Genomic DNA, 106912 nt, shown 5'->3' on the forward strand with positions numbered 1-106912 from the left:
TGGCCTCCTGGAGTCCTCTATGCACTACCTGCAGTGCCCAGATCTCCTTCCAGAAGCGCTCATGCAACTCCTGGAAGCTGGAGGGGGAACTGAGGGTAGCTAGAAAGCCACAGTCCTCTAGGGGTGAGCTGGGCTCTTGGCCAGCAGCCTGGCACAGCTCCTGGTACTGGGCCTCCCGTGTGGGTAGCAGCACAGACAGCCACCTCCAGCTCACTCCAGCCAGCGCCCACAGCCAGGCTCCCAGTTCCTTCTCGTTTTCTGCTGCCAGCTTGTAGGCCCGCCCACCTTCTGTGTCCTCTACCCTGGGAGTCAGCATGGTGAAGTCATAGGATTCTGTGGCTCCACTTGGCAGTTCTCCAACAGGATGAGGCCCAGAGGTGTGCGGTCTGCCTGGTGCTCCAGGTAAAAGAGGTTTCCCCGGAGGATGAACCAGCGGCCCTGGTAGCTGGTATTTTGGGCCCCCCTCTTTAGCAAGATGCTCTTGATCTGGAGCCTGTGCTCTGTACCCACGGAAGAAACTGAGCACAGACTTTTGGTGCAGTTTCATGGTAGTCCAATCTGGGAGGAAACCCTGGGAGCAGGAGAGAGGAGTGGAGGGTCTGTCGCGTTACCCTGGGGACCCCATGCTGCCTTCCTTTGGCTCCAGTGGGCTCTTCCTGGGCACAGCTTTAGCCTAGTGGGATTCAGACTCTGAGTATCCTCAAGAGCTGGAGGTATTGTCCCCAGAGCACTGGGATCCGCTTCTCCCACCTCCCAACCCCAGCTCTGCCCCTTGTGCCAGATAACCTGGGCAGGGGATGCAGGGCTGGGGCCCTGTTTGCTAAGCAGGGGGATTTACTCTGCGGCTTTGGTGCAAGAGAAAGAGGCACTGCTGCCCTTTTCCAGGCCTACCTGAGGTCAGGGCACAAGGGGCTTCTGGCCTGGGTACTGGGCACAGGTGTCACTGCCACCTATCCTGTGATGGCTCTTCCCATCAGAACCAGGAATTCGCCCAGGGGGTAGGTGCGGGGTAAATGACTTCCCCTGGGTCCTAAAGGGAGCTGGTTTCAGCAAGTGCCCCAAGGGCCGTCAGAGGCTTCCAGCCGGGCATCAGGAAAGCCGGGCTTCCCCTTAGGGAGAACAGCAAGGCTGCACTTGGGACTAGGACAGGGTAGACAACGACGCTGAGAGCGGGAAGACAGGATTTCTGATGAGATGGTGAGGGGCGTAGAGACCTTGGCCAGCGCTGGGGGAAACTAGAGCAGTAACCCACTGGCCCTGCTGGGACTTTGCCCTTCCATCGTGACCCGGGGCGCCACTTTAAGTAGAGTGCGTCCCACTTTCACTCCAGAGCCTCTACTGCTGTACTAGGGAATGGAAGCTACTTCCGGCCATTCCTCTCGTCCGATGAGGGTTTAGGCGTTCATACGTCTCCTCTTCTCGCCTCCGTCGCCCCACACGGTTCACGTCACTTCCGGGAGGGAGGTGTCTCCGCCCCCCGCTCATTCCGTACTTCCGCCCGCTCTTCCAGTTAGTCCTCTAACCCGAGTGAAGCCACTTCCGGCTTTCCCTGGCGACTTCCGCAGTTCTCTTCCGGGCGATGTCGGCGGGTGCCCCGGATGTAGCCCTGGTGAAGGCATCTATCCTTTTCTTCCCCCGCCTACCCTGGATCCTTAGGTGAGCGCGCACTGGTGAAACTGTTCGAAACCCCGTGGCTCTGCCGGCTCCCTTATTTGTACACACAGGCCGGGACAGCTGGGAGTCACCCCGCGGAGTTGGGAGTTCGGCATGGGGAGGGGCGGGGCGACCAGGGTGCCAGGTCTTGCGTCCGCCGGGGCCTCGTGGGCTCTGGGGGAGCTGGAGGTGGAGAAGCGGGTGTCAGCCCGCGGAGCCCCGTCGCGCCCAGGGCTGCGGGGGCCGGGAATGAGGGCGTTCACTTAGGGGAGCCTGTCTCTTTTCGTCAAGGGTGGGGGCGTCCATAGGGAGCTTCTGCGCGCGTCCACTTCTCCGTCCCCGCCCCAGCAACTCTTTCTGATGCCAAACCAACTCCTGGGGGCCGCCTCGCTGCCAACTCCCCTTTCGGCCCCCGATTCTGTGCTCCCTCCCCTCTCAAACTGGATCTAGTACGTATATTCGTTGTGCTGGGGGCCCTCTCGCTGTGAGTATCCTTGCCCAGTTCCCTTAATCTGCACCGTTTCCCTCGGCTCAGCTTGGGGACCGCCCCTCTGTCCAGTCATGCCAAAGAGGAAAGTGACCTTCCAAGGCGTCGGAGATGAGGATGATGAAGATGAAATCGGTGTCCCTAAGAAGAAGGTGAGGGGCACAGACTCCTGCGTTCTGGGGAGGAGGTAGGGGAGAAAAAAGAAACGAAGTCAGAAGAGGAAAAACCTGGAGGAACAAAGAAAGGGTAGAAAAAGCTAGCTTTTCGATGTTCTCTGGGAAATGGGCTTGGAGGATTATCATTTTGAGTTCAGATGCTAGAGTATCTTGAGGAATAGCCAGTAACCTGCATCTCTCGACTCGCTGGCTCTTGCTCACAGCTGGTGGACCCTGTGGCTGGGGCAGGGGGTCCTGGGAGCCGCTTCAAAGGCAAACACTCTTTGGACAGTGATGAGGAGGATGATGATGATGAGGGATCCAGCAAATATGACATCCTGGCCTCAGAGGATGTGGAAGGTGAGCTATACCCAAGAGTTGACTTTCTGCTGTAGGAACAAATAGGGGTTTGGGGCGATGTGTGGCAGGGGGCTCCTCTTTTTCGCATGCCTAGCATGAGACACTTGTGTCTTTGGTGCAGGTCAAGAAGCAGCCACACTACCCAGTGAGGGAGGTGTGCGGATTACACCCTTCAACCTGCAGGAGGAGATGGAGGAAGGCCACTTTGATGCTGATGGCAACTACTTCCTGAACCGGGATGCTCAGATCCGAGATAGCTGGCTGGACAACATTGACTGGGTGTGGCCCAGGGACTGGCATGGCTGGGGCCTGGAGGCAGCAAGTGCTGGGCTTCGGCCCTGCTGGCAGCTTTCAGCAAATAACCCTTACTATTTTCATATTACAGGTGAAGATCAGGGAGCGGCCACCTGATCAGCGCCCACTGTCAGACTCGGAGGAAGAGGACAGCCTGGGCCAGACACCAATGAGTGCCCAAGCCCTCCTAGAGGGCCTTTTGGAGCTGCTGTTGCCAAGGGAGACAGTGGCTGGGGCACTGAGGCGTCTAGGGGCCCGAGGAGGAAGCAAAGGGGGCAGCAAGGGGCCTGGGCGGCCCAGTTCCCCCCAGCGCCTGGACCGGCTCTCTGGGTTGGCTGACCAGATGGTGGCCCGGGGCAACCTTGGCGTATATCAGGAAACAAGGGAACGGTTGGCCATGCGGCTGAAGGGATTGGGGTGCCAGACCCAGGGACCTCCTGACCCCACACCCCCACCCTCTCTGGACATGTTTGCTGAGGAAGTGGCAGAGGAAGAGCTGGAGACCCCAACTGCTGCCCAGAGAGGAGGTGAGATTGAAGGGCAGAGGAAGGGTGTTGTGGGCAGGGGCAGAGCACTTGAGGCCCAACTGGCTTTGCCTGTTATTTTAGAAGCAGAGTCGCCTGGCGACGGTCTGGTGGATGTGATGTGGGAGTATAAGTGGGAGAACACAGGGGATGCTGAGCTGTACGGGCCCTTCACCAGCACCCAGATGCAGGTAAACCCCTTTCTACTTCGTTCTGCTGCTTCTCTCCCTCCTCCTACCCCATCAGTTCGTTCCCAGCTCTACTCTCTCTTCTTGCAGACCTGGGTGAATGAAGGCTACTTCCCGGATGGTGTTTATTGCCGGAAGCTGGACCCCCCAGGTGGACAGTTCTACAACTCCAAACGTATTGACTTTGATCTCTACACTTGAGCCTGCTGAGGGCCCAGTTTGGTGGCCCCTTCTTTCCTGGACTCTGAGGAGGATGCCCCAGCTGCCCCAGGCAGTGAGGATATTGGGGGCCACTTTTCAGTTAATTTTCCTTTCCTAATAAAAGTCTTTAGTTGTGTATTAGGGCCTTCGCTGTGCTGATGGCCAAAAGCCAGGACCTTCTCCACAGCCCCTCGCCTCTGTCCTTGAGTGTGTCCTCATGAAGTTCTTTCTTGGGAGTTTCTCTTCCTTTGAACCACTTCGCCGTTGTTTACCACTCCTATGGGCAGAGCCAGGGCTATCAGGTGGCCTGTGGCCTCTCCACCTGGACTCTGCTCACCATCGAAAAATCCTTCAACTTGCACAATGTTGTCCGATATCCTCTGGGGGTTTCTGTTTTGCTGTTCTTAGGGCTTTGGTTTTTAGTACTTCACAGTCTCTTTCCTTGCAGCCAGTACAGGATAGAGCCCCAGAAGTGGAGATTTTAGGCCAGGAAGGGCTGCGACATATGTTGGGGGTAAGCAGGAAGCCTGGTACTCACTGCCACCCCACTGTCTCTAGCTCTTTAGGTGAAGTGCATACTCAGTGTTGGCACCTGAAGGACCCTTCAAGGACACCTGGGCCAACCATGCATTGAACAGCACAGAGAGGGGCAGTACCTCACTGGAGGTCACACAGTGAATCAGAGGGCTGGCCCAGACCTAATGGGCTCCCTTCCCACACCTCCCTTGGCACCAGGCCTTTTCTGCCTGACTTTTGAGGCCCTGAAGCTTACATTTTCTGGCTCCCACAGTGTGCCTGGCACAGAGGTAGTGCCTTGAGGGAACTGAGATAACTGTGCTGGTCTCCTTCCAGGAATTCAGAGTCTCGTGGGGGTTGGGAGGAAGACAGACAGGTATAATTGTATAGTCTGGACCTAACACTCCACACCTCCCACCAGTGCTGCCTTATGCCTCTCCTCCCTGGCACCAAGTTAAGCTGGTTCCTCCACTTTCCTCTCTTGGCTGTCCCCTGGAATCTCAAGGGGAGCTGTAAATTACTCCTCAGAAATTCTGAATGAACTGGTCTAGGTAGTGGCCTGGCAGTTGGGGCGTTTAAAAGCCCCCAGGTGTTTCCACTGTGCGGCCAGGTGAGAACCACTGGGCCTGACTCCCATGACAGGTTACACCTGGAGAGAGGGGCTGGTTCCTGGACTTTGCTGTGGTAGCAGAGCTGAGCATGTATGTGGCCAGGATTCTGGGGGAGTCTGTTCATTATAGCAGCCAGAGCTGTGAGACACATGGGAGCCCCAGGGTGGAAGGAGCCATGCTGGGACCTAGGAAAGACTAGGGGCCAGGATGGGAATACTTGATGCTCTGTGAGACCTCCCGACTTCTGTATTAGGCCCACTCTGGTGCCAGCCCAGACTTGGTTTTCATTGACTCTTAAGATGCCTTCAGTTGTAAGATGTCTTAACCTTGTGTGTCATTAAGAAAGAAAACCCTGCCAATTACATTTGTAAGATGTCCTTGATTAAAAGGTACATTCTGATTTCAGAAATGTTCAGCAGTGAAAAGCAGGTATCTCAGGACCAGTGAAATACAATGTTCACCTTTGTGTCCCACTGATTCATGGGAGGTTGCCTTGTGTTCGGTGAATGGATGGAAGCCAAGAGGGTGCTTAGCCTGCATGTCCCACAGGCGCCTCCAGCTCCACCTATGCAAAGCTGACCTCACTTGCTCATAGTCTCCTGTGTTCACCTCCCTGATGATACCCTGTGTGGGCAGAATAATGGCCCCCAAAGATGTTCACGTCCTTGACCTCAACCTGTGAATATGTGACCGTACGTGGCAAAAGAGACTTCACAGGTGTGATTAATGATTTTGAGATGGTGGCATCCTGGATTATTAAGGTGATCACAAGGGTCCTATAAAGTAAAAGAAGGAGTCAAGAGAGCCAAAGTGAGAGGGAGGTGAAGATGTTGCTGCTGGCTTTGCAGATAGAAGAAAGGGCCATGTGCCAAGGAATACAGTAGCCTGTAGAAGCTGGAAAAAGCAAGAAACTGGTTCTTCCCATAGCCTCCAGAAAGAAATGTAGCCCCACTGAGGATTTTAGCCCAGTGAAAACCATTTTGGACTTCTGACCTCTAGAACGTTATGATGATAAAGTTGTGTTATTTTAAGCCACTAAGTTTATGGTCATTTCTTAACAGCCCCAATAAGAAACCAGCACACACCCCATCCAGCTGAATGCCTCTCCCTCTTGTGAACATCACTAAGTTCTCTCTCCCTGTGGCCACGTCCCTGTCTCAAGCCCCTATCAGCACTTAACTCCCTTGCCTTTTTGTTAAAGAAAAACTCTATGTATATGTATATATATACACATATATATGATTTTTATTTAAGTAATCTTTTTGTATTTTACAATGGTTTTGTAGATTTACAGAAAACTTACAAAACCAGTACAGAGAATTCACCCAGTTTCCCCTGTTGTTAACATCTGTCAGCGCTCGCTTTGGCAGCACATATGCTAAAATTGGAACGATACAGAGAGGATTAGCATGGCCCCTATACAAGGATGACACGAAAATTCGTGAAGCGTTCCATATTTTTGATGGATTGTAATTAGTATTTGGGTGGTGAACATGAGAACATGATGTAATCCATGCAGAAATAGAAGTATCATGATGTACATCTGAAATTTATACAATGCTATAAACCAATGTTAGTGCAATAAACAAACAAACAAAACAAACATTTTTCAGTGGTACATTTGTTACAGCTAACAAACCAACTGTTTTACTAAATACCCAACCAGTACTTCTCAAAACTGTCAAGGTTTAAAACCAGCTGTTTTTAAACAGCTTTATTGAGATATAATCCACCCACTTAAAGTGTACAATTCAGTGGTTTTTAGTATATTCACAGGGTTGTGCAACCATCACTACAATCTAATTTTAGAACATTTTTGTCTACCCTGAAAGAAACCCCACCCATCAGCGGTCCTTCCCTGTTACTCCCCATCCCCCATCACCCTCCAGTCCCTGGCAACCACTAATCTATTTCCTGTCTTTGTAGATTTGCCTATTCTGTACGTTTTGTACAAATGGAATCATACAATATGTGCTCTTTTGTGTCTTACGTATCTGCTTCTACTTAGCATGTTTTCAAGATTCATCCATGTAACATGTAGCAATACTTCTATACTTTTTTATTGTTGAGTAATATTCCATACATCCAATATGGATATATGATATATCACTATTAACTAAACCTCAAGCTTTATTTAGATTTTGCTAATTTTTCCCTAATATCCTTTTTCTGTTTCAGAATCCCTTCTAGGATACTACATTACATTTAGTTATGTCTCCTTAGCTTCCTCTGGTCTGACAGTTTCTCAGGCTTGTTTTTGCTGACCTTGACAGTTTTGAGAAGTACTGGTTGGGTATTTAGTAAAAGATTCCTAAAATATGGGCTTGTCTGGTATTTTTCTCATGGTAGATTTGGGTTATAGGTTTTTGGGAGGAAGACCACAGAGGTGAAGTCCTTTGCCTTTTGCTGAAAACATTTAATGACACCCCATTGCCCTTAAGATAAAATGCAGAAGCCTGAAGCTGACTGAGAAGGTATTCCATGGCCTGGCCTGAGCCAGCCCCTTCAGCTCCACATCTGCCTTGCTTTCCTTCTCGCTTCTCTCTCCCCTCTCCAGGCTCCAGCCTGCTCCCAGAATAGGGCGGATAATTTCACTTCTCCAGACCTGGCCGGTGATGCCCTTCTGTCTTTTCTGTCTATCTGGGAAAGCCAATTAATGTAACTGTTGTGGCTTGGCTCTAGGCCTCCCTTGTCCTAAATTCTTTGTAACTCCCACTCCCCACTTCCCAGGTTGGTCATCGTTTCTTCCACGGCCCAACAGCACAGATGTCTGACACAACACCTAGAGCAGTTTCTCCTGGTCTGTCTCCACCAGTTAGCCTGAGACAGGGCATCAGTGCTGATGAATGAATAGGGAATGAGCCAATTTTTTTTTTTTCAAAGATTTATAGCAGCTTTATTCATGGTCAAAAAAGACAAAACTTAAAATAACTCAATTGTCCTTCAACTGGTGGATAGACAAACTGTGGTACATTCATACAATGGATATTACATTCAGCAATAAAACAGAAGGAACTGCTGATACAGTCGACAACATGGATGAACACTCAAACAAATGTATTGTGCTGAATGAAAGAAACCAGACTCAAAAGGCCAAATACTGTAGGATTCCATTTATATGATATTCTAGAAAAGACAAACCATAGGGAAAGACAACAGATCATTAGTCACCAGGGGGTAAGGGTGGGGGAAGAGTTGACTACAAAAGAGCAGCGGGAAGGAGCCAATTGTTTTCCTGGTGTTGTGTGTTAGGGGGACAACCCCTTCCTGAGCCAGACTGGAAACTGGGGGCCTGTGGGACTGTTTCTCTTTGCTGCCCCAGAAGGGATGAGGTGTGACCTGGATGGGCAGCGTACAGTTGTCTGAACCCAAAAATCTCTCAGGGGGCAGGGCTGAGGGGTCATTAGGGTTTTTCTAACTCCTGGGGGTGTCACTGAGCCATGGGCAAATTTATAGGAGGGGCTCCAGGTCAAAGCTGCAGATGTCATCACTGCAGCTGTGACAGCAGACCCTCTGAAATGCAGCCTCTTGCCTTTGGCAGGCCATTTTCCAGAAGAGTAGCAGGAGTGGGGAAGGGGAGTCTGGAAACTCCTGGGTGAGGGCCGGGGTATCACACTCTGCCCTGGGCGTCTGGTGGGGCCCTGGGGGAGACAAGAAATGTGGGGGAGCCCAGAAAGGGGTCAAAATAAATGAAGGGTCAGATTCCACAAAGCCCATGGAGTTTGGGGGTGTCTTTTTTTAATTTCATTTATTTATTATTTTTCCCCCCAAAGCCCCAGTAGATAGTTGTATGTCATAGCTGCACATCCTTCTAGTTGCTGTACGTGGGACGCGGCCTCAGCATGGCCGGAGAAGTGGTGCATCGGTGCGCGCCCGGGATCTGAACCCTGGCCGCAAGCAGCAGAGCACGTGCACTTAACCGCTAAGCCACGGGGCCGGCCCTGGAGGTGTCTTATGCGTTTGACACATCTGCTGCCCCTTCCAGACCCACCCAACTGGCTGGGTGCCTCATTGCACGGTCACTGAACGCCAGACTCACTGGCAGTTGACCGACCTGAGGCTGGCAGCTTGCCTTCCACTCTCTCCCAGCCAGAACCAAGCTGGAGCCCTGGAGATGCCCAGCTCCTCCTCATGCTGAGACCCGAGAGGAATTTCTCTCAAGTGAATTTAGAAACAGATGTTTTGTGCAGGGCCCAAGAGTGGATAATGTTCTTTCAAGTCAGTAGTCACTTCTGAACTCCCCGTGGAGGCCGGGCTGCCCCTTGGTCCTTTTCAGCAATTCCTCAGGTTCAAAGGTATGCTCTTCAGTGGTAGGTTTGGTGGTGCCCAGACCACCACAGGCTCCTCCAGGGGGCCGTCCCAGCACCCATCTCCAGTCAGCTGGCTGGGGCTGCTGCTACCCTGTCCCTACCAGGCCCCTGTTCTCCAGGAGGCTTGTCTGGCCCAGCCTGCCCTCTATGTAAACCCCACTTATATGCGTAAACATTGCACGTGACAAGCCTGTAAAACCCAGCTGCAAACGCTGGTGTTGTTTCAGATTCGCTCGGGCAGCCTCTGGTTTTGCTGTTCTGATGCTATCATCCTTGCTCTCACTTTCCTGTTCTCCACCCACTACCCTACATATCTCTGCCCTGCAGCTCTCAGCAGCGTCAGGCCCTACAGCTCCCATGCCCGGTTTTGCACACATTTCTCTGTCTCCATCTCTTCACATTTGCTTGGACATATGTGGGCATTTGCCCTCTGGCCTAAGGCACTGCTGCCTCTTATTGGCCCAGCTTTCTCAGGCTTAGAACGTGGTACTAAACTCACCTCTATTTGACAAAGAGAAGAAGAGGGCGACCGGCATTTCTTAAGTACCCAAATAAGTTAGGAATATTATGTTTAATCTTCCCAACTACCTACTATTTAGTTACATATTTTCCCCATTTTGCTGATGAGAAAAACAAGGCTCAGAGAGGTGAGGTGAAGTGACCCGCCCAATGTCACACAGCTTGAAAGTGGTAAAGCCAGGATTTGAACCCAGGTCGGTGTGATTCTAAAGTCCAGCCAGGGGCCGGCCCAGTCGCGTAGTGGTTAAGTTAGCGCACTCTGCTTCAGTGGCCTGGGGTTCACAGGTTCGGATCCTGGGCACAGACCTATGTACTGCTTATCAAGCCATGCTGTGGCAGATGTCCCACATATAAAATAGAGGAAGATGGGCACGGATGTTAGCCCAGGGCCAATCTTCCTCAGCAAAAAGAGGAAGATTGGCAACAGATGTTAGCTCAGAGCTAATCTTCCTCACCAAAAAAAAAAAAAAAAAAAAGTCCAGCCAGAATTTTTGGTGAAATATGTTACTATTTTTTGCCTATTTTTAAAATTGGGTCTTATTATTGAGTTGTGAGAGAGCTTTATATATTTCAGATGCAAGTCTTTTGTCAGATATATATTTTGCAAATATGTTCTCTCAGGCCATAGCTTGTCTTTTCATTTTTTTATATCAGTGTCTCTTGAAGAGCAAAAGTTTTAAATTTTGATGAAGTTCAATTTGTTGACTTTTTTTCTTTTATGGTTTGTGCTTTTTGTGTTATATTTAAGGAATCTTCATCAAACCCAGTGTCACTAAGATTTTCTATGTTTTCTTCCAGATGTTTTATAGTTTTAGATCTAACATTTGGGTCTATGATACATTCAAGTAAGCTTTTGTATATGATTCACTTTTTTTGCATATGGCTGTCCAATTGTTTCAGCATCATTTGTTGAGAAGATTATCCTTTCCCCCATCAAATTGCCTTGCCACCTTTGCCAAACATCAATTGACCACATATATGTTCATCTATTTCTGAATTATTTATTTTATTCCATTGATGTATATGTTTGTCTCTTCACCAATACCATACTCTTTACCATGTCTTGATAACTGTGGCTTTATAGTGAGTCTTGACATCAAGTAGTATACATCCTCTAACTTTTTTCTTTTTAAAAATTGTTTTGAGAGGGGTGGGGGGAAGGGCAAAATAGGTAAAGGGAATTAAGAGGTACAAACTTTTAGTCATAAAATAAATGTCATGGGGATGTAACTTATAGCATAGGGAATATAGTCAACAATATTGTGATAACTTTGTATAATGACAGATGGTTACTAGTCTTATCAAGGTTATCACTTTGTAATGTAAATAAAGGTCAAATCACTATGTTATACCCCTGAAACTAATGCAATATTGTATGTCAACTAAATAAATTTAAAAATAAATAAATAAATAATAAGAAATAAATAAAAAATGTTAAAAAAATTAAAAAAAATTATTTTGGCTAGTCTATGTCCTTAGCATTTCTATATAAATTTTAGAATCAGCTTGTCAATTTCTCAAACAAGTTGGTATTTGATTGGCATAATGTTAAATTTATGTAGAATTTATATTTATTTCTTTATTTCTAATAATGTTCACTGATATTATTTATTTCTTCCTTAAATATTTGGTAGAATTTACCAATGGAGCCATCAGTACCTGGAGTTTTCTTTGTAGGAAAGTTTTTTTTTTTTCCCCTGAATATTTGCATTTATTACCTCCAGTTTGTGGGGAATGTAAAGGAATTCAATGGACTTTATCAAGGTCACCAGAAAAGACACGACGAGAAACCTGAGAGTGAATCCTCTCTGCTTCCAAATATTTTGAAAGTTGGCTTATGTAAAGACAAAAAAAACCCAAAAACCCATTGTATAGTGAAAGAGTATTTCTGGGAATGAAAAAGAAAAACTTTATTTCTCAATGCCTAGAGGTCTGCGCTAGTTTCAAAGATAAAGCTTTTATTTTAGGCACAGAGTTCAAATTAATTTCATAAGAAGGTTTAACTACAAATTCAGTTTCATTAATTATATGTAAGGCTCTTCAGGTTTTCTATTTCTTCTTGAGTAGGTTTGGTAGTTTGTTATTTTTAAGGAATTTGTCCATTTCATCTATGTGGTTGAATTTACTGGCACAAAGTTGTTTATGGAACTGCTTTCTTAATTTCATTTTTGAATTGTCGCACTTTGAATAGTCATTCTACTGCCTTCTGGCCTCTGTTGTTTCAGACGCAAAGTCAGCATATATCAGTATTGACACTTCACTGCACATGGTGAGTCTTTTTTCATTGCTGCTTTTATGATTTTCTCTTTATCTTTCAACAGTTTGACTATGATGTGTCTGACTGTGGATCTCTTGGTATTTATCCTACATGGTATTCATCAAGTTTCTTGGATGTGTAGATTAGTTTTTCATCCAATTTGGGAAGTTTTTGGCCATTGTTTCTATTTTTTGTTCTTTTCCCTAATAAGGTACTTTATGTTATTAGTTCCTGTGAAGACATATTCTGCAAGCAAAATAATTAAGATTTTGGTTTCTTAGTCAGACAGTCATGGGTTTGAATCCTAGCTCTGCCACTTAGTAGTAGTGTGAATTGAGACAAGTCACTTCATTGCTTTGTGTCTTGATTTGTATTTACTAGTTTATTATAAAAGATATTATGAAGGATACAGATGAACAGCCAGATGAAGAAGTACATAGGGCAGTGTCTGGAAGGGTCCTGAGCACAGGAGCTTCTGTCCCCATGAAACTGGGGCATGCCACCCTTCCAGTATGTGGATACATTCACCAACTTTGGAACTCTACCATTGTTTCTTCAAATATTTTTGCTGCCCTTTTTTTCTCTTTCCTTTCCTACTGGAACTCCTATTATGCTTATGTCAGGACATCTGATGTTCCACAGGTCTCTGAGCAAAGACTAATTTTTTTTTTATTTTTTGTGAGGAAGATCAGCTCTAAGCTAACATCCATGCTAATCCTCCTCTTTTCACTGAGGAAGACCGGCTCTGAGCTAACATCTATTGCCAATCCTCCTCCTTTCTTTTTCCCCCAAAGCCCCAGTAGATAGTTGTATGTCATAGTTGTACATCGTTCTAGTTGCTGTATGTGGGACGTGGTCTCAGCATGGCCGGAGAAGCGGTGCGTCAGCGCGTGCCTGGGATCCGAACCCGGGCCACCAGTAGCAGAGCACACGCACTTAACCGCTAAGCCACAGGGCCGGCCCAAGACTAATTTTTCTTTGCCTTTTCCCCTCTCTGTTCTTCAGATTTGATAGCTTCTGTTGACACATCTTCAAATTCACTGATTCTGTTATCTGTCAACTCAAATCCGTTGTTGAGCCCCTCCGGTGAATCTTGCATTTCAGTTATTATTGTACTTTTCAACTCCGGAATTCCTCTTTCATTTTTTTGCCATTTTAACCATACAATTCAACAGCATTAAGTACATGCACAATGTTGTGTAACCATCATCACTATCCATTTTCAGAATTTTTTCATCATCGCAACAGAAACTCTGTACCTATTAAACAGTAACTCTCCGTTCTCTCTCCCCTCAGCTCCTGGTAACCTCTATTTTTTCTGTCTTTATGAATTTGCCTATTCTAGGTACCTCATATAAGTGGAATCATAACAACATTTGTCATTTTGTGTCCAGCTTATTTCACTTAGCATAATGTTTTGAAAGTTCATCCATGGTGTAGCAGGTATCAGAACTTCACTCCTTTAATTTTATTTATTTATTTATTTTTCCCCCAAAGCCCCAGTAGATAGTTGTATGTCATAGCTGCACATCCTTCTAGTTGCTGTATGTGGGACATGGCCTGAGCATGGCCAGAGAAGTGGTATGTCGGTGCACGCCCGGGATCCGAACCTGGGCCGCCAGCAGCGGAGCGCAAGCACTTAACCGCTAAGCCACGGGGCCGGCCCATAAACTTCATTCCTTTAAAAAAAAAAAAAAGATTTCTGGGGCCGGCCCGGTGGCACAAGCAGTTAAGTGTGCAAGCTCTGCTGCAGCGGCCCGGGGTTCGCCGGTTTGGATCCTGGGCACACACCCCCGAACTGCTGGTTGAGCCATGCTGTGGCGGCGTCCCTATAAAAGTAGAGGAAGATGGGCACGGATGTTAGCTCAGGGCCAGTCTTCCTCAGAAAAAAAGAGGAGGATTGGCATCAGATGTTAGCTCAGGGCTGATCTTCCTCACCAAAAAAAAAAAAAAAAAAAAAAAGATTTCTGAGGCCGCCCAGTGGCACAAGCAGTTAAATGCACGTGCTCCACTTCAGCGTCCCAGGGTTCCCAGGTTCAGATCCTGGGCGCTCACCGACACACCGCTTGTCAGGCCATGCTGTGGTGGCGTCCCATATAAAGTGGAGGAAGATGGGCACAGGTGTTAGCCCAGGGCCAGTCTTCCTCAGCAAAAAAAAAAGGGAGGGGAGGATTGGCATCAGATGTTAGCTCAGGGCTGATCTTCCTCACCAAAAAAAAAAAAAAGATTTCTATCTCCTTATCAAGATGATCTATTTTATTTTTTGATCATTATTGTCACACTTTCCTTTGAGTCTTTAAACATGGTTTATTTTAGTTCTTTGAACATACATATAATAGTTGCTTCAAAGTCTTTGTCTGCTAAATGCAACATCTGGGGACATTCAGAGACAGTTTCTACTGATTACTTTTTTCCCTGAGTTTGGACAGAATTCCTATGCCCCCTACAGGTTGTTGTTGTCATTATTTTTTTTTTTTTATTGTGAGGAAGATCAGCCCTGAGCTAACATCTGTGCTAATCCTCCTCTTTTTGCTGAGGAAGACCGGCTCTGAGCTAACATCTATTGCCAATCCTCCTCCTTTTTTTCCCCAAAGCCCCAGTAGATAGTTGTATGTCACAGCTGCACATCCTTCTAGTTGCTGTATGTGGGACGCGGCCTCAGCATGGCTGGAAAAGCAGTGCGTTGGTGCGCGCCCGGGATCCGAACCTGGGCTGCCAGTAGCCGAGCGCGCGCACTTAACCGCTAAGCCATGGGGCCAGCCCTGTTGTCATTATTTTTTGTTTGTTTAACAAACAATTTGCGTGGGCAAAACCTGTGAAATCTGCCTGCCTCATGGTGTGTGGCCACTGACATCTCTACCCTGTTTTTAACAATTCTTGTTTTTATTTTTATGCTTGGGCTCCTGGGAATTACCCTGTGTCTGTGTAGCTTAATGATCGGCCAGTTATTGGGGAGAGGTTGTACTCAGTCACCTTGAGCCAGTGAGGATTCTATCCTCTGCCGAAGGATCTGTGTGTGGGTAGGAAATCACAAAGTTCAGGCTGTTTTCAAGTGGGCTCCAGTTTCACTTTCCACTGAGCCCTTTTGAGTCCTCTCTGTGCATGTAGCCCCAGGGGTAGCCAGGATTGTGAGGGTAGCATGGGCACTCTCTGCTCTCTGCTGCAAATGCACACAGCCTCAACTAGGAATTTGCTTGCCTCAACCACAACTACAGCATCAGGCTAGTAGAGCCATTGGCTCTCCCCACTTGCTTGCCACTAAGGTGGCTACTTCCACCGGCAACATCGCTGGGCATGGGCATGGTGTGCGTCTCCAAATCAAACGAGCCCTCTTCACTGGTGAAGCTGCTGGTCCTTAAGCCCTGCCCCACTTTGGCAGGACCTCTGCACCTAATGAGCTGGGAAGGGGGAGAGATGGAGCAGCCCCAGGCAAGAACACCATGGGCTCCTGCTGTCCTAACTCAAAGCTGAGCAGTTTTCAATCCAATACACTTCTTGGATTGTGGTATGCATTTGGTCAATTTCAGAGCACTGAAATGGCTGTTTTGTCTATTTTGTCCAGTTTTATAGTTGCTTTTGGGGGAAGGGATTTGCTGACCCCCTCACTCAACCACAGGTGGGAATCTCCTTTAAATATTTTGAACTTTGTTCTGGGAAATAGTTACGTTACTTTGCCCAGAAATTTGGGGTGTCTTTTTTTTGTGAGGAAGATCAGCCCTGAGCTAGCATCCATGCTAATCCTCCTCTTTTTTTGCTGAGGAAGACCGGCTCTGAGCTAACATCTCTTGCCAATCCTCCTCCTTTGTTTCCCCAAAGCCCCAGTAGATAGTTGTACGTCATAGTTGCACATCCTTCTAGTTGCTGTATGTGGGACGCGGCCTCAGCATGGCCGGAGAAGCAGTGCGTCAGTGCGAGTTCGCATCCGAACCTGGGCCGCCAGTAGCGGAGCGCGCGCGCTTAACCCCTAAGCCACGGGGCCGGCCCTGGGGTGTCTTAATGCCTTGGAAGCAGTTTGATTCTTTCAAGGCTTGCTTTTCCACTTTGCTAGGCAGGACCAGAATAGCATTCAGTCCAGGGTTAATTTGGCCCCACTGCTGAGGCAATGCCCTTCTAGTTCTACCAGATGCCTGTGCGTTTGGTGGTATTTTCCATCTGCCTAGTGGAACCAAGAGCTACTCCCACCCAGTGTTGTTACTGAACCAAGTGGGCTTGCCTCCTGGTGAGTTAAATGAGACTCTACACCAGCGGAAGTTGTCTCACAAAGTAAAGTGTATATGCAGCAAATATGAGGAATCATTTCGAAAGTCATGGTGTCCCCAAACAAAGGTAAGCAGGAACTTTTATTTAGGTTGGGGAAGGAATATTAAAAGGGAGAGGCAGGTATTCGCTTGCACAGGCTCAGTTAGAGAACATGCTTCCACATAATGAGGCCTAAGCGCCTCCTGGAGAGATCTTTGCATTAAAAATAAGACAACAGACATGGGCATAGCTCTTGTGGTGAGGCTTGGTCAGTTTCAAGATGGCTGGTGATTATATCTCCCTTGAGTTTCTCACTTGGTCAGTTTCAGGATAGCTTGTGGTTACATCTCCTTAACATACAACAGGAAAATAAACAACTTGGAAAAACAGTTAATTGCTTCCAAACCCACCTTTGAGTTTCTCCAGGCACCTAGTCTGCCACAGTGTGAGCCCTGGGGATTGTTTCCTCTGCTCAGCACTCAGCTGGAAACCCTCTGCCAGTGTCTAGAGTTCTCTCATGGTGCAGTTTTCTCCTCTCATTCCTCTGCCCTGTCAATGCTGACTGCCTTGGCCTCCCCAGATTCTGCATTCTGTCTCCTCAACTCAGGGAGACTGCTGGAGTCTATTTGGGTTCTCTATTCCCATACTTCCTGGAAATTGTCTCCAGGCAGTAAGCTAGGGCAGTCAGAAGGCTCGCTGTCATGCTCTGCCCGTTGTCCAGTGTCTGAAAATCCTAGATTTTGTGTGGCTTTTTACTTGTTTAGGATAGGTAGGTCTATCTGGCCCCGGTTACTCTAGTCTGGTCAGAAGCCCCAGTCAGGCTTTTTGGGTACACTATGCTGGGCTCCAACCCAGCCCCAACCCAGTTCCATGTTGTGCCCTAGTATCAGTTGGCAGTAGAGACGTTAGAGGGCAGCTTCTGGTTTTCCACAAATGTCCCCAAAGTTCTCCATGGAAGTTAGCAGGTTGCACTCTTCTCTGTGTTCATGAGCATTCATGCAGTGTTGGCTAGAGGCCGGCATGGCGGAGCAGGGTGGTGGAAGGAGCCTGGCCTTGAATGTCGTGGCCCAAGGCTCCATGTGATCCCACTGCCACCAACTTATCTGGGATCCATGAGGAGGCAGGACATGTGACATCTACCTGAAGCCCACTGGAGGTTTGTCTTCTGGGAAACGAACTTTGGTCTGACTGTTCCTGAAGTTGCCTTGGTGGTGATAATAATATCCAACATTTATTAAGTACTAATAATGTGCACTTAGGCACTAGGCTAAATTTTATCTACATTAGTCTTTATGATAACACGGGATGGGTACTATTGTTATTCAGGTGTAAACCCGTCAGTAGTGGAAATGTGGGGCCTTCTGGGGTTTCCTGAAGGAAGGGCCCAAGCGAGTGGCGTGGGGGGTACTCCAGGGACTGCTCGGGCCCTGGCTCTTTACAAGCGGTGCAGAACTAGTTCAATATCTTAACAACTGGGACAGCTGCACCAGTGTGTGCCAACCGAACTTGACTCCTACAAGGATGTCAGAAAGACACTGGTCTTTGCAAGTTCTAGCATGGGCAGTAGGTGGTGGGGCACCAGCATAACACTGCCTGGGGTGCCGTTATTGTCAAGACTGCATGTAGACGCTGGGCCTGCGACAGAACAGGAAGCTTGGCTAGTTTGCTATCACCTTTCCTAACAAGGGCCTACAGCCCTATGTTTATTTCTCTCACCATTTCCCAGGCCCCACAGTCCAGCCACATTGAGCTCCTTCTGGCAACTTCCACACCACAGGCTCTTTGTTGCCTCCAGGCCTTTGGTAAAGCTCTTCCCTCCTCCTGAAGTTCTCTCCCCTCTTCTCTCTGTGGGGCTAACTTCTACTATTCATCCTTCGGGTACCAGCATAGGCATCACTTCCTCCAGGAAGACTTTCTTGACCCCCAGATTTCAATAGGGGCTCCTGTTATGTGGTCCCATAGATCCTTGTGCTTCCCCTTCATTAACCCTTATTAATGGTTGTTATGAGAGGTTCGGGGATTCCATCGGAGACGTAAAAGAAACTTTCCACCCCAAACAAATGGACTGAAGGTATATTTTATTATATAGAGGATAGTAAAGGCGATAGTCCGCAAACAGATCCAAATAGGTCAAATAATAAGAGGGAAAAAACACCAGCTCGACTGGAAAGGGAAAACATCCACATTGGCTGAGATAGCAGCAGATCCGAGTAGGTCATATAATAAGAGGGGAAAACATCAGATGGACCGGAAAGGGAAACACCAGATCGACTGAAGGGAAATGACACAAATCAACCGGAAAGAGAAACACCAGGTTGACCGAAAAGAGAACACATCAGATCAATTACTTCACAGTAAATCAATTACTCACAACATCCACACCCCACTGCCGGGAGAGCCCTGTCAATCGACACGGCTGGGCAAGGATCACACGTCCTGGGCAAGGCGTCCCTTCCACAGGTGGAACTCTCACCAGGTCTCAGCTTCCAGCAGTTTATATAAGCAGTTACAGAGTTTGCAGAGCAAGCATCTAGTGTTCCCATGCACAAATGGTTATCAGTGGCTTACCTGCACTGAGCCCCTTGGCTAACGTCCCAGCCCAGTAATTGTGTACGTGCATTGTTCTCTTTGGTTATTGTCTTAGCCCGGCACAGATGGCCAGTCCATCCCGTGCTACAATGCTCCAAGAGCCTTGAACTGTTACAACTTGCAACTCTCTCCGTGGGAGAAGGGCCAGTTCCCGCCACGCAGAAAGCAGCTTTTATATTTCTTTTTGTGCTGGTGGCTGTAGGTCAATGGAGTGGCCAAACATGGCTGTACTCATGTCAAGACAATGGTGCAGTGGCTTCATGACAGCAGGAAGCATAAGGAGCCCGTGTATACCTAGCACTGAGGGCTGTGCCCAGCACACAGTAGGTGCTCAATAAATACTTGTTGCAAAGGGTTTATAAGAGTGATCTGAGATGAAGGCCAGGCCTGCTAGAGGCCCAAGGTCTCAGCAGATTCATAACAGCCCAAGGGAGGAAATTGAGAACTGGAGTCCAAGGGACCATAACAAATTGAGAATTGGGATACAAGGGGTCTCAACAAGATTCTTCCTCTTCCAAACGCCATGAGCTCTGAGCCCCGCCTGAGTTTCCAACCTTTCCTTCTTTATGCCCCCTCCTTATCCCATGCTCCAGCCTAGCCAGCCCTGGCTCCTCTCTTCCTCTCTTTAGTTCAAGGTTGTTCCCTCCTCCTGGAACACCTTCTCCAGACTCCTCCACGGAGCCCTCCCACATCCCCTCCTTCTGCCCCCCTCCCATGAGGATTTATTTGACCCTTTTTTGGGCTCCTGGAGCACTGTTTTTGTCCCTCAATGGAAGCAGGGCAGACAACTGCCTCATGCTAGGTTATTTACATGAAAATCACTGTCCTGAGTATACAGGCCTCCAAACTCAGGGGGTTGATACCAAATAACTTCTTAAAGTAGTTGTGTTCAGCAGCAAACACCTCTTTTTTAAAGTCTTTTTTAAATTTTTTGAATTATGTTTTATTTTTCTATCAGAATAATGATGCACATAGTTTTAAAAATTCCAATAGCATTCCAAAGCTTATCTTGAATAATGGCAACTCCCTGCACTCTCCTCCATAAATCTGACTCCTGTACAACTACTTTAAACTCTTTTTAGCTGTTTCTACTGGTATTTACCTCCGTGTTTCTAATAACATATTGCTTTTTAAAAATTGCATCACTTCTAGACGTCTTTTTTATAACAACTTTATTGAGATATAATTCACATACCATACAATTCACACATTTAAGGCGTACAACTCAATGATCTTTTTTTATACATTCACAGAGTTGTGGAGCCATCACCACAATCAATTTTAGAACATTTCCATCACCTCAAAAAGAAACCCTGTACCTCATTTCTCCCCTACCTCCAGCCCCTGGCAACCACCAATCTACTTCTGTTTTTATGGATTTGTCTTTTTCGGACTTCAAATGAATGGAATCATACAATCTGTGGGCCTTTGTGCCTGGCTTCTTTCACTTGCCATAATGTTTTCAAGGTTCATCCATCCTTCATTCCTTTTTTTTTTGTGAGGAAGATCAGCCCTGAGCTAACATCCATGCTAATCCTCCTCTTTTTGCTGAGGAAGACTGGCCCTGAGCTAACATCTATTGCCAATCCTCCTCCTTCTCCCCCGCCCCAAAGCCCCAGTAGATAGTTGTATGTCATAGTTGCACATCCTTCTAGTTGCCGTATGTGGGATGCGGCCTCAGCATGACCAGAGAAGTGGTGTGTCGGTGCGCGCCCGGGATCCGAACCTGGGTGACCAGTAGCGGAGTGTGTGCACTTAACCGCTAAGCCACTGGGCCAGCCCCCTTCATTCCTTTTTAGAGCTAAATAATATTCCATTGTATGGATATACTCATTTTGTTTATCCATTCATCAGTTGATGGACATGTAGGTTGTTTCCACTTTTTGGCAATTATAAATAAAGGCTGCTTCGTGAACAAGTTTTTATGTTTTCAGTTCTCTTGGGTATATATCTAAGAGTGGAAATTGTTGGATCGTATGGTTATGACCATATGGTTAAAAAAGTTTAGCATTTTGAGGAATTGCCAAACTTTTCCAAAGCAACAGGACGTGTTCCCATCCACAGCGTATGAGGGTTAAACATTATGTCTTGAATGCCTGTTAGAATAGTTGAGGATCAATGACAGTTTTAAACTGGATTCCCAAATATGTAAACTAGATAAAAGTGCCTTGGTTCTGATGGATGTGGGGACGTGTACCTGTTAGTCCCAGGGGGAAACAGAATCCAACTCACATAATTCTAGAGCAGTGCTGTCCAATAGAAACTTCTGTAATGATGGAAATTTCCAAATCTGCACTGTTCAAGTTGGTAGCCACTAGCCATATTGGCTACTGAACACTTGGAATGTGGCTAGTGCCACTGAGGAACTGCGTTTTAAATTGTATTTAATTTGGGGCCGGCCCGGTGGCGCAAGCGGTTAAGTGCGCGCGCTCCGCTGCGGCGGCCCGGGGTTCGCTGGTTCGGATCCCGGGCGCGCACAGACGCACTGCTTGGCAAGCCATGCTGTGGCGGCGTCCCATATAAAGTGGAGGAAGATGGGCACGGATGTTAGCCCAGGGCCGTCTTCCTCAGCAAAAAAAGAGGAGGATTGGCTGTTAGCTCAGGGCTGATCTCCTCACAAAAAAAAAAAAAAAATTGTATTTAATTTTAAATAATTTAAATTCAAATACCCACATGTGGCTAGTAGTTATATTGGATGGCACAATTCTAAAGGCTTTAATATAGGGATTCCTTGTGGAGATCTAGGTATGGTTAAAAGAACCTGCAAGGCATGTTGAAGCCCTCAGAGGCTAGCAACAACAGGGAGCCGTGACTACTTCTAGGACTGAGAGAGAAGGAGAAGAAATCTTGTCACTGAAACTTGGTGACAGCTGGAGACATAGAGGAGGGGCCAAAACTCTGATCACCAATTCCAATGTGTATGTGAGGGGTTTCGGGAACTCTCTGCCAGAAACGAGGACAAAGACCAAATTATATATCTCTTATTATAAATCACAACATCACAGTCCAACCCCTGGTCTTCGAACATGGATCCCTTATAGCAAAATAATTGTAAAAGTCAAAAGATCACTAGAATCCCATTCAGTCATTAATAACTATTCATTCCATCATCATATGATGTGAAAATGTCTCCCAGGGTGAGGCCACTCAGGTTTGCAGCTTCCATTTGATCTTGTCATGGTCCAAAAGCAGGAGCGGTCTCAGCAATACACGGCTTCATCCTCTCAGACATCTGGTATACTTGAGCTGAGAGACAGCATCATCTCTAGCTCTGAGCCTCTTTCTATGTATTAATGAACCCATTTATTCATTCCCTTACCCATACCTACTATTTTTCCTTCCCCATTTATATCTCAAACTTTCCCACCTTTAGAAGGGACGTGAGGTTCGGCCACTTTGCTCGTCTAGATTGTAGCAGCAATACTAGTCCAGCAAGCACCTTCCCTCAGTCCACTTCTATCCAGATAAGGTAAGATGACACGGGTGCAGAACCAGTGGGCTATCTTTAGCACCAGGCAATAGAGCTGCATTCACTGTTAGCCCCAATTTTGCCAAGTGGGGAAATTGCCCCATCAGGCCCTTGAGCATTCTCATGTAAAGGTTAGAAACATAGTTACAGTTTCTTGCTTAGGAGTCATCCCTGCTTCCAGCCCTTGTAGTTGCAGCCCTGGTCCTGTGACCACTGCATCAAATACGGGGAAAAGATTGAAGTGATGTGGGGAAGAAAATACCAGCACCTTCCCCACCTCCTCTTCCCCAGATCCACCAGAAAAACAGAGAAATTTATCCAGTGGGGACACTCCTTTAGCCCCACTCATATTCGTGTTGAGTGTGGGCACACACTCCTAAGGGTGTGTCAGCCAGCCCTTCATGCCTTTATTTCCCCTTTTTAGATAGCCAATTTTTTTGTGTGTGTGTGAGGAAGATCAGCCCTGAGCTGACATCCGTGCTAATCCTCCTCTTTTTGCTGAGGAAGACCGGCTCTGAGCTAACATCTATTGCCAATCTTCCTCCTTTTTTTTCCCCAAAGCCCCAGTAGATAGTTGTATGTCATAGTTGCACATCCTTCTAGTTGCTGTATGTGGGACACGGCCCCAGCATGGCCGGAGAAGCCGTGCGTCGGTGCGCGCCAGGGATCCGAACCCGGGCCGCCAGTAGTGGAGCGCACGCACTTAACTGCTAAGCCACGGGGCCGGCCCATAGACAGCCAATGTTTTAATCGCCCGTTCCAATTCTCTACCAGACTAGTATTCTGAGGAGGATCTCTCTCTGCACCATGTTGGACATTATAGGCTGTAAAGTGAGTTCCTTGGTCTGAAGAAATGACGGTTGGCCATCCAAATCGCTGCAATATCTTCTGTTCTGGATCTTTCCTAATACTCTGAGCATTTGCATCTACCACCTGGTAAGCAAAGCCTAGTCCCGGGTCAGGGTCTCTTCCTGTTGGGACCCATATGTAGCTCCCGAGGGCTACCAGCATCAGTTTCACTTGCCAGCTATGTCCAGGGCCGTCCCCCAGGGAATCTGCCACATGGCCATCTGCAGGATCTGTCTCTCTCGCTGGCAGACAGAAGAGTTCTTCTTGGCATTTGTGCCTCAGAGGGTGCAAGAGGAGCGTGTCTGATTCAGCCCGTCTCTGCATTGCGGCAGTGCCCCCATGTCCACTCATCTCATGGACCCACGTGGCCATCCCAAGGGAGCACACGAGGATGTCTGCTTGTCCATTCCAGTCACCTTCCAAACCTGGAATGGAGTTCTTCTGATGAGCATCGACATCTCCTACTTTAATGCACCCTCTAGTTTCCAAAGGGCTGTTCCCCATACGGGCATCCCTTTAATAGGCCAGGTTTCCACTGACCTCCTGCCAGGCTGTTGGCCATTACTCATGAGTCAGTAAAAACCCAAACATAGGAGCTTTTTACCACTGTTCAATTCTCCCATCACTACTGGGAAAACAGCACGCAATTCAGCCCACCAGGCTGATCTGTTTTTACCTTCTTGGATCAGAGTGGTGGCCTTCCAAACAGAATGTTGTCCATTCACTGTGGAATTGCCATCCACCAGCCAAGCAGCTCTTTGTCAGTCAAGAGCTGCTTACAGGGCACTGTCCACGTGACAACAGAATCTAGCAGCTCCTCACACGGTTCCAGAGTCAGTCCTAGGGGAAAAGAGGCTCCCTGCTCATGAGTATCTCCTTGCATTCCCCAGGCAGCATGATCCTGGATAAACCATTTCCATTTCCACGTATATATGGAACTCTTCTGGGCACTGCCATCTCCAGTAGAGCATTTCTCCAACATCATCCTAGCCATTATGGATATTTCAGGTTTTAAGATCATTTTATGTCCTTCAGTCATCGGGGTAGCTTCAATTAATGTTCCTGGCCAAGTAGTACATGGCCCTCAAATGGAAATTTTCTAGTTCAACGTTCCAGTAGCCATTGCTGGGAGGTGCTCACAGGCTTTTGCCATAAGTCCCAGCCTGTGCTCCACATAGGGCCATTGCACAGAGAATTTGTCCCTACCAGCACTCCAGCTTCTCTTCCACACTGTGTGGGCCCCGGGCAATCTTACTGGTTCCCGTTTAGCGTGGGCAACTAACTTTGCTTAAAGGGCATATTTACATGCCTTCTGTTTTACGGTATTAGGTAGGGGAAACATCTCCCAGTCAGATACAGTGTCCATCCCCATAATACAATCAGGTAAAACACATGCAACCACTTCACATAAAGCCTATTCAAACATACCAATTCTCCTACAAACTTTTACCTTACCTCCATCAACCCTTACTTTCCTAACCGTAGCCTCTATTAGGACTTCATCTGCAGGTTTTGGTCTTACAATACCGGGTAGGGGAATTGTTCCCCAGCCAGACATAATATGCATTCCCATAAAACATTCAGGTAAAGTTGACATAACGTCTTTACATAATATCTGCTTAAACATTCCAACTTTCAGAATCCTATCAACCATTACATTTTTGCATTCTCTCATTCTAACTGTAGCCCGAGTGAGGGCTTCACTGGTGGGTTTTGGAAACACAGTTCATGGGACTCCGGTATCAAGGAGTACTGGAAACTTCTCTTCGCCACCCCCTGATCATTTTACTCACTCTCATGCAAAAGGCTTTCGGCCTTCAGGCAGGAGTTAAGCCAAGGGACCCCAGCCCTTTTGCCAATCTTTAACCTGGTTGATCTGTCTAACCATTGCCCAAGCGATTGCCGGTCAGGTTTCTCATTGTAATTTTTGCCTTCTGGCTTTTTAAATTTCTCCAAACTGGGGTAAAGAGAGTGGACTTTTTTGGGGCTCATTAATGTTGAAGGATCAATAGGGGGGTCCCTTTGTTCCACCCAACCTTTGGTAGTGCTGTATTAAAACCTTTGTTTTAACTCCATCAATGTCTGTTTTATTCACCCCATTTCTTAATAACCATCTAAGGGTTCCCCCTGCTGGGACGAGTCCCGTGACTCTCCCCTTTCTGTCTCCTCCTTGTTTTGCTCCTATCAATATTCGCTTAATACGCTTTATTTCTTAATAACAGTTTAAAAATCTCTACTTTGTTGGGAAGTCCCTACACTTTCCCCTCAGCCTCTTCCCATTCTCTTAATTTACCTAATGTTGTTATTAGTGTCGGGGGAAGAGGGAGAATCTCTCTCTGCCCTTTTCCTTTAGGTTCTTATGGTTGGACAAATAATTAACAAGACAGGTTAGCAGGAGAAAATAATACCAAGTTTAATAACATGTATACATGGGAGAAACTCAGAAATGAGCAACTCGTCCCTCTGTCTAAGCTGCTTGCTTAAGTATTGCAGCTAAAGGCGAGGAACGTGTTGGGGGTGGGTAGTGGCCGGGACTTCAGAGGGCAGGAAGACAATTCTTTTCAGGGTCATCTATAGATAATGTGGTCAGGGAGAGACAGAGTTTTTCATAAAAGAGGCTTGGTGCTTTTCCTATTGTAACCTCTATCCTACATTATCTTTACAGCCATCATGATAACAACTCTTTCTTGAAACAAATCTTTTGTTTTAAATTCTTTAGGCAGTTTAGGAGGGGAAACTCAAATACTCTGCCTGAGTTTTCTGAGTGCTTATTGTCTTCGGCTCGAAATAATCCTCATATCAGAGTGGTGCCTCCTGGGGTAGCTTGCCCTGAGCACCATCATTGGCATCTGTAAGACCCATGAGGGGAAGCTGAGACAGCTTCCCGGACTGTCCCTCAGTTTTGCAACTATAAGGTAATGTGGGGTGCCCATGTGAAAGGGCCCCCTTAACCACAGCATTTACCATCACCTGGGTAACGGGCATATTCAGCGGGTGAATACCCCGGTCATCATAAAGCCAGTCCCACATGGCTTGTGTATGAAGCATATCAGCTACTTCATCTGGGGTATTCCACTTGGCATTCGTAGGAGGAGATGGACGGTCCCACTTGTCAGGGTAAATAGACCCTACAGTCGCTTTTATTCAGTCCACCAGGCTGGCTATTCCCCCGGGACTAACCTCCTGTGTGTCTGGGTGACCTATAGCCGTTGGTGATTGCTCCATAGGGAGCTGCGGGTCCTACACCAGCCCAAACATGCTCTTCCACTCTGCAGCACCCAAAACCAAAGACACAGCCCCAACTCATTACTCTCGCCGTCCATTTTAGTGAAGGTCCCTTAGGAAGCTGATGATACTGACCCACAAAATGCAACAACTCCTTCATGCTGTACCCCTGGTTTCAGTAGTTTCTTGGTTTTGTTCTTCCCCCGCATTGACTATCTTCTTGGTGACCAGAGGTCTTAGAGATACTTTCTGTTGTCCCTGCACAATTTTTAGGTTGGGGGCTGCTTTGAGGCTAGTGGCCCAAGCTCAGACCCACTGAAATCTGAGCTGAGTTTAGCATCAAGGCCCAAACCAACACTTTCTTTTACTTTCACTTTAGCTATTATGGATAACAATACCCAAGGGATTGACTATTTTGCATTTTTGTTGTTAGGCTGCATTTCCTTATGCATCTAGTGAACCAGCTCCCCAGAAGTTGGACCCGCATCTAAATTCCATTGGTACTTTTACTTTTACTAACTGATTGCAGCACAGCTGCAGCTGCTCCATACCATGGGTGACCACGTGGCCACCCAGAAATCAAAGGTTTTCACACCCTACCCTTTCATCCTTTCTCTTCCCAAACCACATGTTTCCATGAGCCAGGGCTGTTCTAGCAAATTCCACTTCACTGACATCAGCTAAGCATTCTGCACCCAATTCCGTGAGTGGAAGGGGTCCCCCACACCAACAAGCAATGCTTGGGCACCAGCTAGGTGTGCTACAATTCAACTCAATTCTGACACCATCTACCTGGAGATAGTGTCAGATCTCACAGGATAAGGGCTCAGTCCTATAAGACCGCCCTGCATACCTCATCCCCATCCCCTACCCCCTCACCCCTGCCTTTCAGAAGCCAGTCGCCAGTTACAAGTCCAGCTTGTCATCTAGGCTTCTGACCAACCAGCTACAGATCGGAGGTTCCCACAACCCCCTCCTCGGGTTCAATTAATTTGCTAGAGTGGCTCACAGAATTCAGAGAAACAGTTTACTTACTAGATTCCCGATTTATTATGAAAGGATATAACTCAAGAACAGCCGGATAGAAGAGAAGCACAGGGCAAGGTATGGGGAAATGGCACAGAGATTCCATGTTCTCTGAGCATGCCACTTTCCCCAAATCTCCACGTGTTCACCACCCGGAACTCCTTCCTTTTGGGTTTTTATGGAGGCTTCCTTACATAGGCACGATGGATTAAACCATTGGCCATTGATGGGCCAGCCTCATGGCTTAGCGGTTAAGTGCGCGTGCTCCGCTACTAGCGGCCCGGGTTCGGATCCCGGGCGCGCACCGACGCACCGCTTGTCCGGCCATGCTGAGGCCGCCTCCCACATGCAGCAACTAGAAGAATGTGCAGCTATGACATACAACTATCTACTGGGGCTTTGGGGAAAAAAAACGAGGAGGATTGGCAATAGATGTTAGCTCAGAGCAGGTCTTCCTCAGCAAAAAGAGGAGGATTAGCATGGATGTTAGCTCAGGGCTGATCTTCCTCACACACACAAAAAAACAAAACTATTGGCCATTGTTATTGAACTCAATCTCCATTCCCTCGCCCTTCCCCAGAGGTCAGGGGGTGGGAATGAATGTTCCAACCTTCTAATCACAAGATTGGCTCCCCTGGCAACGAGCCCCTACATCTTTAGAGGATTTCCAAAATTTACCTCATTAACCTAAACTTAGTTGTGCTTGAAAGGGGCTTGTTAGGAATAATAAGACATCCCTTTCACCTTTTTGGCTCTGAAGCAATTTTAGGAACTGAGGACAAGAGACCAAATATTATAACAAAAGATGCTCCCACTGCTCTTTTTTTTTTTTTAATACCTTTTTTTTTTTTAAGATTTTATTTATTTATTTTTTTCCCCCCAAAGCCCCAGTAGGTAGTTGTATGTCATAGCTGCACATCCTTCTAGTTGCTGTATGTGGGACTCGGCCTCAGCATGGCGGGAGAAGCAGTGCCTCAGTGCACGCCCAGGATCCGAACCTGGGCCGCAAGCAGCGGAGCGCGCACACTTAACCACCAAGCCACGGGCCGGCCCCTACTCCCACTGCTCTTAACGCTCAGGAAATTCCGAGGATTTTGGGAGCTCTGTGCCAGAAATGGGAAGAAGACCACACACATATTTCTTATTATAAATTGCAATATCACAAGGGATCACCTGACAGATGCTATAGACATGCTATATGCCGCTGCCAGAGACATGCCCCAGAGCGGGAAGAGAGCAGGGAAGAAATGTCCTGATTCTCTTCTCCCTCCCTCTCGTCTCCAGGTCCTACCTTAAGCTGAACCCGAGAGGAAGCCACAGGGCAGGGAGCCTCCAGGGCAGAGAGAAGAGCAGAGATTGACTTGAGGGGTCGGGGGCGACAACAACCAGCTGAGGGTGACAAGCCCCAAAGCACCACCTCTGAACCCCAGGGTTCTGAGGAACTCTGTCTGAAAACCACTTCCTGGGGGGAATGTGTCAAACTGAACAGACACCTGGAGGAGATAGGGACCACTGGAGGTCACATGGCTTCTGACGGATCTTTGCTGAGATTCGTAACGGCTGAGGCAGAAGAAAGAGATATTAATCTCTGTGCCAGGCCTTGTCATGAGCTGGGTGATTTCACTGATATTTTCTTGTTTAACCTTATGAAAGTCCTGGAGAGGGAAGTGGTATTACCCTCGATTTCGAGCCGGGACAAGGGCAAGCAGTTGGTAACACCTATCTTGATGTTTTTCCAGACGGGAGGAAGGCCTGCTGGGGTGTAATGCTGACTACACTATCAGTTGTTCAGGGGGTGGGGAGGATCCAAAATCGTATCTTTACTGGCTGACACCCATGTGGCCAGGTCCTCCAACTTTGAAAATCTATAATTTTGACTCGACTCCTACCACCCCTGGCTTTGCAGAGCACACAGATCTGCCCTGTCTCAGTGTGTGGGAATCCTGTCAGACCTCCAGGCCCAACCTTGGACTCCCAATTCTCCAGCTCTTCTCAAAACTCAGCTGAGAAACAACCTAGGGCTTCAGAGCCCGAATGAACACTAGTTAAATTCTCTAAATAGTTTAAATTATAGCCATGGCTCAAATTAGATCAACAGAAGCCTACATAGACTACTCTAATGGTGTACAGAAAGATCTGAACTATGACCTGGTTTTGCATCCTGATTCTACCCCTTACCAGCTGTGTGACCTTAGGCAAGTCGCTTAACTTCTCTGAGCCACCATGGCCCTTTCTGTAATTGGAGTAGCACCCATCTCACATGTCAGTGCTGGTCCTTTTCCCTTAAGAAACACTCACTCTTGAGGTGAATTCATTCAGACTCATGGCTTTAAACACCACCCAAATGCTGATGTCCTCCAAATTTACATCTTCAGTGTGGACCCCTTCTATGAGCTTCAGAACTGCTTACTTGAAACCTCCACGTGGACGTCTAATAGCTATCTCAAACTTAACATACTCCCAGATGAACTCTTTTTTTTTTTTTTAAAGATTTTATTTATTTATTTTTGCCCCCAAAGCCCCAGTGGATAGTTGTATATCATAGCTGTACATCCTTCTAGTTGCTGTACGTGGGACGCGGCCTCAGCATGGCGGGAGAAGCGATGCGTTGGTGCGCGCCCAGGATCCGAACCCCGGCCGCCAGCAGCGGAGGGCGCGCACTTAACCACTAAGCCACGGGGCCGGCCCCCCAGATGAACTCTTTATCTTCTCCCACAAAGCTACTCCACCCCCAAGCTTCCCATATCAGAACAGGACAATTCAATTCTTGTGCTTAGTCAGGCCAAAAACCTTGGTGTTGTCTTCCATCTTCTCGCTCACGCTCCATATCCAATATGTTAAGAAACCCTGTTGGCTCTATCTCAAAACATATTCAGCAACTGACCTCTTCTCTCCACATCACCCATCATCCTGGTTCAGATCCGGTCATCTCTCACCTGATCGGGTACAGGAGCCTCCTCACTCGCCGGCCTGCTCCCATCCTCCCCTGACAGTCTGTCTTCCCTGAAGCAGCCAGACAGAGCCTTTTCAAAGGCAAAGCTCTCAGCAGCTCTCCAGTGACTCCAAGCAAAAGTCCTTAAGATCACCTCACAGAACCCGGCCCTGTTTCCTCTCTGACCTCCCCATCCACCCTCTGCCTGTCGTGTGCTTTGCTCCAGCCACATTGGCCTCCGTGAGATTCCCAGAACACGCCAAGCATGATCCGGTTTCAGGGCTTTTGAAGTGGCTTTGTCCTCCTCTGGAATTCCCTTCCCCAGGGGTTTCATCGTTGGCTCCCTCACTTCCCCTAGGTCTCTGCTCAAAATGTCTTCCCCAAGACTGATGTCAAGGAGCTTACCCTCTATATTTTCTTCCAAGAGTTTTATGGTTTCAGGTCTTATATTCAAGTCTTTAATCCACTTTGAATTGATTTTTGTGTATGGTGTAAGATAGGGGTCCACTTTCATTGTTTTTCCATCTGGCTGTCCAGTCTTCCCAACATCATTTATGGAAGAGACTATCCTTTCCCCATTTGTATATTCGGGCTTTTTTGTCATAAGTTAATTGACTATATATGTGTGGGTTTACTTCCAGGCTGTCTATTCTGTTCCATTGTTCTGTGCATCTGTTTTCAGACCATACTGTTTTGATTACTATAGCTTTGTAATATAGTTTGAAATTAGGAAGCATGATGCCTCCAGCTTTGTTCTTCTTTCTTAAGATTACTTTGACTATTTGAGGTCTTTTGTGGTTCCATACAAATTTTAGGATTGTTTATTCTATCTCTGTGAAAAATGCCATTGGAATTTTTCAGTACAATCATTGAATCTGTAGATTGCTTTGGGTAGTATGGACATTTTAACAGTATTAATCCTTCCAATCCATGAGCATGGAATATCTTTCCATTTATTTGTGTCATCTTCAATTTCTTTCATCAATGTCTTATAGTTTTCAGTACACAGGCCTTTTACCTCCTTGGTTAAATCTATTCCTATGTATTTTATTCTTTTTGATGCAGTTGTAAATGGAATTGTGTTCTTAATTTCTCTTTCTGATAGTTCATTGTTAGTGTACAGAAATGCAACTGATTTTTGTATATTGATTTTGTATGCTGCAACTTTACTGAATCTGCTTATTCTAACAGTTTTTTGGTGGAATCTTTAGGGTTTTCTATATATAATGTCATATCATCTTCAAATAGAGACAGTTTTACTTCTTCCTTTCCAATTTAGATGACTTTTATTTCTTTTTCTTTCATAATTGCTCTGGCTAGGACTTCCAATATTATATCCAATAAAAGTGGTGAGAATGGGCATCCTTATCTTGTTCCTGATCTTAGAGGGAAAGCTGTCAGCTTTTCACCATTGAGTGTGATGTTAGCTGTGGGATTGTCATATATGGCCTTTATTATGTTGAAGTACATTCCCTCTATACCCAGTTTGTTGAGAGTTTTTATCATAAATGGATGTTGAATTTTGTCAAATGCTTTTTCTGCATCTATTGAGATGATCATATGATTTTTATCCTTCATTTTGTTAATGTGATGTGTTATATTGACTGATTTGCAGATGTTGAACCATCCTTGCATCTCTGGAATAAATCCCACTTGATGATGGTGTATGATCTTTTTAACATATTGTTAAATTCAGTTTGCTAATATTTTGTTGAGGATTGTTGCATCCATGTTCATCAGGGATATTGGCCTGTAATTTTCTTTTCTTGTAGTGTCCTTGTCTGATTTTGGTATCAGAGTAATGCTGGTCTCATAAAATGAGTTTGGAAGTATTCCCTCCTCTTCTATTTTTGGAAGAGTTTGAGAAGGTTTGGTATTAATTCTTCTTTAAATGTTTGGTAGAATTCACTAGTGAAGGCATCTGGTCCTGGACTTCTGTTTGTTGGGAGGTTTTTGATTACTGATTCAATCTCCTTACTAGTAATCAGTCCATTCAAATTTTCTGTTTCTTCATGATTCAGTCTTGGTAGTGGTAGATTGTGTGTTTCTAGGAATTTATCAATTCTTCTAGGTTGTCCAATTTCTTGGTGTATAATTGTTCATGGTAATCTCACATGATCCATTGTATTTCTGTGGTATCGGTTAACGTCTCCTCTTTCATTTCGATTTCATCTATGTTTTTTGGACTCAGCTGCCTCCTATACTTTAGAAAAGAGGTGAGTCATAAGTGACATCTTTGGTGTTGCAGTGTGCCTGGCCATGGGTCTTCTCTCATTTGGCAGGCGCTAGATGCATGTTTTTCAGCTGAGTGAGAGTGTCTTATGTTATTTCTCTGATAATTATCCTCTACCATTTTTTCAGTTCTCTCTTGCTAGCATGGTTGGCTTGGGCCTCTTGGATTGATTTGCTGTGTTGCTATGGTGAGGGCTACTCACTGCCCATCAAAATCCAATTACCCCTTCTCCCCACGGGAACATGGCTGAACTACATTTCCCAGCCTCCCTTGCAGTTAGACATGGTCATCCGACTAAATTATCACCAACAGAATGTGATGAATTGATGTTTAGGACTTCTAGTCTTAGGCCTAAGAAGGTGGGCAAGGCATGCTTCCTCCATGCTCTCTTTTCCTTCCTCCTAGTTAGAACTTAAGACAGCAGATTCATCTATGCCCTCATGGATGGCAGAACAACAACCAGGAAGGGGCCTGGGTCCCTGAATGATGTGAGATGCAGAGCTGCCTCACCAACCACTGCCACTGAACTTGGACATGTTACATTAAGGAGAAATAGTCTACTTGGTTCTTTAGGCCACATTATTAGATCTTTTTGTTACAGTAGCATAGCTTTACCCGAAATAATGCAGTCTCATATATTATCTCTCATATTTTCTCCCTCATCTTCCACTTTTTGGGAGTTCTATTTTCTGGGATAATGCCTTGATTTGATATTTCAACACTTTTATTAATTCAGTATCACAGTTTTAATTCCTAAGAATTTGGTCTTGTACTCTAATTTTTCTTTTTCTTAGCATCCTGTTCTTATTTTAAGAAAGCAATATCTTCTCAAATTTCTCTAAGAATATCAGATTTTTATTTCTTTCTTTTAATTTATATAAATTCTAATGTTTCCTCAAGGATTATTTTTCATTTTGTTTATGTACTTATGATGCTTTTGGCTACAAATAACTAAAGATCCAATATATAGGAAGCCTGCAGAAGGGGATAGGTGGGATTCCAGCTTTTACAATGCCTCAGGTATCCCATGCTGTTTGTCTCCCTGCTCTGCTACCCACAACATTGTCATCATCCTAGGGCTGGTTCCTCTTAGACTTGTAGGGTGTGTCCTTAATCATGTCTGATAGAAAAGAGAAGTTACTGCCCTTGGTTTTCTTTTAAAAGTAAGGAAGAAGGGGCCGGCCCAGTGGCGCAGTGGTTAAGTTCACACGTTCTGCTTCGGCAGCCCAGGGTTCGCCGGTTCGGATCCTGGGTGCAGACCTGCTCACAGCTCATCAAGCCATGCTGAGGCGGCATCACACATAGAAGAACTAGAAGGACCTACAGCTAGGATATACAACTATATACTGGGGGCTTTGGGGAGAAAAAAAAAAAAGAGGAAGATTGGCAACAGATGTTTGCTCAGGGCCACTCTTCCTCAAATAAATAAATAGATAAATAAACAAATAAAAGTAAGGAAGAACTTTCCAAGAAGCCTTGCACCTCCTTGGCTGGAATTGGGTCACATGCTCTTTCCTGACCCAATCATGGGCAGGGGTGGGGTGGTTACTTTAGGTTAATCAGACTTTCTCCTAGAGCTGAAGGAGGGGTCAGTGTCCCTGATGTGTATGGAGGGTAGGCGTCTGAACAAGCTGGGGTCCTGTTGGGAAGGAGGGAGGCAGAATGGATAATGGGGTTGGTTTATCTGAGTGTTTTCCTTTCACATTGCAGGAATTCTTCAAATGTCTGGTATTTCTTTAAAGCCCATATTTCAGAGGGAGCTAATAAAAAGCTAATTGGAGGGCCGGCCCTGTGGCTTAGTGGTTAAGTGCGTGCGCTCTGCTACTGGCGGCCCAGGTTCGGATCCCGGGCCACCGATGCACCGCTTCTCCGGCCATGCTGAGGCCGCATCCCACATACAGCAACTAGAAGGATGTGCAACTACAACATACAACTATCTACTGGGGCTTTGGGGAAAAGAAAGGAGGAGGATTGGCAATAGACGTTAGCTCAGGGCTGATCTTCCTCACACACACAAAAAAAACCTACTTGGAGTTTTAGGTACTGAAGTAGGGTTTTCCAACTCGAAGGCCAGACTTCCAAGTTTTTTCTTTTTTTTTTTGATAAAAACTCTTGGATTAGCATCAAACTTTTCATCAGCAAAATCAAGTATCCGGATTGTAGAAAGTGAGATAACGCCTTCTAGGTTCTAAGGAAAAATGATTTTTAGCCTAGAATTCTGCATCAAACAAGTATGATTATAGAATAGAGATATATTTGAGTGCAAGATTATTTAGAAAGTTTACCTTCTTAGGAAGGTCACTTTCTTAGGAAGTGACTTGAGGATGTCCTCCAGCAAAAATTAGGGGATAAGCCGTGAAAGAGGAGGATGTGGGGTGCAGGAAACAGGGGATCACACCTGGAAGAGAAATAACCACCCGTCCCAGGATGAAGCTACGTAGCAACCGGAAGACGCAGGGGACAGGACACTCAGAGCAAGGGATTATGAAAGGCAATTCGAAACTCTAGGAAAAATTAAAAGATATATAATTAAGTAAAGAAATCATAGCAGATTATTGGCTATGCAGTGAACAAAATTATATAATCTCTAAAAGGAAAGAAAATTAATTGTTTTCCATTTTCTGATTCAAACTCTGGACCAGACATTGCTGATCTCAAAATTCTGAGATGATGCAAATATTCTGCTTCTGTGTCATCCAGTACGGTAGCCACTAGCCACATGTGGTTTTGGAGCACTTGAAATGTGGCTGGCTAGCGGCAGCTGAGGAACTGAATTTTAAATCTTAATTTTAATTAATTTAAATTTAAAATAGTCCCATGTGGCTAATGGCTGCTGTGTCAGTACAGCTCTAGGCACTGCAAAGAAGAGATTGCAAGCATTAGCTACCTTGAGCATTATAAAAGTAAATGTGCACATAACGGAAATTGGACAGAAGAGAGAGAAAGGAAGGGAAGCCACAAAGTGACAATCAGAATTTATAACAGCCAACAGTTTACGTGGCACTTAGAGGCGCTCTCTGCATCCTAGCTCATTTAATCCTCAAGACAAGGCCGCCGGGTAGATACTGTTAGTGTTAACCTCTCCTCACAGATGGGCAACCAGAGACACAGGAAGGTTTCATTTGTTGCCCAGGGTTACGCATTCAGTGACTGAGCCTGGGGCTGGCCCCGGAAGTCTGGCGCCAGAGCCTCTTCCCTTAACTACCGTGCGGCTAGCTGCGCCTGACACCGATACTGAACATGACCATAGAGAGCTATTATTTAAAGTAACAAAAACAACTTTAGTTTTAGTTTACAATGGGCTTAAAAAGAGGGAAGTTGCTGACCTGGGAGGTGGGATGGGGCCAGTGGGTCAAATGCTCTTCTATTAGAGCTGGAGCCGAGTAGCTTATGGCAGGCAAAATGAACACATCAAAAAATAGCAGAATTAACATCTTGTTTAGGAATATGGACTCACCAGAAGAAGTGAAACTAGAATAAGTTAAAAGAATTAAAAGTGGTTCCCTTCCTGGGCCATGACTTGGGAGGGAGAGGGGAGGAGTACTACCGTGCATGATAAGCCCTCTGTGCTCATAATATGCATTACTTTGATAAAAATTAAGAAAAAAATTATGTTCAGTGAATAAATTAGTACATAAACATCTCTCTGACTAGATGGAAATTTCCCCAGAGGACAGGGCTGCCCGCCTTGTCGGTGCTGTTCCTCGAGAGGGTTGTGGATGAGAAGAAAGGGCCCTAGGCCCTGAAGCCAGTCCAATCCTGTAGCCCTGGGTTCTGACCTGGAGGATCAGAATGAGACTTAACAACTCGTCTCTTATTACATCAGCTATTACTTATTAGGCTCTTACTAAGGGCCCCACACTATCTAATTTAATCCTCCAAGAACTTTGAAAGTAGTATTATTATCCTTATTTTACAGATGAAGAAACTGAGGCAGAGAGATGAAATGACTGAGCCAAGGCCACTCAGACAGTAGGTGATGCAGCTCAGGTGGCCCTGACCCCTCTTCTGTGGCTTCCCTGGGCTGGGGCCTAGGGGCAGGGAGGGGCAGGCCCCCTTCCGCCAGCTCTTGTGTGCTTTGGTGTCTGCAGGAAACAGCCCCTCAAAGACCTGCAGGAGGTCAGAGCTGCAAGTCCAAACCCTGGTGGGGAGCAGGCCTGGAGGGAAGAAATACCTTCACAGAACACAAGTTGGTTGCATCACTACTGAGCATGCACACCTCTGATGACCTCTGATGACCCCCGATGACCCCCTGGAGGTCTGTGGGCTGGGTGGCGCCCTCAGAGCTCGGGCACACCCACTGCTCACAGCCTCCCACCCCCGCCTCGCCCCTCTCAGGCCTCCTTGCCTTCACTGGTGCTGGCAGTTCTTCAGCCTGATGCCCTCTTCCTTCTCTCAGCCAGAGAACCTCTGTTGAGCCAATAAACATCACTGAGCGCCTACTGTGCACCAAGCACAGCAGCCAGCAGACACACACGCATGTGCTCAGGGAGCTTACGTTCCAGTGGGGGCAGAAAGACAAAACAAGAATGTAAATGACACGGTATATGAGAAAGTGGGAAGTGCTGTGGAGAGAAAGCAGGGCTGGGGGATGGGGCGTGCAGGCCAGGAGGACGAGGCACAATTTTAAATATGGTGGCCAGGCAAAGCCATACTGAGCAGGTAATCATTTGAGGGGACCACAGACTGCACGGAGGCCCCCAAGGCTTGTATTCTACAGCGACAAAGTGGAGGCCTGGGTGGCAGGAGCAAAGGGAATGAGGGCAGGAGAGGGAGGGAGAGTCAGATGGGGTGTGGCTTTATCGGCCATTGTGAGGACTTGGGCTCTTACCCTGAGTGGGGTGCGAGCTGTCTCAGGGTTCAGAGCAGAGGAGGGATAGGTCGGACATTTGATCCAGGCTCCTCTGACTGCTCTGTGAAAAAGATCCCGAAGGAGGAGAGGTCACACAGAGGGGAAGTGGTGCACATTCCAGGTGAGGAAAGACGAGGCTTGGGCCAGAGGGGCAGCAGTGAAGGTGGAGAAGAGTAGTCAGGTTCTGGATCTTTCTATCTTTTAGTATGTGGTTTTATTTTGAAAAGTTCAAACACAGAAAAGTTGCAAAAATAATACAACGAACACACACAGGTTCTTTACATGGTTTCACTACCTATTTTTTTTTTCTAAATAAACATGTCCCGTTATACGCCTAAGCAAATAATAGATGGGTGGTGGAATTACATTTTCGGTATGGCATCTGGATACATCTTAAAAACTCCGTAGTTCTCAGAAGGCTGTCTGGATCCTCTTTGTTCTTGACTTTTGGGAAATATGATGACCCCATTCAGCCTTTTTGTTAATGGCTAACTAACCAGAGGCCTTTCTTTCTTCTTTTATGAGCACCTGAGAAGAGAATTAAGATTTGCAAGCCACGCATTCCTGCTTTTTCATTCCATGGTTGAGCTCTTCTCAAATATCAGGTCAGGTGCTAAATAGAGGAAAATGATGGCTCAGAAAAATGTTAAAATATATTAGGGGCTGGCCCCGTGGCTTAGCAGTTAAGTGCGCGCGCTCCGCTACTGGTGGCCCGGGGTTCAGATCCCGGGCGCGCACCGACACACCGCTTCTCCGGCCATGCTGAGGCGGCGTCCCACATACAGCAACTAGAAGGATGTGCAACTGTGATGTACAACTATCTTCTGGGGCTTTAGGGTAAAAAAGGAGGAGGATTGGCAATAGATGTTAGCTCAGGGCCGGTCTTCCTCAGCAAAAAAAAAATTAAATTAAAAAAATGTTAAAATAGATTACCAGTTTGTTATAAAAAGATACAACTCAGGAACAGCCAGATGGAAGAGATGCAGAGGGCAAGGTATGGGGCAAGGTATGCAGAGCTTCCATGCTCTCTCCACGGGCACCACTCCCCCCTCATCTCCACGTGTTCGCCAACCAGGAAGCTCCTTCACTACCTCATTTTGCCACATCTGCTTTATTTTTATCTCCTATGTTATTATTGTTATTATTATTATTATTTGTGTGGAACTATTTAAGAGGAAGTTGCTGCATTGTGCACCTTCACTCCTACATACTTCAAACATGTATTTCCTGTGGACCAGGACATTCATAAGCATAATATACTTATCAAATTCAGGAAAGTTAATGTTTTTTGTGTTTTTTTTTTGTGAGGGAGGTCAGCCCTGAGCTAACATCTGTGCTAATCCTCCTTTTTTTGCTGAGGAAGACCGGCTCTGAGCTGACATCTGTTGCCAATCTTCCTCCTTTTCTTCTTCCCCAAAGCCCCAGTAGATGGTTGTATGTCATACTTGCACATCCTTCTAGTTGCTGTATGTGGGACGCGGCCTCAGCATGGCCAGAGAAGCAGTGCGCCGGTGCGCGCCCGGGATCCGAACCTGGGCCGCCAGTAGCGGAGCACGTGCACTTAACTGCTAAGCCACCGGGCCGGCCCAGGAAAGTTAATGTTAATTCAGTACTATTGTCTACTCTACAGTCTGTATTTGAATTTTGCCAATTATCCCCATGGTGTCTTTATAGCATTTTTTTTTTCCTAACCCAAAATCTAATCCAGGATCCCATATTGTATCCAGTTGTCACATCTCTTTACTCTTTCAAGATCTGGAAGAATGTCTCAGACTTTCTTTGTCCTTCCTGACACAGACATTTTTGAAGACTACAGGCCAGGTGTTTTGTAAAACATCCCTCAATTTGGATTTGCCTCATATTTCTTAACAATTGGATTCAGGTTCTGCATTTTTTGCTAGGATTACCACAGAAGTGATGTTGTGTCCTTCTCAGTACATTATATCTGGAGCCACCTGATGTTGGTTTGCCCCATTACTGGTGATGTTAACTTTGATCACTTGGTTAAGATGGTGTCCGTTAGATTTCTCCACTGTAAAGTTGCTACTTTTCCTTGGTAATGAAAACATATCTTGTGGGGAGATACTTTAAAACTATAAAAATATCCTATTTGCACCCCCCTTGTCACCCAACTTTCACTGAATGGTTTTAACACCCATTCTTAGCTGAATCCATTATTATTATTGTGATTGTAAACTGGTCATTTTTAAACTCTACATTCCTTCTACAATTATTAGCTGGCTTTTCTATTGTAAAAGAACTTTTCCTGCTCTTCTTCCTCCTTTGCACCTCCCCTGCTTCCTCCTTCACTCTATGTCTCTCTCTAATATTTTCAGAATCAGTATGAGCTCCTAGGTTCTTTCTTTATTCAAGGTGTTAATCCAAAATGCCATTATTCGTTTTGATGCTCAAAGTCTCCCTGCTTTGGCCAGAGGGAATTCTTTTAAGCTGGTTCCTTGTCCTTTTGACAGCTTCCCATCATTCTGTGAGGACTTCCTTAATATCTGATGCAACAGATGTTCCAGCCTCATCTTGTGCTTTCCCTGCCCCAGCCTGGAATCAGCCATTTTCCAAGGAGTCCTGGTTCCTCTCCAAGGAGAGTGGAATTTAGAAGCCAAGATCTGGGTGTCAGGTGCTGGCCCCATGTTGAAGGTAGAGATAGCAGAATTTACAGACAGATTGCATGTAGGGTATAAGAGGAGAGGAGTCCCTATTCCCTTTAGCTTTTTAAGACATTGCTTCTCTGAAGTCTTTGCTAGACACTCTCTAAGGCTGAATCTAGCCCGTATTTTAGCAAGTATTCTATTATTTGAATTATTAATACACAAATATGTCTCTAAATGGAGCATAGTAATTAAATATCAGACACTGGTACTATCTGGGAGATATTTATCTTTGGCCTTGGGCCCTTACATCAACCTGGTTTTGAAGCTCATCTCTAGAACTTGCTGGTTGTCTGAGCCTTGGCAAGTCTCTTAGCTGTTTTGTTCCTCCGTTTCCTCACCTGTAAAATTAGAGTAATGAGAGGTATCTCACAGGGTTGTTCTGAAAAGTAAATGCTATTGGAATGTAAAGTGCTTGGCACTGAGTCTGGCCCATTCTGAACGCCGAGGGCAGGTAACTTAACCTCTCTGTACCTTGGCTCCTCACCTGTGAAATGGGCTTGCCGTGAGAAGCGGCTGGAATCACACACAGAGAACCTTCGGCTGTGGACCTGGTAAACGGTGAGTGTCAGTCCGTGGCTACTGCTACCAGAGTTTTCTAAGTATTGGTCTTCTGTGATGTCTTGAGGGCAACAACAGCCCCTTGTTCATACTTTCATCCTCTCTCTTTCCACTCCAGGCTCTACAGTCTGTCCGGTCAGACCCTGTTTCTTGAGTGCTTCAGGCCAGAGCCTGGACCCATCCACAGCCTCTCAGCTCTTCCCAGAGTCGGGGCCTGACAGAGAGCCTGAGGAACATACAACTCTGTCAGCAGCAATTTGGTTGAAACGACAATTTTGTCAAAAATGAATTTTGCTTCAATGATTTTTTTAAAGATTGGGAAATTGGGGACCTTTGTGCAGTCTTATGAACATTTTTGCCGATTTTCTAGAATTAGAAAAAATTGTTTTAACCTCCAATTACTTTGCAGCCAATTATTCCTACTTTTCTGTTTACAGTAGCAAATTGTTGAAACAACTTAAATATCTGACAATGGAATGGTTTCCTTTCTTCCTTTCTTTTTCTTTCTTTTGTTCAGTAAAAAAAGAAAAGTGCAGAACAGTATGTATAATAAAATCTAATATAATAAAATACATGCACGTATGCATATACCAGCCACTGTTACGGAGTGTCTCTCTGGTGGTGGAGGTATGGAGCCTTTCACTTTATACTCTCCTGACTGCTGGGAGAAGCAATGGACCACAGCCTTGAGCATCCCTGCACACTCTGGATAGTAGGCAAAGAATGCAAGGTCCTGGCCGCTCCATATCCAGGCCATTTCTCAGGGTGGTGTTTGCAGTGAGTAACTCTGAGGGATGAAGTAACGTCTCCCTTCAGGACAAACAGCAGGCTTGCTTCCCACCTGCTCGGAAGGAGGGAAAGTCCCCAAGCTCAGTGTTCCTCAGCTGTGGGATAAGCCCCTCGGTGTCACCCCTGTGGGACTTGAGGGCAGGGGGAACTAATGCAAACATAATGCTCTTACTGCTTGCTGTGCGGTGAGTAATGGATTCCTGTGTCTCTGACCCGGGGTCTCATGTCTTTGTGTCAGACTAACTCGGCTTGTGAGTGGGCACGATCCCGGGCTCCGACACTGGCTTGTTTCAATCATCCATCACATACATGTATTATTACTTTTATAATATAAAAATCAGTTTTGATTTTTTTTAAAGAAAGGCAAAAAACAAAACAAAACAAAACCAAAAAACCATACACACACCAAAAGTCAAAGCTTACAAATTAGAGGAAAGTCAGGAAAGAGCAACCATCTAGAGAAGACAATAAAGTACTCATACTTATCCAAAGAAACTTGGTTAATTCCAGACTGCTTCCATCTTTCCAGTCTGTCAGACTGGAAACTGTCTTTCCAAACTGTTTTCCATGTAGATTCCCATATCTTTATTAGTCTTCTACAAAAATAAGATCATAGTGTATGCAGTGCTTAGTTACCACCTTGAGTTAGTTATGCAGTCCACAACTGGGGGCTATTGTAGTGACCCCCAGCTCCTTGAGAAGTTGTCAAGAGCTCCTCAGGGATCACACACAGCTTGAAAAGGCTTTCACTGCCCCCAGCCAGAGTCGGGGGCTTCCTTTTGCCCTGGTACTTCCCGGGAGCTTTTGGGGCAGTGCCACCCTGGTTCCTGGCCTAACAGGTTGGGGATCACAAATGCAAAGAAACCACCTCCCCCTCCCATCTCCTCTTCCACACCCCTTAGCTCTCAAGCATACATTCCCATCACCCCCGCTCTGACCCCTATCCTTATCCCAGCCTCACCCCTTGCCATCCCATTCCCCAGCTAAGACGCAGGAATCCCCATTCTAGATCCCCCCAATCCCCACCTGCCTCAGCTGAGACCCCAGACACCCTAGCACCATCTCAGACTCCGGAAAGAGATGGTATGGCAGCTGTGGGAACAGGGCGGGTGGAGCAGGATGCTAGGGTGGGGTGGGGTGGGTGGAGCCCTGGGCCACTTCCTTTCCTCCTGGGGCCCTGTCCGCTCAGTCCCGCCCCAGCTTCAAGAGGAGTTGGAGCAACCTGGCCCCAGCCCTGTGCCCTTAACAAGTGAGCTGGTAAGTGGGTGCAACTTGGTGGGGCAGGGGCCTCTGTGGACCTGGGAACGTGCCTGTGGCCTGACAAGACCCTGATAGGTGATGGGAAAAGAGGATCAGGAGCCACTGGGGCTGAATCGGGTCAGGAAAGGCCAGAAGGCATGGCCATTGCTGGAGTCCAAGCTGTCAAGGCCTGAGCGGGGGCCATGGGATGGAATTGATGGGGGACCTGCCAGCATCTGTTCCCTTGTTATTTCTGATAACAGTAAAAGGAAGGGTGGAAAAAGCCGTTAAACCTCAAGTTAGGCCCGGCAGTTGGCAGGGAAGTGGGCAGGAGGGGAGGGCCTGGTTAGGTCCTCCCCCAGATCCTTATGTGTTCTGTTTCTCCAACTTCCCCACCCTCAGGTCCCAACTCCTACTCATGCCTGTTGCCATGAAAATGACTCTGCTTCTCCTCCTCTTTGGCGGCCTCTGGACCCAAGAGGTGAACTCTCAGACTCTGGCGAGCACAACCATGTCGCAGATGTCTGCATCCAGAAATTCCCCTATTTCTTTGGTCTCATATAACACTGAGGCCCCAAACCTCAACTCAGTGACCTCCAACCCTATAACAACAAGGGACTCAGAGAAGGGTGATGGCACCAGGTACCAGACCTCCCCACTTTCTTCAACTCCCTATACACCCAAAGAGTTGTCCATTTCCGGGACTTCCACTGCTGCCAGCAGTGGCTTCCCCGTCTCAGAAAAGGATGATGGCACCAGGTACCAGACCTCCCCACTTTCTTCAATTCCCTATACACCCAATGAGCTGTCCATTCCCGGGACTTCCATTGCTGCCAGCAGTGGCTTCCCCGTAACTGAGCCAACAACCTCCCAGGAAGTTTCCACCAAGAAGTCATCAATACTCCTGGAAACCCTTAATGAAACCACTAGCCCTGTGGTACCAACGATGAGCTCTGTGGACCTCCACATTACGACTGTTGGAACCAGGGTACCTAGCTTTCTGGAAACCTCCAGTGTGACCAGTGGACCCCCTGTCACCATGGCAACTAGCTCTCTGGAGACCTCCAAGGGAACCAGTGGACTTTCTGTTGCCATGACAACTATCTCTCTGAAGACCCCCAAGGGGACCAGTAGCTCCCCCAGCTCCGCAGTAAAAATACCCACCGGGACTACCTCAAACACCTCCACAATCGCAAACAGTGGTGAGCTCTCAAATCAGGGAACAAATGGCACCCTGCTGGTGGCTGTCCTTGCAGCCCTGCTGGTGGTCATTGTCCTCTTGATACTACTTGTGCTGTGGCGCAGGAGGCAGAAGCGGAGGACCGGGATCCTGATGCTAAGCAGGGGTGGAAAGTGCAATGGGGCAGTAGATGCCTGGGCTGGGCCAGTCCAGGAGAATGATGAGGAGGCCATGACAGCAACAACGAGAGTGTCTGGGGGCGACAAGAGCTCTGGGGTCCCTGAAGGGGAGGGGTCTGGCCGGCGGCCCACACTCACCACTTTCTTCGGTAGAAAGAAGTCTCACGAGGGCTCCTTGGCACTGGAGGAGCTAAAGCCTGGGTCAGCCTCCAGCCTAAAGGGAGAGGAAGAGCCACTGGTCGGCAGCGAAGATGGGGCTGTGGAGGTCCCCGATTCTGTGGGCCAAAAGTGAGAGATGTGGAGGCCCCTTAGCGCTTGTGAATAACAAGACTGGAGATCAGAATCATTTTTAGCTTTCATCACCTTCCCTCCTATCATCACTTCCAGCCCCATTGTCACCCAGCATCCTTTGGATTTTCACCCAGCATCTTCACTCCGAATCCTCATCCAGCTTCTTAACCTTGGATCTTCCGGCCAGCATCTGCACCCAGCATCTAGGCCAGGGCCTGCACCCACTTAACACTTGTAGACTGAATGCATAAGCCTTCCTCATCAACCCTTACTTCTCCCAATCACCTCTTTCTCCATGTTTTTGTCCTTGAAACCAGCTACTGGCTCTCCATAATGCCAAACTTCCTTGACCTATGAGTTCTCAGAGGATTCCCCAGCGATACCAGAGTCTGGGAAGAAGGAAATGACAACCCAGCACATTCTTCCCTAGGATTACTCTGGAAAGTACATTTGGACTCATAGATTAGGACAGTCCTACTGGGTCAGCCCATGAGCCTCCTTTAACTCTGGGCCCCAGTGCTCTGTGCCAGGCCAGCCTGGAGCATGGGCTGGGTGGCGTCACCTCGCTGTGCTCTCAGGTGTGCCTGTGACAGTACCTGGACTCTAGGCTTGCCTGTGGGCCAGGCCACTGAACTCTCCCCCACCTCCGGACTGAGGCAGCCAGAGGCTTCAGCTATTTCTCCTCCCAAGGGCAGAGGTAAGAGGAGTTTCCGAGCAGGTGCAGTTCTCAGAAGCCCCAGCACCTATGTGGGTCCATTCACGGGTGCGGTTTGTGAAGGGTGGTGGTGAGTACAGACGGCGTGAGGGGGGCAGGCAGGAAGGGCTGCAGAGGCTGAGGAGATGCCAACCTGAGGAACCGCTGAGAACGTGTGTGCCCTCATCTTTGCTCAGCTGGGGTGGAGGCAGTAGAAGATCAAACTCTGTCTGCAGCCCAATAAAGAACGCCGGCTTGATAGAAAGACTGCATGTGTGACCCGAGTGTGGCTCTTCAGCTCAGCAGATGTGTCCCTTCCTCAAACCTCTGCCACTCCAACACGAGGCAGGGGGAGAGGAGACCCAATAGCAGGGTCTTGCTGATGCTGTGACATGTTTAATTTGTTTGTCTGTATCTCCTCTTCCGTTCTCCAAGGGGAATCAATGAGAGTGAGCTAAATGAGGAGTAGTGACAGGCCTGTAGAACCAGGGGCTTCCCCTGTGGCTCTGGGATGGACAGGAGGGGACAAGACCCACCTGCGCTGTCTCTGAGTCCTGCCCAGACCAGAGCCCAGGGGGCCACACGGGCCACCGGCAGTTGGTATTTCCCCAGGGGAAAGGAAATTTGCAAAGAGGAAGTCGTTGAGTCAGAGGTTGCAGTGGCCGAGAGCAGACAGACTGACCTACAAAAAGACAAGCTGATGGGAACCGCAGGAGTGTGACTGCCATGTGGCCTGGACTGGCGGGGAGGCAGGAGATAGGGAAAGGGCTCTAGTGGGTCAGTTCATGGTGGGGATGAGGGGGAGAAGAGGCGGAAAGTGGTCATGGATCCACCCGGCCGCCATGGAGTTGTGCCACCTGTGCCTGGTCCATGGGGACAGGCAGAGCTAGGGCGAAAGTCCACCCCTCGCCAGTCAGGATGGGCACCCACAGGGCCACGTCTGGGCGCCTTTGCCGCCTCCTCACAAGATGCAGTCTGGGCTAACTGTAGCCCCAGCACAGCAGAAGTGAGCTCCAAAGGTCCCTTAGGGATACCGCAACTGTCTTAGATCTGTCAAACCAAGGGCCCCAATTTCAGGTTTAGAAAACATTGTCACTGATCTGAGGCCTTCAGCTTCCCCCCTCCCCCTCACTGGACACATGCAGTTGTTTTCTGAACCATGACTAGATTCTGGGTCCTGGGCGAATCCTGAAGTAAATGAAGTGGGGGTGGGTAAGGCACTCATTAGAGTTATCACAGCCCAGAAAATATCAAAATATGTGACAAGTTCAAATAGAGACACCAACAAAATTTTATGAGTGCATAAAAAGAAGGGAGTGCTGGGCTGGGCCCGTGGCTTAGCGGTTAAGTGCGCTCACTCCGCTGCTGGCGGCCCAGGTTCGGATCCTGGGTGTGCACCGACGCACTGCTTCTCCAGCCATGCTGAGGTCGCGTCCCACATACAGTAACTAGAAGGATGTGCAGCTATGACATACAACTATCTACTGGGGCTTTGGGGGAAAAATAAATAAATAAAATTAAAAAAAGAAGGGAGTGCTGCACTGCTCCTGGGGAGAGTGTAGGAGGCCCCCCCCAAGAGTTTAAGTTGCACAGGGTCTTTGTCATATTCACTGCTATGCTGGTGGCTATTGTGCCCAGCATGTAGTAGATCCTCAGTAAATATTCATTTGAATGAATGAATGAATGAATGGAGATGACTTCTCACAGATTATGGAGGCTGAGAAGGATTTTGCCAGGCTGAAAGGTGGGAAGGTCACCGTCAACGGAGGAGATTTGCACAGGCCCAGTAAGGAAAGAGTGAGCAGTCCAGTGTAGATTCTTCTTTGGACAAACACAGAATGGATGACTTTCAATTCTCTAGAGGGAAAAAAAGCAAAGGAAGCAGTAGATTTTATAAGACCAAAAGGAAAAAAAAAGGAGAGGAATAAGGAACAATAAGGAAATATAAAATATGGTGATGAAAGGACCAAACATATTAGTTATGAAAATAATTGTAAATGTCTTATTACACTTATCATAGTTGCTAAAAATCATGTTTTCAAAAACTATGTAATGACTTTGAAAAATGTCTACAATATAATGTTAAGTGGAGAAAAAAGCTAGTCACTGATCTGTAAATACATGTGACTCTAATTCTGTAATAAAAATGCAAAAACTTGGATTTTTATAGAAAAAAAGATTTGAAGGAAGTATCCTAAATGTTTATTGTGGTTGTCTGTAAGGTGATAGGTTTACGGGGGATTTTTATTTTGTTTATACTTTTCTATATTTTCCAAATTTTATACACTAAATATCTATCACTTTTACAATTAGAAAAAATATTCACAAAAAGATGTTTCCCGGGGGGTTGGGGGCGTCTGGTTTAAGGAGAGGTCTGTGGGAGCTGAGAGGCTGGAAAGGGAGATGGGAGCCATGCTACCAGGGCTCACAGTTTGAATTCCCTTCTGACAGCAGTGGGGAAATCAGCAAACCTTGTCTGCTCTCCTCTCTTCCCGGGCCTCAGCAAGTGGTAGATACCACCACTGGGCAAAACGCGTTAGAACCCCCATCAAGCCCCTCTCTCTCCCCTGTCCTCGCTCCCCGGGTGTCAAGTTCAGCTGATTCTTCTTCTTCCACAGTCCCTGAGCCATTCCTTCTCTGCAGACCCCATCACACCTCACCTGGTCCTGCTGAGACTTCCCTTTTGGTCTCCTGACCCCTATCCCTTCCACCCTCTGCCCATGATGGTCCCAAGGCCCCTTCTAAAAGGCCTCTCTGTCCAGATTACCCCTGCACCCACTAAGGCCATCAGGATAGAGCCCACCTTCCTTAGCATGGAGGATAAGACCCCTTGAAGAGCTGGCTCTGCCTGGTCAGCCCTTGGCCCAAACACTGTAGGCCCTCGAGCCTCATCAAATTCCTTGTAGTTCCCTGAATATGCCAGGTGTTTTTCTTGGTGTGTGTGTGGGGGTATAGTTTAAAATGTTGAAAATATTTATCTTGTCCAGACTTTTTTACAGTTTTACAATTAACTTTTCACAGTTAATTACCTCTTTTGCAAAAGTTAATTACCAGCACATTCTAGTTTCTTAAATAACAGGATTCACACACACAATCATGTACCGTGTATTATGCTTCACCTTTTATTTTAAAACACATACTTCTGTTTTATTCTCAAAAGAGCACAAATAAAGCTTTGTCATCCAAAATGAAAATTCCAGATGGAAGAAGGATTTGGATGGGGAAGGTCTTGAGAAATCTGTTAATGCAAGTCACTTTTGTAGACAGGAAAAGGGCCTCTATGCATAGTTCTAAGGACATTTCATTTCTAAAAATGGACACAACATCTAAGTTTCCTCTGCATCCCCATTTCTGACCCTTACTCACGTTCAGTTCGGCAGGCAGAACCTATGAAAGATGGGCTACCTGGCAGCTACAGGCAGAGTTGAGCCGTTGGGCTGAGAGAATGGGAAATAGAACCCATCCCTGAACTCCAAGCTCAGTGACTGTGCCAGAAGGCAGATCAAGCCAGGACTGTTAACAGGACAAGAGAGGAATATAATCAGAAGGTTCAAAGATTCCCTAATAGTAACAAAAGTAGACCCCAATCAAGAGCAGAGAGAAAACTTTCAAACTCTAAGGTAGAAGAGCCCACACAGTGGGTGACTGTTCTGTTCTGGGGATGTTTGGGGTAGAGCCATTAGACATCAGAGCCACAGTATTTTGGAGACAATCTACCTGCTCCTGACAATGAGCTGCAGATGGATGCCTGTGTGCCTCAGCCCCCTAGGATGCTCAGCATCTGCCTGCCCAGCTTGTGGCATCGGGACATCCTAGCTGGACCATGGCCCAGATCCCAGGAGGTGTTGGCCCTGCAGAAGGCCACATGCTCCCTCCTGCATTTGTGCACACTGTGCCTGAAGATGGCCCACTCCCAGCTTGTCCCACAACACACACATCTTGACTTCCTGCAACTCCTCCTCAACAGTCAAGATTTAGCTCAAATGTCACTGCTTAGAGAAGCTGCCCTCGCTGCCCCCGCCCCAAGCAGACATAGTGTTTCTTCTCCACTCCTACAGCACAAACAACTGGCTGTAATTATGTGAAGGTGTCCCTCACTCATTAGACTGTAACCCCTCCAAGTCCGAGTGTCACCTTGGTGGCTCCAGCGTCCAGGGCCCGGCACATAGTGGCAACCTAATACATGTTCACTGAATGGAGGGGTAAATGAATTAATGAATAAACAAACAATGGTTTTTAAGTAAACGTATAGCAAGATGAGATCTATCTTTTGAGTGAAGCTAGCATCCAGGAGGATGGCCTGAAGGCAGTGTGGCCCAGGCCCAAGATGAGAGTGTCATTCTATCCCAGTTAGATACGGTGCGAGTCTAGCCTAAGGTGAAAGAAGAGGTCAGATTTGAAATATATTTATTCAGAGAATAAGATTTTCTAAAAATTACTGATTATTTTATTAAAATAGTAAAAAATAAAATAATAAAATAAAATAAAATAAAATTTTATTTATTAAAATTTTTTTTTCAGAGAATAAGATTTTAGAACTAATTGGCTGTTAGAGGGGATGGGGGAAAATGAGATCACACTTCAAGTTTTCTATCTTGGGAGATTGGGGAGATGCTGACATCATCACGTGGAAATGCAGAGAGATGAGCAGTTTTGGGGGAAAACATAATGAGTTCATTTTTAGAACTGTCAGGAGGGATGTTTTGGAGATGGTTAGAGTAGAGACAGGGAACTTGGGAGGGAGATCAGAGCTGGTATAGCGTAAGCCCTGACAGTTGTTGTTTTTTTCTTGTTTTTTGTAATGCAAGTGCCCGACTTAAGTTTTGATTGCCTAGGCATCCACTTCAAAGAGGCATCTGCTTCAAAGAGGGCTATCTCAAATAAACACAGTGCCTGTCACCAACTAGATAAGGAACCAGGCTGCCTCCTCTGCTGAGTCTCTTTTGTTTTAGAGATTTCGGTTAATTTCAATAACTGATCATCTGGGTCGCTGTTTTTTTCCCTCTTCCTGTGCTTTAAATTCCCGCTCTTCTGTTTTAAACGCACCAATAAAGAGTTAGCCCACGAAATCCTAGGCCCCCCGGCCTCAACCCCAATAAAAGCCCAACCCCAGGCCTGTTTCCCCTTTTTCTCTCCCCCCAACAAGCCTCCTGTGTGGCCCCAGGTGTGCTATGTAATTTCCAGGTCTTGTAACTAATAAACCTTTATTTTTTCAAAGTTTCCTGATGGTTATTGCTAAAGGACGTCTTGCAATCATAATAAGAAACACAAGAGGTGGTCCAGCCACGCCATTGCTTATTGATAGGCTGAGACCCACACTAAACAGCTGGAGATATAGATTTGAGAGTCATCTGACATTAGATAGCAATTTAAATAATGGCATAGGGGGACAAATGCACAAGCTATATCATTTACTGTGTAGAATGAGAAAAGGAGAGAGCTGTGGAGAGAATCTTAGTGTGTTAGTCAGGGCAGGCTAACTGCTGTAACAAAACAAACTGTTTTGTTACCCCAAACAACCCCAAACTCTCAGGGGTATAACTCAAGAGAAGTTTTTTCCTTGCTTACGTAACAGTCCAATCCTGGCATTTGGTGGGTGACTTTCCATAATGTCATTCAGGGACCCAGAGTCCATTTTGTGGCTCTGTCAATTCCTAGCGAGGAGAGAGAGGGAAGGGTCACAGGAAGGCTTTCATGGGCCAGGTCTGGAATTGGCACGTATTACTTTTGCCCACCTCCCGTTGGACAGAATTCAGTCACATGAGAGCCACAGTGCAAAGGAAGCTGGGAAATGTAGTTTAGCTGTGTGCCCAGAAGAAAAAGAGAAACAATCCCATCACACTGAGGAAACACTGAAATTTGAGAGTTGGATGTAGGAAAAAGGACCGGCAAGAGATAGCAAAGAGCCTTTAAGAGAGAAAGCAGGAGAAAATGATGTCTAGGAAAAAAAGGGAGAAAATAGTTTGGAGAAGGGCTGTCAGGAGCAGTCCCCGACTAGAGTGAGGCGAGCAAGGTGCCGAGGTGCATAATGGAAGCTGAGAGGGAGGCCTCCTTCCATTTTGCACCCCAGGACCCCTGCTTGTCTCACCTGAGTCCCAGTTCTGGCAGGGTCACCTGCTGCAGAGGAAGAAACGGGAGAAGGCTGGGAAGATGGCAGTGGATTTGGCAATCAGTGACTCGAGCAAGCAGTTTCCCACGAAGAAATGGAGTCCCCGGCAGTTCTTGGACAGGAACGTGCCTGAAGTCCCAGTACAGGTTACTGGCAATTTCCCAGTTTCCCCATTCAGAAGTCTGGCTCTGATCTGCCTGTGCCCTTAAAGTACCTTGGAAAGAGGGAAGAGAAGGAAGGTGGACATTTGTTAAGTTTCTACTCCATGTTACTCGCAGAGTTTTCTCATTCGATTCTCAGTTGAACCTGCGAGGTAGGTCTTAGCCCATTTCACAGCTAAAGAAACTGAGGCGCAGAAAAAAGTAAAAAGGTGCTTGAGATAAAAAGGATAGAATTAGGATTTTCCCAGTGCACCATCAAAGAGACTTTCCAGCCCTCACAAGGGAGCAGATTCTTACATTTGCAGCCTCACACCCTGGGGCAGGGCCAGGAGGGCTGGGGACGTGGAGAGAACAGGGCCTCTGGTCAGAGAGGAGATGACTTCTGAGTTACATAACTGAGAGCTCCTCCTCTGACGATGGAAGGGAAATAAGGTGTGTACAGCCCGAGGGGTCCTGGAGGAGGGCGGGAGGGGGAGCCCCAGAGAACCTGGGAAGGCTGGCTAGACCGGCCCCTCCTCCCTTCCCTCTGGGAGCCCCACCCCCACCTCCAGCCTCTCCAAACACTGGATCTGAGCAGTGGACACACCAGCCCGGCAGCTGCGAGCTGTCATGGACCCTGAAGGTAAAGGAGCCTTCCAGACTTTTCTCCCCAGTGTCCCTGCACCACCCTCTCCTGCTCCTCTCTCCATCTCAATTTCTGTCAGTCTTTTATCTCCTCACCCCCACGGGAAGGCCAAGTCTCCTCTGGTCTCCATCTAACTCTATTACCTCCCCACCTCCCTCCAACCTCTCTGAACCCTAAGCACTCCTTTCTGTCCTCCAAAGGCCTCTTCTCACTCTTCTCTCTCCTTCTATGTTGGGTCCCTGGTGAGCTCTGGGGAAGAAAAGGGCTTGAGGCCCAGGAAAGGCCTGGAGGAGGGTGCTTCCCCTGGGGGCTAAAGGGGACGGGTAGTGGGAGGCTGGAGGAGGAACAGCTCTGGACTTTGCCCCTTGCTGGCAGCTCTGGAGGAGCAGAGGCAAAGTCCTGTTCAGCTGCGCAGGGTGGGGGAGGGGGCTTGAATGCAGTGATTCTCTGGCGGGGAGGGGAAGGGGGTGGGTATCGGGGTGAGGTCGCTAAGGAGGCTGTATGTAGAATGATAGGGGCCAGGCTCTGGAGTCCAGAGGCTCCTGTTTGAATCCCAGCTCTACCAGGAACAGGCTGTGTGACCTTAGGCAAGTCACCTGACTTCTCAGAGCCTCATTTCCCTGCATTGCAAAATGACTATAATAGTCCCCTGCTCATAAGGTTGTGGGGAGGACGAATGACATGATGCATGGAAGGTGCCTGGCTAGTGCCTGGAGACAGGAGGCCCTCCTTGAGCTCTCTGCATTTTCACTTTCCCCTCCCTGGGCTTCTTCCCCAGCTCTGACCTCCCTCCCCTGGTTTGGGGCTTCTACTGGCCAAACACACACACACACACACACACACACACACACACACACACACACGGCCCCTCTGGCTTGGCCATGAAACCAGTTCTTGGTTTAGAAACAACCTCAGAGTCAGAGCCTGGGTTCAGATCCCATCCCTGCCACCTGCTAGCTGTGTGACCTGGGACAAGATGCTCAGCCTTGCTGTGCTTTGGTTTCCTCCTTGGTGGTGATTTACGTTGGTGATGTGGTTGATTCCTCACATCTTTGTCTCCAGCTCTGAGCCCTCCCCAGCTTCCAGTTCCATTTTGGAAAGCCCTGGGGGTCCATCTCCACCTAGACATCTCCCCGGCGTGCTGAACTCAAAGTCTCCTCCCCTCCACCAGCTCCATTTCTCTTCTTGTCTCACCGTCCTCCTACTCAGACCGGAAACCTCGGGGTCACCTTTGATGGTTCACTCTCCCTCGCACACCGATAGCCAGACAGTTGCCACGTCCTATGGACTTACCTTCACAGCATCAGCTGAGCCTCTTCCCTCTCTGTTCTCAACTCCTTCTGAGAGAGCAGCCTGGTGGAGGCTGCCTTTGCATCACTGCCTTCATGTGCACGACAACACGTGATGTTGAGTTCCGGGCCAAGCAGAAGGGTTGGCGCTGGGATCACTGCCCCATGGGAGTTAAGCCAGCAGGGAGTACACAAGTCAAGTGGGGGAGGCAAAGCTGGGGAAGTGGGGGAAAGAAGGCACGAGGACAGAGTTGGGGCAGAAGCAGATGGCAGGCCGGTGGGCAAATGCCAAGAGGTCAGACTTGACAAGGCCAAGGTGTGAGAGGGTGCGGCCAGGGCAGGAAGTCTGTGGCGTGGGGTGCAGGGTGGTGTGCCCTTTTCTTAAAGCCTGGGGGGGCTGCCCTCCCATTACACTTTACCCTGGCTCACTGCTTCTTGCCCAGGCTGTTGCAACAGCCTCCCACCTTACATCTTTCAAGAACCCTAGACACAATTTAAATTTCAAAGTGCATTTTTGATCATGTGACTTCTGATCAAAAGTTTTACTGACTTCCCATTGCCTACTGAACAACACCCTGACTCTTTCCCGTCATTCAAGGCCTGCTCAGTCTGGCCCATCCTACGATCAGCCTTCTCTCTTGCTACGCTGCGTGTCTAAGATTGTGCACCTTCACCTACATACGCTCCGTGCCTCTCACTGCCAGGCCTTTGCTCTCTCCATTCTCTCCGCCTGGCAACCATCCTCTCCTGTCCTCTGCCAACCTATTCTCAGAGCCAACCTTTCGGAGCCTCCTCTTATTGCTCTCATACCTTAACGACAGGTCATCTCTCCCCGCTCTGAAATTCTGTAGATCGTTCTACCACCTGTGTGATGGGCAATCCCATTTGGCCCTATTTGGAGATCATTTCTCTTCTCCAGGGAGAGAAGGGGGATAGAAAGCACATTTCTCTGGAAGCTGCTAACCAGCGTCTGTCTCCATCTGGTGTTTGCCGAACGGATCAACAAATAAATAGGTTGAAGAACAAAGCTGCCAGAGTCTGACACCTGGGTTCAAAGGCATCTGGCCAGGCCTTGGCTCAGGCATCTCATTCCCTCCTCATGGCAGCCCTGTGATTTCCTTGTGAAACACTCTCAGAAAGGTCAGCAAATTGCCTAAGGTCACCCAGGTGGTGGAGCCGGGGTTCAAACCCAGGCATTTCGTACTCCCAATCCAGGCTGTTCCTACTACACCAGGGACAGAGCCCTGGAACCGACTGTGGCTTGCAGAACTCTGTGAATATTAACTAATAAACATATAATAATTTAAAAATACAACTTAGTGATAGATTAAATGGCGGTGTGGTGAGGTAGGGTAAGTTGAGGGAACTCTGGAGCCAGCCTGCCTGGGCTTATGATCCTGACTCCACATTTCCCAGCTGTGTGGACTTTTGGGCAAGTCACTTGCCCTTTCAGTGCCTCAGTTTCCTTATCTGTAAAATGGGGATAATAATAGCACCCCCATAGGGTTGTTTGAAAATGAAATGTGTTAATATACATAAAATGCTTGGAACAGTGCCTAGGAAGGACTGTAAAACTGTCAGCTGTTATTATTATTACACATTATGTCATTCTGGATTCTATTATAGACAAGTGGTAGTAGGCACCAGAGTTTTAAGAAAAATTTATAAAGGCAAAACCTTTAAAATTGACAACGTCTATCTAAGTTAATTTTTCCCTGTAAATTGGGGGAAACCATCATTACTTGGTTTTAGCTGGAAGACTTTGTCAGCCTCACGTACACCACTGTGGCTGCAAGCACAGGCCACGTCGTTACACATAAAATTAAGAACAAAGACTTGTGTTCATTTTAGTTGCATTTGCAGAGCCTCCCTCTGCGCATCCATCAAAGGCACGAACAAGAGCTTGTTAAATCACTGAAGCAAAGAGGAAGGGATGCGGTTTCTGATTCTGGCGAGTGCCTCCGGGCGAGGAGCCCCAGTCTAGTTAGGGCAACACAGAGACAGTAAAAATCAGCCACAGTCCAGACGAGAATCACAGAAGTACCAGGGAGGGGGGCAAATCTCCATATATCCTGTAAGAGTCTTCAGTTTATCTGTATCTTTTTACATTGTTTGTAAAGAGAGACGTGCAGGAAATATCCCAAGATGCTTTGGATCCCCTCAAAAAGAGATGCGACTTTTAATAAATTCTGGACAACCGATTAAGAAAGCATTGCCTCGAGAGATCAAGGTTACGCTCCACAGAATAAAACTATACTCTCTGAAGGCAGGCATCCTGAGAGAACGCGACATGTCACAACTGCGAGGATAGAAAGCAGACAGGACGTTCCAGCTGTTCCCGCCGAGCAGCAGCAGCTTGGCAAGGTCTCTGGACCAGCTCTCCTCAGGCAGCTGCAAAAACAGCCCTCCCCCTCTCTGCAGTTCCTTCCAGCAACAGCTGCTCATGAGGAGAGCCCGTGCTTTCAAAGCAACCCACAGGAATCCCTTTTGTTAGAAATGCATGAGAGAGTGAGGGCCTAAAGAAAACCAGAGGTATTCATTTTTCACAAACGGAACGTGGCGCGTGCGACATGCTGCCTCCACAATAGGTAATCAGAACAAGTAATCTCAAAGACGGGAGCAAGAGAGGAGCCCCTGCTGGCGGAGGCAGTGTGGGGTTCGAAAAGTACCCGGCTGTGGAGAGGGAAGACCAGGCTCCACGCTGATCATTTTCTAGCTTTATCGTTTTCTAGCTCTGCTCTTTAGGTAACTTCCCCTTTCATTTCTGAGCGTCAGTTCTCCATCTATAAATATAAATGATACCTACCTCGAAGAATTGGAGGAAGGACTTGTGACAAAGTATAGCAAGTGCCTGGCATATGGTAGGCACCGAGGTGTGGTAGCTATTATTCTCTTCTGCAGTTCAGAAGCTCTCAACCCTGTGATAAATTAGAACTACGTTCCCACATTCCAGACCAGTTATATCAGAACCTCTGGGGGTGTGGCCCCAGCATTAGCGTTTGGCAAACACCCCAGATATTTCCATCGTGCAGCTGAGGTTGAGAACCACTGCTCTACCATCCTAAAAAACTCTCCTGGACCCTATCTCAAGGGAGGGCTCTCTCTCTCTTTATTTATCTATTTATTTTACTTTTTTATTATAGAGAATTTCAAACATACACAAAAGTAGACAGAAAAGTATGATGCAGCCTCATGGACCCGTCACCCAGCCTCAGCAACCATCAACTTTTGGCCAGTCCGGCCCCCTCCACATCCCTTCTACTTTCTACTTTCCAGGATTACCTTAAAGTAAAACCAGCTCTCAAATCTTTTCATACATGAACATCCCACCATTTTATTATTATTATTATTATTTTTAAACATTTAATAATTTTATTTATTTACTTTTTCCCCCAAAGCCCCAGTAGATAGTTGTATGTCATAGCTGCACATCCTTCTAGTTGCTGTACGTGGGACGTGGCCTCAGCATGGCCGGAGAAGCGGTGCGTCAGTGCGGGCCCAGGATCCGAACCCCGGGCCACCAGCAGCGGAGCACGAGCACTTAACTGCTAAGCCACGGGGCCGGCCCCATTTTATTATTTTTTAAAAGATAAGGACTTTTCTTTTTATTACAACCACAATACAATGATTAACAATTAACTTTTTGAAAATTTCCTTAATGTTATCAAATATCTAGTCAGTGGGCAGATCTTCAGTGGTTTCATAAATGTTCTAATTTGGTTTCAACTTGTTTGTTTGAATTAAGATTCAAATAAGATCCATACATTGTGATTGGTTAGTATGTATTTTAAGGTTCTTTTAATCTTTTGTTTTCCTTGCAATGTATATGTTGAAGAAATTGGGTTATCTTCTGGTAGAGTTTCCTGTGGTCTGACTTCTGCTGGTGTGTCCGCAGGGTATATTTTAACACGTTCCTCCGTCCTCTGGTTTTCTTGTGAATTGGTGGTTGCAACTAGAAGTCTGATCTGCCTCTGGGTCAGCTGTTTGGCGAGAGTATTGTGCACGAGTGGCGGTGTGTTTTCCTGTCGGGGTGCCCAGTGTAGGCTGTCTTTCTTCTTGATGTTGGCTTTTGACGCTCAACACCTGGACCCACTGGCTCACAAGGGTTGCAAAAATGGTTTGTGCCTTTCAGTAGAGCATTGGTTCTTGTTTAAGTGGACAATTCAGTGATTTTTAGCAAATGCACCGAGTTGTGCAGCCATCACCATAGACCATATCCATCACCTCAATCAGATCCCGTCCTGTTTAGAGTTAATGCCCAGGCCCAGGCGACCACTATTCTGATGTCTATCTTTCTCAATTTGCCTTTCCTGGATGTTTCATATAAACAGAGGCCTACACCACATGGTCTTGTGTGAGCCCTAGTTCTTAACCCTCCTGTGCATCTGAGTTGCAGCGGGAGCTCTTCCAATACCTGGATGCCTGGGACCCACCTCCGAAAGATTCTGATTGGGTTGGTCTGGAATGGGGCTGAGCAGCAGAGTCTGAAAAGCTCCCCAGGTGGTTCCAATGTGCAGCCCAGATGGAGGGCGCTGCTTTCTCAACTTCTGCTGAGAGGAGTGGTCCACACCCACTGCCTCAACTCGCTCACCTCCCATATACCCCTTGATTGTGACAATGTGGCTTCTGCCCCCACCGCACGGCACTAAGACTGCTCTGGCCAAGGCCTCCCAAGTGCTGAGTCCAATGCCCATTTTCAGCCCTCTTTCTACTTGCTTCTGCTCACAGCTGCTCCTGGAAACCCTCTTCTCCTTCCAGAAACCCACTCCTGCCTGGTGCAGCTTCTCTTTTCAACAGCGATGCCTCTGTGTCCTTTAAATACTGGTGGTTTCCCAGAACCCTCCTCTTCCCTGCCCTGGTAACTGGATGCGCTGCTATACTCGTCCATATATGCTGGCGGCCCCAGGATCTCCATTCCTCACCCCGATATCTCTCCAAACTCCAGAACCATTCTTCTACTCACCATCAGGACATGGCCGTCCACACATCCTGCTGGCATCTCAACCTTAACATCTGAAAAACCAAAGTTAATCTTTTCCCCCCAGCTCTGCTGCTTATAAGCTGTGTTACCAGGGCACAATAGAGGAACCTCCTTGAGATCCAGTTTCTGTGCTTGTAACATGGGAATAATCCCCTGTGGTGAGCTTCAGATGAGAGAGCATAAGAGAAGTGTGGTGCCCACAGCGGGCACATCACAGGCCTCAGGCAAGCGCTGGTGCTGCCTTCTGCTGTGCCCACCTCCACCCCCGCCTACTCCTCCCTGAGTGGCTCCTTATGTCAGTTTTCAGCTACGCAGGACAGAAACCCAAGGCTTCTACATCTTATTAGCTGCTAATTCCGGTAAGTTCTACCTCAAAAACAACTCACACCTCTGCCCCTGCTAACTGTTCTGCAGTCACTGCCCAAGTTCAAGGCTTCATCACTTTTTGTCTGGCCCATTGCCTCAGCCTCTGTTTGTCTCCCAACCCGTCTGCAGTTGGTGGCTGAAGTGACCCTTCTAGAACAAAATCATGATCATATCCTTGCTTAAAATTCTGTGATGGTTCCTAGGATCTCTCCAAATTCCTCAGACACATAGTTTATTTCTTTTTCACTTTGGCCTCACCTCCTGCCATTTCTCCTACGAATCCCGCTCAGCCCTCCCTCACCTCCTCTCTCCATTTTCTTGCCTTTTTTTTTTTTTTTTGAGGAAGGTTGTCCCTGAGCTCACATCTGTTGCCAATCTTCCTCTTTTTGCTGAGGAAGATTGTCTCTGAGTTAACATCTGTGCCCATCTTCCTCTATTTTGTATGTGGGACGCCACCACAGCATGGCTTGATGAGCGGTGTGCAGGTCCACGCCCAGGACCTGAACCCTCAAACCCCAGGCTGCCGAAGCAGAGTGCGCAAACTTAACCACTACGCCACGGGGCCAGCTCCTCTATTTTCTTGCTTTTGAGGCTTGAACACCTGCTCTTTCAGCCTGAAATGTCTTGCTGTCTCTCTTCCCCACCCCACACCTCTGCCCGGCAAACATTACTCATCCTTCAAGGCCACTAAAACTACCTCCCTCCTCAGGGACACTTAGTCATTCCTTCCTCTAAGCTCCCACGATTCGTGGTAAACGCTTCAGTCATTCCTTTAGCAAACACGCCTACTGTGTGCCAGACAGTGTTCCCCAGTGCTTTACAAATATTAACTCACTTAATTTTCATAACAACCCTCGGAGGTGATTATTCCCATTATCCCTGGCACAGGCGAGGAGCCTAAGGCCCCCGCGAGGTTGAGTCATTTGCTCAAGGTCACTTAGCTAAAGGAAGCAGAGGCAGTACTGGACACCAGGCTGTGTGGCCGCGGAGTCTGGTTCTAATGCATTCCACCGTGCGGCCTCTCTGCTTGAATAAGTATCATTGACCACTTAGTATTAAGCTAAACAATATGAAATTGCCAATATTTGACTGTTTTTTGACCTATAAAAGCAGCACATTTGGGTGCCAGCCTGGTGGCGTAGTGGTTGGGTTCTTGCACTCCGTTTCGGCGGCCCAGGGTTCACGGGTTCCGATCCCGGGCACAGACCTGCACGCACTCATTAAGCCATGCTGTGGCCGCAGTCCCGCATACAAAATAGAGGAAGACTGGCACAGATGTTAGCTCAGGGACAATCTTCCTCAAGCAAAAAGAGGAGGATTGGCAACAGATGTTAGCTCAGGGCCAATCTTCCTCAGCAAAAAAAAAAAAAAACAGCACATTTGTATGGTTCAGTATGCTAGGCACTTGGGATACAGCAGAAAACTCACTGGACAGACACATCTTTGCCCCCAGAGAGGAACAACAGCAGAGTGTGATGATGGGGAAAGAACAAGGAGACGAGTGAGCATGTGACCTGATTTAGGGGGTGTGTGAGAGCCCCCTGCCGAGGAAGTGATGTCTAAGAGAAGACCTGCAAGAGGAGTTGAGGTGAAGGGGGAGTTTGGAGGTGAGGGTAAGGGAAGGAACTTACAACCTTGGAACAGCATAGGCTAAGGCCTGAAATCTAAGAGAAAGAGCTGTCCACTCTGTCACCCAGCAATTAGTACCTGGCACAGGGCAGGTGCTCCGTAAGGATTTGTCAAAAGAATACATGAAAACAGAAAGAAGTTAAGAGAGCTGGAGCTAATACAGTGAAAGCGGGGTTTTAAGCAGGAAAGTGATCCACTCAAATTTACTTTTTTATTGTTTTATTTTAAAGTCAGGTTTAATGAGGTATAATTACAGACAGTAAAATTCACTCTTCTCTGTACAGTTCTGAGTCTTGATAAATGCATCAGTCATGCAGCCACCATCACAGACAAGATATAGAACAGTTCAATCACATCCAAAAACTCTGGTGCTGCCCCTCTGTGGCCAGCCCCTCCCGACCCCTAGGGAACCACCAGTCTGTTCTCTGTTTCTATCCTTTTGCCTTTTCCAGAATGTCATTTATGATGGACTCAATAGCATGTAGCCTTTTGAATCTGGTTTCCTTACTTAGAATCATACATTTGACGTGCGTCCCTATTGTGTGTATTAGTAGTTGGTGCCTTTATTGCCGAGTAGAAATCCATTGTATAGATGCCTCATGGTTTGTTTATTCACTACTCACCAGTTGAAGGGTCCAAATTCACTTTAAAAAGCAAACATCGTGCACCTCATCTGAATGGAGCGGAGGCCTCACGTCTCTGGAGTGTGAAGGGTGGAGACTGGGACTATGTCTTTGTCCCTTTCACTGACTGTTCCCAGCATCTGGCTGGGGCACAGCTGGCTCTGAGTGAGGAATGGAAGCCACTTGGGGCAGTTGTGGGAGACAATGTGGAGAAGGAGGGTGGGGAGCCATCACTGAGGACTGTGGCTGGGAGTGGGGGGCGGAGATTGGGTGCTTGGCTTTGGGGAAGAAGGGCTAGATAAGAAAGGCCTGCTTCTGAGAGTAGAGCAAGCCAGAATGTCTAGCCTTAACTTCAACTTGGATCAAAAGTGGGGGAAACAAAACAGAACAAAACAAAATCCCCTCACATGCTATCAAATTGTCTCCCCCTCCCTGGGGAAGCGAAGTCCTGCTACAGCGCGCGCCACGGAGGCTGCAGGTCTTCTCCCGGCCGACAGATGGCGATGTTGCACTGTGCTTGAGCTCGGCCTCTGCCGTCACCCCACTCATTCAACAGGCGTGAGGGGCCCATTAGCCGCTACGCGCTGGTGGGAAGGACCTTAGAGACCAGCTGGTCCATAACTCTTATTTTACAGGTAAAGGACTCGCCCACACTCCTGAAGCTATGTTTCGCAGAGCACGGGCTCAAACCCAATTTCCCCGTGCTTTTTCCTCCTTGTACAGCCCCCATCTCTAGAAAGAGGACAGTTTGAAATGTCAGGCGTGGGAGGGGTCTCCAAGCTAGAGGGCAAAGGCGGAGGGACAGACGGCCATGACCACAAGGCCTGGCCGGTCTGACTCTGCTGGCAGTTTGCTGTGTGACCTCAGCCAACTTGCCTTTCCTCTCTGGTCCTCAGTTGCCACATCTGTAAAAAGTGGAACTTCCAACTTTAATGTACTTGGTGCTATAGAGAAGACTGGGATGAAAGCAACACACAGCTCACGTTCTACTGGGGGCTTCAGCTCGTAAATATCTACTCCTTCTGTGCAGGGCAGACTTAGGGTGCCTTTCAGGTGGTGTGCACTTCTAGTTGGTAAAGAGGGGTTGATCCAGCACTAGGTTTGCCAGATAAAATATAGGACTCTCAGTTAAATTTGAATTTCAGGTAATCAACAGATAATTTTTAAGTATAAGCATGTTCTAAATATCACCTAGGATATATTTATACTAAAAAAATCTTTGACATTTGTCAGAAATTTAAATATAATTAGGCATCCTGTATTTTTATTTGCTCAATCTGGCAAACTTGTCCAGCCCATAGGGCCCACCCAGTGCCCCAGCCCGTCTCCCAGGCCCCCCAGATCGTCACTCTGATTGGCTAGTGCCCAGTTTGGCAGATTGTTAAATATTTTGACAGTCACTCCTGACTATAAGACAGGCAGCCAACATGTAACACCATTCTCTCTCCTTCCCTCCCAGGCCTGGCGCTCCTGCTGCCTCCTACCACTCTGGCTACCCTGGTGGACGGCTGGCTCCGAGAGGACTGCCCAAGCTTCAACCACGTTGCCTTGGTCACAGGGGCAGCCCCCTCGCAGGCGGCGCTGTGGGCCAAGTCCCCTGGCGTACTGGCTGGGAGGCCTTTCTTTGATGCCATCTTTGCCCATGTCAACTGCCAGGTCACGTGGTTCCTCCCTGAGGGATCAAAGCTGGTGCCTGTGACCAAGGTGGCAGAGGTCCGGGGCCCTGCCAACTGCCTGCTGCTGGGCGAGCGGGTGGCCCTGAACATGCTGGCCCGCTGCAGTGGAGTTGCCAGTGCTGCCGCTGCTGCTGTGGAGGCCGCCAGGGGGACCGGCTGGGCTGGGCATGTGGCGGGCACGAGGAAGACTACACCAGGCTTCCGGCTGGTGGAGAAGTATGGGCTCCTAGCGGGCGGGGCCGCCTCCCACCGCTACGACCTGGGAGGGCTGGTGATGGTGAAGGACAACCACGTCATGGCGGCCGGAGGTGTGGAAAAGGTACATGTCCGGCTGAGCCCCTGCCCTGGCCCTGCTCCCCTCCACCATCACAGCCCGTCCCTCTACCAGAGACCCCAACCACTCCCTGGTGGATAGTGATGTTGAGGGATGCAAGACTCCTCCAGCCCTCAGTCGTTCCATCTGTAGAATGGGGGTTGGATTGCTTCTCTACCGGCGTTCCACTGCTGCTTGGTATCATGTTCAAGAGCAAAGGACAAACCACTGGGAACCAGTGTTGATGGCTCTACGACCTTGGGCAGGTCACTCTAACTCCCCAGACCTGTTTCCCAGCTGTGAAAACGTTCTTGAAGACTATTCTGAGTCAAATTGAAGTCAGGTCCAAATGCCAAATGTTGCTGATAGTTGGCCATTTTTTTGACCCAACAGAAGTGGTAATTTCATGTGGTTTCACCTAATAGGAAAGAAACCACCCGATGCCCGTTTTCCTCATTAACCCCAAGCTCGCTATCCATCTGGGGCCTTTCGAATGCCAGTCCCAGCGCACTGTGCCCCTGTGCCAGGTGCCACCCGTCCTCACTCTCGCCCTGACAGGCGGTGCGAGGGGCCCGGCAGGCGGCCGACTTCACCCTGAAGGTGGAGGTGGAGTGCAGCAGCCTGCAGGAGGCTGTGGAGGCGGCCGAGGCGGGCGCAGACCTCGTCTTGCTGGACAACTTCAGGCCTGAGGTGAGGCGGGGTCTGCTTCCTGGGAAGGGGCCGTGTGGGGGGCTCTCACCTCCCCTTGGCTTGCGTCCCACAGGAGCTGCACACCACGGCCGCGGCGCTGAAGGCCCAGTTCCCGGGCGTGGGCGTGGAGGCCAGCGGGGGCATCACGCTGGACAACCTCCCTCAGTTCTGTGGGCCCCACATCGATGTCATCTCTCTGGGGATGCTCACCCAGGCTGCCCCGGCCCTCGATTTCTCCCTCAAGCTGTTCGCTGAAGGGGCCACTCCAGTGCCCCACGTCCGCCGGTCCTAAAGCCAAAGAGGATGACCCTGGTGGTGGGATAACGTGGTTCCTTGGGACCCTCAAGGCTACACACAGCCAACAGGACACTCTTGGCATTAGCCTGGGCGAAAGTCCAGGCTCTGCCGCTTACTGCTTGTGTGACCTCGAAGGGCTGACTTCACCTCTGCTCACCTCAGTTTCCTAATCTGTAAAATGACCTAATAAATGATCAACCTAATGGATTTCTTTGGGTGATAATTAACACATAGTAAGTGCTCAGTAAATGTTGGAAATTACCATAGTTCATCTATTCTAAGATGCATTTTTTTTATCACACACTACCTTTTCTGAAGTCCAAGTATGTCTTTAATCAATGGTGTCTAATGGTTACCGTCAGCTGGGCACTGGTCCTGGTCACGTAGCCATCGTGGCCTGTGCATGCAGCTTTTAGATAAAACATGATAACAGTCTATAATTAAATAAGTCCAAAAGAGCTCTTTCGACAAGTATAAAATAGGAATTTTAAGTGATAAGAAAGCATCGGTTGTAGTTCAATTGACAGTTTTCTTTTTGAGTAATGGTATGTGTGTGTTACAATCAATGGCATCTTATATTTGAGGACATATGGCATCAGGTCTGATATTCAGCCGGAACCTTGCACTTGGTTGATGCCCATGTTGTACCGGTTATTAAGTATTTTGCCTCTCACCTCTGGCTACTGTTACACATCTTTGGTGGAGGTGAGAACCTGTCCATTCCTCACTTCTGAGGTCCCCAACAGACTCCACCATGCATCCTTCCCAAAATAAAAGACCTCCACTTGCTGCTGAAGGCCTTTTCGGGTCTGGTTCCATGGGGCTCTCACTAGTTGGGAGAGGACGGTGGGTACGGGGCAGCTGGGGCCAGAGAAAAGGTCAGTCGAGGGAGTAAAGGATGGGTGGGTGGGGTTCCAGGTTCAGATGTCAAACTTCCTTCTGTGCTGTCAGGACTCGGGGGTCTAAGCAGAGGATTTAAATCCAGCTCCCAAACACACACACACACCTGAGGTCTCGCTCACTTGTGTGGCCGCCCCTACTCTCGCCTCAAGCTCCGCCTCTCTCTAACCCGTCTGGGGTAGCTCTGAGAGGAACCAGGACATGAGGGCTCCCTAGGGTAAAGGTGGTCCCCAAGGTGACTCCTCCCAGAAGGGCCCAGTCTGGAGCTGCCTCTCCTCTCCCAGAAGCCACTCTCGTCTCTGTCCTTTGCCAGGAGGAGAGAAAAACAGCTCTCATCCACAAAGGCTCCCCAGGGGGAGTCTAGGGGTCCCAGTTTGCCTTGAGGGAAGTATCCTACTCCATTGTTCCTTCCTCAACCCTGGAGACCAGCGAGGGGCCTGGGACAGGGGCAGATCAAGAAAACAGTGAGCTGATGGCAGATGTGAAAGCCCCAGACAGGCCAAGACCTTCATCCTACACACACCAAACATGCACTGGGCACCTGCCGTGGCCAGGCTCTGAGCACACAGCAGAGATTCATCCACCAGAGATGCCAGGCAGAAATGCCTGCTGCCTTTGGTGATTCCCTGAACTGCAGAGGCCATTCTCACAGGACACAGCCCAGAGGTGCCACCTGGGGCTGCACTTGTCCTCTCTCATACACACCTCCACCCCTGGGTCCTCCTGCCCTTTCTCCAGGAAAAACATGGACACAGCTAGGCAGCCTTCCCTGCTCCAGCGAACTTAGATCTCCAAGCCCCAGCTCCTCAGACCTGAACGGGGACAACTGAACCTCGATAGAACCAGGGGCACTTTTGGGTGTCAGGACAGGGAAGTTGGGACCCATGGGTGAGCTGGGAACTGGAAGGTGAAACATTTGGGATACAGGAGGGAATCAGAGCCTGACAGACCAGAAGGGAGAAGTGTACCAGGAATTTCAAACTCCAATGCCTCCAGGAGCCAAGCAGATAAAATAAATGGAAGAAGCTGGAATAAGACAAAGGGGAGTGGTCTGTGGCCAACTGGAGAACGTATGCTGCACCCACAGCATTCCAATTAGAAAAGAAATCTACCGGGCTGAGTCTCAAGCTCACTCTTGAACCCACAAATGGGTCAGCCCTACAGGCACCTCCGATCTGAGAGCTGGGAGGGGATTCCATTATGAGAGGAAAAGGAAATGGATCCTGGGCAGGCAAAAGCAACACATGCCCTCCTTGCAGGGGAATGGATTTCCAGGCAGAGGCGACCGCGTAGGCAAAGGCTCGGGAAATGGCTTGGATTGTTTGGTGTAAGATTTGAAGCCGGGATCAGGAGAGGCGAGATGGCTAGGAGCTGGGCTGGGTCCAGACCACAAAATGGTAGGTCAGAGGACTTGGACTCTGTCCCAAGAACAATCAGATTGAAGCTGGAAAGTGAGATAAGCATATTTGCAGTTTAGATCGAGTCCCCTGCAGGAAGATGTATTTGAGGAGGTCAGAGTGTCTGCAGGGAGACTAGGACGAGGCTGATACAGCCACTCCGAGGGCTTGAACGTGGGTCGTGGCAATAGGGTTGGAGAGAATGGCATGCAGGCGGAGGAAACAGCATCTGCAAAGGCTCAGAGGGCAGATGGAGCCCGATGGGTTCAGGGCAATGGGAAGAGTTAGGTGTGGCTGTTGGGGTGGGGAGACGGGCATGGATGGCAGAAGGAAATCTCACACCTCACTTGGTATTGCCCTATCTATCTGGCTATACTTCCTCCCTGCCTGGCCAGCCAGGGACGAGGCTTGGATGATTTCCCCAGGTTGCCCCACACCCCAGAAAGCCCATGTCCATCATGGCAAATGTGCCCATCAAATCGGGTGCTGCTGTCAGCATATAATGCATCAGCAACACTCGCTGGTGGGTGAGAAGGGAGCACATGTTGACTGAGTGCCCCGGCTCGGCAGGTGTAGGTTCTTTTCCCTCAATTAATGCTCATGGAGGGTGGGTGTTAGCGTCTCCATTTTACCCATAAGAAACTGAGGATTTATGATGTTAAGAGAGCTGCTCAGGGTCACCTATCAATAAAGCAATGGAGCAGGATTTAAATCTGTCATTCACTCATTCCATACATATTTATTGAACTCTTACTATGTGTTAGGCTCCATTCCAGATGCCTGATATACAACAATGAGTAAACAGACAAAAGTCCCTGTTCTCATGGGGTTTATAGTCTAGTGTGGGGGGTGAGGTGGAGTGGGAAGAATAAACAATGCAAAAATACCTAAGAATACCAAATGGCAAATCCCCTCATGGCCACCAGAAGGCACTGCAACCACACCACCTTCCATTGTCCTCTGATTTCATCTCCCTTTCCGGGTTCCAAAGATAATAGTCAATGAATACTAAGTGTAGCATCAGCTCAAGAATGCAAGCTGACGAGGGGTGTGCAGCAGTTCCTTCTTTCACTCACTTTTCCAGCTTAACTCCCTCATTAGATCCCCATCCAACTGCCCCAGGTATCTCAGTGATTTTTCAAGGCCCTGTGTACTCCAGAGATCACTAAGACTCACATTCACTCATCAAACCATCCTTCCATTCACCCTCCTGCCCACCCGCCTACCATATCCACCCACTCAGCTTCCATCTGTCCTCCGTCTCACCTACCCACCTCACCCACCTCCCCTTTCCATCAGCCCATCCCTCTTCCCACCCTCCACCCATCCACCAACTGGGGCACTCAGTCTAGAAGGTCTGGGAAGGCAAGCTGTCAAACCAGGTAGACAGAGTCAGTGAACTCAATGGGCATGCATTTTAGTGAGCCAAGGTCAGCAAAAGGCGAAAGCATTTAAAAATGGCAAGACACTGGGCCGGGCCCAGTGGCGCAAGCAGTTAAGTGCATGTGCTCCACTTTGGTGGCCTAGAGTTCGCAGGCCCAGATCCCCGGCGCGCACTGACACACCGCTTGTCAGGCCATGCTGTGGTGGCATCCCATATAAAGCAGAGGAAGATGGGCACGGATGTTAGCTCAGGGCCAATCTTACTCAGTAAAAAAAAAAAAAAAAATGACAAGACGTTATTAGCAAACCAAATGGTATCCGAAAACAACTCAACTTTGGATGTTTAACAAATCCCACTGTGCTATTATGCGGTGTGGACACATAGATTAATTTATCACTAGCCCTTCAAGACAATATGGTAGGTAAAATTCCATAAATGTTTCAGCACCTCTGTGCTTTGTTCCAATCCCTTCCTGAGTAATAGATCATTTTGGCAGTTAGTAACATTTAAGACCTGCTTTCTGAGGCCCTAAGTAGCTCAGCTTGTAAGACTAAACGACAAAGTACTGAAGAGAATCTGACCGTGGGGCTGTGCATAACGTCTCCATCGATCGCTGTGTACATCATATTTACCCGGATAATGGGGGCTTTCTTTATTTCAGGCACGTAGTGCTCTTTTGATCACTGGAATCTGTACAGCGCACCCAGAAAACGATAAGGGGCAAAGAGACTCTCATGCATACCTCTAGTTTGGTGGGTCACTGGGTAACCTCTTTCCTACCTCCCAGCTCTTCAGCTAAAAGATTCAGAAGCCTTAGCACCAACAGTTATCCCACAAATCACTTGCTTCTTGATATTTGGCTGCTTGTTACCCAAAGAAAAGCATCTTTGTTGGAATAATATATCAAAATATAAAGGACAATGCTGATCTCTTAAAGGCTAGGTAAAAATCATTTTCCCCACATTAAAAAACAAGAAACAAACAAACAAAAAAACACCAACAGTAAAAGCCACTTAACTGTAATCTCACTAAGAACCAGAAATATTTCAATTTTACTTTCCACATGATTTGCTTTGTTTTCTCAGAATATTATGAGCCAGAAGGGGAATTCATTAAGATTTGGCAGCTTTTTAGGTAAAGGATTGTACTTACCACGTTTTTGTATTATTGATATAGTAACTTCCCAAGTGGATGGAAGATTTCAAGGGCTAAATCAAGCCTTGCTTTTTTTTTTGCAGGGAAGGATTCACCCTGAGCTGACATCTGTTGCCAATCTTCCTCTTTTTTTCTTTTTTCTCCCCAAAGCCCCAGTATATGGTTGTCTATTCTAGTTGTAAGTCCTTCTAGTTCTTGTATGTGAGCCACCGCCACAGCATGGCAACTGACAGGCAGGTGGTGTGGTTCCATGACCAGGAAATGAACCACGGCCACCGAAGCCATGAGAGCACCCAACTTTAACCACTAGACCATCAGGGCTGGCTCAAGCCTTGCATTCTTTTATTCCAATCTAATTAATTCCAATGGATGAAAAATCCATCCCCTATGTTTGGGAAATACATAGAAGATGCAGAAGAACTGTTCCCGTGACCTATCTGAGGCAACAATTCAGCGATGCTGTGCCTACAGTAATTAAAATAGAACCCCAAAAAAGATCCACACATCTTTTCTGACAGTTAATTTACCCTCTCCATTTTTCTTTCTCTTTCTTTCTTCTTTTTTTTTTTTTCTTTATTTTTTTCATGAGAAGTACCTAGCACAGTGTATGGCTCATAGTAAATATTGAATAAATGAGAACTCTCATTATTATTGATAATATTATTATTAACACTTCCATCTTACATATGAAGAAACTAAGTCCTATTAGAGGCTCAAAAAGACTTGACAAGAGAACAAGATTTTTTTTACCTTTTTTTCCTTCTTTTTTTTTTTTTTTTTTGTGAGGAATATCAGCCCTGAGCTAACATCTGTGCTAATCCACCTCTTTTTGCTGAGGAAGACCAGCTCTGAGCTAACATCTATTGCCAATCCTCCTCCTTTTTTTTTCCCCCAAAGCCCCAGTAGATAGTTGTATGTCATACTTGCACATCCTTCTAGTTGCTGTATGTGGGATGCGGCCTCAGCATGGCTGGAGAAGCGGTGTGTCGGTGCGTGCCCGGCATCCAAACCCGGGCCACCAGTAGCGGAGCGCGGGCACTTAACCGCTAAGCCATGGGGCCGGCCCTTTTTTTACCTTTTTACCTTTTACCTTTATCCTCTTTTTTCTTTTTCATCTGTTAATCAATTTAGTTATCAGACTATAAAATGAAGAAGTAAAAATCTCCATTCACTCCCATTTTCCCAAAGTAACCACTTTTAAGTTGTTTTTAATTCTTCTCATAGCTGCCTCTTGAATTGCAAAGGTGATCATTTATCGCTTTAAGTTGTATTGATTCCATAGGTGAAGGAAAAGAATTTAGCTCACTCACATTTTAAAAAAATTTTGTTAGTTATATTTTTATTGGTAGTCTTTCTATTGGTTAGCATTATACCTTTAAATAACATATATAATCCCTTCTTGATGCATTAATTTTTAAAAATTGAAATATAATTGACATACCATAAAATTCACCCTTTCAAATTGTTCAGATCAGTGGCTTTTAGTATATTCATAGAGTTGTGGAACCATCATCACTGTATAATTTCAGGGCATTTTAATCATCCCCCAAAGAAACCGCATATCTATTAGCAGTCTCTGCCTATTCCCCACTTCCCTGAGCTGCTGGCAACGCTTCTACTTTCTGTCTCTACAGATTTGCCTTTTCTGGACATTTCATGTAAACCAAATCATACAATATGTGATCTGTTGTGTCTGGCTTCTTTGACTTAGCCTGTTTCCAAGGGTCATCTGTGTTGTAGTATGTATCAATATTTCATTCCTTTTTGTGGCTGAGCATTTCTTTGTGTGAATAGACAACATTTTGTTTATCCATTCACCAGTCGATGGACATGTGTGTTGTTTCCACTTTTTGGCTATTATGTATAATGCTGCTATGAAAATTAATGTACAAGTTTTTGTGTGAACATGTTTTCAATTTCTCTTGGGTATATACCTAGGAATAGAATTTCTGGGTCATGTTTAACTTTTTGAAGAACTGCCATTTTTTCCAAAGTTTTCCAAAGCCTTTGCACCATTTTACATTCCCACCAGCAATGCACAAGGGTTCCAATTTCTCCACATCCTCACCAACACTTGTTACTGTCTGTCTTTTTGATTATAGCCATCCTAATGGGTGTGAAGTAGTGTCTCATTGTGGTTTTGATATGTATTTCCCTAATGACTGATGATGTTGAACATCTTTTCATGTGCTTATTTATAATATATTGATTGTGTGTCCTGCAACCATGCTGAATTCATGGTGATTTTTTGTGGATTCCTTAGGATATTCTATATACAAGATCATGACATCCACAAATAGAGTTTTACTTCTTCCTTTCCAATCTGGTTGCCTTTTTTTTTTCTAGACCATTTACATTTAATGTGATTATTGATATGGTTAGATTTGAGTTTATCATCTTGCTATTTGTTTTTTTATTTGTCCCATCTGTTCTTTGTTCCGTTTTCCCTCTTTACTATTTTTTTTTAGTGGTTGCTTTAGGGTTTATAGTATTCACCTTTAACTTGTCTCAGTCTGCCTTTGAAGGATATTATACCACATCATCTATAGTATAAAATCCTTACAATTGTATCCTTCTGCTTCTCCCCTACTGGCCTTTATGCTATTGTCATGTATTTAACTTTTGCATATGTAAACACTGTAAACCATAATACACTGTTATTATTTTTGTTGAAACAGTCAATTATCTTTTATTTTCCCTTTTTCTCCCCAAATCCCCAATAGATAGTTGTATGTCATAGTTGCACATCCCTCTAGTTGCTGTTTGTGGGATGCCACCTCAGCATGGTGGGACAAGTGGTGCGTCGGTGTGCGCCTGGGATCTGAACCCCGGGCCACCAGTAGTGGAGCGCGTGCACTCAACCGCTAAGCCACGGGGCCGGCCCCGAAACAGTCAATTATCTTTTAAAGGTATTTAAATAATAAGAAAACAATCTTACATGTTTCTGATAGCTACTATTTTTGATGCTCCTCATTTCTTTGTGTAAATCCAGATTTCCTTCTAGGATTATTTTCCTGCTGCCTGAAGGATATCCTTTAACATTTTTGTTTGGTGTGGGTCTGCTGGTTCAGCTTTTGTAAATCTGAAAATATCTCTTTTTTGCCTTCATTTTCAAAAGAAATTTTTGCCAGGTATAGAATCCTAGGTTGACTTTTTTTTTTCTTCCAATACTTAAAGATGTTGCTTCACTGCCTTCTCACTTGCATTGTTTCCAAAAGGAAATCTGACATCATCCTTATTTCCATTCTTTTGTAGTAGCATGTCTTTTTTCTTGGCTGCTTTTTTAAAAATTGAGGTATAATTTTCATACTATAAACTTCACCCTTTTAAAATGTACAGTTAAGTGGTTTTCAGTATGCAAAATTGTGCAGCCATCAACACTAGCTAACTCCAGAACATTTTAATCACTCCAAAAAGAAATTCTGTACCCATTAGTAGTTATTGTCCATTCCCTCCTCCCTCCAGCCCCTGACGACAACTGATCTACTTTCTGTCTCTTTGGATTTATCTCTGGCTGCTTTTTAAAAATTGTGGTAAAAAATGAAAAACATAAAATTTATCCCCTTACCCATTTTTAAGTGTATAGTTCAGCAGTGTTGAGTATATTCACATTGTTGTGAAACAGATCTCCAGAACTTTTTCATCTTGCAAATCTGAAACGCCATACCGACTAAACAACAACTCCTCTTTTCTCTCTCTCCTAACCCTTGTAACCACCATTCTACTTTCTTTTTCTATGAATTTAACTACTCTAGGTACTTAATATAAGTGGAATCATATAGTATTTGTCTTTTTGTCACTGACGTTTCACTCAGCATAATGTCCTCAAGGTTCATCCATGTTGTAGCATGTGTCAGAATTTCCTTCCTTTTTTTTTTTGTGAGGAAGATCAGCCCTTAGCTAACATCCATGCTAATCCTCCTCTTTTTGCTGAGGAAGACCGGCTCTGAGCTAACATCTATTGCCAATCCTCCTCCTTTTTTTTCCCCCAAAGCCCCAGTAGATAGTGTATGTCATACTTGCGCATCCTTCTAGTTGCTGTATGTGGGACGCAGCCTCAGCATGGCCGGAGAAGCGGTGCATCGGTGCGTGCCAGGATCCGAACCCAGGCCGCCAGTAGCAGAGTGCGCACACTTAACTGCTAAGCCACAGGGCTGGCCCTTCCTTCCTTTTTAAGGCTGAATAATATTTCATTGTATGTACACACCACATTTTGCTTATCCATCCGTCTGTTGATGGACATTGGTGTTGCTTCCACCTCTTGGCTATTGTAAATAGTGCTTCTATGAATATGGTGTGCTTCGAGACCCTGCTTTTTATTCTTTTGGATATATATTCAGAAGTGGGATTGCTGAATCATATGGTAATTTTATTTTTAATTTTTTGAGGAACCTCTATATTATTTTCCATAATGATTGCACCATTTTACAACCCCACCAGCACTACACAAGGGTTCCAATTTCTCCATATCCTTGTCAACACTTATTTTATGTTTTTTTGATAGTAGCCATCCTAATGAGTATGAGGTGATATCTCATTGTGGATTTGATTTGCATTTCTCTGATAATTAGTGATGTTGAGCTGTCTCTGGCTACTTTTAAGATTTTCACTTTATAACTCATTTTGAGGAACTTGATTATGATGTGCCTTGCTGTAATTTCTTGTGCGTGAGATTTGTTGAGCTTCTTTGATATATAGGTTTATAATTTGTATCAAATTTGGAAATTGTTCAGCTATTAGTTCTTAAAATATTTTTTCTGTGCCTCTCTGTCTCTCCTCTCCTTCAACTCCAATTACTCACATATTAGGCTGCTTGAGGTTGTTCCACAGCTCACTAATGTGCTTTTCATTTTTTAAATTTATTTTTTCTCTATGTGTTTCATTTTGGTTAATTTCTATTGCTATCCTTTCAACTTGACTAATCTTTTCTTCTGCAACATCTAATCTGCTGTTAATCCCATTCCGTGTATTTTTCATCTTTGACATTGTAATTTTCATTTCTAGAAGTTTGACATATCTTTTTTTATATCTCCATGTCACTACCTAACTTTCTGAACATATGTACTATAGTTATAATAGTTGTTTTAATGTCCTTCTCTGTTCATTCTAATATCCGTGTCAGTTCTGAGTTGGTTTAAATTGATTGATTATTCTCCTCATTATGAATTGTGTTTTCCTGCCTCTTTGCATGCCTAGTAATCCTTGATGTCTTGCCCGACATTGTGAATTTTACCTTGCTGACTGCCAGATACTTTTGTAATCTGTATAATTTGCTAGCCAGGTCCAGCGCAGTGCTCAGATAGACTTGATTATTCCCCACTACTAAGCCAAGACCTTCCTGAGTCCTCTGCCCACTGCCCTGTGATGTTTTCCAGTCTGGCTAATGGGAAAAGGCCTGAGGCACTGCTTCCTCTAATCCTTTCAGATGGCTCTTCCCCTGGCCGTGGGTAGTTTCTTCTCACATATGGCTGATAAGTTCTCTGCTGAATACTCGAGGGGCCCCTCTGCAGATCTTGGGTTCTCTCTCTGGGCAGCTCTCTCTTCTTTGTGTTCTGTTCTCCAAGCTCTAGCTGCTGTGGTCTCCCTGGGCCCTCAGCTCCGTTCCTTCAACTCAGGAGCTCTGAGGCTCTGGGCTCCACTTCACTGCCCCCTTCTACCCGCAGTTTTGAAATTTTCAAAGCAGTGAGATGGACAATCCTAAAAGGACAAACCTTCCTTGTTTTCCTTTCTCTCTGGGATTTTGTTGCTTTCATTGCTTGGTGTCCAGTGTTTTGAAACTGTTCTTTCGTGCATTTTGTCTGGTTTTGTTGTGGTGGTTGTTTCAGGTGGAAGGTTAAACCTGGTCCCTGTTACTCCACCTGGAGGAGAAGCGGGAGTCTTGGTGTCCATGTTTCTAAGAGCTCCTGGGGTGACTCCACTGCACAGCCAGGTGAGAGCCACTTGCACAGACCTCTTTTCTCTGCTTGAAATGTTTTTCTCAAACAAATGGAATCTGATTATTTCCTCCCCTCTGCTATCTCTGTTGTCTCTTTCTGGAACTTCTGTTAGACAAATATTGAATGGATTGATCCTTCATCTCTTAACCTTTCTTTCATATTTTCCATTTCTTTGCCATTTTGCTCTACATATTGAGAGATGTTTAAAAACTTTTTCCTCCCATACTTTCCTTTGATTAACTTTTTAATTTAGGCAATCATATTTGTAATTTCCAGAACTTTCTCTTGTTCTCCAATTGCAATGTCTTCCTAGAAATCTCTTCTTGTTTAATGGCGGATTATCTTATTTATTTGTTTCCTCCAGGGCTGGTTGTTTTGTCTCTTCATCTTAGTCCTTTTTGCTGCCACTGAAAGTTAGTACGAGGAAGCCCACATGGTTTTCCTTGGCAGCTGAGTGGGTCTGGTTCCCCAGTAGGCCTTGCTCTGAACAGGCTGCGAGCTCTGCGGCAGGTGTGTTAATTGATTCAAATGCTTCACTTAGATCAGAGGTGCTTCTTCCTCTCCTCCCACCCAGGTGCCCTTTGGCAATGTCTGGAGACATTTTTGGTTGTCACAAGTGGAGGATGCTACTGGCACCTAGTGGATAGAGGCCAGAGATGCTGCTAAATATCTTGCAATGTACAGGAAAGTCTCCACAACAAAGAGTTATCTGGCCCAAATGTCAATAGTGTTAAGGTGGGGAAAACCCTGACTGAAGACCATCCAAGATCAAGCTGCCCCATGTCCCCACCGCCAAAGGCCAAGAGAAGGAGGGACCCTTCACACCCACTGCAGGAGACTTCCCAAGCATTCGTTCAAGTTTGTTAGAAGAGATCCCCAACTGATGGTTCATGAGCCACATGTGGCCCACAGACTTGTTTCATTTGGCTTTTATAGGTAGGTAGATTAATATACACACACACACAGACACAGACACACACACACACACACATACACACAATGGTTAACAGTTTGGTTGATTTTACCTAAAACCCCAGATTTCTAGCTTCTGCTGGAAAATCAGAAGGATGGACATGGTTGGTAGAGCCGAGTGGCAGTTGCCCCTACAGATGGGCATGTGGTCTCTTTTTATTTCTGTCTCCTGGTTCACATTGCTCACCTATGTCTCTGGCTTGGCCTCTTTATGCATGTGGATTCGTAACCCCTGTTTGTTTTTTTTTTTTCGGCTGGTTTTATCCTGGGGACAAATACTGACTCTACCCAGGGATGTCTGTGGAGTGTTTCTGAGACAATCTTTTAGTTAATCCTCTTGTTTTCTCTCCCACTGGTACCATTACCTTAGAATAATGGGAGAATACAAATGGGAGGACGAGATTCAACACAGTTGGAGGTAGACACCTGGGGATCATCAGAGTATGAGACAGCAGTTGAAGCCATAGGCATGAGTGAGATTTCCCAGGAAGAGTGTGTAGACAGCAGAAGCACCCTAGGCTGGACCTCTGGAGAAGGGGGCCAGCAAAAGAATCAGAGAGGATAGCCAGAGAGAAGGAAGGGAAATCAGGTGTGTGTGGAGACACAGAAGCCAAAGGAAGAGAAAGTTTCAAGAAGGAAATCAAATGTCGAATGCTGTGTACAGGAGGCTGAACAGTGTCCTTTGATTAAGATATGCAGATCATGATTTCAGTGAAAGCAGTTTCCTTAGAGTGCTGGAAGTGTACAGAAGCCTGCAGCCAGTTGCAGAGTGATGGGGAGATGAGAAAATGTAGACTGCTAAGACAGACAGCTCTTTCCAGAAGTTTCCAGACGTTAGCTGTGAAGGAGGTGAGAGGTCATGTTATGTGGTGAGGGATGGAGAATTAGTTGTTGGTTGGCTGATTGTTTTAAGGTGGGAGAGATTGGAACTTGTTTATAGAGGAAATAGTCTGTTTTTTGTGAGATTATGAATGGTATAACCTGATAAGCATATCCTCACCATGAAACATCTAGAAATGCTGCATAAAATCAAGCAAACATCCTTTAAAATGCACAGTTGGCTTTCAAGAACGTAAGGGGAATCCCCCCCTGGCCGTACACAAAGAGGAAATTGAAAACCAGAGCTGTGTGAGCTGCTGGCTGGTTGTAGATCTTAGCAATGAAGGGGCTTGGGTTTTACACCCACCTAGAGATTGGAGATGAAAGCATTGAAAACTGAGACCCTGATATAAAGCTCACCCTCTTAGCAGATGACACCCTCAGTGAAAGAGTATACTAGAAAAAAATTCTTCCCATCAGCTCAGGGAGCACAAAAAAAACCTTATCTGTCTCACCCTGAGATCTGGTAGCAATAGAAAGTCTCCCCAGAGAATTCATAACCAAAGGCTTGCCGTCACTTAGATTTGGGTTTCGAATTTACACCATCTGCGTGGTTTCGGAAGCCCAAATAGAAATTAACAAATAATGTGGTCCAGGGTTAGTCATACCCGTGAAGCATCCTTGGCAGGAACGAACACAAAACTTCTCTAGAGAGAAGTAACCTCAAACCTGTTCACATGGATTCCCACTGCTAAGGCCCTGCTGAAGCTGAGTTCACAGCCCCAAATTAGCAAACTTACGAGGGAGCCATCTGTCATGAATGAGAGTGAGCAGCCTGGAACTCCAGACAACAGAATCATCGAGTAAAGGACCATACAGTAAATATGTTTTAAATGCCTAAAGACATAAAAGAAGGACTCAACATTAGAAAGTAATAAGATGGTGTTAAAGATGTGAGGGAGAGGTTTAAAATAAAGAGGAAGGAGAAAGGGTAAAACTAATGCATCTATTGATCCATCCACTTATTCATTCCCCTTTCCTTAGCCTCCTGTTATGTTTTAGACCATGTTCTGGGTCTGGGCATATAAAGATGACTTTGGGGACGAATTGGACTCTGCCCCAGGGAGATCACATCCATACATGCGTCCATCCATCCATCTTTCATGTTATAGCATCCTCAGATGTCACAGCTAGAAAAGTCTCAATAGAACATCTTGTTCAACTTTCAACTCTCTTGTCGTATAGAGTAAGAAGGTGAGGCCCAGTAATACAAAAATTACTTTTCTGAAGTCTCCAACTGAGTGGGTTACAGAGCCAGAGGGTGAGCCAGCGCCTTGCCCCTGGTGTCCTTTCTGCACGTCCTGCCCCTGCTGAGCACTTGGTGTGCGGGCATCTAAGCTCTGGACACTGTATCTCTGTTCTATTTCCCTGGTGGACTGGTCACTCCTCTTGGGCAGAGTCCCCACAACCCAGTCCTGTCAGATGATGGTGACAATGAGAAGTGACATAATTATCCAGCTCCTGAGTGACAGAGATGGGACAGGAGCCCTGATCTCTACCTTGTATCAGTTATGTGTCCACGTCTCTTCTCACCCCCTCCACCCCCCACGCCTTCCACTAAAGAGACTGTGAGCTCCTTGAGAGGCCAGGTCTGATGCCTCCACCCCCAGGGCCTGGCTCAGGGAAGGTGCTCTGAACACCTGCTGGATGAGTGCACCTGCAGGAGAGGTCCCTCAGCCTGGGGGCTTCTTATTCCCCAGCTGCTCCCTCAACTTCCAGCATCCAAGGGGTTAGAGGGGAGGTGGAGGCCCAAGCGCTCTCCGGCTCTCCTGAGCAGCGAGAGCCAAGTGTTGGCCTCTGGCCAGCAGCGTTTCCCCGGGTGTGGGTGTGGGTGTAGGTGAACTCGGAAGGTTGGTGGCTCGCATTAAGCAGCACAGGATGGCTGCTCCCTGGGCAGGGCCTTCAGGCTGTCTCAGTACTTCCAGCGAAGGCCTCAGGGTGGCGCTACAGTGTCTAACACTTGCTGATCCATTCGTCCCCTTTTCTTTTAACAAAGAAAGAGCAGATCTTTGGGGCAACGCCTCCAGCAGGGACCAGTGTCTACTTAGAACTCAATATCTTTGTTTACATTGTATTTATTTGCATGTTTTACCTTCTATTTCTGGCAAGTGATACTGGCTTTCCATTTACAGAAATGATACAAAAAAGAGTCCTTTTAAAATAAATTTATTAAGCAAATAGTAAACCAATGTAAAGAAAAACATAAAGTAAATAATAGTACAGGTGGTAAGCTGATGTGGCAAAAATCCTAACATTCTGACTGAAATTTGGGAAATCAGGTCCCTGGGGAACGGAAACTCCTTTGCTTTCCCCAGCCCCTGGTACTGCTCCCAGAGTGGAGGTCAGCTGACACAGGCGGCTATAGGGCGAAGGACACCTCAGGGCTCCATTTCTCCGGGGTGGAGCTTTATAAGTAAGCCCGCCTTGGGGAAAATCTGTCTCTCCGGACCACTCCAGCTAGCTGGGAGGAAGATAGCTGGAGGCCGCATTTTGGGAGCTACCCTGCCTCGGGACAGTGCTCCTTTCCACATTGGATCAAACTCAGATCTCCTTGGCCTGGGCCTCTCTCATTGTGGAGGGGTGAGATTCAGGAGGCTGAGGTGTGTCGGCCTTGAGGACAGGCTGCCCTTCAGTCTTCTTTGGCTCTAAGTCCCAGCTACAGGCACAAGTGCGTCTGAGCTTGGCTAACCAAGTTCCCTGTTGCTGGTTGGGGGTCAAAGCCACAGTTTGTATGCAATAAGATGCTCCTTTGCCTGGTCTTGACCTCTCTTTATCTGTTTTGCTGGAGGGATGATTTGTGGCTCTGGGAAGCTGAATTCCTGTCATCTCCTGCTGGCACAACTGACACTCATTATCCCACCCTCAGCCTGTTCTTCAGCAGCCATGAGACCCCTCCGCTTTGATATATGCTTCTTAGGTGCACACTGAAGGAAGGTGGAAGCCACTGTGTTGGTGCTATTTCCTGCCTGTCTGGTATCTTGAGTTCTTAGTCCGGAACGTGATCTTCACGGCTTCTGGCCCAGAGTCGGCCCCATCTCCAGTTCTCTACGCCAGAGCCCCAGGCAGTGAAGCAGAGGTACCTCTGGGCTTCCCCTGCAGCACAGGCTCTGTCCACACCCCGTCTGCCCAGACCCAGATCCAGGGGAATTGAAATCCAGATGTAAAAGGCCTAGGAGGGGCATTCTTCCCTGGGGGACCTCAGGTATCAGGTTCCCAGGCTGGAGCCCCAGGGTCTTAAGGTCCCTCTGAGATAGGGTAGGGCCTTCCTCAGGGGTTTCTGGGAGGCCAGTCCTCCAGGCACTGGGGATTCAGAGCCCAACACTTGTCCGACCTTCACGACTCCAGAAAGCTGAGATCTGCTCCAGGGTAACCCGAGGCTGGAGACCCCACTCAGGATCAGGGCTTCCTGGCCGCTGCCTCTGGGCCTGGGGGCTCCCCAAGTGCACACTGGCGTCTGGTCCCTGTTCAGGCTCAGCCCAACTCACTAGGCCTGGGGCGTGGGGTCTCTCCTCCCAGGCCTGGGGCCCCCAGAAGGTGCTCCGGAATGAGGGCTTGGGAGGCCTCGGGGGGACCAAGGGTCTGGGAAGGGGCTGAGGGGCTAAAGAGGCAGGTGGGGCTGTTGCTCGGGCCTCCAAGGTGCCCCCAGGGGTGGGAGGGTCTGGGGCCCGGTCCATCAGCAGGGGGACCGCAGAGCCATACCAGTCCTCTGAGCGCTCTCGGGGGGTGCCCCTGGGCTCAATCCACAGCTCTCCTCCGGGGCGCCAGACCAGGGTGGGTGCCTGGTTGCTGGGGTCTGGGCGCAGAGAGCGCCGGAACAGGCGTTCGGCCAAGACGGCAGTTGTCAGGAGGAAGAGGGCAGCAAGGGAGGCCAGGGCGAGCATGATGGGGACACAGGGCCCGCAGGGCAGCGGGGGCCACGAGGCTGCCTCTGATGCAGGGGGCCCCTCCATGTGCCCAGAGGGCTGGTCTGGAGTTGAAGACATCTGGAGAGACAGGGATCGGGAGAGGAACAAATGAGATGGGGTTGGCACAATCTAGAGAGAGAGAGGCAGCAAGTGCACAAACAAGAGTGAGGAGAGAGCCAGAGGCGAGAGGGGCTCGGTGTCTGGCTTGAGAAACAGAGCCAGGCAGACAGAGGGGCAAAGAGGACCCAGAAAGGGCAAGAGTGAGTCAGATGGCAGGAGAAGCAGGGGCCCCCCCTGGCCTGCAGCCAGGCCCTCCTACTCAGGATCCCTTTCTGAAGGCCCATTTTCCTCCCAGACCTCAGGGTGCCTCCCTCTCAGCCCCTTCAGGTCTTGCTCAGGCCTAGAGAGGAAGTGGTGGGTAAGGAAAGGAGAACGTCCCCTCCCGGCCCTGCCCCTGCATGTGTGCGCCCTCCTGGCCACCTCAGCTGGCCCCTTGGCTGTTCCTTTGCCCGCACAACCCTCCTTGGAGTTGGTCTTGCTCTCAGCAGCTCCACCAAGTTTGCTGTGCCGCCAGGTCTCAGGTGCCACCTCTGCACCTGTCCCCGCCTCTCTCGCTTTGCCCAGTCTCTGGCCCGACTCTGTCTGCCTTGTTTGTCTCTGTCCCTCAGCTCCCCAACCTGCAGGGGCCTCCTGCACGCCCCACCTTACCTCGGGTCAGTCCCGGCTCCTCTCTCCCTTCGGAGCCTCTCCTCCCTGTGCGTGCAGGGAGGCCGCAGAGCTGTTGCCTCAGATGAGGGCGGAAGGGAGGGCACCACCAACTGTGCTGGGCTCCCCCTGCACCCGGAGTGTTTCCAAGGCAACCTGGAGGATGTGGTCACCGCGGTGGGAGGTGTTTCCTGGCGAGAGGTGGGGCCGGAATGGCAGTGGTTCTATTGAACTCAGTCTCACCCCATAGCCAGGCCCCAGCCCGAGAACATTCGCCTGGAGGCCAAGAAAGAGGAGACAGAGATTCTGGCCCATCTGTTCCCAGAGCACCAAGGCACCCCGCTATGCCTGCTCCCTCGTGGCTGCCCTGTCTGTCCTGCTCACTGGGCCCCACCAAACCTGCTCCTGCCATCCAGCCCCCACAGGTCCTCCTACTTGACCCAGCCTTCTCATGAACACGTTTCCTTGTCTTCACACTATTCAGTCCCAATTTTGGTTGGAAAATATCTGTGAGGTGAGGCCTGGGTAGCAAGAATGTCAGGCCTCCAGGAAGAGTTCAGGGTGAAAAACAGGCTTAGGCCTGGCTCCAAGGTCCCAAACGTTTGCTATCTTGGATCCTTTCTCCCAATGCTGAGGTGCGGAGGAGCCTGGGGGTAGGAGGTGTGATGGAGCGTCATCGGCTCCTGGACGGAGATCTGTCAGAGATTGTCTAGTTTGACTCACTCACTGACAGATGACAAGTGAGCCCTAAATAAGGGAGGTGTCCTGCCCAAAATCACACAACCCATGCGTGTGGGAGGAACAGGGCAGCATAGATATTAATTCCCCGTCTGGCAAGCAACCTGAACACAACTCAACTCGTACTGGGTATTTATGTTTTGGTTTGCAAAATGACGGCCATTTAATGGGAAAGGCTCCAAAAATAGGTTGAAATGTTAGCATGTTACAAAAGATGATCACAGGGCAGCCTGACTCAGATTGCTCTGTCCTGGTGGTTTTGAGGAAAGGGCCAGAAGGAGCATCCAGCGTGGCGTGGGGTGGGAGTAGGAGGAAATGGAGAGTCCCAAGGCTCTGGGCCTTAGACATATGCAGAACCTGATGAGATTAGAAATTGGTGAGGTTATAAGCCTTAAAAGAAAACTTGAACTTAGTATCACTGAACTAGACACTTAAAAATGGTTAGGAAAGGGCCAGCCCCGTGGCTTAGCGGTTAAGTGCTCGTGCTCCACTGCTGGCGGCCTGGGTTCGATCCCGGGCGCGCACCAACACACCGCTTCTCCGGCCATGCTAAGGCCACGTCCCACATACAGCAACTAGAAGGATGTGCAGCTATGACATACAACTATCTACTGGGGCTTTGGGGGAATAAATAAATAAATAAATAAATTATTTAAAAAAATGGTTAGGATAGTAAATTTTATGTTATATGCATTTATGACAATAAAAAAGTTTTGTTAAAAAAATCCACATAAATAAAACCTGAAAATTGTTATGTATGTTTTCCTTTTTTTTTTCCCTCCTCAAAAATGGTTGGGTATGGTTGTATATTCTAATTGTAAGTCCTTCTAGTTCTTCTACATGAGCTGCCACCACAGCATGGCAACTGACAGATGGGTGGTGTGGTTCCACAATCAGAAAGTGAAACCAGGCTGCTGGCAGTGGTGAGAACACCAACTTTAACCACTAGAGTAAACATTATTAAAAACTAGAATGACAGAATGATCAGACATGACTATTCTGTGCCTAAGGTATCAACTGTCTTTTATCACTTAAAAAAAAAGAAAAAAGAAAAAGCTTGGGGCCAGCCCAGTGGCATAGCAGTTAAGTTCACCTGTTCCACTTCAGTGGCCTGGGGTTCGCCGGTTCAGATCCTGGGCACAGACCTACTCACCGCTCATCAAGCCGTGCTGAGGCAGTGTCCCACATAGAGGAACTAGAAGGACCTACAACTAGGATATACAACTATGTACTGGGGCTTTGGGGAGGAAACAAAAAAAAGAAAAAGAGGAAGATTGGCAACAGATGTTAGCTCAGGGCCACTATTCCCCCCCAAAAATGTTAAAATGGTCAATTTTATGTATATTTTACCACAATAAAAAATTAAAATAATAATATAGAAAATTGAAACAGAGAAGAAAATTATTCCTCGTAATCTCCTCACTCCCAAATAAACCTGCATTCTTTTTTTTTTTTTTTTGTGAGGAAGATCAACCCTGAGCTAACATCCATGCTAATCCACCTCTTTTTGCTGAGGAAGACCGGCTCTGAGCTAACATCTATTGCCAATCCTCCTCCTTCCCCCTACCGCTGAAAGCCCCAGTAGATAGTTGTATGTCATAGCTGCACATCCTTCTAGTTGCTGTATGTGGGACGCGGCCTCAGCATGGCCGGAGAAGCGGTGCTTCGGTGCGCGCCCGGGATCTGAACCTGGGCCGCCAGTAGCGGAGCGCGTGCACTTAACCGCTAAGCCATGGGGCTGGCCCCCTGCATTCTTTTCTATGATCTTCTTCAGGGTAGGGCTCAGAACCCAGGTGTCCTGACTCCCAGGTTCCTCCCACTCCACCACTCAAGAATTTCTGAAGAAAGGAATCGGGAAGTTACTCAAGGAGTGTGTGCAGTAGAGAAGTCTCTGGGTCAGAAGTGTAGAAAACAGACCTTTGGTGGGTGTCTTCTGGGTGGGGGTCCTGGGGCCTGGTGTTCAGGGATGAGCCTGACTGGGCCTGGAACCAGCGAGAGAAAACTTTATTTCTCACAGGCAGCTGGCTTGTGGGCTGCTATGTGCAGAGTTCTGTCCTTGGTGCTTTTTGCTCTTAAGTCTATGTGGTGGTTTTAAAACATATTCGCAAATTCCTTGACGCTCTTGCTATCATAAGGTTGAGTCTAAGCCCCCACCTCTGGAATATGGACTGGCCTCAGTGACTCACTTCTCATGAATGGAATATGGCAGAAGTGACAGCATGGCTTCCCAGGCTAGGTTAAAAAAAGAGAGAGAGCTCCCACCTGGTTGGGCTCTGTCTCTCTCCCTCTCACTCTCTCCTCACCCTTGGAACTCAGTCATTATGTGTGAGGAAACCCAAGACACATGTAGGTGTCCTGGTTAAAGTCCTAGCTAGGGTCCCAACTACCTGTCAACATCAATGACCCAAGCTATAAGTGAGCAACTCTTCAGATGGCTCCAGCCCCAGCCCTCAAGCCACCTCAGCTGACGCCAGACAGAGCAAAGACAAGCTATACCCAATGAACCTGCCCAAAACACAGATTCATGAGAAAAATAAATATTGCTGTCTTAGGTCACTAAGTTTTGGGGTCGTTTGTAACACAGAAGTAGATATCTGGAACATTCTATGTCCATGGTTCTCACCAGGTGAGTAAGGACAGTGCTTCAAAATCACCTGTGGGGCCTTCCCCAGAGTTCACCCTTCGTCCCTAGGCTTCCCCCATCCTACTCCATTCTATTACCTATTTTAGGCCCTCAACTGGGGAGGCTGGGGAGGAATGCAGCAGTAACAAGAGCATTGAGTGCGGGCCGGCCCGGTGGCGCAGCTGTTAAGTGTGCGCGCTCTGCTTCGGCAGCCCAGGGTTCACAGGCTCGGATCCCGGGTGCGACCCTGGGTGCACACCGACGCACCACTTGTCAAGCCATGCTGTGGCGGCATCTCATATAAAGTAGAGGAAGATGGGCATGGCCCATCTTCCTCAGCAAAAAAGAGGAGGATTGGCATCAGACATTAGCTTAGGGCTGATCTTCCTCACACACACACAAAAAAAGCACTGAGTGGGCTAAGAAATCCCACAGGTAGGGGCTGGCCCCATGGCTTAGCGGTTAAGTGTGCGCGCTCCGCTACTGGCGGCCCAGGTTCGGATCCCGGGCGCACACTGACACACTGCTTCTCCAGCCATGCTGAGGCAGCGTCCCACATACAGCAACTAGAAGGATGTGCAGCTATGACATACAACTATCTACTGGGGCTTTGGGGAGAAAAAGGAAAAAAAAAAAAAAGGAAATCCTGCAGGTGATTCAAATATGTGCTCTGTCTAGTTGAGACCACTAGACCTGCTCTGTCCAATACAATAGCCATTAGCCACACACGGTTCTTAATTCAAATTAATTCAAATAAAATGAAATATTCAGTTCTTCAGTCTCACTAACTACATTTCAAGTGCTCAATAGGCACATGCAGCTAGTGGCTACTGTATCTGACAGTGTGGCTACAGAAAGTTCCCACCACTGCAGAAAGTTCTACTAGACAGTGCTGCATTAGAATCTCACTGCCCAGAGAGGGCTGAGGACCAGGAAGGTCAGCATCACCTGGGAGCACATCAGCATGCAGACTCTCAGGCTCCACCCAGACCCACGGAATCAGAAGCTGCATCTTCTTGCGATACCCAGGTGATCTGCAGGCACATGAAAAGCACTACACTAGCCAGAAGTTCTCAACCTTGGCTGTCTCAACCTTGGAAGCATTGGGGAGGTTTTTGAAAAGCAGATGCTGAAGCCACACCTCAGACCAAGTGAATCAAAATCTGCAGGGTGGGACCCAGGCATCAGTCTTCTTTAAGGTTTTCCAGCTGATTCCAACGTGCAGGCAAGGTTGAGAACCACTGCTCTAGTCTATAGCTTCCGGGGGGAACCAAGAGCTTCCGCCCTGTCGTGGGCACCTGTTAGATTATTTGACCGGTGCCACCATTTGAGAAATTGTCTCTTCTGAATGGTTGCAGTAAGAGCTGTCATGTTCCTACACTGTCACCCCCCACCTGGCCGTGAGTTACTGGGTTGACACCTCAGGTGTGCAGTGAAGAAGTGTTCGTCGAGATTTGCCCCTCAAAAGGCTGTGAGCCCCTGCAAGGCAGGAAACTTGATTTTCATCTTCCAAGCGCCCTCTATAGGTGCTTTTGATTACATGAAGTTCAAGCTATCTTTGCTTGTGCGTCAGTGTTCTCTGGTTAGTTGAGCATTTTGCCCTTATTCTTTTTTTTTTTTTGAGAGGAAGATTGGCCCTGAGCTAACATCTGCCAATCCTCCTCTTTTTGTTGAAGAGGACTGGCCCTGGGCTAACATCCATGCCCATCTTCCTCTGCTTTATATGGGACGCCGCCACAGCATGGCTTGACAAGCGGTGCGTCCGCGTGCGCCCGGGATCCGAACCGGTGAATCCCGGGTCACCGCAGCAGAGCGTGCGCACTTAAGCACTTGTGCCACCGGGCCGGCCCCCTATTCTTTTATAAAATGAGTGGACATGAAAAAGTGACGATACTAGAGAAAAGATGTGAGACCTCATAAACTTGGTACAATAGGGGGGAAGTTGAGAAGCTCTCTGGATGCTAAACTCAGGACTTTAGTTGGTCTGCAGTGTATTCAATCGGGAAGGAAAAGAACAAAACTGAAGCATATGTATGGAATGCTAGGAATATATGATTTAGGCTTATAACTGAAACATGAGGGGTAATTAGGAATTTTATGACTTTCTCATTGCCGCGGGATGGAGCCATTCCTTGGAACACGAGATTCTGTTTTACTTGTGCACACTTGATTTGTATAGAAACACTTCCTCAGCCCTCACCGTGCCCCAGGCAGTGTCCTGGAGCTTCCCTCACATCAACCGTTTAATTCTCACAGCAACCCTAAGAGGTAGGTTTAATTATCACCTTTTTTTTTTTTTTTTTTTTAAGATGAGAAAACAGAAGCAGAAAGAAGTAAAATAACTTGCCACAGACACACAGCTTCTGGGTAGTAGTGGCTGGATTCCAGCACAGTCTGTGCTCCTCACCAGCACACCACAAGGCCTCTGTCCGAATACATTTGTAGAATGTGTCATGCATGAGAGCAGATGACTGTTTGAACCTCATGTGATATGTGAAGGAAATCAAACCTGCCGATATTTTTGGATGACTTCTTCCTGACACAAAGCAAGAAGCATCCTGGTGGAATGACCTCACCTCACTCCAACCTGGATAGCAGATTATCCAGCCTATCTGAGCACTGGATGTGGCTAATTCTAACAACTCAGGTTGACAGGGTTTCATCCCTTCAGATGTTATATTGTCGTTTGTTCTGGAGAGTGATTATTCTTTTTGAGGAGGAAAACAAATAAAGGAAAGGAAAAATAAACTAAACCCAGGAAAGAAATAAAGAGTTGCAGCAGATCAAGCAATTCAGTGAGAGATATGGAGACAAAGCAAAGATACGGAGGTTTAAAAAAAGTTACACCTTGATAAAAAAGGAACTTAAAACCAGGTTCCCAAGTGACTTTAACTTCAGTTGTCCAAACCAGCTTACACAAAATTCTTTTTCAAGTTTTATGGTGCATTTGACAAGATCTCCAGGGTCTGAACTCAAGCTAAGCCATAATATAAAACTAACTGCAGATGAGAAAGATAAAGGCTGCTCAGATCAACTTTATCTGAAAAAGACCAAAAAGAAAGACCATGTTTTGCGAAAATCTGGAGAGAAGAAAATAAACATTTATTCCATACCTATCACATGCCAGGTCGGTGCCGGAGGATTGACAAAAATTGGTTGGTCTCATTAGCTCCAATTTACAGATGAAGAAACTGAGGCTCAGTAGGTCATGAAGCAAGTAGGGGCTGGAACCAGGCTTTCAGCCATGTCTCTTTATAATTCAACATTCTGTCCATGAGTTCTTGGTACGTCGCTACAGGTTTCTGACTTCAAAAAAATGATTCACAACATACACTTATCTACCCTGAGTCGGGGTCTCTGGAGCTGCTCTCGTTACTGCCCTCGAGGTGTCCCAACCCACTTCTAGCCTGACAGTTTTGAACAAACAGTGTTTGTATATAAAGAACTTATATTTGAACCTTATCCCTTGAGAGATATAGCATGCATTTTTTTTTCTCATTTTGCAGATGCAGAAATATAGGCTCCAAAGAATGAAGTGACTTCTTTAAGTTCACACAGCTAAGAAGTGTTGATGGAGGACCTCAACCCAGAATTCTGTCTTTACGTCCAGTGTTCCTCCCCAGTACAGAGTTTCTCCAAAGGAATCACAAGTAAAAAACTAAAGAAAATCCAAATACAACCCTGTGTGCAGAGAGGCACCGATGTGTGAAAAGCAAAGGAGGGGCATTTAACAGAAGTCTCACTGCAGCCTAGGCATTCGACAGTCATTTATGGGGCACCTGCTCTGTGCCAGGTGGGATGCAGGAACTGGGAATTCGAAGATGGATAAAGACACAGTCCCTGCCTTAGAATGGGCTCCCGGTTTAATAGAGATTTCCATGTAAACAGATAAATTACAGTGCAGTGTAATTAGAACCACGCTAGTAATGTAGGAAGCACAGCTGGAGGACAGAGAAAGGAACAATGAATTCTGTTTGAAGTGGAGTGGCTGACAAGAGAGCTGAGTTTATGAGAGAAGGCTCGGCAGGGGTGCAGGGTGGTGGTGCTGGGGCCGTGTTATGGCTGAATGTCTTGAGGGTGATAACGGGGGTGGGGCACGGGGGAGCAGAAGGAGGAGAGCATTTTAGGCCTGGGGTAGCATGAGCAGAGAGTGAAAGATTAGCATCTGCTGGCCACTGTAGGGGCTGTGGGGTGCGGGGGACAGGAGGGTGGGGAGTGGACGGACCCTCTTTGCACTTAGTGAAGATAAACTAGGCTTAGGTTATTCATCGGAACAGTGAAGGGTGACCAGAAAAGCAATGTTCAAATTTGTTTTTGTGGTAAAACCCTTTGTTCAAATGAAACCACCATGGAGGCCCAATGTATAAATGAGGAGGTAGAGAATTTTTTTCCTTAACAGGAAACAGATCTGCCATTGTTTGGAAATATATTTTGAAAAATCCTTGATGGGGGTGAAGGGGCAGATTCTCACCCTAGAGTCTGAATTTGCACCAGATTTGAGAAGAGGACAAGGCTGCTCTGTCTGAGAGAGGGAGTGGTCTGAGAGGAGAGGGACCCAGCGAAATGGGGAGGTTCATACCACTCCTGCTGTGGCCTCCCGTCTCCACTCTTACCCACCCCCCAGCTCACGCCCCACTTTATCAAAATCTGGAGCGAGAAATCCTTTTAAAAGGCAAAACGGTTCAACGGCTCCCCTCACTCTCAGAAAGAATCCAAACTCCTGACCGTGGCCTCCCAGGCCCTGCACCATCTGCCCCCTGGCTGCTGCCCAGACCTCACCTCCTGCTGGCTTCTCTCACTTACCACCAGCCTCCCTGCCCTCCCCGCTGTTTCTAGATGCATCCCGCACACTTCCTGCCCAGGGCTTTGGTACTTGTTCCTTCTGCCTGGCCCCCTCTTCACCCAAATATCTGTATTTCTCTCCATCGCTTCAATCAGATCTTTTCGCAAATGTTACCTGAGCAGAGGCGCCTCCCAGCCGGAGGAGCAGGTTCCCATCCCTCTTGACGCTCTCACTCTGCTTTCTTGGTTTCCTCATGGCGTATGTCATGCGGTAACGCAGTTGTTCATTTGTCTGACCTCCCCGCCACTGGAGTGAAAGCTCTTGGAGGGTAGGATTTGACTCTCTTCCTCCTTGCTATCTCGCCAGCATTTAGAATGGTGCCTTCAACATAGAGATGCTCAATAAACGTGTGTTGAGTGAGTTGCTTTGCCAAGTTTTCTGCTATTTTTGGCCAATAGTAGAAAACTTGGGATGGCTTTGGACTTTCACTGCCAGTAGGAGTGGGAAGGGGGTGACTTTCACTGCCTGTAGGGACTGAGGCAGGTAGGCTGCCAGCTGGCATACAGCTTAAATGTGAAACAGTTCAAACAGGAGCTAATGAGGTAGAAGCAGCAGTGTGGCCTGGTGTCCCACTGCCTTCACCTTCTTCCTTCTGGCTCTTCAGAAGAGCAAAGCCTAGATGTACCAGCATTAGCCACACAGCAGCCTTCCTTGTCTCTGGGACCAACAGAGGATGACCCCTGAGACCCCGTCCCGCTGGAAGAAAGACATCTCTTGCACTCTGGAGAGGGGACTGAGGAACCCAGGGACTAGTCTGCAGCCATGGAGGGGACTCTGGGTCTCTGCATAGGTGGGGTTGGTGCATCAGAGTGAACCTATGACAAGTGTGGGAGCCTCTATTCTGAGGGTCCCAGATATGCCATGCATGGAAATACGAGGGTGTTCTCCCAAGGTGTTCACCTCAACTTCTCTGAGCTGCCATCTTTGATTTCCTGTGTGAGGTTACATCCTGGGTGATATGCTCCTACTAAGGAGGGGAGGAGACGGACAATAGTGAGAGAGAGGAGAGAAAGGAAAGACTTAGAGTGAGATCCTGGGAGAGACAGAGAGAAAAAGAAGAGAAGAGGCAGAAGGAAAAAGGCATGGAGAGAGGGAATATAAAGAAAAAGCCTCAGAGCAGGAGATGCGGAGAAAGATAGAGACGTAAAGGGAAAGAGAGAGAGTCGGGGAAGAAAGGCAAACACAGAGAGGGCAGGAGACATAAGGGAACAAAATGGCTGGAATGAGGTAAAAGTTATGTCACCAGGATGTGCTTGTTTGGAACTTGGAGAAGATTGAAGAGGAGAGATCAGACAATGCATCTTTGGCTGTCCTGATACTGGCTCAACACAAGGTTGACATAAGGGAAGCCATATTGTAGAAAAGCAACACTATTATAACTTTGAATGACCTCTGATTAACTAACCCAGACATGTTCTATAGATTTTATGGCCTCTCTCAGCTGCTGTAAGTTGATAGCTTTGTTCTTTTGAGTTCCTTAGGAATGTGCTGACCCCTGGGCAGAGAGTCTATGCTGATAGCCATCACCAATGACAACTGAAAGATCAGGGTATAGGGCATTGCTCCAGTCTCTGATGCATATCCAGTAAAACAAAGGACTGCCAGGAACTAACACGAGATGTCTGCCCCACCTGGAGATCAAATGGATGCCCCCACCCGGAGACCAGCTGCCTCCCCCACCCAGAGACTAGCCCCCTATATAACTGGCCTGCAGTCTTTGTTCTGTAAGATGGTTCTTTTGGACATTAGTCAGCCATCTTCCCCCTTGCTAGTAAGCTGTTCCACAAAGGGGTATGTCCCCTCTGGGTCACCAATTTGATACCAAGCCAAGTGGGCTCGCCTCCTGGTGAGTTAATGAGACTCTAAACCAGTGGAAGTTGTCTCACAAAGTAAAGTGTATTTGCAGCAAACAGGAGGCCATGAGGAATCATTTCCAAAGTCATGGCGTCCCCGAACAAAGGGAAGCAGGAACTTTTATTTCCGTTGGGGAGTGAATATTCAAAAGGGAGAGGCAGGTACACTGCAGATTATGGTAATGAGGCTTAGTCTCCTCCTGAAGAGATCTTCACATTAAAAATAAGGCAAGGTCATGGGCGTAGCACTTGTAGGGAGGCTTGGTTAGCTTCAGAGTGGTTGCTGGTTGTGTCTCCTTAACATAAAAAAAAACAATTTGGAAAAACAGTTAAATGCTTCCAAACCCACCCTTGAGTTCCTTGGGGCACTAGTCGGTGACAAATCCCCCCTCTAGTTTTATCCTGCTCCTCGTTCTTGAGGGGCACAGGTCAAAGGTCCATCTTCTGTAACTGCTTCCTGCTAAGCATGGGCGTTGTCACAGGGACCAGTAGAGGAGCAGAATTTACAGCTAATCTTCAAATGGGTTTGCGGATCACAAGAGGCATAGCCCCGAATTGTTCGTAACAACCATTTGTAATTTTATAGCCTCAATGTCGTTAGGATCTGGGCATACTTGCTCCCCTTCCCTGCTCCAGATTCCACTAGCTCTTTATAGTCTAGCTACTGGGTTGCCCATTTCTCTGATGGACCTAGTTTGTTTGTTTGTTTTTTTGTGAGGAAGATCAGCCCTGAGCTAACATCCGTGCTAATCCTCCTCTTTTTGCTGAGGAAGACCGGCTCTGAGCTAACATCTATTGCCAATCCTCCTCCTTTTTTTCCCCAAAGCCCCAGTAGATAGTTGTATGTCATAGTTGCACATCCTTCTACTTGCTGTATGTGGGACGCAGCCTCAGCATGGCCGGACAAGCGGTGCATTGGTGCACACCCGGGATCCGAACCTGGGCCGCCAGTAGCGGAGCGTGCGCACTTAACCGCTAAGCCACGGGCCTGGCCCTGGACCTAGTCTTGCTGCCCAGGAACATGCAACCTTCTTGTATGGGGTTGGTTAGGATCCAGGGCAGAGCCTGTGGTGGAAAGCCAGTCATTACTTATCTGCATAGTGTCGCTGAAACAAGAGTTTCAAATCAGAGAGTGGTTTGCAGGAAAACTCGGAGTCATCAATTGTCTGTGATGATCTCTCTTGATGTTCAGGTGTGGGCGCCTTTTTTACTCGTGTGTGGTGGGTCCAAGGGGTGACTCCTAATTTTAGGGAAGAGTGTGTGGTTAGTAACACCAAGTGAGGTCCTACCCAAATAGGATTTAGCTGATCTTGGGATGAACAGCTTTTCCAAGTTTTAAGATAGATCCAATCTCCTGGTTCATATGGGTGGAGTTTGACCTCCGTAGGCAAGAGAAGACAGAAGTTTCCATACTTATTGAGTGCATCTACCACTTGCTTCAGATTGGTTATGTGTTTGATTGCCATGGAAACATTCGGGTCTGGGTTTGTGAGCAAATCTGAGTCTTTAGGGAATGGCCTCCCATAGGTCATTTCAAAGGGGCTAAGCTTCAATTTGCCTTTTGGAGCTGCCCTTATCCGAGTGAGGGCTATTGGCAGTAACTTTAGCCAATTTTCCTGCGTCTCTTGGCACAATTTAGCCAAGGTTTTCTTTAAAGTTTGATTTGCCCGCTCAGTTTTTCCAGACGCTTGTTTTCTCCATGTGGCATGTAACTTCCATTTAATTTTTAAAACTCTGGCTACTTCAGAGGTTATTTTTGATATAAAAGCCGGCCCATTGTCACTCTGAATTGATCAAGGCAACCCAATACGGGAAATTATTTCTTTTAACAACTATTATGCAACAAATGTTACTTCATTCGCCCTTTCTGACCTACAAGGAAATGCTTCAATCCATCTAGTAAATGTATCCACAAACACCAAGAAGTATTTGTACCCTCCGGGGTCTGTGGGCACAACAGTAAAATAAACTTGCCAGTCTTCCCCGGTGAATTTCCCCGAATTTGAGTTGCTTTGGCCAGGGGAGGTACAGGAGGTCTGGTTTGTGCATTATTCTGCGGGCAATAAAAGCACTGTCCAGTTATTTTTTCAATACGTTCCTTTATACCTGGGGTGCCAATGACCTTCATCAGCCATAGGTATAAGGTCTCTTTTCCATAATGCGCAGAATCATGAGCGCTCTTTTTTTTAAAATAATTTTATTTATTTATTTTTCCCCCAAAGCCGCAGTAGATAGTTGTATGTCATAGCTGCACATCCTTCTAGTTGCTGTATGTGGGACGCGGCCTCAGCATGGCCGGACAAGCGGTGCCTCGGTGCGTGCCCAGGATCCGAACCCAGGCGCCCAGTAGCAGAGCACGCGCACTTAACCGCTAAGCCACGGGGCCGGCCCATCATGAACACTCTTAAGGTGTCCCCAAGCTGTTTGTTTGGGGACCCAGATCTTCCCTCGTGGGTGTATCATCCAGCTCTTAGCTATTGGGGACCACTGATAACGCTGTGTGGTGGCTTCTCTTTCTTCATCGGGGGAATACACTGGTGTAAACTCATAGAAGGGTAGAGTGGGAATTAATGGTAATGGGAGAAGCTCACCTGAAATGGCAGCCCTTTTTGCAGCTGCAGCTGCCAAGTTATTCCCTTTTATGGTCTCTGATTCCCCGGTTTGATGGCCTCTACATGGACCACAGCTACTGCCTTAGGGCCCTGTACTGCTTCCAGCAGTTTAAGGATCTCTGGCCCATGTTTAATGTCTTTTCTGCTGCTATTAAGGAGTCCTCTTTCTTTCCAAAAGGCTCCATGAGTGTGAATTGCAGAGAAAGCATATCTAGAGTGTGTGTGTATTGTTATTATTTCTTCTTTTTTCAATTCCAAAGCTCTGGTTAATGCAATTATTTCTGCCTTTTGGGCCGAGGTGCCTGGTGTCAGCCCCTTGGCCTCTATGGTTGTATGCAGAGACACGACTGCATAACCTGCTCTTCTTTGTCCAATAATCATGAAGCTGCTCCCATCTACAAACTATACTTCCTCTGCATTAAGCAATGGTTCACTCTGGAGATCCCTGCAGCTAGAGTAAACCTGATCAATCACTTCTGGGCAAGCACGGGTAATAGGCCCATTGGAATCAGGGAGCAGGGCAGCTGGGTTTAAGGTATGACAGGGCTTTAGGGAAATCTGAGGGGAATCTAGCAGCATAGCTTGATATTGCAGTATTCTATTTTGGGATAGCCATAAATGTCCTTTAGTCTCTAGTCAACTAGAGACTTGATGGGGCTCCACACCGTCATAGGTTGGCCCATAGTCAGTTTTTCTGCTTTCTTGATTAAGAGCAGATGGCAGCTACAGCTCTCAAGCATGGGGGCCATCCTTTTGCCACAGTGTCTAGCTGCTTTGAGAAATAGGCTATTACTCTTTTTAGGGGTCCCAACATTTGGGCTAGCACTACCATAGCTATTCCCTGTCTTTCATGAACATACAGGTCAAATGTTTTACTCAGGTCTGGTGTAAGGACAGTGCAGGCATGTCCATTAGCAAGTTTTTAAGCTTATTGAAAGCTTGGTCACATAGCTTGTCCCATTCAAACAGGTCCATTTCTGGCCCCTGTAGTTTATCTTAAAGAGGCTTGGCAAATAATCCAAAGTTAGGGATCCAAATGTGGCAAAAAACCAGCCATCCCCAAGAATCCTCATAGCTGCCTACGAGTTTTTGGTGGAGCAAGTTGGCATATTGCCATTTTCCTCTCCTGGGGAAGGCTGCGTTGTCCCCTTGAAATAATGAACCACAAATACTTTACGGTCTCTTTAGATATTTGTGCCTTCCCTTTAGACACTTTATATCCCTTACTGGCTGAAAAGTTCAACATAATTATAGTGTTTTCATCGGAGATTTCCTTAGCAGGGCTGGCTATTAGAATATCATCCACATACTGTAACACAGTACTCTGTTTTAATTTTAGTTCCCTTAAATCTCGGCCTAGGATTCCCCCAAAGATTGTAGGAGAGTTTTTAAACCCTTGAGGCAAGATAGTCCAGCAATATTGTTGCTGCTAGTGGGAGTCTGGGTCCTCCCGTTCAAAGGTAAATATCTCCTGGGACTCAGGGTCCAATGGGATACAGAAACAAAGCATCTTTTAAATCCAGGACTGTATAGAACCTGCTGTCCCCAGTGAGGTTAGCTAGCAGGGTGTATGGATTAGGTACTATAGGATGTATGTCTTGGACAGCCTTTTTGACAGCCCTAAGATCTTGAACAAACCTATATTCCCCTGTTCCTGGTTTTTTAGTGGGTAAAATGGGAGTGTTCCGTGGGGATTTACATGGCCTGATCAACCCCTGTTCTAAAAGCCTATTAATTTCAGGAAGGATTCCTCTTATGGCTTCTGCCTTCAAGGGGTATTGTTTCGCCCGGGGCCAGTGATCTATCTGCTTCAATTTTACCTTTACTGGCATGGCACTGGCTGCTCGCTCCACCTGTCCTTGTGCCCATACTTCCGAGTTGACTTGGCTTAAAACATTTAGGGGAATCTCTTCCTTCTCCGGTGTTGGTGTATCCTGTAATAGGGCCATAAGCTCAACTCCCTGACTTTTGGGAACTTGGATCTCTATTCTATCTTGTTCCCAGCTTATTGAGGCCCCTAACTTAGATAGTATATCTCTCCCCAGAAGGAGAACAGGGCATTCTGGTACATACAGAAAAGAGTGCTTCAGCAATTTTGATCCAGTTTCACAGGTCAAAGGGCTCCAGAAACCTTCTGGTCTCTCCTTTTCCTGATACTCCTGTTATGTCACAGTTTCTTTTTGAAATGTTTCCCTTTTGGGTATTCGGCACCGAGAATGCAGCTCCAATATCGAGCAAGAATTCAACGTGCTCTCCTCCCACTGTTAATGTCACCTGGGGCTCCTCAGGGGAGGTGAGGATTTGGTTTCCCGGAGTCGACTGATGAGCCCCACGGCCCCATCACTTCTCATCCGTAGTTAAGGGAAGTTGCCACGGCTCGGTCTTGTTCAATCCGCTCCCTCTGTGGGGACGGTTTGGACAGTCCTGCCGCCAATGCCCTTCCTGTTTGCAGTCCGCACGCTGGTTAGCCCCCAGCTTTGTTGGTGGCTTTCTGGTCCCTCGGTGGGAGCCGGGCTCCCTCACCCACGGTGTCTTCCTTCTCTGCCTCGGTTACCTTGAGGAGACTGGAGGGCCACAGCTAACAGGGTGGCTTGCCTTTCCATCTCCTTGTGTTCCTTTTCTTGCTCAGCTTCATCCCGGTTATTGAACACCCTAGAGGCAGCCTCTACTAGTTGTGCAGGGTTAGTATCAGGACCTATAGCCAACTTTTGGAGTTTCCTACGGATGTCTGGAGCACTTTGAGATATGAAATAGATATTGAGAACCACTGTACTACCCTGAGCCTCAGGGGTCCCAATTTGTATATTGCCTGAGGCAGTCCCAAAGCCTCTGAAAAAAGGTGGAGGGGTTTTCCTCGGGGCCTTGTTGGACCTCTCTCAATTTAGACCAGTTAATGGGTGGCTGGCTTACTATTTTCATGGCTGTCAAAAGTAGACAGACCCCGAAAATGTCCTAGCTTTTCTCCATCATCAGGATCGTTGGGCTTCCACCCAGGGTCAGTCCCTGGCACAGCCTGTTCACTAGGCCTGCGAATGTCTGATCCTGGGTCATATTCATCATCTACTTTTTCTCTAGCTTTTAACAGAACAGATGACTTTTCCTCAGCCATGAGGAGTGTAGCTAACAGGCTTTGAATATCTGCCCAGGTTGGATTACAGGTAGAGAAGACTCCCTTTATCAGGTTTATGAATTCCTCTGGATCAGCCCTCAATCCTTTAGGGTGTGCCTTCCAATTATACAGATCAGAAGTGGAAAAGGGGACGAGCACATTAATAAATCTCCCCTCACCATCAGGCACTTGTTTTAGGGGATATATCCCAGGTTCATAACTGGTTCCTAATCTAGTTGTATTACCTGAGAGAGGAGGGTAAAGGGTCTTTGGTTGTTGGAGAGTCCAATTCCCTGTAGAGGGATTGCTCGGGGGGGACAGTAAAGGGTTTGGCCCTGTTACAGCCTCCAGCTTAAGCAGGGGTGAGGTAAGGGAATAAGATGGAGGTCTCTCGGGGCTCACCAGCTGGTCTAGTGGTGGGGCGGAAGCTGGAGTATCTGAGTGAGGTGGACTCTGAAGTGGGCTTTCCTTAGTCCCACGGTTCCTGATTTGGAGGAGCAGGTCCTCCTCATCAGAGAGATCTTGTAATATGGGAAGTATCTTTGAAGTTTTAGATTCAACCTTTAACCCTTCTTTTAGACATAGTGCCATGAAGCACTGGACATGAGGGATTTCTTCCCATTTCTTGGTCCTTTTGCAAAATAGATCTAATTGTAGTATGGTGTTAGCATTTAGTGTCCCATTTTCTGGCCATTTCCCCCCATCCTCCAGTGAATGTTGCGTCCAGACTGTGTTACATAAAAAGATCATCTGCTCTGGGGTCAATGGGAATACCAGAAGACCTTCCAATTCTGGAGGATGCATCCCAATGGGCGTTCCTCTGGGATGGAGCTTGCTCCCCCCCGTATTCTATCATCTTTTCTTATGGTCTGCTTCCAACCTCCCAGGAGCAACCTGTAATGGTTAGTGGTGACGCAGATGCCACAAGTTTGTTCCCAGAGGAAGTTTAGCACCCTAATAGCCTGAAACTAGACCCGGGCCACATAACTAGTCAGTGACAATTTTAGGGAGAAAAATTATTTCAGTAAAAGCTATGGTACACATTTGTGGATATTAGATCCTAGTTCTGTTAATTGTCTTTGAGGGGTTTTTGGTTTTCTACCTGTAAACTGGACTGGATCCTGAATTCTTCTAGTCTCCTGAAATATCTGGCTACAAATCTCCAAACTAATGTTTTCAATTTTTTTCTATCATTTTCATTTGGAATCATTGAGAAGTGAACCTGCCCTTTCCCGAAGCCTTGCAAACTGAAGCTGGAGGACTTGATAGAAACTTGAGAGGTTCATGTCTGTTGCTGTGTAAGCCACTCAGAAAGTTACCTGAATACCTGATGACATCATCAGAGACATTTCAAACAGCAAACGATGCTTTGACTCTGACATCTAGAAATCTTTTTGACTGGCTGTGCCCTGTCCTCAGAAACTGGTTTATAATTTGCTCCCACCATTAACTTTGTTTTTCTTTTTGTCTTATTAAATACCTGATTACTTGCTTACACAATATAGGCCCAACTTTGGGAGCCCACCTGCATCACAGTCTTACTAAGAGACTGATTCAATAAGATGGAACAACAGGATATCCTTCAAGATTGAGGGATTGAGCAACAAAAGGGGGAATTGATACCAGCTAGACACAAGGTTAACATAAGGGAAGCCATACTGTAGAAAAGAAACCCTATTATAAGTTTGAATGACCTATGATTAACTAACCCAGACATGCTCCGTAGATTTTATGCCCCCTCTCAGCTGCTGTAAGTTGAAAACTTTGTTCTTCTGAGTTCCTTAGGAATGTGACGATCCCTGGGCAGAGAGTCTATGCTGATAGCCATCACCAATGAGGACTGAAAGATCAGGGTATAGGGCGTTGCTCCAGTCTCTGATGCATATCTAGTAAAACAAAAAACTAGCAGGAACTAAGACCAGATGTCTGCCCCACCTGGAAACCAAGCCCCTATAGAACTGGCTTGTTATCGTGCCCCTTGCTAGCAAGTTGTAATAAAAAATCCTTTCTCTGCTACCACCTTGCCTCTTGACTATTGGCATGTCTTGCGGTGGGCAGAGGACCCGCCCCCCTTGGGCAGTGACACTCCCTTCTCCCGTTATCTCCCTGCTAGGAGCCCCACCCTATTTCCAGCTCCTCAGAGTGGAACTCCCTTTGTTTCCTGGGATGAGGCCTCAGTCCCAGATGGTGAGCCTGTATGAGGGTGGGGTGCTCTGAATGCTAGGCTACTGGTCATTAATAACAGGCTAATGATTCTAGGCCCTCCCTGGTCACGATCCTTCTCTCTGCTTGGAAGGACCTGCTGACTCAGAGGGTCAGAAGGCCAATCCTAGAGGTGTCAGGCAGTAGAACTCAGGAGTCAGTCTTAGAGATTTTAGGTGGAGAGAGATCAGTCCCGGAAGAGAAGGGCCTACAAAGAGAAGAAATCTATGACGTCAACCCTGGGGAAGATTCATACCTATGGGAAGGAGCAATTGCCTTGTGTGGGCTACAGCCCTAGGAAGATTCAGCCGTGGTGCCCAGGAGTCCTGAGGGCCCTGAAGCCCAGAACTGCCCCCAGAGGAGGACCTGTCGACTCTTCCTTCCTCAGCTTCCCACTTGCCCACTAGACTGACTTTGTCTGTTCCTGGGAGGGGGATCTGCAGGTGTTCAGTGTCCACTTGCAGCCCCAAGTCACCTTTCTCAGAGAGAAAAGTTTTGTGAAGGGTCTGGCAGATTGAGGATGGATTGATGAAAAAGAAAGCAAGTACAGCAAAATATTAACCATGGTAGAATCTATGTGGTGAGTATATGGGTGTTCATTGTACAGTTCTTTCAACTTTTCTATATGTTTGGATTTTTTTCATATGAAATATCAGGGGAGAGAGAGAACAAAATTGTCTGGCACATAGTAGACATTCCTAAGTATAAGACATTGGGAGTGTCATGCCTTTCCAGGAGAATTTGTATTTCAGATGCCTGGAGAGGGCAATGTTTATCCCGAAAGATGACAGATTGCAGGTGAGAACACATACAGAAACACCCCAACAAGGGAGGGAGAACCTTAGACCACACCCAGAGGTCATTAGTAACTTTGCCCACCCAAAGCTGCTGGCCCTTCGGTTGGTGACTTTTTCTCAAGTTTATTCTGCCCCTCCTGATATCTGGGCCTTGGCCCAGAGTGGGCCCCACCCTGCCACCTGGAATCCTTGTTGGGGGGGTGGGGCGTGCAGAGCAGGATAAGATGTTCCAGACCCTGCCTGACACCTGACCCTAAGAGGTTGATCATGTTTGCTCAGGAGGTGAGGTTTATATGATAAAGAGCAAAGGGAGGGCTTGGACCTGGTATAAAAGATCTTGAAGTTTCTGGGGGTTTACTTTGCATCTGAAACTGCCAGGTGAGGGGTGACAGAGGCCTGGGCTAAGGGGGGACAGGGGTGCCTGGATTTGAGTTAGAGGGAATTCAGACTGAGCTGGAGAAGAGCCTGCCTGGATTGAGCTGCAGGGGAGACCTGGATGTCAGCTAACTGGGGCATCTGGGTCTGAGCTAGTCTTAGGTGCAAAGATATCTGGGTCTCAGCTGAAGGACTGGGTGCCCCTGGGATGCTCAGGGGGATGGATGTGGCCAGATTTGTGTTAGTGGAGAAAGAATAATGACAACTAGACGAGACAGCTGGGATCTAATATGTTGAGCTGATCTCAACTCCTTCTGAAACTTCTCAATCTATTCCACCTCCCCTAGAAGTGCTTGGACATCGGCATTTACAGTCACCTGTGTCACCTTCACTTCCCTCCTTGCATCCCTAGAGACACACCTCTAAAATGCTCCTTTCATTCTGATTTGAGACCAGGGTGAAGCTAGGAATTTAAACTATGCCCCCGACGCCCACAAGCCAGGCCAATCTACCACAGGCAGACTTCAGCTAGGTTTTGCTCAGACTCCCGGTTTGGTCAACTCAACCATCTCTATGATTTGGAGATGTCCTCCACTTCTTTAGAAAACTCCTTTCCTGCTTTGTGCCAGGAGGGAACAGGGCTTGACACAGCTTAATCCAGATAGAGGGTTAGGATTGGTCTTCTGGTTTGGGACAGAAGAGGAGGGTTGGCCTAAGCCAGACCAGGGAGAGGTAGAGGGCTTAAGGACACAGAAGATAGTATCTTCGAGAACAGGACTAGAGACTATGGACAATCCTTTCTAAGCCCAAGACTAGGTTGCCTAGGACTAGTTGAAGGACCAAGAAGCCTGAGTCTAAACTGGAGGTCAGGGATGCCTGGGTAAATGAAGGCCGGGGGCAAAAGGGTACACCTTCATTTTCTCCTTTCTTCCCACTCCCGCCCCAGGATGTTGACCATGGCTCTTCTTGCCCTTCTTTGTGCATCAGCTTCTGCCAGCGCCAGTAAGTGAGAAGCCAGGAGCCCAGTACTAGGGTCATGGGAAGGCAGCCTCCTGCACCGCTGGTGGCCAAGGCTTTCAGAGGCTGGCTGGGGTTGGTGGGAACTGAGTTGTGGGAGGAATAGGGGTGGTGGGGAGAAACACCTCTCAGGCGATTTCTCCCTCCAATTACTATTTTCTCCTCCAGTTCAGGCTAGGACCTCGTCCTACAATGGAGAGTATGGAGGCAGTGGAGGACAGCGATTCTCTCATTCTGGCAACCAGCTGGATGGACCCATCACTGCCCTCCGTATCCGAGTCAACACATACTTCATTGTGGGGTAAGATTCTTTGAGTGTCTGGGGTTTGGGGTCCCTCTAGGATCTTACTAAATTGGAAAGTTCTCAGTCACTTTGGGTCACATGTGTTTCAATCAACAAGTCCCAGGGATAACATGATATGGAAAAGTTGTCAGAGGACTTGGATTTGAGAGCCACACTGCTACAACCCCCAACATGCATGACCTTGGGTAAATCATATACCATAAACTCTCAGGGGCGTAGAAGTTGTCTAGCTAAGCCCCAATCTGAGGTTTAAATCCCCTCTGGCATCCTCCACCTTTGCTTGATGCCTCTCCCAAGATGTGTATCCTTCTGATCCTGGATCTGCATCTTGGGACAGCATGGACAAGTCTCTTTCCTCATGAGAGCCTTTAAGATGTTTAAAAAACTCTCTTTGCTTCTTTCAGGTAGGGGGTGGGGGCACAGTGGGAGTGTAGATTTCAAGTTCAAGTTCTGACACTTATTGTCTGGGTGACTCTGGGCATGTTGTTTTCCCCCTGTGAGCCTGTTTGTCTGTCAGCAAAATGAGTTGAATTTCCCTGTATGATCTCCAAGGGCTGACCCAACCCTCCCATACTGCAGGACTGGCAGGAAACTTGTCATCCTTCTCACTATTTGAAGGTCTCAGCATGTGGGCCCAGAGGTCCCGAATTCTGATCATCCTACTCAGTGTCTCCCTTCCTTCCCTCCTTACCCTGCCCCTAGTCTCCAGGTGCGCTATGGCAAAGTGTGGAGTGACTATGTGGGCAGCCACCTGGGAGACCTGGAGGAGATCTTTCTGCACCCTGGGGAATCAGTGATCCAGGTGTCAGGCAAGTACAAGAACTACCTGAGGAAGCTGGTCTTCGTGACTGACAAGGGTCGCTACCTGTCTTTTGGGAAAGACACAGGCACGAGTTTCAACGCTCTCCCCTTGCATCCCAACACCGTGCTACGATTCATCAGTGGCCGAGCTGGCTTGTTCATCAATGCCATCGGCCTGCATTGGGACGTCTACCCCAGTGACTGCAGAAGCTGCTGAATCCCAGCCTTCTCCTAGGCAGGGCACTGCAGTGGGAATGTGAGAATCCCCTTACCGCATGGCTCAATAAAAAAAAAAAAAGACCTGGCCACAGTTAGTGTGTATGTGGGTGTCTGCAGCTGGGATGTGCCTCCTGACTCTGGGTATGGATGTACAGATCTCATTTCTGGCTATTGGCTGGACATCAATCTGGGGAAGAATGGAAGGGGGAGAGAAGTATAAAAGTCCTCGGATTTTCTTCATAATTTATCAAGAGGAATTAAGTTTCTGGCTTGCATCAACTCTCTTTTCAAGGATAGCTCCTGAGAGTGTTTACCCAAACTGGAGTTCCGAGGCTGAGGGTAAGGCCTAGTGGTGGTTTACTGCCCAAACCCCAGATGTTCCACTCTCTAGCCCTTCTCTCCCCTTGCGATAATGCCTCTCCACCAAAAGGCTGTCACCTCACTCTCTTGAGACCTCAACCCACTCGCTGTATGTGGGTGGCCCAGGCCATTGTCCTTTGTTCCTCCCCAGAACCCACTTGACTGCCGAAGTTTAACCTAAGTTTGTGGCAAGGACTCTGCCTATTACCCCAACCTAGTTCCTCCCCATCTTTACCCATAAGCCCTGATGTCCTTGCTTAGCTCTTTCAGAATTGGGGCTCTTTCCTTAGGAAGCCACCACCTCCTCAACAGCTTCTACTCTGCCAATACCATCCTCAAAATAGCAAATTCCAGGGGTGGGGAGAGATTTCCATTGTGGGTTTCCATGAACATAAGGGGTTGGTTAGAGGTCAGAGGAAGCATTAGAGTGACTGGATAGATTCAGCAAGGATATAAAGTTGCTTTGGAAATAATTCTTAGGACTCTAGTTCCCAGTCCTAGAATTTTGACAATTGTTGTGGATTTTTTTTTTTTTTGGTAGTGATGGTTGGGGATGATGGGATTTACTCATTGCTCCCAAAAGATTTATTCACATCACAGGGATGCCAGAGTCACATTTCTTCCCAATTAGACACAAAGATAAGTTACATACATGTAATTTTATAAAGAAATATTAACATTATAGAAACAAACTCATGCCTAGCCTGTTTTTATAACAATTCCTTTATTTTTCTTAATCAATTCCATAGAATGGAATGTTATGTCACTGTAATTTTTTTTTAAATGAGATATAAGTTACATAACACAAAATTCACCCTTTTAAAATGTGCAATTTCAGCGGTTTTCAGTATATTCACAGATTGTGCAACAATCACTGCTTTCTAATTCCAGAATATTTTCATCACCTCAAAAAGAAACTCCATCCCCATTAAGCAGTCACTCCCCATTCTCCTCTCTCCCAGCCCCTGGTAACCATTCATCTAGTTTCTGTCTCTACGGATTTGCCTATTACAGACACTTCATATGGAATCATACAATTATGCGGCCTTTTGTGTCTAGCTTCTTCCATTTTTTTAAATAATTTTATTTATTTATGTTTTTCCCGCCAAAGCCCCAGTAGATAGTTGTATGTCATAGTTGCACATCCTTCTAGTTGCTGTATGTGGGAGGCGGCCTCAGCATGGCCAGACAAGCGGTGCGTTGGTGCGCGCCGGAATCAAACCCGGGGCTCCAGCAGCAGAGCGCGCGCACTTGACTGCTAAGCCACGGGGCTGGCCCTAGCTTCTTCCATTTAACAACGTTTTCAAAGCTCATCCATATTGCAGCATGTATCAGTACTTCTTTCCTTTTTACAGTTGAATCTGACAGATTTTTGACAGATCAGATATCTGGTCAACTTTAGGATAGCCTTTATTTTTTTTTATTTTTATTTTTTTCCCCAAAGCGCCAGTAGACAGTTGTACATCATAGTTGCACATCCTTCTAGTTGCTGTGTGTGGGACGCGGCCTCAGCATGGCCGGAGAAGCAGTATGTCAGTGCATGCCGGTGATCCGAACCCCGGCCCCCAGCAGCAGAGCGCGCGCACTTAACAGCTAAGCCACGGGGCTGGTCCTAGGATAGCCTTTAAAGATTTTATTTATTTATTTATTTTCCCCCCAAAGCCCCAGTAGATAGTTGTATGTCATAGCTGCACATCCTTCTAGTTGCTGTATGTGGGACGCGGCCTCAGCATGGCCGGAGAAGCAGTGCGTCAGTGCGCGCCCGGGATCCGAACCTGGGCCGCCAGCAGCAGAGCACGCGCACTTAACCGCTAAGCCAGGGGCCGGCCCATAGGATAGCCTTTAAACCAGTGGTTTTCACACTGTGTCCCGTGAAGGTACTGGCACCTAAGAGGCAGCCACAGCAGAAGAGGAGTAATGATGAGATTCCTGGCTTTTGTCCAGTCTACTTATTATACCTTTGCAGAAGATTTTATTTAAAGAAAATTTTCATTTACTTAAAAAAAAAGTTTTAAAATTGCTGAATTGAGCTAATCACACATTTATCAAATATTCCCTGCTAGGGGCTAGGAATATAAAGACTACTGAAGATTTGGTTATTTTTCTCTAGTCAAATAGGATGCTAAAGGAATCCAACGGAGGGGTAATTTTCTCTAGGAGTGTCAGGGAAGACTTTGTTAAGGAAGGGGTGTGTATGTGTGTGTGTGTATGCATGTTTGTGTGTTTATAGGGGAGCAGTAATGGGCCCAGGACCCAGCTTATGCAGAAATATGAAGGTATGAATACTATAAGTGGGACCTGGCCCGCCCCATGGCATAGCAGTTAAGTGTGCACGCTCCGCTGCTGGTGGCCCGGGGTTCGGATCCCGGGAGCGCACCGATGCACCGCTTGTCAGGCCATGCTGTGGCGGCATCCCATATAAAGTAGAGGAAGATGGGCAAAGATGTTAGCTGAGGGCCAGTCTTCCTCAGCGAAAAAAGAGGAGGATTGGCTTGGATGTTAGCTCAGGGCTGATCTTCCTCACAAAAAAAAAAAAAGAAAGAAAGAAAAGAAAACTACAAGTGGTTCAGTACACTTAAAATGCAAAGTAAAATCGGGCAAAAGATGAAGCCCCATGGAAAGGCAGGGACCATGAATGTCATGCTAAACTATTTAAACTTTATTTTATGGGCTACAGGAAACCACTAAACCAAAATTTTTCCCAGGAGATTGAAAAGATTTATTAAAAAATCATTTTTCTGATGAAAGTGGGGAAAACGGACTGAAGGTGAAGCAGGATGAGATAAGAAAGTAGTTAAGAGACTAGGTTTAGACCAGAAATGATGAATGTCTGTATAAATGCAGTAATATGAGAAAGAAAAAAGGGAAGAATGTGAGAGATTTGAGCAGCAGGGCAGACTCAGAAGAACTTGATAATCGAATGCATGAGGGTGAATGAAGGAGGAGAGTCTAGGAGAACTACCATGTCTGCAGCTTGGCCAACTGGGAAGAGAAGGATACTCTCTGAGATGGGGAATACAAAAGGAAAAATTAATTAGCTTTTGGACCAGGTGCATTTTGACATATCCGTGGTACACTCTGGTTGAGATCCAACATTAGGCAGAGAGATATTTGGGAATAAAGCTTTGATACAGGTTTGATATAGGGCTTAGATTCAGGAGTCATCAGCATATAAATAATGAAGTTCAAGTGATGGATGTGGAAGTCACCCAGGAAAACTAGGGGAATATAAAATGAGAAGAAGGCTGAAGTCAGAGGACTGGGGAATACCAACTTTTGATGGTTGGTCCAAAGAAGAAGAATCAGTTAAAGAAATAGAGAATGGAGTGGTCTGGGAGGTAAAGGAGATGAGGAGTGGTGCATCTGAAGGCAAGAGAGAAAGTTCAAGGAGTGGTTAATGCCACTAGTTCAAGGAAAGGACAGACTTCAGTTTCCTTGGCTTTGACAATCAGGAGGTCATTAATTATCTTGACAAAGTTTCTGTGATTGGGGGAAGCTGGAGCCAGGCTGCAATTGGTTAAGGAATAAATGGGAAGTGAGGAAATACAGGCAAGAGTTGAATATTTCAAGAAGTTTGGCTCTAGAAGGCCAGAAAATAGTCTAATAAGTCATAGTTATAGGGGATGTAAGGAAGGAAGGCTTTTTTTTTCTAGACAGGAGAGACATGAGCATATTTATATGATGAAGAAGAAGGAGTTAGAGTAGAGGAAGAGGCTGAAGATTCAGGAAAGAGGAACTAATTGATGGAACAAGGTCTCAGAAGAGATTGGGGAGGATGTTTTATGTAGGTACTGGAGCAGGAAATGTTAGAAAAGAAGGGAAGAAAATAAAGATGAGTGAAGGTATAGGTTAGTTTGTATGAGGAGTGGGTATGGATTGAAACTTGAGGGAGTTAATACCTAATCTTGTTCAGTTAAATAAGTAACATTATTTCCCGTATCAGTCAGGTTCTACCAGAGAAGGAACCAGGAGGAGGTATATC

The 106912-nt window shown here is 47.1% G+C and overlaps 5 protein-coding genes, 2 long non-coding RNA genes and 1 other non-coding gene across 10 annotated transcripts; 5 read left to right on the forward strand and 3 right to left on the reverse strand.

Moving 5' to 3' along the window:
• The first annotated feature begins 1364 nt into the window (after positions 1-1364).
• On the forward strand, positions 1365-4000 carry CD2BP2 (CD2 cytoplasmic tail binding protein 2). 2 transcript variants are annotated; one of them, XM_058569641.1, is made up of 7 exons: positions 1365-1656; positions 2189-2292; positions 2520-2655; positions 2777-2934; positions 3041-3476; positions 3558-3664; positions 3752-4000. In XM_058569641.1, exons 2-7 carry the CDS (start codon positions 2215-2217, stop codon positions 3860-3862), a joined length of 1026 nt encoding a protein of 341 aa, XP_058425624.1. In that variant the 5' UTR covers positions 1365-1656; positions 2189-2214; the 3' UTR covers positions 3863-4000. The 2 variants fall into 2 exon arrangements, with proteins under 2 accessions (XP_058425624.1, XP_058425625.1); XM_058569642.1 differs by lacking the exon at positions 1365-1656 and adding an exon at positions 1952-2102.
• A 2343-nt stretch (positions 4001-6343) lies between these two features.
• LOC131423007 (U6 spliceosomal RNA) lies at positions 6344-6450 on the forward strand. The gene has a single exon (XR_009224181.1). It is a non-coding gene; the product is annotated as a U6 spliceosomal RNA (small nuclear RNA).
• A 34200-nt stretch (positions 6451-40650) lies between these two features.
• On the reverse strand, positions 40651-42599 carry LOC131422947 (uncharacterized). Its single transcript, XR_009224156.1, has 3 exons — positions 42529-42599; positions 41985-42098; positions 40651-40939 (listed from the first exon to the last, which is right to left on the reverse strand). It is a non-coding gene; the product is annotated as an uncharacterized LOC131422947 (long non-coding RNA).
• Positions 42600-42674: 75 nt separating this feature from the next.
• SPN (sialophorin) lies at positions 42675-44399 on the forward strand. The gene is made up of 2 exons (XM_058569644.1): positions 42675-42759; positions 43144-44399. The coding sequence occupies exon 2, from the start codon at positions 43160-43162 to the stop codon at positions 44390-44392; it is 1233 nt and encodes a 410-aa protein (XP_058425627.1). The 5' UTR covers positions 42675-42759; positions 43144-43159; the 3' UTR covers positions 44393-44399.
• Positions 44400-44843: 444 nt separating this feature from the next.
• On the forward strand, positions 44844-64640 carry QPRT (quinolinate phosphoribosyltransferase). Of its 2 annotated transcripts, none has more exons than XM_058569645.1 (4): positions 44844-45088; positions 62328-62863; positions 63416-63547; positions 63621-64640. In XM_058569645.1, exons 1-4 carry the CDS (start codon positions 44935-44937, stop codon positions 63837-63839), a joined length of 1041 nt encoding a protein of 346 aa, XP_058425628.1. In that variant the 5' UTR covers positions 44844-44934; the 3' UTR covers positions 63840-64640. The 2 variants fall into 2 exon arrangements, with proteins under 2 accessions (XP_058425628.1, XP_058425629.1); XM_058569646.1 differs by lacking the exon at positions 44844-45088 and adding an exon at positions 51860-51977.
• On the reverse strand, positions 50562-53345 carry LOC131422422 (uncharacterized). The gene is made up of 3 exons (XR_009224081.1): positions 53274-53345; positions 51200-51408; positions 50562-50739 (listed from the first exon to the last, which is right to left on the reverse strand). It is a non-coding gene; the product is annotated as an uncharacterized LOC131422422 (long non-coding RNA).
• Positions 64641-78617: 13977 nt separating the features above from the next.
• C26H16orf54 (chromosome 26 C16orf54 homolog) lies at positions 78618-81211 on the reverse strand. Its single transcript, XM_058570566.1, has 2 exons — positions 81081-81211; positions 78618-80450 (listed from the first exon to the last, which is right to left on the reverse strand). Exon 2 carries the CDS (start codon positions 80448-80450, stop codon positions 79776-79778), a length of 675 nt encoding a protein of 224 aa, XP_058426549.1. The 5' UTR covers positions 81081-81211; the 3' UTR covers positions 78618-79775.
• A 17901-nt stretch (positions 81212-99112) lies between these two features.
• ZG16 (zymogen granule protein 16) lies at positions 99113-102654 on the forward strand. Its single transcript, XM_058570567.1, has 4 exons — positions 99113-99637; positions 101176-101231; positions 101415-101547; positions 102253-102654. The coding sequence occupies exons 1-4, from the start codon at positions 99621-99623 to the stop codon at positions 102566-102568; spliced, it is 522 nt and encodes a 173-aa protein (XP_058426550.1). The 5' UTR covers positions 99113-99620; the 3' UTR covers positions 102569-102654.
• The last annotated feature ends 4258 nt before the right edge of the window (positions 102655-106912 follow it).

The sequence above is a fragment of the Diceros bicornis genome, chromosome 26 (genome assembly GCF_020826845.1).
Source record: "Diceros bicornis minor isolate mBicDic1 chromosome 26, mDicBic1.mat.cur, whole genome shotgun sequence".
NCBI lineage: Eukaryota > Metazoa > Chordata > Mammalia > Perissodactyla > Rhinocerotidae > Diceros > Diceros bicornis.

What these genes read in the sequence shown, in the direction of transcription:
- SPN (XM_058569644.1), top strand. Translation starts at nt 43,160, where the DNA reads ATGCCTGTTGCCATGAAAATGACTCTGCTTCTCCTCCTCTTTGGCGGC.
- CD2BP2 (XM_058569641.1), top strand. Translation starts at nt 2,215, where the DNA reads ATGCCAAAGAGGAAAGTGACCTTCCAAGGCGTCGGAGATGAGGATGAT. An exon ending in TCGGTGTCCCTAAGAAGAAG is followed by an intron (nt 2,293 to 2,519) that starts GTGAGGGGCACA and finishes TCTTGCTCACAG; the next exon opens with CTGGTGGACCCTGTGGCTGG. An exon ending in GGCTGGACAACATTGACTGG is followed by an intron (nt 2,935 to 3,040) that starts GTGTGGCCCAGG and finishes TTCATATTACAG; the next exon opens with GTGAAGATCAGGGAGCGGCC.
- ZG16 (XM_058570567.1), top strand. An exon ending in ATCAGCTTCTGCCAGCGCCA is followed by an intron (nt 101,232 to 101,414) that starts GTAAGTGAGAAG and finishes TTTCTCCTCCAG; the next exon opens with TTCAGGCTAGGACCTCGTCC. An exon ending in AACACATACTTCATTGTGGG is followed by an intron (nt 101,548 to 102,252) that starts GTAAGATTCTTT and finishes CCCTGCCCCTAG; the next exon opens with TCTCCAGGTGCGCTATGGCA.
- C26H16orf54 (XM_058570566.1), bottom strand. Translation starts at nt 80,450, where the DNA reads ATGTCTTCAACTCCAGACCAGCCCTCTGGGCACATGGAGGGGCCCCCT.
- QPRT (XM_058569645.1), top strand. Translation starts at nt 44,935, where the DNA reads ATGGGCTGGGTGGCGTCACCTCGCTGTGCTCTCAGGTGTGCCTGTGAC. An exon ending in TTCTCCTCCCAAGGGCAGAG is followed by an intron (nt 45,089 to 62,327) that starts GTAAGAGGAGTT and finishes CTTCCCTCCCAG; the next exon opens with GCCTGGCGCTCCTGCTGCCT. An exon ending in TGGACAACTTCAGGCCTGAG is followed by an intron (nt 63,548 to 63,620) that starts GTGAGGCGGGGT and finishes TGCGTCCCACAG; the next exon opens with GAGCTGCACACCACGGCCGC.